At 38.2% G+C, this 129123-nt stretch overlaps 4 protein-coding genes across 8 annotated transcripts; 2 read left to right on the top strand and 2 right to left on the bottom strand.

The window, feature by feature from the left end:
* The first annotated feature begins 32310 nt into the window (after window positions 1-32310).
* Window positions 32311-52222, top strand: OSGIN2 (oxidative stress induced growth inhibitor family member 2). Of its 2 annotated transcripts, XR_011807427.1 has the most exons (7): window positions 32311-33019; window positions 35793-35947; window positions 39467-39603; window positions 41551-41742; window positions 42157-42248; window positions 44098-45895; window positions 45993-52222. XR_011807427.1 is itself a non-coding variant. In XM_027452445.3 (6 exons), exons 1-6 carry the CDS (start codon window positions 32976-32978, stop codon window positions 45143-45145), a joined length of 1668 nt encoding a protein of 555 aa, XP_027308246.2. In that variant the 5' UTR covers window positions 32311-32975; the 3' UTR covers window positions 45146-52222. The 2 variants fall into 2 exon arrangements, 1 of the variants encoding a protein (XP_027308246.2); XM_027452445.3 differs by having other exon boundaries at window positions 44098-52222.
* Window positions 52223-52350: 128 nt separating this feature from the next.
* NBN (nibrin) lies at window positions 52351-77806 on the bottom strand. 3 transcript variants are annotated; one of them, XR_011807426.1, is made up of 17 exons: window positions 77342-77806; window positions 75824-75957; window positions 75113-75258; window positions 73455-73614; window positions 71825-71928; window positions 68389-68506; window positions 67924-68114; window positions 66855-66955; window positions 64828-64966; window positions 64117-64380; window positions 63400-63829; window positions 61412-61486; window positions 60346-60504; window positions 59222-59335; window positions 57907-57956; window positions 55093-55241; window positions 52351-53414 (listed from the first exon to the last, which is right to left on the bottom strand). XR_011807426.1 is itself a non-coding variant. In XM_038174557.2 (16 exons), the coding sequence occupies exons 1-16, from the start codon at window positions 77370-77372 to the stop codon at window positions 55211-55213; spliced, it is 2247 nt and encodes a 748-aa protein (XP_038030485.2). In that variant the 5' UTR covers window positions 77373-77806; the 3' UTR covers window positions 55043-55210. The 3 variants fall into 3 exon arrangements, 2 of the variants coding, with proteins under 2 accessions (XP_038030485.2, XP_071890575.1); XM_038174557.2 differs by lacking the exon at window positions 52351-53414 and having other exon boundaries at window positions 55043-55241; XM_072034474.1 differs by lacking the exons at window positions 52351-53414; window positions 77342-77806 and adding an exon at window positions 77155-77243 and having other exon boundaries at window positions 55043-55241.
* Window positions 77807-80731: 2925 nt separating this feature from the next.
* On the top strand, window positions 80732-92253 carry DECR1 (2,4-dienoyl-CoA reductase 1). Of its 2 annotated transcripts, none has more exons than XM_027452448.3 (10): window positions 80732-80890; window positions 83504-83706; window positions 84599-84656; window positions 84746-84832; window positions 86173-86320; window positions 87168-87267; window positions 89220-89292; window positions 91434-91580; window positions 91910-91972; window positions 92062-92253. In XM_027452448.3, exons 1-10 carry the CDS (start codon window positions 80813-80815, stop codon window positions 92119-92121), a joined length of 1017 nt encoding a protein of 338 aa, XP_027308249.3. In that variant the 5' UTR covers window positions 80732-80812; the 3' UTR covers window positions 92122-92253. The 2 variants fall into 2 exon arrangements, with proteins under 2 accessions (XP_027308249.3, XP_071890576.1); XM_072034475.1 differs by lacking the exon at window positions 80732-80890 and adding an exon at window positions 81267-81371.
* Window positions 92254-97003: 4750 nt separating this feature from the next.
* CALB1 (calbindin 1) lies at window positions 97004-115403 on the bottom strand. The gene is made up of 11 exons (XM_027452451.3): window positions 115207-115403; window positions 114840-114916; window positions 110134-110208; window positions 105329-105412; window positions 105184-105240; window positions 102372-102449; window positions 99883-99938; window positions 99759-99798; window positions 99617-99670; window positions 99414-99485; window positions 97004-98993 (listed from the first exon to the last, which is right to left on the bottom strand). Exons 1-11 carry the CDS (start codon window positions 115286-115288, stop codon window positions 98880-98882), a joined length of 789 nt encoding a protein of 262 aa, XP_027308252.1. The 5' UTR covers window positions 115289-115403; the 3' UTR covers window positions 97004-98879.
* Window positions 115404-129123: the final 13720 nt, after the last annotated feature.

Here is a 129123-nt window from a genome sequence, read left to right as displayed (position 1 = left end):
AAGACATTCTTCAGAAAATACAGCACTTAGTTCAAATCAGTTGTCTGCAGACTTCTGCCAAAGTGATATCAGTACACAGTAAAAAAAAAAAAAAAAAAAAAAAAAAAAAAAAAAAAAAAAAAAAAGCCTTAAATCAGCTAAGGCTTTTGTTCTACATATATAAATAAATATATATATATGATTTTCCCATATCATAGTTAGATTAAATTTTGCTCTAACTACCTTCTAGAGTAATTCCGTAGCTCTACCCACTTAGTGAAATATCAAGCTAACCTTGCCTTTCACCTGAGCTGCTGACAAGTTTATCATATCCACCTGCTGCCAGTAGTTCTGTCATTACATTAAGGTGCTCTGAATTAGCTCCTGCCAGTAATGGTTACAAGAGTATACACAGAAGGGGCAAGAACTGCAAGCAGTTCCTAGCAAAAGGTAGCAAGTGGAGAAGGGTGTGGGTGGTTCATGTTCCTTTCTTCACTGTGCTTATTTTCCTCTCAGGCAGAGCAGCTGTATTAGCTGTAGTTTTGCTACAAATCTGGATGGTAGAGATGCCTACTGGCCTATTGACCTCACTCCGTATGTCTCAGCTATTCTTTCCCAGAAATGAGTAAGTAGTAGCAGACTTGACAGTCTTCCCACTTTCCATTCATGCCCTCATTTGTCAGCTGTGTGGTTTCTGAACCCTGTTAGGTTGCTTGCTAGGCTTGGCTAACCGCATCGTAGCACTTGTGTTAGTTATGACAGAGTCATCTTACACCTTTCACTGCACAAACTTTGCCTCTTCCTTCTTCTGTGGGACCCACATTCAGGCATGGACTCACACTGATCTGAGGAGGAAATTACTGGTGCTGCAGCAATTCCAGCTGACCCAAAATATACATGGAAAATATCCTATAATTTACCTCATGGCTGAAAGTGAGAATGAATAGAGCAACAAGTCAAGAATTTGTTCTTGTTCCAGGTAAGAACCTGGACAACAAGCTTTCAGAGTGCAGAGTCTGACCAGCCTTAGATGTTGCTGTAAACCTCCTTTTTCTGACAGCTCAGGAGCAGCAGAGAATGAGAAGTGGGGAGATTAAATCTCTCTGGATTTATAAGAATTAGAATATTAATTCTGTTCAGCAGTCAGCAATTATTTTCCTCCACAATAAGATCCTACACTAAGAAAATCAACTGAGTACCTTGAACAAACAAGGCATAGGTTTATTCCCCCAACAGACAGAATGCTAGAAACCAGTTAAGACTAAACTGCCCAAGAGAGCTTCAGGGAATCATAAGGAGAAACGTGACTGAGATTTATCCCCTCTCCTTTGTTAGACAAACTTTTGCTCCTACAATTTATCAAGGCAACATAAGTAAACATTTTGACTTTGAATGCAGAAAACATTTACTTTTACAAATGGCTTCACAAGTAATCTAGCTGCTGCCTGTGGGACTAGTCGTGGAATAAATGGCTGCCAAAACAGGTTTAAACTGTGGGAATGTGGGACAAAGAAGAGGATCTAGGAAACAATTTATTTTGGCTTTACTTAAGGCATTTCAGAAGCTGACTACATGAAGTATCTGGTTTAGTAAGAAATATGCTGCCATACTGTTGGATGCAACCTGCAAAGAAACGCAGCACGGAGATTGTTAAAACTCATGCCAGCTTTACTGGAACTATTCCAGCCTTGTTCAGACAAACATACTCTCACAGTAACACTATTTTAGCTTAGGAGTGAGCAGTGTTAACTGATTTTTATATATCAATATAGCAAGAATTAGTCTGACCATTTCACAGTGGTTAAAAACTATTACAGTCAATGGAGATTTGTAATTAACATTTTTTTATTTTTTTTTAATGACCAGAAAAAACGCATTTTTCCTAAGCCTTTCTCTTTTTATTATCTTTCTTTCCAATGGTCAGTAATGAAAGGAGTAAAAGCAGAAAATACTACGGAATCAAGAGTCAAGTTAGGATGTAACTAAAAACATGGAACAGTTTAAAGCTAGAAATAAACAGATTTTAATAATCACATTAATTATGAAAGTCAGAGAGGAAAGTCAGAGTGCAGCTGTGATCACCCTGCAGTTTCCGGGTCTGGCTAATGGCCACTTCTGGCCCTATCTTCTCATCACTGCCCTTCACCTCCTTCATTAAAGTCCTTCCAAATCTCACAATAGAAGCGCACAGAGAGCCAACAGTAAAGGAGCTGATGTGGAACCAGGGAAAAAATCAGCACTGGTGTGCAAGGACAATACCAACCTTTCTGCAGCAGCCATACTAGCAGAAAACATACAAAGATTTAAGGAAGTTGTAGTTTTTGTTTTTCATTTTTTCCCTTCATACACCAACGGTTTATTTATTTTTTTCAATTTATTTTCTTTGTTATTTTTTCCTAATCTTTCTTTTTTACCTTTTCACTACCACAGTTAGACTCATTTGAGAGTTAATATACTTTACACAACTTTAAGGACAGCAATTTATTTTCATTGCCTCCTTCTTCCCCTCCTCCCCCTCACAATTGTTGTAATGACTTGCCCTAATTAAGTTTGAACAAATCCTTCATTATGTTCCTAGATTTTGTGTGGTGTGATCACTTAACCTGCAAATTATAATTGCAGGTTTGGTGCCCATGCAGACTGTTCATTATAATTGGTACCTACTAACTCCCTTTTAGTTTTTATTATAGCCTTACAATCAAGGAAGCTCAGACACTTCCATTTTAAGAATAAACAGGATACACTCTTAAAAGAAGAACCAAGTTTTCCTTCAAATTTCTTCTTCATATTGCTTTCATATGCTGTCTTTACCTTTTACACAGAGAACCTACTCAATTATAGCTGGGCAAGTGTGATAAGTATTAGAACAGGGTCTGAAATCAAACCAGTACCTTTGAGCATATAAGAAATTGATCAAAAATCAAACCAATGGTTTTAGAGCCAAAATGTGTTATTCAAGCTACAAATTTGACCTAGCATATTTTGAGGAGGCAGCTCCACCTCAGCACTTACAGCAGTAACTGTAGTCCTCTGTGCTATAACATCTGACTGGTGGATGTTATAGGCCTCCTTGCAGTGATTTATCTTCCTTGCAGCTTTCCATATAATGAAGAGAGTGGTTTGAGACCTGAGCTAGTGAATCAGTAGGAAAGCCCCACAAGGCAGGGAAAAATCAAAAACAATTGATCTGACCTTCCCTGAGAAGGGAAGGATAAGGTGGGAGGTGAAAGAAGGCTCTAGAAAAGGCTCTAAAAGATACAAAATAGGCCCCAAAGGTTTGTGGGTTGTATTTAGCAAGGTGCATAAGACCTGGACATGTATGCAAGCTTCTTGCCCCTGCAAAGCACATTTACATGTGCCATTAGAAGCTGCCACTCCTTCTGCATAAATATCCTGCCACTACATAAAATTTCAAACATGAAAAATAAATTAGTAATTTTCACAGAATTTGCTTAGAGCAAATTGGTGAGCAGCAGAGATTTTTATTATCATTTTCTGCAATTCACTCTGAACTCAGGTAAAAGGGTGGAAATGAAGTTACTGAGTTAGAAAATTGTTTGGAGCTGCAATATTTTTTAATTACCAGAACACCACTGATGCTGGATAAAAATAGAACCACGTTCTCATCCTCTATAAATGGCAGGCAGAAGTTCATACAAATTGACACTGCTCTATTGCCACTTAATAGCCTGTATAACCTAGACATGAGGAAGTAATTTACAATATCTTTTATTTCTTAACTTTTGTTGCTTGTAGCGTCTCTTGTGCATTTAGCTTTTCGTTTCCAATAGCACCTAGAAACCTTCTGAAGGGTTTTAAAAGATTATTGAATTAGTTTCTGTACCTCTAGTCCTTTATTGGTTATGTTAATTAAGCTTTAGTTGGTAGTCATTGTGCTCTGATTAAATTTCAATCTTTTTTTCTTTATCATTAGACCTAGTCTGACAATTTTGCTCCATATTCTCAGGCCCGAGAGGTGTTGGGAGAAAGAGAGACAGCAACTTGTAGGATCATAATCTTTGTGATTTCCTACACGGTTAAGATGAAGGCAAGGTGAAAATTTAAGCTAGAACCATTAGTCACAGGCAAACCCTCTTAATAAACATGCTTCAAAACAGATTTCAGCTGTGCCATCCTTTACAGTACAGCATGGAAGTTGCCCAGGAACTACAGAAGGAGATATATTTAGAGACTAGAGTAAAATAACTATTTAAGCAAAATCTGATTTCAGATCTGCATAAACAACTGTCATGTGTATATCATTAGCCAAATGGAACTGCATTTATGTGTAACTCCTTCCGGCTTCAAAAATTGAAGCATCACTGATATTTTTTTATAATAGAAACCGTGCCATGGAGTCACTGAAAACAGGTAAAAAGGACTTCAATCAGACCCAAGGAGTTCATCTCCATGGCAGGATCAAACCTGCTCCTGACAGAGAACCTCATCTCCAAATCATCATGGAAGAGAGAGTCTGTCCTTCTCCTTAGCTATCAGGCAAAGAAAACTGACGTTTGCAATATTGTTGGATTTCATTCACTAAAAGGACTCTACACTCCTTCCTTGCCCAGTGGTGAGGGGATTAGGAAGGACAGATGCAGCAGATGATTCCAGCAGTGGTGCTGGAATAAGTCTCTAGAACATTTCCACTTCTCTATGTGCTTTTCTGTCTGCACTATATTTACGTCTTACAGAAATTTGTATGAAATGCAGATTTGCCAGTGGAACTGAGTAGTGAAGGCCTCTGATAGCCCTCACCAACACATCTTTTCCACCAGCAGGCCTTTCTCAGCTCTGAGCAGACTCCATTTGTTTGGGAGCTATTCCTGCACAGTTACTGAGGAAGGCAGCCAATTCTGATGGTAAAATAAATCTTGCTACCAGCACTAGCTTTGTCCTACAACCATTTTATACAGTGCATTCCCAGGCTGGCACAGTTTTCTCAGTGCAGTTGTCACAGGAATATTCTGCAGCTCGTCCAGCAGAGTCCAGCAAAGCAGTGCTCTTTTCTCCTTCCCACATCGCCTTTTCTCTCCAGCTGTTCTCCTCCCTTGCTATGGAGCTTGCAATGAAACTTATTTACCTGATTTTCCTGTGTCTTGCTCATTCCTCCTTGCTGCTGTCCTGATCATGGCCAGCTATCACACAATTCTCCATCCTGCCATACTTCAACCTTCCTCCTCCCTATCTTCCATGTTACTGTCTCCTATGTTAATAAACTCTCTGGGATCTGGAAATCTGTTCAGTGTTTGCACATCATATTGCACTTGTGGTTACTAGTGACTGATGCAAAACTATTGTGTGTAACACTCACAGCCATCCTAAGCTATCTGCAAGTCCAAAAGTTCGCTGTTTCCTTGTATATTGACAAACATTCAGCTAGAATGTGTCCTTGACTTGCTGTAACCTCGATTTCACACCATGGTACTAACAAATTGACCCAGCTGAGTAATCTGTTTCCACCGGTGAGTATGCTGCTTCAAAAACGTACAGAAACCCTGTTGCATCACAGAATATGTCTAGATACATTTGAAGCTGTAATCATGCAGCTACTGCCAAGACTTTCACAATAGATAATGTGCAAAAACAATAAAAAATCAGATACTGGAGTGAGAGGTTTGTTGGAAAGTTTATTTCAGTTGTTGCCAGATCCTTGGAACAGAAAACTTTCAGCAGTTCTGTGGAGGAGCACTGGCACCAGCCCTGGCAGAGTGCTGCATGTTCCCCTTGCAGCAGAGGGGGTTCACTGCAGTTCAAGCTGACAGACTGGAGAGAGATGGGCAGGGAAAGTCCAGCCACCAGGGGAGAAGATGACACTGGGCTAGCAAGGTCCCAGGATTGAACCACATGGCTCTTGATGGAAATTGAATGTGCTCACCCTCATCCAGGTGAGCACATTCAGAACGGATCTACACCCCAAATAGAACAATGCTACTTAAATGAATTAAAATAAATAAATAAATAAATAAATAAATAAAAGAAAAGTTAATGAAGCAAGACTTGTGCCAATAAATGGTAAAAAATAGCTAAAAGGCCTGATTCACACTTGTCTAGAATACTGCTTCCTTCAGGAAGAAGTAGGCTGTTAGGTCATGGAGTTCGGTTTACTGGTTGTATTGACACTGGCTTACTCAACTAATTAAAATCCTCATTAGTGATCTTCACTGAAAATCTGCTATTTTCAGGTCAGGTTTCTGCCAGCATTCATTTGTACAATCCTGGGGTTAAAGCACAGAGGCTCAGCAGCAGAAAATAGCTCTTCCCAGATATCTCACCGTCTCCTGGTGTGTCCTTGACAAATGACTTACCTCTTTGACTTTCTTTGCCATGCTGTAATGCGCAGACAAGGACTTCCTACCTGTGAGACACACAAAATCTAATTTCCTGTTATCTGAAAAATAAGGTGATGGAGAAAACAGGATTAGTTTTATATATTCAGACATTGACATTAGTCTGAGCAGTCTGTGAGCATAAATAGGGCAACTGGTTAAGTAACCAGAAGAGTTTATGATGCAACAGATTTGAAGCTGTATGTGCACAAGCCATAAAAGCTCTCTGAAAGCCTGTGACTGGCATACCTAGCAGTAACACTGGTGTGTGCAATACAGACTTGCTTGATTAAGAAAGAAGTGTAGAGGACTTTCACATGGAGTTATATAGATCTGTACGTGAATGCTGCTAGAAGTCAAGCTCTGAGTCACCACTTTCCCCTAAAGCACACTGAACAAGTTTTCTTTGGCTTACTATGTCTCTACAGGTTTTACACCAGTGTTCTTTAGGTAATCAGTTCACAATACTGCGTTTCTGCAGTGCATGTCGGGATTTCTACTTTTAACGAGATTTTACCAAGCAATGGATGCTGAATTGGACTGTTAAGATTCACAGTGATTGAAATTGGTGAATCTCCATTAAATAAGCTGAATGTGCTTACTGAAAACAAAACAAAACAAAACAAAAAAGGTACATTAGCATTTAAGATGTCTGTATCCTACCCATTATATTATGAACAAAGTTCAAATTGGGTCTAAGAATGTTTGAAAATTTTCTTTCTGTTATGAAAACCTTACCTTGTTATGTTCTCACCAAGGATGTTTTGCAGTTTGTTTGCTCCAAATTCAACCCATACTTGAATATGTGTAGTCTACATCTGGAGACATGAAAAACCATATAATGAAGAAACCTTCGCTTTTTTTTACCTTTTTTTTTGGAGAGGGCGGTAATTGCTATATGGCTATTTGTATGTCATCTCTTTAAACACTGCTGATTAATATTCCATTTTCTAATTAATTGTTATTACTAATTACCCCTTTTGTTAAAGGAAATACTAGTGTAACTCCCACTGAAATAAATAGCTTTTAGCTTTCGCTTTATTACAAAAGAATTGGACAGCACTCAGATAAGAATAAAACTATACATTCCATTACTGTTAAACATGGAACAAAAGCTCTTCTGTAAATTACAAATCCAAACACTTTATAACACTATATGGGTCAACTGGAGGTTTTTTTTTTTTGTTTGTTTAATACATGTATATCTCAGGTAGGAAATAATCACTCAAACGTATTCAGGAACACGATTTCTAGAGCCCAAAGGAAAATATAAATCAGGAAGAGGGAAAAAAAATCTTGTACAAGGTACAAGAACATGTACTTTGTCACTAAGCTAAATGATGCATTAAAAAAAAAATGGCAAAAGAACAAGATTATGATGTATTCGCCCAGTTAAATATTTGTATTTCTTTATATAATATTTCAACAGTCCTAAGTGGCAAAATTAAATGTAAGAAGCTGTATGGCAGCATTAAATATGCCAATATTCTCTTTTCTTTTCCCTACAATTTTCTACCTGTAAATCTCAGACAATAACCATCAATGCAGCTGCATCAGTTGGAGCTGTGGAAGATTTTGAACCCCTGACTGATGTACCTGCACCAGCCATTTTACTACGTCGGTGCAAGAAAAAGCCTCACCAGCACAGCAGTGCTCTGGGGTCAGTGGCAATTGCATGTGACAGCTTGCTAGAGAAGATACTCCTGCACAAGCAGCCAGACTCTCAGCAGAAACAGCCCTGTGTTGTCCTGGGAAGGGCCATCACAGAGCTTTTGGGCACAATGCTGGCAGACGGCTAGTGCAGGGCAGATGGACAAACCACAGCGGTCCTTCCTAGCAGCTCCACGGGGCAGCTGCATGTCCCACGTGCTGAGCCCCATGTCCTCCAGAGAGCGCTGGGTGGGTTCAGGAGCTGTGTCCTGCATGGGACCTGGCTATGCCATATGGGAAATCCCACCTGGTCTGGGATATTTGGCAAGGCTGGCATCTGGCAATGCCTGCAGTGGGAGCCCAAGCACTGAGCTCTGTTCTTTCAGAGGATAAAGAGGACCCTCAAAAGTCTCTGACACTGTTGGACTCTGTTGGGAGGGATTCTACAGCTATAAGCTCAGGGGCTGCTGATTTCCAGAGACTGTTTAGTCTTCCAAAAAGCATTATGAATTAGTGTCATGTTATATGCTGTATTAAATATACAGAATTATCTTTACAGATGGTTTACAAAAATGTATGTCTCAACTTGGAAAGAATGAAAAAACTCTGGACAGAGACAGATGGGAAATACAGAAAATGCTATGTGAAGCTTTGTGATGACACAAGCTGCGATTTCAGAAACAAACAAACAAACAAAAACCACCAAGAAATCTGCTCTGTATTTTGAAATCTGACTATAAAGCACATGTCATAAGAGCTTTTATTCTTATATTAGTGTTCCCTAACTGCTGAGAATACTTGCACACTACAATACCATTGCTAAATTCCTCAGGCTCTTCTATATTTCTCACTTTAGTGTAGGATGGAGGAAAAAAAAAAAAAAAAAAAAAAAAAAGGAAAGACATTTTGGAGAACATACTGCCCCTGTTCAAGATATGAAAATTCCAGAGCATGAGTTGATTTGGATGTGGCTAACTTCTGGTGAGAAGCAGAGAGTGATCCAGTTTCAAGGTCAGGAAGTATTACAGATTAAGAACTGCAACAATATCCCATGCTTTTTTACTATTACGATTCTCATATTATTTCCCTGTGAATAAGTTATTTCTTCATCTTCCCAAATCCATGGTCTGCCCTGTGACTTTGACCCTTTTTACCACTCTAAATTTTTAACCAATCTATCCTCAGAAAAAAGCGCTTCCCGAACTCAACCCCAAGCTGGAAGTTCTTGGGATCAGTAACCAGAGACTGCCAAGATCTTCTGTAGGACACAATGGGTTCGAGTTTCACTGTCATTTGCAAAATAACTGATAGCTCTTTTCTCTTGTGCTCCGTTATGGAATACTACAGCTTTGTAGAAGTTCTCTTATAAAATACAGTCATCCCCAAACATTGAAGAATTATGCCTCCAGTCAAGCCTCCAAAACCTGGACCTTAATTAGTGGCTTCAAAGGCTAAGATTTACAGTATTTTCCATTAGTTTTATTTTCCTGAGCCAATAGCTCATATTTGGAAGTTTTTTGCTTTTTTTTTTTTTCTTCAAACATTTTAATTTATCTAATATTCATAATAATGTCTCCTAAAAAAAAAAAAAAAAAAAAAAAAAAAAACACGACAAAAAAATTTGAAGAAATGCAACAGTGCTTGCAGTATTCATAATTGTAAGGTTAACCATTCAATAATAACAGAAATGTTGAGCAATTCTACACTGGTGATCTCATTTTAAAGATAGACAAAATGAGAAAATAAAGTTAGTGGTTTTCAAAGTTATACCAGGAGTTACCACCCAGGGCAGAACTGGAGGGTTCATGACTTCCATTTTTCAGCCATACCATTAAGCTGCAAGGGGAAGAATGAGCTGGGCAAGGAACGCTACACAATAAACGCAGTGCATGGAATTGGTGTGAAATATCCTATACAAAAATGGAGCATAACATGGAATTCAATATACAAAACAAGGCATATGTAAGAGCTACAAAGGTGGGCTAGATGATCTCCAGAGATTCCTGCTGACATCAGTGATTCTGTGACTCTATGTGCACACACAGTTCTTCTATTCACTGCTGGCATGTGGATTGTTTGCAAAAACTACCAAAAAAAATTGTTTTAGGGTTTCTTCTGTCATGCATTGACTGCTGTCAAGTCAAATCAATTAAATAATGTTCTCCATAATGTAATAAGCAACCTCAAAGGAGAGCAGGAAGAAGTTTTGAGATCACAAAAAACAAACAAAAAGTAACTATAGCATCGCTTCAATAAATCTTCCATGGTTTAGTACTAGTATTTTTACAATTACTCAGTTTAATTCTGATGTTAAAAGCAACGCAAAGGTAAGCCACCCACCTTCACTATCTGTAAAATAAAACTCTAAAGACTTCCCTCTTTTGGATAATTTGATCCTGTAAGGGCAGGATACATATCTGGAGAATGAAAAATGAGAATTTAAGGAAAAAAATTTCGCTGAAACAGCAAGCAACATCATGGGACAGCTTAAGATAAACCAAAGATAATTGAGTTATATATCATTATCCAAATCAACAATGAATTTATTGGAAAAAGCCAAAGTACTATGTACAATTCTCTGGTTATTTAGACACAGATTGGATTCCTTATGGTGAATAGGATAGTGTGGGCTGTTAACTTAAACGGTTCAGGCATTGTATTTCAACATTGACAGTAGTCACCAAGAATGTCCATAAGTAACAAGAAAAAACGTCAGATGTAGATGAGGTTAACCAATGTTAACAACAATCATACACTAATCATCGTGTTAGGATCATAACTAAACAGAAAGATTTAGGGAATAGGTTAAATGCAACAGGATTAGCAAATCCTCCCCCACAGAGTGATTCAATCCAGTTGCATAAATGTTGTTTTAACTATAGTGCAATCAACATACTCAACGCATGATTACGCAGGCCTTACAAAAGCTAATGTTAGCATCATTTATTCTCTGTTCTCGCTGTTAGGGCCTGGTTTTTAAAAGGTAAGGACATATCCTTTTTGTTAGTATGTATTGATATATATAAGAAGAAAAACAAGACAAACTGTTGGGTACACGCAATGTTGAAAGAGTGTGGTGGAAGCAGAATATCGTCAAACTCTTACGCATCCTTCTCACTTGCAATTCCATATACTGGAAATTACATGCAGACAATCACTGAAAGATTTATTAGATTGCAATCTGATTTTGAAATTCTGTTCACCAGAACAACCCTTCTAATTACACAGGCCCCAACCTCACTTTCACATTATGAAAGGCAAGCTGCCTGTGGCCAAAACAAACTAAACGTATTTAGTCCCTTCCTGAGTACAAAATGTAACCAACATCTCTCCACTACCAGTACATTAAAAAACTCTTAACTCAGAACAATCACCAGCCCTCGATCCTATACCTGTACTTCTGGGGATATAAACATTTCATCAAATGCATCAAGCGCTCTCAGCTACTCATGTGAAATAAAGCAACTACTGTGCACCAGAAAGAGCTAGCATTTACAAGCTGTAAAGTACAGATGCACAGTTATCAAGGATGAAATTCTTCGAAGAAAATAGTCACTGCATTTTGTTTTGGGTGTCTTGGTCCTGCTCCTTATGGAATACTACAACATTTCTTTCTAAAGAAAAAAAAAATGGGTGCTTTCACAAATCTGCTGGATAACAAACGCTATGGACTCAGTGACAGGAATTTTGTTAGATTAAAATCTTCCTTCCCTTCCTGATGTATTTATTCCTCAGTCTCCTCTTCCTCTGTGTTTCTTCCTCCCTCTTTCTCTCAAAAACATCAGCTACTTTGTCTTTGAAATGGTCTGAGACACAGCTAATGTACTAGAAGACAATGATCTCAACCTGTACTTAGCTTTGAAGGCTGATATTTCTGTTTCAGACCAGAGAAAGGACTCACATGCCAAAAAACTTGTTGAATTTTCCCTGTGATACAAGCTGATCTAATAAAAGATAATTCTTCCTCCACCAGAAAACTTTGTCTTGATTATGGTTTTAGCTGTCATAACAACAGCACCACCATCATTATTCTCCATGTGACACAGTCAATCAGTACATATTTTTTGTCTTTCTATAAGCGGTGCATAAATCTAAAATAAACCAAGAACTGTGGGCTTTTTTGCTTTAGATAAATGGCTCAGAGAGAGCAGGAGAGAGCACTCCAAATCGTACTCCAGCCAGCGGAGCCATAACTCAGACAGAAAATGGTAGAGGCAGTGAGTGGAGCAGGGGTGGGCGAATTGGTGGTTTCAAAAGACATATACAAATAACTGTATTAAAAAATTAAATTCAGAACCAGGGTAAGGCAAGAGATATATTCAACCACTGGCACCAAAATGGCAAATAAACTCTTGAATTAAACTGGAATTACTTGTGAAAATTTTTTCAGTTAAATTGAATACCAAATTTAACCAGAGAGGATATACGGTTGAACACATTGTTGTCCAGGTTTCTTTTTACTTCTGCTTTCAAAGGTTGGCATCTGCCAGGAGTATCTTTTTGAGGAGAAAACAGACGAGAAAGAAGACTACTCTTTAACAAGAGAAGGAGATCATTTGCCAAACAAAGAAGGGGAGAACACAAGCATACTGTGAAAAAAGGACATGAGCAAAATAAGGCTGCCAAGAGAGGCTGCCTGTTGGGAGTGCTTGAATAAGTACACTGTGGGGGAAGGGAAAAGGAAGGAAATGAAAGGCATGCAAATATTTTGGCTAGAGATACATGAATTAAAAAAAAAAAAAAAAAAAAAAAAAAAAAAAAGGAAAAGGTTTTAGAAACCCGATGTACATCAAAGTGATCTGGTGAAGGAGATGGAAGGAAATGCCTCGTGGCTTGGTCAGTGAGAGAGGTTTCTGGGGCAGCATTAGAACCTCCATCCAAGATCATACAGAAAATAATTAATAATAATAATAATAATAATAATAATAGCCTTACTAATTATGGATCAGGAACAGAAATATTTAAAAGTTTATTTTTAACCACTGTTTTCACATAATTTCTGTTATAAAATGTATAAATTTAATTTCACATTTCAGCAGATCTTATAAACTTCAATTGCTTCTGGACCTGATGACTTTTTCACACATGCAGATTAGTTTCTTTTGTTAAATGCTTGATCTACTAAAGGTACAACAGACACTATCATGTCAAATTTCTTTCATTGATGTTTGCTAAAATACCTTTAATGAGTAATGGAGAACTGTTCCTCAAGTGTCTATTTCCTTGAATAAACTGCCTATTTAGAGAGGCATGTGGGGCCTATTTTAAGAGGTATGTGGGGGATGATCTTCACACATATTTTCAAACATCCATTTGAATCCATCAGGGTTTTATCCACACATTCATTCTTCACCCTTCTTTAAAGGACAGTCATAACAAGTAGACAACTGAATTCCAGCATAAATGCATAGCTGCTGTCACCTTCTGTATAGGTGTAGCTGTACTCAGCAGTGGAGAGAGAAGCAATTCATGGGCTTGTCAGTGGCATAAGGGAGGATTTGTCTAAAGGATCAAAAACACTTGTTTCAGTGCTACACTACAAAAAGGCAGGGAGCTTAAAACAAAAGCTTTTGAGATGTGCATTGCCTACTGTATTTGAAAGACTATTTCATTCTCTTTTTCAGGGTATTTAAGACATCAGCCCTGAGCTCCCCAACACAGTCTGAGCGGTCTTGAAAAAACAGAGAACTGGTCAGTAAGAAAGCTCACAATGTTTTTTGCATTAGTTTTCCTCCACAGAATAGTTCCCCTTAGTTTCCCTGTAGGGGTTTCTTTTCTCTTCTTCAGGTACAGTAACCCTGTCATTAATCATGTTCCTCTTTACATAATACTTTGAACTGTAAGGAGCTCATTTTCATTTCCCATTTCTATTTCAAAGTTGTTTATAGTCTCCACCACACCCATGCTTGCTAAATCTCTAGCATCTTATTTATTGTTTCAGACTTTACGGTTCTCCTGAAAAAAGAACTACATTTAAAACATCCGATCCCGTGTTCTCTCCCAAATGGTTGCAAAGAAAAAAAAAAAAAAAAAAAAAAGGAAAACAATAAAAACAATAATTTTAATGTTAACAAGGCCAGTTATACATCCCTGGGAGGGACAGACTCCTTAACTAGTTTGTTACCTGCCACAGGTCTAGGAGGGAACCAACTGGTGAATAATGGGACAATGTGGAGAGATGAGTTTTAGTGAAGCCAATAGGAGTAGTACATCCAGTATTATCTTAGCTCAGAAATGGGGAGTTGGAAACGATTACAGTTCGCTGGCTTTTAGTTGAAATGGATGTTCTTTTGGTTAGGATAGACTTAGACAGATGCCTCAAATCTTAAATATTTATAATTTAACCACCACACTTTTCTTTCCCCTCTCCAATGTTCACACTGTCTACAAACAACTGGAATGCCTACCTCACCCAAAAAAATGTATACAGAGTTCCCCAGAATTTAACTTTGTGGATCTGAAACTTTGAAGTACAGTTGTTTGTATAAAATTATGAACTTTAACCACAGTCTTGCCTCTTGTAGCCTCAATGGCTACTGAACCTATACTCTGTTCCCCCTTGGATAACCATCAGGAGAGGGCCTGTTGACCCCACCCCTCTGCACGTACAGCCATTTTTTCTGCACCTATTAGTAGCTCTCACATATTCTCACAGAGTACTGAGCTAACTGCACCAATGGGTTCATGTAAACTACTCAGCATTTTCTCAAGAGGATCAAGAACTGCTAAAGTCATGAGCATGTTACAAGAAAAGCCTGATTTCTTAAAATAACACTGCTATTTCTTGCTTCGTTGCATATTTCCCTACTGATGCATATTTTGTGAATCACAGATTTCAGTCATTTATAAGTTACCTAAATAAGACCGGTTTTGAATGGTGCACTCTGTGAACATACATATCCAGAGGTCATTTACATGTCACTCTTAAAGCTGCACAATGGCATAAGAAAACATGTACAAAACCATAGTCACCATGGAGTGTCCTCAGGGGTGCCGAAGCAAATAAGTGGCTCAGAGTAAAAAGAAGTCATTTGTGTGCTCCTGAAAACTCCATCCTAGATGTCTTCCCTATTAACAGAGAACAACCTGAGTGCTGTACATTTCTGAATCTTCCAAAGAAACTCAAGAAATGTCATCTTCAAACATTTTATGGTTCCTTAAACTTTAGAAAGCTAAAGCTTAAAAAATATCTATATTGCTTTGAAAATGAAAATGCTTTTTTTTTTTTTTTTAATGCAGACATGCAGACTCCTACTTTAAACATCTATGGACTTGGTTTCAGTTTAGATGGTGTCCTTTGGTAGCCCTTACTGGCGTCCCTTGGTAGAATGTGGTGGACAAAGCTACCACAGGCTTCAGCAGGTCCTCTGCTGGACCAAGGAATCCAGCACCAAATCAGACAGGTAGAAGACATGACCTTATTTCACCATATTTAAGAAAGCAGAGAAGTCAGAGACACTTAAAAAAAAAAAAAAAGTATTTATTTTTAGCCAATTCATTGGCTAAAAGAGGGCACCAGATATGACCTCTAGAAAATTCAATTTTTTTTTTTTTTGAAAAATTCTTGTTGGATTTTCTGCTTGTTTTTCATTCTCTGTTCATGTAATCATCTCAACAAATTATTTTAGTAACAGCTTTCCTTTTCAAGAATGAAGTGTCATCTGAGTTCATTTGTAATCTGAAACATGCCCACTTAGCAAACAAACCTATAAAATAATGCATTAAAATTCCAAAATCTTGTACTCAAAATGATATCCAGTATGAACAAATCAAATCAACTCATTACAGTAATGGAAAGTCTGCAAATGTAAAATTTCCATTCAAAACTATTTTGGTAAATCTTGTGTTAAAATTTATATAATTCTCAACAAAGATTTCCTTATAGATGCTCTTAAAAAAGTAAGCTAACAAAATATCGATATTTTTGCTTTTTGGTATCTCAAAATTACATTCTTAATACTGAACATCAATAAGATGAACAGTCATTTAACACTTATAGAAATAAAATTAATTCATAATGTTATAATAAACTTTTACTGTGTAACATTTATTTTTATGACCATTTATATCTTTAAACTGTGATAAATAATCTAATTGGCTCAGGTCAGGCAACATGACAATTTATCTCTCCTTCATTAGCTAAGATCTGTTTATATACAAGCTCTCTTAAATGACATGCATTAAAGCAATTAATGTACAAGATAATTTCTCCTTGCCCATTGCAATGCACTTATAATAACACAACTGTGCTGCTCTCTCTTATGTAACCAAGCCACAATAATGAATTCCCTCTGGCTTTTGACAAAAACCAGATTAACATTTTTGCTTTTTTTGCAAGCAGAGGCTGTTCAGACTGTTGTGTCATAACATGGCACCTGATGACAGGAATGCTAAACCCGGTCTGAGACCTGGATGGGAACCTACTGCTGATACAATAAAGAGGGGGCCTGCAGTGGAATGTGGCCCCAATCTAAAAATTCATCATTTTTCTGTTTTATAATGAATTAGCAGTAATAATTGCAGAACAACCTTCTGTGTTACACCTTCTGCTACCTTAATTTTAATGAGTCTGTTGGTATCAACACAAATTTTACTGAAATAAGCCCAGTGGACTAAAAGCTGAAAACATTCGTACCCTAACAGCTTTAGCTATTGATATTTGTGCAGCTGCCATCTCATTCCTGCTTCTGGCCATGAGCAGATTGTGCAACGGTGCATCCATCAGTTAAATTATATTGCTTGTTTCAAATACAACTTATGATCAGGCTCTGTTGATGAGTGCAGACAATTCATTGGTATCAGGTTCGTACCTGGCTGTGGGAAACTTTTTCATTACAGCAGTGTGGTGCTCCTGCAAGTAAGGTCTTCTGGAGGGCATTGCACAGACAGAGCACTTCACTTACATGGTTGCCCTGCTTTCAGACCAGACCAGACATAAAGTCTGGCCACCACAGACTATGAAGAGAGTAAAAATACACCAATTTCCAGCTGCCTGTCTGGATAGATAATTTTATTTTTCTGTAATGACAGAAGATGCCTTATGCCACACGCGTGCTTTCTTTCCAGGTATTTGGCAAAGCATTAAAATTGAGAATCAGTAAAGTAATATTACAGCAAATTCAACAAGAGCATCTCTTGCAAGCCTGATAAAGAGTAAGACTCAGAGGCTGCTCATACTGAGAATCCTTACAAAAATGAAGCTGCTTAGACCAACAAATCTGATCTGAACATAATTTTTATAACACCCCTCAGTTCTACACATAGAAGTGAAGTTCTGGCAGTATTTCTCACTTGATCTTTCAAGCAAAGGTGATTTTTATCACCTTAAGCACATATTTTGTATTATATACACTTGCCATCTGATTTAATTAAGCAGATTAAATTGTATCCTTGTGATAGTTGGTAGTTCTGTTATGAAACTGTAATTTACCACTCCGTGTCTCAGCTGTATTTGCATATCAGATTTTCTACTGCCCTCTGCCCCCAGCTTGATACCTCTTCTCAGTGGATGATGTTTCAAGGAAAGAATCAGACACCAAGTGTTTTTTACCAAACGAAGGTCTGGATTCAAGCTTTTAAAAAAATGTTTGCTTAACACCAGCTACTACCAACTGCAGATTTGGTGATTTAAGCTGGACTCAGCTGACTTGCATGAAACAACAAATTGACTGACTGGTAAGAAAGGCTTCTCACAGTGGCCTGCTCCCCAGCTGGCCAGCTTAGCAGCTCAGCTGGGGTCAAGGGTTGGCTTTGTTTCTTCAGAAGAAGGAGAGGGAAGGAAGAGGAGGAGTGTTTAGCAGTTCAGCACAAGCCTCCAAAGGGAAAACAAGGATTTGACAGACAGAGTGATCAGAGCAAGGCATGGCATGCTACTGTTATTTGTATGTTGTTACAGAGATTACATCTGAACCTAATTTTAATAACAATGACTACATGTTGAAAACAAAGGTATCTTGACTGACACTAGGGAGCTGAAGGACTTTCTTGTGTAACAAAACATACACAAAATGCAGACAAGAGTGTATGTTCTGGAGCAGGACCTCCATTGCAAGCATGGTGCTTCAGTATGACCTGAGAAACTTGGAAATGAAATAGAAATCTCTGCTGCTTTAAAATAATCTATTCATTTTTGCAACTAGTATATTTTTTTGGCTGAAGAGTCTAATGGAATGTATCAATTAGCAAGTATGGTAATTTGGTTTAAACAGCAAGTATCAGCAAGCATTGTCAATTTGACCAATATGTACTATTTTACTTTTTTCTTTCTCTGCTAAACACCATTGTACCTATGAGGTGAGTGAGGACTTGTAGACCAGTCAGTTGAAAAGCCCTCTGATCAGGAGACTATGAGATTTTCCAGTTATTTGAGTCATATTAATCACCACTCAGCTAATTAACAAATTTAAAACCCACTGGCAAATTAAAAAACAGTATCTCTATAGAGAGAGAGATTGTTCTGTTTAGCTCCAGTCTTGATAGTAATAAATAAAAGCATCTATTGTGTGAAAGCGGGGAAATGTCTCATCTGTAGAGATAGGGATTCGTTTTGGAATGACACAGTCGCAGCTTCTATTTTCTCGGTGTTTTGTGGGGTATGTTTGGTTTTCTGCTTATTGAGAGTGAAATCGAAGGTCAGAGGCTAAATGATGTCAAAATGCCATCTGATCATCTGATGTGACAAGGCAGCTGAGCTGTTCGGGGCTGAGTCCCAAACACCAGAAATGGGTGGTGTATAAGGGAATATTTTTGGTGCACTTGCTGTTGCAGTCTGCAGCTCAATTTTCAAAAATAAAATGACCAGTGAGGACATCTGTGAAAATATTGCCATATCCCTCTAAACAGGGAAATGCTGTTATTCTAGCACAAACAGATTGCCAAAGAAAAAGTGATTCAGGAGGTGTTGGCTTGATGCCTCATTGCCCCAAGCACTGTGATGGCTTTCATAGATGCTATGAAACATTTCACTTTGCCTTGGATTAGGACACTGGCAGTATGGGACATGTGATCCCAGCCTCAGCAAAGCATTCTTTCTCTTTTCCTCATAGATTCGATGAATTTAGCCTGGGCATCTGCAGTACTATTTTTTTTTCCTCTCACATGATGGAAAGCTTTTAATCAGAACATTGCAGTGCTTACAATGCAAGCCAGTAACATGAGACCTACCGGTTTTCTCAAATCAAAAATAGAGAAAAAGGCCCCCTGAAAACTCTGAAGATCCTAAACACGTGCAGCAGAGAATTCATATAGCTCAAAGAAAAAAAATAAGAGCCATGTGCTCCAAAAAGAGATGTTCAGAAATTATTCTACAAGCAATCATACCAACTACTTTCTGGCATAATGCTATCCCAGTATCACAACTGAATACTTGTTAAAATAACTTCAGAACTGCTAGTCTGCAAATACCAGAAGTGCTATGAGCACAGCTCTCTGGCTTCCAGGGAGTGGGTATCAGGCACTGTGGACATAATAGAAAGCCAAACTCTCAGCTCTTCAGTCTGTAAGCAATCCCAAGAAATTATGAAGTCAATAGATTTTATACATGGATGCCAGATATGTAGATCATATCTCAGCAACTCCTGAGAGGAAGGTTATGGAAATATATTGTTTTTTCTGTATGCAAACCTATGGTTTTTCCTCAAAAAGCTCTATTGTCATCTGCCACTATTTGTGACAAGACCATTCTGTCCTTGTGAGCATAACACATTGCCGATGTTGGTAATGCCACAGTAGAAGATGCAACATTTTCGCTGGTGGATCTGCAAGGATTGTTTTTTAAACCTTGCAGGAAGAGTCTCATCAGAAATGGAGAGTCCTGTAGGTTTTCCTTGTAGCTGAAATGGCGTGCACAATTACATTCTGCTAAGATAAAATAAATAATTTCCTAACTTCACAAAATTTTCTTATTCTCAACTGAAGTATTTCTAAACTGTATGTTAGATAAATCAGGATGAATAACAGCAAATAAATGAAAGCACAAACAATAGTAAAAAGAATTTCTGCAGGAAAGAATTTAACAGAAAAATGTAATAAGTATTTAATTAAAGTGACCTGAACACAGCTTTTCACATGCTCACAGTCTAGGGGAAGAAGGGTCAGAGAAAGGGACTGGAGACATGAGAAAAGGTTTAAAAGCAGAAAAGAAGGGGAGACTATACTTGACTTCCAAAATTAAAAGAGTATCATAATTACCTTCAAGAATTTAAACCAAAGTCTTGAACAGCTGAGAGTGAGTGGAAACTATTTCTTTTTTAATAAAGAACATAGCTTAAGGGCAACAACAAATTAGATCAGATTAGATAAAGCACCTTTGGGGAAATAAACAACCTATAATCAATCAACTAAACACAACAAAAAGGCTGCTTTTCATACTAAGAATTATCAAAATAAATAATTTTAATTGTAACTAGGGATTCAAGCTCAGAAGAAAAAATAAAAGCAAAAATGAAACTAAAGGAAAAAAAAAAAAAAGCTTATTTATTTATTTTTATTTTTTCCCTTCTCCAAGCCATGATTTATTTTACATCATATTTTAATTTACGAGCATGAGCTGTTCAGGAATCCACAATTGCTGCAGGTGTAAATAAACAGCCTCTGTGCTCTTTATATTACAACGTGCTACAAGTTCTTTGCTCACAAACCAATGCATGTGCTCCACAGAAAAGTGGCATGAGGCAACACTCAGTAAGAAAGATTTTTTCTTTTTTTAATTAAACCAGACGATATAGCTGCAGTAAGCAAACCAGCCATGGATCCAGCTCCATGGATGCATGTTCAGCCTAACTGAGTTCTGCAAGCAGCAGCTGGAAGTCATCCCTGAGTCCTGTCTCAGGTGGGCAACACCAGCTGCAGACCCTTGGACCTTCCCTACCCTGCCAGGCCAGTTCAAAATGAGCAAGCCTAAATCCTGCCTAAGAGTACCTAGAGTTTCAGAAAATTTCAAACCATCTCATCAGTTTCACCCAAATGCATGAAAGCAAACTTGAAATTTCTATAATGTATAGTTTTCCAAGGTGACGTTACCAATATTGACTAAAGCAATGTGCATTTCTACCATTCCAGAAACAGTGTAGAAGCACCGGGGCTATATATTCATATCCTGCATCCCTGAGTAGTTCTGGTTTATATGTCCTGAAATGCTAAATACTTGCAATTGTTTTCTGTAATAAGCAAAGGCCAGTTGGCCAGCGTGTAGAACAGTTAAGCCTTTATTGTTACTAGACTTAACATTTTCAGCAAGGTTGAATAAAGCTATTATCAGCCTTTTGCCTGTTGTTTCAGTAATGTAACATGGGGCTTTTCAAGCAAATGCAGAGCCCTATACGTATTACTGAGCACTGATCCCCAAACAAAGTTGTACCAGAAAAACTAAGCCCCTTAAGAACAAGCCAAATTACAAGCCATGTCTGCTTCTGTGCCGATTACTCACGTTAACTTGTCCCAATAGATTTTCACACAATCCCAATGAGGAGCTGGATGATTTTATTTTCATCATGCATTCATCCAAATATATTATTTGAAGATGAAAATCAGTATGTCTGGTCACTAGCAAACTACATTTGACTACTGAGATAAATACAGTCTGGGGGATATGACAGCATCTGCTTTTATCTGGTACTGAACGCTGCTTATTCATTTAGAAAAGTATTATATATATGTCCTCATATTGTAGTATGCCCCAGGATTACAATCCAAATGAAGGTGTAGTGGTACTAGATGGTCTACAAAGGAAGAAGAAAACATGACCCCCTCCTTCAAAGCCTGCATAATTCAGTACTCAAGTGACAAGATGAAGGATGGAGTGATGAAGAGACTTCTGTAAGCACTGGGACAATACATAACATTTTATGTATTAACAATACATAAGCCTTTTAGAAGCTTTATTATTAAATATCTATTACACTTGAATTCCCCATTTTTTTTTCCAACAAAATATTTCTTCGTTTTCCTTCAGACATAGCTGTTGAGGTAAAGCAAGCCTTACTGTTGGGTGGATTCATTTTGCCAGTTTTGATTTTTACATCTAATTTACCCTCACTGTGTTACTCATGCAGATTTAATGCAGAAATCATATAGTCCATTCAGGACAGGGTTTCTTATTTCTCTTCCACTTTTTTCAAAATTGTTTGCACTTCCATAGCTGAAGACTCTAAAGACAGAAAAACTACATAAATGAAAGCACAGATTTCAGTCATGAGTAGGAGGTGGCCAAATGTTTAATTTTGCTCTACAATCTGCCAACAAAAATCAAGCTTTTCAGTGGTGAAACAGCTAATTTTGACAGACTGGTGTCCTTATGTATTACTGACCTGAAAGTTTCTAAGGACCCGCTTTTTTTAAGCTTTCTGTCTGGGACTGATCACAGCTATTGCAGATGGCCTGGTGCCCTGGTCTGACTTCTGTTTCAAAAACATGTGAGCTGAGTGAACACTGTCTACTGAGTTTCCTTTGTCTTACTGATAATGTGGTTTAGGTGCATTCACCACTTCCCATGTCTGATATTGAATATGATAACAATATTGGGACAGGCAATTTGTTTGGTTTTAACAGGTTGTGTAATGCTGCTTTGAGATCTGAAGGATTTAGTGCAAATAAAAAAAAAAAAAAAAAAAAAGATTAAAAATGCATCAGACATACTTGTGATTAAAAAAAAAAAAAAAAAAAGTAGGACTTCTCTGTGAGAAATTCTGATGGAACTTTATACTGTGTGCATCTAGGGAGAGAACCAGACTATATGGATCCAAATATTACCTTGTTACAGCTCCTTCTTTCTTGTGACAGCATGAAGAAAGTTGTGGCCCTGAGCAGTTCCCACCAAAAGATCCGTATTTACTCTCAAAATGTGTGCGTGAAGCCATAATACAGTATGTCTTTTGTCTAAAGTGAGGTAAAGAGAAACAATTGTACTTGAATGCAGGAAATACAGCACGTCTTATACAAACTCCCATTCTATTTACAGTAACGAAAGAAGAATAATCACACACTCAGACAAATAATCCTTTACCCCACATGTAAGGAAGTCAAACAGAGTGAGAGAGAGAGCCAAAGGGGTGAAAAAAAAAAAAAGAGAAAGGTAAACTGTACCTCAGTGGATTGTGGAATAATCCATTTATTCTTAGATAGGAAAACATATAGTGAGTACTTGTTTATTTATGTGCTTTTAGCTACATGTTTTCTCAAATTGGTCCTTAAAAATGCCCATCTAGCACACTACATACTTTCTTTAGAAAAACAAACAAGCTACAAGTACAGTTATTACTGGCATCTGCTTCAAAAAATGTTGCCAAGTCACCTCTCAGGTCAGATCCCATTCTGTCTTCGAACACATGTAAAACTAAGCGCAAACTGCACACCATTCCTGTGGTCCAAGGCAGGACACAAAACAAAAGCCGGCGTGACAAACAGAATTAAAAAAGTAACGTCCAGGAGTCTTATGAGAGGCCTGATAATAAACTTCGGACACAACAGAAACTCCTCTTGTCCTTCCTAAGGTTTCTGCAGTACTTGTTCTTTGCTTTGATTTTTTTTGACTGGATTTTGTCATTTTTAAGGTCATACTTGCATAAATCACATGAACTCCCTTTTGGCTCTACTACTCACTGTTGCCTGGCCCAACCTTTAGTGTCACTACACAAACCCCAAAATTCTTGCAGTATTTTTTCTGTTACAGATATGAAGCAGTTAAGAGCTGTGACAATTAAAACAGTGTGACTTAATAAGGCACACTCATATACAACCGTAAAGTGTGGTCAAAGTGTTGTTGCTAAGGGGGTGTAGCTGTAATTGTATTGTCAGTGAGTACTGTGCTATTCTTAAATTTTAGAAATCTAACATTTAAAGGGATAAAACCTTTTGTATGGTTCTTTTTTTGGGTTTTCTTTGATGCCAGAACGAAGGAAAGGCAGAAGGTTTGAAATAAATCTATGGCAGGTTTTAGGGAGGATGAAAAATGACTTCCGCTAATTTTCAGCAATTGCATTTCCCATTTGGTGACATAGCTGCAAGTCACTGAACAGAGTGAAAAAAAAATGCATTTGTCACTTTTCATTATTATCGGTTAGCTTCGGAAATGAGAGTGTCAGATTAAAAATAGAGACTGACATTATGATCATCTTGCAATGGAATCAAAAATGTACTGCCAGTCTCAGCTACACTAAAAGTGAGATTTACTGCCATGTAAGTGGTTATGAGGATTAGTGAAATGCTACCTCAGCAGCCATTGTACTTCTCACCAAAATATTTTGATCGGTCTTTTTTTTTTTTTTCTTTTTCACATTCACACTGAATATGGTTTACAGAACAAGTCGAAAGGCCTAATCAGAACCAAGGCTCCAGGATGGTAGGAGCTGCCCAAACACGCTGGCATGCAATGCTCTTGTAAGAATGCAGTCCGAAATAAAATGCTACAAATAGCTGTGGCAGATAACAGGAAAAACAGAAAAGAAAACCAACCATGACTCTGAGACCTTGTAAGTAATTACATTGCCCTGTTCAGTGACTGTAAATCTTATGCTTTCCTTTTCAACTAACTACCTTTGAGAGCTATTTCTGAATGCAAGATCTTTCAGGATTTGTCACCATTGTTTTGATGTTTCTCTCCCACTCTCCTTCACTTCCCGTTTGGGCAACACAAGAAAAGTGTGATTCAAAGAAATGTGTGAAACGGCAAATGCATTAGGATGCTGATGACAGCTGCATTTGGAATAGATTAAAGGAGGAAGGAATACAGAAGCCACAGCAAAAAAATAGTTTGGAGGACTTTATGCTGCAGCCTATTGTAACTGAAGAATTTCAGCTGGGTTTTTGTCCTCATTTGAAAACCATTTGTAACTCCCTTTGTAATATCATCCAGATCCCTCTCAGTTTGATACATGCCAACCTTGACCAGTTTGCTTCTCTCACAATCTTTTCCTCGCCTTTGTAAAGCATCAGCGCTACCCCAGGGATTTGCCACTGTTCCTGAGAGGTGCAACCTGACTTCCATAACAGGCAGGCTCAGGAGCAACTGGGCACAATCTGTTTCATAAAAGAAGAATGGAAAAACATTAAGTTCATGATGAATTCAACTGCAGTTGTGATGTCTTTGCAAGCATGTTATTCTTTTTCCAACTCCCACCATGACAAGCCTCAGTCCTCTACACAGTGTGCAGAGCTGACTCTGAGAAGGTGGCATGAAGCGTGCACAGGACACTGCCAGAAGCAAGCAGTACATTGTTGCCTTTATTGAAAATGCTCTTTACATCCTGGTGTCATGTCTAAGAGAAGTTAAAGCAACACAGTAGAGCTAGCCTTAAGTATTTAAGAAATTATGAGGAAGACCACAACTTACATGCAGCTGAAATTCATTTATATGTAAGGAGTTACATTTGAAAGAGTTTTTGTGCATCAGATATATGATTGAATCGTATTTGTTTTCAGATTTTTTTTCAGGAAAGAGGATACAAAATAATTTGTCTCCAGGAGATAGGCTTTGATAAAACAACAAACACAGAGAAAGACCTAGTAGAACTGGTAGAAGAGAAGTTCTATTCTTTCAAAAAAAAAAAAAAAGATTTATAAATGAAAACCCATGTCCAAATTTTTATTTATTTATTTATTTATTTTTATAATAAAAGGTCTCAAGTAATAGGAAGCCTTTCAAATAAACAATACAGAATTGCTTCCCTCAAAATGAATATGCATCTGGATAGATGTGTCCCTGATAGACAGGGACACATGATAGAAAGTAGCACTATTAGTTGTTGACGTTAATATTATCATTAAGCTTTGATGGGATTACAGAATAAGACTTTTGGGGAAAAAAAATAGAGAGAGAGAGAGAGAGAGAGAGAGATGAGAACTATTAAACTACTAGTTGTGTGAGGAATGTATATTTACTGGAATGCTGTCACAGGGTGGAAGCAAGCTTGCACTTCATGCAGGCCAGGTGCTGAGCAGTATCCATCCTGGAGCCTACAGAGACCGGCAGGGCCTCACAGCAGGCACAGACATCACACCAGAATTACACCAGTGGGCTCTGGGAGGGTATTTTCCAATGCTGAGGGTCAAGTCTGTTAAATGTTCTGTTTTTTCATGGAGAATCTAGTTTTTACAGAATGGACAGTCAGTATCACATTGCTCTTAGAGCAAAGTAAAACATACTGCGCACTACCACAGAGGTGAAGAGTAAACATCAAATGAGGAGCAAATATATATTCTCCATAATACCTATCTGAAGAACACGATTGCAAATGTATCAGTGGGATGATTACCACGAGAACTGCTTCACCTTGCTTCTGTGACCTAGAAGCGCCACAATTTTGGCATAGTTGCAAGCATATTTTAGAGATTGTTTGATAGCAAAATGATTAAAAGCAAGTCACTAGTCCAAGTTTTAAGTAACAGGAGTCCACAGTCACTTTCACTCTATTGTTTCTGAACCTGCTCATGCACTGCAGCATTTTGTATTTCAGATCAGCCACAGAATGTATTTGAATAATTCATGTTTCTGTGAAGAATGTTTTGTCGTTGCTATTTTTCGTTTTGTATTTATACAAAAATAACCTAAAATTGGAAGGGCAAATGTTCATCTGTGATCATAAACATTGAAATGACTCTTTTTTGTACTTACAAACAGAAAGCATACAACAAGCATCTCGTGCTTGTTACCAAAGATGATTAAAGTTACAGCTACATCTAGAAAAGACTCTGCTCTCTGACTGCTTGGACAGAAACAGTGTACTTGTATTAGTAGAATAATCCATATATTTAATATTTTCTATGAATGCTTTAGCCAGGTAGGCTTAATTTTATGTTAGAATTAATAAAAAACAAATTAAACATATCTAGGCACAACAACTCATGTAATAAACACAGGAGACAAACAAAGGTGATAGTTATAAGAACAAAGGTAGACTTGCATGAACTGGTAATTTATTACCAGATGCCACAGTATTCAACAAACTGACCATGTCCTTTGTAATCTAAAAATATAGCAATCTAAAATAACTTTCACATACTTTCAAAGTGAATTTTTTATAAATGTTTGTTACTTTTATACATGCAGATGGTGCTGAAGGATCCTTCACAGGTCACACTAGAGAACTGTAGAAGTACAAAAGGAAACAGAATTTCTAGAGTAATTATATTTCCAAAATACCATTGGCATATTTTATCTACAGTCTATTTATTATTATAATCAGAGAGGAGGCAGCAATTTTTCCCAGAAACAGAAAATTCTCTAAATATTCATATTCATTAAGGATTGTAGCTAATTAAATGCATGCATCCATTAAAGATGCAGCAAGACACGATTTTTACTTCCCAGGATACTTATTCATACTTGTATTACCTTACCATGGATAATTTGGTACACTAACACCAGAGCAGCTCACAAACCCATAGTGCAATACAACCTGTCTGAAAGGCTCACTTGTTCTACTGCTGAACCTGTTGCCTTAGGGCCTTAGGGATTAAACTGATCAAGTTTATAGAACAGGTCTAGAACATACCATAACATCTGTCTTCACACGAATATGCCCCCCACACAGAAAAATTATTCTTGCAAACAAATCTACAGCAGTTTTGAATACACGCCTTTTGCCTTACTCGGGGTTATGTCACAAAGTTGGATACAGGCCTTACAGGATACTTAATTCCACACATTGGTTTGAACCATCAACTTCTACAGTTCCCACAGTCTTTAAGTTCTGGTCTGACCACTTCTCACTAATCTTTTAAGAACTGGATGATACCTGCTCCTTTCCATAATTCTTTTCTGGCATCTAGCCCCTTGCCAGTCCCACTCACTGGTAATTAAATCCCTGATAGCTATTCTCCCTCCCAACAATATTATCTTTCAAACACATGTGAGGTGTACTTCTTGTGGCAAAACTATTAACTAAACCTTTGAATACTGAAAGACGACAAGGAATACCCATGCTTCTGCAACAATTGGTGCAGAGTCTGACTGTGGGTGATTTGGTAGTCTGGAGCAGACTGGTTCCTCTCCACCCTTCTGGGTACAACTGCAGCCAGCTGCCCCCATGAATTTTGGCCATGAGAACAAGGCAATAGCTGCCACTTGTTTCTGCACAGGAGACTGACAAAGCTGTAATATCTGTATTTGAAACATCTGGAGTTATCTTCACTTGCTTTCTCTGCATTTTTATTCATCCTTCTCTCTGGATACTTTTTTTTTTTTTTTCTAATTTAATAGTTTGTTTGTTTTTTTTTTTTACAAGTATATAAGCAGGTTTCCATGCCAGTGTTCCTGTCTTAGGAAACTGGTGTCCCCAACCTCCCTAACAGTCAACCAGCTTGTAGAAGGTTCTGCAAGAATTCTTCCAGTTTATCCAAAGTCAAGTAGCAAAAACCCTAATTACCTCACTACCATCTAATGCCAACTAAGTAGCAAGTTGTCTTGCAAAATATGATCTTGATTGACTTTTTTCCAATAATACACAGCATAAAACATTATATGCTTGCAAGGAGGGTTGGATCTATGAGCTCTCATCCTAAATGCCTGGAAGACTGACATCACCAGCAGACTCCAGGTGGTTAATCTCTTCCACGTGCAGCATTTTCCAGAGATCATTTATGCCTGTATCTGTCTGTCATGTCATATCTTCCAGGCTTTCTCCATCTGTCAAGGCAGTCTGCTTTCAGTAATATTTTCTTCTGTGTGCTAATGATGTTATCACAGCTATGTCGTCTACCACTGGCTAAGAGTTTTGACCTTGCACCATCAGAACTCTTCTCATTTCCTGACAGCCCAGAACACTACGTTGACCCCCTTTGAGATATTCAGGCAAATTTCTCTCTGAAGAGAAAAAAGGCAGTTAGACACTCCCGTCAATTCATCTGTACTATTAAAAGAAATCTTTGGCATAGAACTTGCTGCATCTTTATTCTCCAAGCAAGTATTACTTTATTAGCACTTTGAAACTTCTGAAGAAAACCATTTAAAAGACCTATTCAACAGGAGACTAAAAGATCCCAGAAACACCCACTCCTTTAAGCTTGTTCCAGTGTCTTTTCTTTGTCTTTCTTGGCAAGAATCTCAATTTTTTGGCAGGATCTGTTGCATCTGAACAGAACTTCTTGATTGAGATTCCTCTCTCTTCATTATTTTTTTTTCCCTTGGAAAGGCAGAGGCTTGTTTTACTGCTAGTTTTCCTAGTTGCCATCTTGCTTAACAAGAGGAGAGCAAATAACCTCAAGCCTCCCTAATCTCTCTTTGTCCTTCTTCAGTACTTTAGGCGGAGTGCCACAGGCTTGCAGCAAACTTTGCTCATCTTGTAGTTTCACTACACTGTAGCTTACCGGGCCTTGCAGTTCATACATTTTTCAGTCATTTAATGTTACAAGGAACAAGTTTGTTATCGATGAGACAACTGGACTGGGTGAGTTCCAGCACTGAGATACTGCATTATTTATCAGGACAGAGAGTTGATCATACTCCTGCAGTGACATCTGAAGCTTTCCAGCTCTATTTGCTACCCAGGTTGAACTTTAATCTCATATTGCAGTGGGTGGAAGCACAGGAATCTTACCAACATATTGCAGGCATTTTCCTTGTTTCCCATGCCATGTTACAATGTGTTGCCTTCTGTGCATTTGTTGCCTTCTTCAATTACTCACTGATCATTCTGCATCTGCAGGATGAAGACCTTTTGTTCCATGTCACATATCATGGCATGAGACACCAGTCCCCTGCTCTGATGCTTCCATCTTATGTGCCCACAGGATTTTTAGGAATTCTGCAGTGTCAAGCTGGTACTAAACATACTTAATTATCAATCAAGTTGATCAAGAGGAAGATGATGGTAAAAATGTTGTTAACAATAACTTTGTGATTAACAAAAAAGTGGTGTTCCACATATTTTCCAGTATCACTTAATATTTGGGAAAAGATCTTTTAAATTTAATTGACTTTAAAAATTATGCACAAATGTGCAATTTTATTACCTATTGTAGTATAATGGGTGTTAGTGAAATACAGGAACTTTAAACTGGCTAATTGGTTACTATGATTTAAAATGTAAAGAACTGGAATATACCTACCACCCAATGCCTTACTGAATTTACTAACAGAAGTGAACAGAACAGTAAATGCAGATAAATCCCTTTAAAACGTGCTTACTGATTCTATATGGGTGGAAATGTTTGCTATGGCTTGGTATGTTTTATTACCCTCTTTTTTGTTGTTTCCTTAGCATTAAATCCCTTTTTACTATGACGAAGTTACATCTGAAAAAAACATACTTTATCCTGATGCAATCATGGATTCGAAATAAATCCCCATAAAACAAACATAAGCAAACAAACTAGCTAAGACATTTGAGAAAGCCAGACTAACATGTAGAATTTCAAGGGAACATAACTCCAGCAGTCTATGCAGAATACTATTCCCAGAGAAGCTCCATGAGTGTTTGTTTGTTGGGTTCTTAAAATACAATTTTTCCAAACTACCTCATTTGTATTAAAAACTGAAGGTCCAGCATAACATTTTCAATTTTAAATGTAAAAGGATGCTGGGGCGTAGGAGTGGACACAGGTGTGGTTATTTTTCTCCTTCACTCAAGATTATGTCCACAAAGAGAAGAGCATAAACTAGTAATAGTACTAATTCTACCAATAGCACTAATAATAGGTGAGGTTCTGTGTTATATTCTAGGGAACCAGACCTGCTGATGGGCAGAAATCAAAGAAGCTGTGACCAAATGCTGTGCAGTACTTAAAGCTGAACACGTCCTTAATGTGGTGATTTTGAAGTCAACGTTATCTGACCCTGCTAGTGACATCTGAAAAACTTTCTCTTGGCCATAGCTAGTTTCCTGGATGCGTGAGGTTTCTTTTGCATATTTTCTGTAGCTTGTTGCAAGAGAGGACACAATTTTCATAAAACCTTATGAATATTCAAGTAGAGAGAGTTATCTAGTTAACACACACACACAAACAAAAATAGTAATTTCCTGAACTGAAGACAATATTTTTTATGGAAGTCCAGATTTAAAAAAAGCAGCTTCAGGTTCATATTTCTGGTCTAAAGACGCATGACAGCCTCTGCTCGGTAAATGTGAAGAACAGTGTGTTTAACTGGATGTGTTTTGTGCTTTGTAAATAGTGATTTTATGTCAAGATTCTCTGTTTCCTCAGTGGGACAACCCAGATACTTTGTTCTTTTGCCTCAAGTTTTTATAGTGCGTATATCTACCGAATCCAAAGCCATCCTTTCTAGTGGAAACTGGAACGATGCCACTAAACAATAATGATTTGCTCACTATAGGCATGGCAGTCTGTTGAACAAACAACCTGGAGATGAACTGGCCTGTCAGCTACCAACAGCCACTTCAGGCATGTTAACTCTACAGCCTTTTACAGTCTTGATATTATGGATTTAGGAGACAGATTCACATAAAATAACATTTCAAATTGTCAAGTTTAACCCTGCAAAAGGTTATGATTTTTTGTAAATAAACAGAGATGTTATGAGTGTTCTTCCTTACTGCTTCTTAATATTTTATGAAAAACAGTGGAAGGCATGGGAGCCTCGAACAGCAGGCTAACTGCAATGAGCAGAAGCGGAGAGACCTGGGCCTGAGTAAGATACCACTCAGGAGAACTTACCATGTGTTTAAATACCAGATGGGAGGGAATGAAGAGCCAGGCTCTTCACAAGTGGTGCTCAAGGACAGAACAAGTGGCAATGGGTTCAAATCAAAACATAGGAAATTCAACTTGCACGTAAAGAAGCACTTTCTCATTGTGACAGTGCTCAACACCCAAGCAGGTTGCCCAGAAAGGCTGTGGAGCCTCCGTCCTTGGAGATATATTCAAAACCTGCCTGGACGTGGTACTGGGGCTTAGGAGGGCTTGGACTGGGGAGGTCCCACCAACTGCAGCAACTCTGACTAGGCAAACACTAAGCAAGCATATGCAGCTGCAAAATATTTATGATGATAAAATAAATTTTGAAGTAGATAACATAAAGTATATGAAGTACTTGTACATGGGTGGATGTTAGTGGCTGGGGAAGTTTGTAATCCAGTCAGCTTTCTGCTCTGTTAATTCCCCCATGTGTGTTTCACACGTGAAACCCGATTGTGCCACAAACAGACATGCAGGACGGGATGAGAGGCTGGGTGATGGCTGTTGGCATTGTGGCGTTGGGTAATTCAGGAACACCACAGCCCTTCCTCGCTGTGTGTCCCCCACCTGCCATCGATTCAAAATCTGCGTGAAGAGCACCAACACCTCATTTATTTATTTATTTATTTATTTATTATTTTTTAAAGTTTCCGAGCAGAACCACGGCAGCAGCTCTCCCTACGCACATGTCTGTCAGCACACACAGGCCTGCGGGCCCAGACGCCGGGGCACGGGGCGCTCCTTCCCACCCCTCACGCGTCCCTCAGCCCGGGGCCCCGCGGCCGCCATTTCACGGCCCGAGGGCGGGCGGGCGCCCGGGGGGCTCCGGGCCGAGGACCGCCCGCAGGTGTGCCCGTGCCACCGGGCCGTGCCCCAGCCACCCCGGGCGGCCTGCGGGGAGGGCGGGCAAGGCGGCGGCGGAGGAGGAGGGGCGGCGGGCGGTGAGATGGGCTGGGGCAGGCAGCGGCCCGCGCCTTGCTCCGGTACCGAAGGAACCGCTGCGGGCTCAGGGGGCCTGCCCGCGGTCTCTACCCGCCGCTGAGGCGCTGAGCGCCGCCTCCTCATCCTCCTCCTCCTCCTTCGGGGAGGCGCGGCGGGGCCGGCAGGAGGAAGCTGCGCCCTCCTCCCCTCCCTCCATCCATCCCTTCCCCTTCGTCCCTCCCGGTGCTGGCGGCGGCTCCTCCCTCGGCGTGCGAGCCGCAGCGGCCGGCGAGCGGGGCGGAGGGGCGGCGCGGCGCCGAGCGGGGCCCGCTGTGGTGGTGGTGGAGGTGGTGGCGGCGGCAGCAGCAAGAGGAGGAGGAGGAGGAGGAAGAAGAGGAGGAGGAGGAGCGGGAGCCGCGGACCGGCGCCTCCCCGCAGCCCCGCCGCTGGGCCCCGCCGGCGCCCCCCATGCCCGTGTGGTGCTGCCGCTGCTCCCTGGCCGGTCCCGTCAGGTGAGGGGCGACGGGGGGCGGGCGAGGGGCTGGGGGCGAGGGGCTGGGGGCTGCCCGCTCCCCGGGCGGCTTCTGGGGCCGGGGCTCGGCTCCTGCTTCACTCCGGTGCTGGCGGTGCGCAGCGCTCTCCTCAGTCGTTTGATTAAAATAAAATTAAATAATAGCCCCGGAGGTGTTAGATTCGCCCCGCGGAGCGTGAGCTTGGGGCCGAACCGTGGTTATTTTTATTTTTATTTTTGTTTTATTCCGTGACGGGTTTTCCGTGATCCGCCCGCCGCAGGATGCTCGGTGTGTGCGTTTGTTGCTCCAGGTCCGCGGGGCGCTGGGGTCCGGCACGAGTGCCCCCTGAAAAGGGCTCCTCCGGCGCTGTGCCTTGCTGTAAAGTGTGGCAGCTGAAAGGCTAATTCGTTTTCCTTCCAAAGGGAGAAGAGTGTTTACATGTATACTGTGCGTTTTCTACTATTTATTTCTCCCCCGCATCAATTAAAGGTAATTAACTAAAAAGCAAAAATGACGACGAGGTGCAGAACCCCGGTAGCGCAGTTATTGCGGTTAGGTGGTGAGGCTCGACCAGGAGCTGGAGTGAGCTCTGGTGTTGGCACTGAGTCACCCCCGTGCCCTCTGGCATCTCTGCAGGACCAGAGGCATTGATATCTTCACCAAATCCCCGCCACTGCAAAGCTGCCTACTAGTTTTCATATTATAAAAACTTCTAGTACTTGCTGGCTTGCGCTGTTCAAGGCTCAGGGACCACAAACTCACGTCCTAACTCCGGGTCTGACCGGGTTTGGGTTATGATGTCCTTACAAAGGAAGGACACGCGCCTGACAGCAGTGCTTCATCTGCTGCTTCATAGGCACAATAGCTGAGGAACCGCGTGTTGTATGCAGGCATTTCTGTGCGAGGTTAGCTTCACTAAACCTGTCGGGTAGTTTGCAGCCAGCTTTCAAAGCTGCAGTGTTTTTATTGTTAGAGATTCTATAAAGCTGCACATGCATCCTGTAAGAGAGGTTTTGAAGTGTTTCTTTTGTGTTTCTAGCTTCCATCTAGCAGGGGAGGTATATTAAAATGGCACTAAAACATGCCTACTCTCTGTAAGCCTCTCTTTTGCAAGGCATAGAATAGCGTTACCTTAGATAACTTTGAGCAAAGGCTGGAAGATAATACAGGCTGCCTGTACCTATGTGTAAAAAAAAAAAAAGAGATGAAAAAAGCAGTATGATAACTAAATGCCTTCTCTTTGCTTTCTTCTCAATTTAATCTAACTTGGACTTTGTGTTTTATGCATTTCTGTTATCATGAGAAGCTAATGTGTGATGGTAATTCAGTCAAATCACTAATTTGCAAACTTTTTTTCCTGTAGTGCAGGAAGTACAGATATAGAGTACTTGCCTTCAGAAATAAATACAACTTCAGAATAGCTTCCCCACTTCATAGGAACTGTAACCATCACAGAGCTGTATTCACTGTGTGCTGGTGCTGCTATTCCTTTACATCTCTCTCTAGCTTTAGTTCCATTTTCCATTGAGGAAAGTCTTTTTGAAATACATAAGGGAACTTTCAGTGCTGTGGGAGTTTAGGCAGTGCGTCACTTATGTGGCTGTGGGAGTTGGATTGATAGCTTCTGCTTTTTGGTCCCATGTAGAAAATAATTCCTGAAATTCCAAAATGGCTTTAATAAATGTAGATTCTTAGGAAATAAGTCAGAGTGCTTGTACTCAAGTTAATTCCTTTACATTTCTTATTAAAACTGTTTAGGCTTGTAGATTGCATTATTATTATTATTTTTAATCAAGGAGTCAAGTCTGTATTTTGAAGATTTAATAAAATAACTGCCAATAACAGATTATTTTTGATTTGCCTTTGCTTTTATAGTTAAGCAGATGAAGTGTGTGCTTCTTCAATGACCTGGAAAGAACTGAGAGAGAGCTACTAAATAAGCAGTAGATGATCAAAAACAAGTCTTCATAGTATAGAAACATGTTTAGAGTGAAGAACTATGAGAGGAACCCAAGTGCGTGTTGCATAAAGCTGACAAATCTTAAGAAAATGACAAGTGGTGAAAACAGTCTATCCTACAATAGCTGACCTGAATGGGGCATAGTAATTCCTTTTGTTAACTTCATGGTTAGATGATTCCTTTTGTTAAAGGATTTTCTTAGAGTGCTTAAAACACCATAGGCTGCATCTAGGGTTTGTAGGAATTTCAATTCTCTCCATTTTTGAATCTCTACCAACTCCGAGTAGCCTCACTTCTACCTTTCCAAACATTTGTTGATGTGAAGTTTTCTATGCTGCTCAGCAGGTAGGAAGGTGTGTGAATGCCTGCTGTTGTATCTCAGCTGCTCCTTCAAGTCTTTGGCTGGCCTTACTGTTGTTAATTGGCTAGGCAGTGTATGCCTCCCCTTTTGATAAGGATAATGAGAAATGAGGTTTTCTGCGTGGTGGATCAAAATAATGCTTGTTGGATACTCTGGCTTTGTGCAAACCGAATTGGGAATCTGTGTCTCAGTGGAGCCATCTGTCCCTTTTGTTATCCTGCTGTAGACCTTCTAGGAGAAAATAGACTTTTATTTTAAATCTGCTGTTAGAAAAGCTGTGCTGAAGAGTAAAAAATTTTGTGGATTGGATGAAGCATATCTGTTTTAGTCTTGTTTTCATTAATTCTGTAGCTCTTCAAATAAAGTGTCAAAAGCAACTTTATTTTTGAAGAAATTGTTCCGACTACAACTGTTTCATTTTTAGTTTTCTTCCATCTGTCCTTGTTAATTAGAAATTACAGCAGCCCTGAAACTGAAGGACAGCTTTTGAATTCCTTCGTCCAGTATTTTGGTGACAGCCTTGGGAGGAAGATTAAAAGAATGCCTTTAATAGAAGAAACTGTTCTGCCTGGGGACTCACTCCTTACTCTGCCTGTAGTAATAATAGGTAAGTTGTTTTGTTAACTCTTGAAATTGTGTCACTGCCGTTGCCTTTATAAACCTGCTGCATGAAGTCATTTAGCATAAAATAAATAATGCTTAATGTACTTACAGTAAAGAAGTTCATTAGAGAAATAAAGTTGTTATGATTAACAGTGACATCAAATTATATTAAAAGTCTTGCTACCGGAGTGTATTTTAATTCAGATGGTGACTTGGCAAAGTGAGCTGTGTTATTTGGCAGCAGATACATGAGTCTTAACAGAAGAACTGTTTTGATCCTAGCATTGATAATGTAGGGCTTGATTAACACGATACCATGTCTACATCGGGTTGCATGGTGACTGTTGATGTTGCAATGATAGAAACTTGTGGAGTCACACAAACAGTCAAAAGCATAATGTGAAATGTGTGCTGTGTATTGGTTAAACGCTAACCTTGTTCATTAGTTGTATTTTGCTGTTGCATCCATCACTGACATCTGAAAGTTGTCCCATCTTTTCCAAAACGAATCTGTGTCAGCTCAACCAGTTAAGAGCAATGCACATTGTCTTGATTAAATAGCTAAAGGCTTGTACTTGTAAAATCTTGCTGAATGACAGCACAGCAGAGTAGAGCAGGCTCCCTAGGTACGCAGCATAATTGAGACTGCCAGGGTGACTTGTACTGGGCCAAGGTTTTTCAGCAACAGCTGTTCACCAGCTCCTTACTGCCATGACTCAATGAAAGGATAAAGAAAAGATCTGAAGTAAAAGAGGTTTTCAGTAATCTAGTTCAAAGCTGTTGGTACTGAAGCAAACCAACAGCTTGAATTGTACCTGCAAACAAGCAGAGATTCCAGAGAATAATGTTTCGACACAATGTGTTCACAGTAAATCTCTTCAGCTTTGAAAGGCTGGTGTTTGTACAGTGCCTGTTCTCAAAGCTCTCCATGACAGCTCAAAATAGTGCTCATGTAACGCATTTACGTGGATGTGACAGACGTGAATCACTTGCTGAGTTCTGCATCATAATTGAAGAGCAACAGTTTCCTGGCATTTCATCAACCTTAGTATAGGTTTGCCATATGGCTAATGACTCAGTTTTCACTGTTTAGTTTTGCAAATACAAGTTATGCAAATACCTGTGCTCAATACTTATTTTGCCTAGAACGCTTTCCTATGTGCTGGTACCAAACACAGCTGCCTTGACTATATCTGCTTGAGGTGTGTGTGTGTGTAAAAAACACAAATACATTACCCAAATGGTGTTTCACAGATGCATTTGAGAAGTTTCTCAGGTTGATCTCCGTGGGCAGCCTGCTATCCCAAGTTTGGCTGTCTGAAGAAGCCTTAGAAGGGATCTAAATGGGTCTTAATATTGTAGTAGAACCACACAAAGAGTTGTGTATGTGTCCCTCATACATACGTGTATGCACACCAATGCAGTCTCTACTGGTTTAATCTTCTCTGTGCTATTCCTATGTAGCTGGAGTTAAACGTTCCTTATTTGAGCTTCCTAGTGCGATGTCCTTGTTGTGCTATTTCAGTAATTAGATGGAAAAAAGATGGCATGTGTAATAAATCAACCTCACCGTGGAACAAGGCTTCTATTGCCCTTTACCATCTTTACCATTCTGTTTCTCCCCTGTATGATGACTAGTTTAAGATACAATTCTTAAACTTGTGCTCTGTAGTGCATTGTAGTTCTGTAAAGAGTACTAAGCTACTCTGATAATTATAAGTAGCTTCTGGCTTGTACTTCTTTTGCTCAAGAAATTGGGAAGAAACTGGTAAATTGTATTTGAATGACTTGAAATTCTAGAATTTGATGCTAGAGTGCTAACTCTAAAAGATATTCTGTGCTAAACTTTGTCATCTGCACTGGTTTTGATCATTACTGTGTAAACACAATATAGTCTTAATTTTTCATCTGAATGACAAGTCTGTGTAATTATGTTTGAAGTTGATTGTTTGCTTTTAGATTTGGTGTATAACAATAAATAGCAGCTTGAAGATCCCTGTGGTGGAAAACCACAGCTTTCCTTCTTTGCCTTATGGCTCTTACACTGCACAGGCACTTCCGCATCCATGTACTGGTGCATAAAATAGGTTGGTGTAAGAGCCTTTAAGGCACACTGCAGCCTCCCATAGTAGTGCAGGTTCTAGGCTCATGGAAAAACATCTTCACTGAACGCTGACTAGAAGAATCAGCCTTTGACTTCACCTGTTAGTAAGCCTTCTTCTCATGGACAGGTGAAACATGGTTTGAGTAAACTGTTGGGGAATTTGAGGACTGAAAAATCAGAAAAATGAAGAGACAGGCATTGAAGTGGGACTGGGAACAGAAGATGGAAACAATGTGCCCAGAGATAATGGGGAACAGGAGGCAAAGGGTGAACTCTAGAGATCAAGAGTTGGAATGACAGGAAATAAAAGCTAGCATCCTAACAATGAGTGCTATATAAAAGCATGAATAAATGGCTAACTTTAGCCTAGAATTTGAATAGCGTGTAGTAAATACCATGCATGCCACTCTAGATGGAAAACAAATGCAAAATACTGAATAGCGCCTCATTAGGAGAACACTGTGCTTTTCATTCAGTTAATGAGGAAGAGGAGCGATAGAAATACCAGTTCAGAGTCGCTTGTGCTATTCTGCAGAACTTAAGTATTCTTTTATGACATAAGCTTTCCCTAGATTTTAATATTTGACCTTGCAACATGAACATTATTTCTATATTCACACGTTAAAATGTGATCCCCTGCTTTGTCTAATACTAGTCAAACAAATAGAAATATTTACCGTACAGTAACATTTTGGTTCCATCCATTTCACAGCTTTAATAACCATTTGAAAGTAGGTTAGCCTATTAAAATTACAATAATTCACATAAATGAATTGTAAAAAGCTATAAAATGAAGGGGATATAGAAAGCTTGAATTTATATTGTTGCTCTTAAACATACTGCTGAATATGGTTTTAAACGTTTCTTGTACTTTACTACATCTACTATGTTTTTACCTTATGCTGTATATATAATTTCTTGTGCTGACTTACACCATCTACAGCTTTCTGCTTTTTTCTTCTTTTTATTTTATGGGTAGACCTAAAGAGTGCATACTCCAGGTTGTCTTTCTTTTGTGTCTTACGGTATATAGTGGAAGTGGGAACACAAAGTTGTAAGGCGGTAGCAATACTCAGGTATTACTGTGATTGACATGTAGAGCAGATCCCTTCCATCAGATCATTTTCACACTAGAACAGTGAATCTGACATACTGAATTACTAAATCACTTTATGTGCATTTTTTTCATAGTGTAAAACGGTCATACATACATTTCTTACCTGAAAAAGATTGTGCTTGGCTTATTTGGAGGAAATTCCTGTGTCAGGCTTTATTTTCCTATGAGGATTATAAGGTGCTTTGAATCAAATTGTGTTGCATTATACTACTTTCATCGAATAAGCAGCAAAAAGATTTCAGTACTTACTAAAACTGTCAATAACCTAGAGTTTCTAAAACAGTTACTTCTTTCTTTATTAGGAAATGGACCTTCAGGAATTTGTCTTTCGTACTTGCTGTCTGGGTACAGGCCATATTTGTCTCCTGAAGCTGTACATCCAAACCCCATTCTACATACAAAACTAGAAGAAGCTCGACATCTTTCCATTGTTGATCAGGTAAGCTTTTGTTGCCATCTCGTCCGGATCTTTTTGTTCTACAAGCTAGATTATGAAACAGTAGTCTTTCTTTAATGATCCTATTTAAAATGCTTTTGCAGCTTACACAAGTAGTGCTGTGGATGAAAAAGGCCTAAACACTCTCACCCCACAAAGAATTAGATAACAATAAAGCTGTGTGGCCTCAAACAACTAGCTTCACTCATTGGCCTCTGCTTTTCTTACCTGTAAAATAAAGAGCAGTATATACCTTCTTCAGTGGCTCGTAACAAATTACACATAGGACACTTCAGTTTAAAAACAGTACATTTTAAGAAGTGGGTATCCAAAAATAAAAAAAAGTGGATTGCAGAAAAAAATTATACATAACCAGCCCAGCTAGATTATCATGTTTCTAAAGCATTAATGAGTTACTTTGTTCTTCTGTTGATTTAAATGACATTAATTCATAATCACTTGATCCAAGGCTGGTGTGTGTTTGTGATGTTTTTGTGGTCCTTTAGGGATTTTTCCTTGTTTGTGGTGGTTTTTGGTTTTACAATCTGCCCTTTGTTGTGTTTTTATTACTTGCCAAAAGTGTCTAAAGCATCACTTGGTCAGTGAATAGCTGACCCAGGAATTCTTGCTTTCATGTCCTGGAACATTTGGGCACTATTGTTGAAGTACATTAGCAACATGTATTCTTTGGTCTTTAAATCAAAATATTCCCAAATAATACAGTTCTCATTAAGACTTCTTTTTTTTTTTTTTTTTTTTTTTTTTTTTTTTTACCATTAGGGACATGTAAACCGTTTTTCTTTTCTGAACAGTATGCATCCTTAACTGTTTGCGTTCACAACTTTACAACTGCTGCTTTTTGGTGTCTGCTATACTTGTATACATCTGATTTTCCCATTCCATCTGAACAGTTAAATCTTCTCCTTTATTTTTCTCCCCATTTGTTTTCTGTATTATCATTTTCTACTCATCTCATCACACTGCTGATTGATTACTCACTGTGCAGTCAGCGAGTGTATTGCCCATGTGACTATAAATTTTTTGAAATATAAACACACGTCATGGGGAAGTTGAGGTTGGTTGACTTTGGTTTGGGGCTTTTTGGTTTTAGTGCTCTGCCATTTGCATGCAATGCAGTTTCAAGGTTTGTTTTCTGGCTGGAAAGTAGGTTGACTTAGCTTTTGGCTATAGGTATTTCATATACTTCATCCTCCCTCACTCCCCTATATGTTCTCCCAGTTTTGGAAGCCAAACTTGTCTTTGTCAGCAAAAAGACATTTTTATCTTCAGGTTTTTATTCTCTTTTTCAAACATTTGCCACTGCGTCACAGTGTTTCTAAATAGGAAAATGTGGCTGGCTAATAGATGCTGAAATATGAAAACATTTTAGAATGTTCTAGAAATAGTTCTCAAGATGAACTGCTTTGTAAAAACAAGTCTAATTCTAATTAATTTTTAAAATCAGTATTTCCAGTACTGCCATTATTTCAAAATAAAATAAACTTGCTGTTAGAACTACACGAGCAGTCAGAGGACCCTTTTCTGCTTGATCTTTAAAACGATGTTTTTAGGTTCCCTTTTTGCTTTGTCAAAATGAGACTCCTAGAAATACTAGCAATTCTCTGTTAAAAGCAGTCTGTTACCTATAAATATAAATGGTATTAAGTTACTCTGTTCTCTGAACGTTTGTCCCAATTTTTCAAATAATGACCTGCCTTGGTATTACTGCACTACCACATAATTCTCAAATGGCAGAAATCTATAATATAAAAAGTTAGAGAAGAACTGAATCATGGTCGTTATTTCTAAAAACTTCTGATTTAATTTCTACGCTACATATTTCTACTTAAAATGCAACTTGAACTAATTGTGGTGTTCGTACATCAAATTCAATTTCTGTACATCAGAACAGCATGATAAACAGTGAAAGTTGTAACTCTTGTACTTCAGGATCTAGAGTACCTGTCTGAAGGCCTCGAAGGACGCTCTTCAAACCCAGTTGCTGTGCTTTTTGATACACTCCTGCATCCTGATGCTGACTTCGGGTATGACTACCCACCAGTTTTGCACTGGAAGCTAGAGCAACATAATTATATTCCTCATATAGTGCTTGGTAAAGGACCACCTGGTGGGGCTTGGCATGTGAGTAAATATTTTATATTACTGGATGGTAACTTGATAATTTTATGGTCTAGGAATTGTCTTGCTAAGGTTGTTTTAGATGGTAATGGCAATTTCATTTACCAAAGGTCAAGTATGTTAGAGATGAAACATTACCCTTAATTTTGGGAATCATCACCATGACTGCTGTCTTACGTTTTTTATTAGTTTAAATTTAATTATACTAAAGAATATTCTCTTTTTTCATATTGTTTTCAGCTGCTGTTATACAAAATCTTAAATCTTAATGTATTCATCCTGTTGCTTTTATGCTTTTCTCTTGTTTTGTGTTTTTATAAATAACTTGCTTTTATTTTCCCTTTCACTTGTTCTACTTTTACATAAAAGTATCCGTTTGAAATGTATCTGGTCATGCCTCTTGTTTTTCTTCCTTAGTCCATGGAAGGCTCTATGCTAACAATCAGTTTTGGAGACTGGATGGAACTTCCCGGGCTCACCTTTAAGGAGTGGGCAGCTAGCAAGCGCAGGTAGAGATGCTGCATAATGTATTCGGGAAACATACAGTTGCTGTAAGATAGACAACACTATTTTAAGAACTGGAAAACATTCAAGCTTCACTGTTTACAGGAATGCTTCTTTCTTAGTTTATTTAATTGCCTGATGGCACTAGAAATGATACTGCTGTGTGCACTCGAAAGAAAATTGACAGTGGTTGGACAGAATAATGGTTTTGAGTGCATCAGAAGCATACATACTAGCAATGTTGTGTTTTAACAACATTTCTCAAATAAGTGCTGTTACTGTAAGTAGCTTTAGGCATTTAAAATCTACAGAAGTATCACAAGTTCCTCTTTCACTGTGGATGTCACTTAAGTTGCTCTGCACGGTAGCTTTCTTGTAATTCAGGAAGTCAGTATTTTTCAGCTTTTGCTTTACAGACAAATCTGCAGCATCTAAAATGTTGCTATCAGTTGTATTGTTGAGAATAATTCATTACTTCTCAATATTATTTTATTGTAAATTCCTTGGAAAACATTTTAAAAAAAAAATACTGTCTTGTATGATTCCATGGCCTTTGCTTCAAGGATACAATTAGTTCACAAATGCCTGTGTCAGTAGATGAACTGTGCATAGGCTCTTCATAAAATTTCAATTTTCCTGACTTAATTCTAATTAAAGGAAGCTGTTGTTTTGAATTGGGCATGTGTGTTTGAGCAGACTGTTACTCGTTTCAGGACAACACAGTAGAGAAACTGTACCTTTGTTCTTTAATCGCTTTCTTAGATAATGACAGTAGTCTTGCCTCCGTATGAACTGAAATCCCATAAGCTGCTTATTATCTGAAGCTAATTTGTTGATATTATAATTTTCAACAATACTAAAAAAAGAAATGCTGACCAGCTTTACTACAATTAAACAAGCATATTAAAAAACATAGATGATTAAAACTTGTAGTTGTGCAAAATGGTTTCCTTAAAACAGGTGTCACACTTGCATCCAACCTCTCTGAAAACCTGATGAGATATTTATTAGTGTATGTACTTTTAAATGTTCAGGTTACTGTTTTGTTAATCTATTAGGGTAAGTAACCCAATCTCTTGTAAACATGCTTCAGAGTATAATTCTGTGGCTACCCAATGTTCACTACTTTTGGCTTCTTAGAGCTTGCTTCTAAAGAAGCAGCAAAATTCATGCAGCTGTTCAAAACAATTATACTTTCAGCTTAAATTTGTTGTAAATACATCAATAAACATGAAAAGCATAGATGTAATACCAGGATTCCAATGCAAGAATGTTTTTATTGGGCATTTGACTATCGTAATCCTATTCACGTGTGTATTAAGGTTCTGTGTGAGGCTTGCTTTTTTCATTTCTGTGGGACTTAATTCTGTGATACAGAACTACTTATTTTGATCCTTAACTGAGCTTACCTGTACTAAAAGGAGAAGTCTTTTGAGTTGAGTAGTCTTCAATATACTTTAAAGTTAGCACCTACTTCAAGTAACTAAGTAATTTGTATGTTGTCATTGAGTACTGTTTAGCCAGTATTATATTGTTGGTGGTCATGATGTTAAACTGGCTTTGTAAAATGCTTCCACATAGGACTACTGTGATACAGGGTATTCATGCTTAATTTGCTCATCACCTTAGCACTTTACAATGAAAAGAGTTGATTATTTAAAAAAAAAAGAAACTTGTCTTGTATATCAGGAATCAAGACAGCGAATAAAACTAAGTTCAAATATATTGAACTCTGTAGTTAAACTGAACAGATTCAATCCTTTTACATCTGACTGTCAGGTATTATATCATATATGATGTTGAAACTACTGTTAAGGTGTTAATATTAACTGGAACCATTCAATTCTGTTTCAGAAATATAAAGAGTGACCGCGTAATGCCAGAAGAAATTGCTTGCTATTATAAACACTATGTTAAAGTCATGGGCCTCCAGAAGAATTTCAGAGACAATGTTTATATAACATCAGTATCCAGGCTTTATCGAGGAGAGGATGATGAAAATAGAAGTCAACTTAGTGAAGATATTTCAACGCAGCATTTGGAAATGGAAGATGGACAGAAATCACTGATCAAGCGAAACTGGGAAGTTAGAGGTTATCAGCGAGCGACGGATGGTTCTCATGTGCCCTTCTGCCTCTTTGCTGAGAATGTGGCTCTTGCCACTGGAAGCTTTGATTCTCCTGGCCGACTACAAGTTGAAGGAGAAGACTTCCCGTTTGTGCTTCATTCCATGTCTGACTTTGGGGCTGCTATCAGCAAAGGAAAGCTACGTGGGAAAGCAGACCCTGTATTAATTGTGGGTGCCGGACTTACAGCAGCTGATGCAGTACTGTGTGCCTACAACAACAACATCCCAGTAATTCACGTGTTCCGTAGAAGAGTTACTGATACAAGCCTGATTTTCAAACAGTTACCTAAAAAGCTTTACCCTGAATACCATAAGGTCTATCATATGATGTGTACTCAGTCACACACTGTGGACTCTAATCTGCATTCTGCTTACACTAGTTTCCCTGAACACAATGTACTTTCCTTCAAGCCTGAAATGAAATGTGTTCTTCAGAGTGCCTCTGGACTGAAGAAAATTCTGAAGTTTTCTGTAGCCTTAGTTCTGATAGGTTCTCACCCAAATCTTTTCTTTCTGAAGGACCAAGGACATAGCATAGGTCATCACTTAAATCAGCCCATCACATGCAAGGGGAATCCTATAGAGATTGATCCATATACTTATGAATGCACTAAAGAAGCAAACCTCTTTGCTTTAGGTCCTCTGGTTGGAGACAATTTTGTACGGTTTTTAAAAGGAGGTGCACTGGGCATTGCACGATGCTTGGCAATAAGACAAAAGAAGAAACATGAATTGATTGAAAGTGGGGATGGAGGAGGTGATGGGGTACCTTAAATAAGGCTTTAGAAACTTTCACATACGAAATTAGACGTAGTCTAACAAAGTACTGACAGCAAAAGTTGTTAGCAGTCATATTTCTGTATACAAGTAACCTGTACTTGTATTGTTTGGTAAAGGATGCTAATACCACTATACTTCCTTTTCAAAATACAAAAATGTGATCTGCTGTTACAACTGATCTCTACTCCACTGGAATTACTTCCAGAGAAACAGAAAATGAGACTAACTTCTATTGACCTGCCTGTCATCTCTTGCTCAGCTTGAAAGAGCAGACTTCCTCTGGGAAAAGCAATGCATGCCAGAGTGAGTTTATCTTGTAGTGTCAAACCTGACAAAATATTCTTATCCTGAAATTAAGATAATTTTTAAAAGCAGAAGACTCCTAGTACAAAGTGATTCTTGGTCCCAAAGCAGATTTGGAGCCTTCTGTTTGAAGTGAGGGTTTTATTTATTTGCCATAGTAACGCAGAAAGAATGAGCACTTAGTAAAATGGTTTTACTATAAAAAGGATTTCTCTAAGCAGAGAAGTATTGGTCAACAGTTCCAAATTATTCAACTTGGAAATTGGAATAAAAGAACAGGCATTCCAGTTTAATCTTCAGTGCATGATTTGACGATTCATTCATGTTTTTTCACACTATGCCTAGATTTTGGTGAGTGCAGAAAGACTGACGTGAGATGTTCCCCTTCAGTGATGTGTATGTTCTGAGAATACTCATCAACATAAACAATAAAGTACTGATGTAAGTGCTCTTATTACAGTGTCAATATAATGAATAGTGTACTACTGAAAAAGAAATCTAAGTACATGAGAAAGCTTTTCAATTTTTTGCCTTTTAGCTCAGGAAGACTGAATGGGATCACTTGAGTGATGAAGGTGGGTGGTAGTTATTAGTGTCTCCCATTTGGCCAAGTACTGGTTGTTTTTTCCTCCTAGATCAGCACATAACACAAACTATTTTGCTTTGCAGGGTTTTTTTTTGTTTTTTTTTTTTTTTGAAATGTCATGGAAAAGGATTATACTTGCAGCCAGCTTAAAGAAAACAAACATAGTTCATATAAAATACTAGTTTGCTATAAAATACAAAGGTTTAACATGTACCTACCTCTGAAGTTTTGCATTTCTGCTCCATAATGTAAGGCCTGGATTTTTGTTTACCTAAACATGTTCTAGGGTTATTGGCTGTAGCAAGATAAGCAACAGCCAGTTAGAGAATTATCATCTAGAACTCTCAGTAGATTAATTGCTTGGTTTTGATTCATTACCACACACTTTAATTCAGGTCCATTGTGATTGAACAGATGGTACTACATCTAGTTTTTCATTTGGTTTTCATTTTCATTCTGTGTTGAAGAATATCTCATAGTTTAAGATACCGTATGTGCATGATTAAAATCTCCATGCTAGAACTTGAGCAGATTTTTAAAGGAAGTAAGTCTTAGGCTTAGACTTTGTGAAACTACTAGTGCTTGCTGGTATCCCAGCTTATTTTCCCCAAGTTGTAGATACCTATATGCAACAAATGCCTGCATTCTGTGCCAACTGAGTTACTGGGTTCTGTGACTACTGCTGGCTTTTATGTGTCTGAGTAAGGTAATCAGACTTGCACAGACTATAGTTGACAAAGCTGAGTATGCAAAGATTAAAATGACTTTTTTCAGTGGAGGGCAAAAGTCATTATGAAATGATTCTACTACTGATTAATCTTAGTTTAGAGCCAACTGAATTGCATAAATGCAAACATAAGAAAGGCAGACTTTATTTTCTGTATTGCCTACAAGGTTGAATTTAACCATACATTTTCAGTAGTTAAGATTTTCTTATACTGATTTAAGCTGGCTTTAATTATGCTAAATCTTAGGCTTATTTATAAATGAATTGAAATTCTATAATTAGCCTTCTTTAGCAGAAACTGTATGTATATATAAATCTATCTTAAAACTGTGATACCTAATCATTTCAACTGAGAATTGGTGTTGCAAGTGATAAATACTTGATTACAGAACTTTATGGCAGTTAATATATCGGGAATACATCTGCACTGTGATTAAATTCCTTCAGTTTTTGTATAAATATATATTTCTAAATACGACATACTGCAGCATGTTAGAGCATATCCCTTTGTCACCTGAAACAAAATGCCAACAAAACAAGGGAAGCAAAGAACGAAGAGGTCCAAACAGCCAAATCCCTAGCCTCAGCTGCTGCAGCTGTTCATGGGCTGTACTCATGGCAGCAACAAACAACGTGAGCAATTTTTGTCCAGCCCATTGTACAGGTAACTTTCCCAGCAGCATTATAATACCTTGAGCTTTAATTGCTTTCCTCTTTTTGTCAGTCTTCTCAGTACCTCTGAGATAAAATAGTAAGACATGTTAGCTGGGCAGAGCAATTTTCTCAGTGGTCGAGTTTATTAGTCTGCCAGTATAAAATCACTTTTGACTGAAGCTGTACTAAAAATCATCCTGTTTCTTCTAGAAATTGCTAGTTTTAAAGTTGCAGCTGGACTTTCTGACATTTGGGTTTCTGACTATCTGGGAGATGTTTCCATTGCTCTCCACTTAGGTATGGCTGTAAGAATAAGACGTAAAAAATAATTTAACTTGGTTAGGATAGCTTTACCTTAAGATAGTTTTACCTAAAGCATTATGGTAATTACTCTATTTATTATGAATTAGATGTTGGCACTGGATAGCTCTTTTGGGGAAATGTGTTCTCTCAGATTTCAAAAAGAATGTGTATATATATATATATTTGAATTTCCTTTATGCTATAATAGTTCCCAACAGGGAAACTGTGTGCTTCCTTCAGCTCTTCTTTCAGTGAGAAAGATAAGCTTTCATATACTGTGTGAATAAGAAGGATGCTTATTACTTCAGCGTTATTACTGATACACGGGAAGAATGTAACTTTTAACTAAAGGAATTTTATTTGGATTTACAGAATTTATAAAGGTACGTTAACCATGCTGTGTATTTTGTAAAAGGCTAGTGTGGGAAAATATCTTTTGTAGTTGACTTTGGTTCTTAATGCTGAATGCATCTCCTAACTAAATTATTAAGATTATTTTAATTAGTATCCAGCTGTGTTGGACTGGGGGCTAAGGCCTGTCATAGTTGATTTCCCTAACAATCCATCTAGGATGTAGTTGTTTAACAATGGGCAACTCCTCATGGACGCACCTAACTGTGGTAAGAAATTGCACAGCTTTTGGCATCCGGTAGCTGATCAACTTGTGCTTAAAGCATTTTCCACAAAAGCATGGCTTCATTTTGCCCTGCTGAATCAGTGCAGGAGTCCTTTCTGCAAACAGCCCACGGAGTGGTGACAGCAACGTCAGCCTGTTCTGGCTCTGAAGTAAATGAATGGCCTGGAGCTGGCAACCTTGGCTTGCCAAGAAAGAGCATAGGAGCCAGGTGCATAGGCTCCAGAAACAGAGCCTATACATTGAGTAAGGGACACCAAAGAGCATCCCACGGCCGTGGGTCCTCAGCACTGCAGTTGTTGTCAAGGTACACCATGGCCTGTTGTGTAGGTGCCTCTTTAATGATTATTCTTAGTGTGATGGTTGCCTAACGAAAAACATCAATTCTGTAGGAGATGGCTGTAGGTTTTCATGCAGCTTGAGAATGAGGAAAAAAGGGTAAGAGCCAGGAAACTGTAGTATTTAATTTCTTCCAGCTTTGAACAAGGCCCAGACTTTGAGGAAGGCCTGGCTTGCACAGCCCATAGAAGGGGAGGAAAGGAATTTACCTCATTAAAACCTGTTTTTAGGCAAGCTGCTCTTGAGAGAGAAGAAAAAGGGTGTAAGATCTATCAGCTTCTGAGTCCTCTCTAATAACAAGTAATGACCAGTGAGAAACCAGCAGGAAAACAGTATAGAACCTGATCAATATTAACTGAAAAACTATAGGTGCCAAAGCAAGCCCCTGTAGTACTCACAGGCTCTTGGTCTCCTCCCATCCTCTTCTATCTAGATACGCAAGCTGTGACATTGAGCTGGAGTTGTGCTGGACTTGTTAGTCTAACCTGTTGCCATATGTTTTTAATGGGCTCCTAAGGGAGGTTGTGCTGAAGTGCAACATGTGGGAAGCCCTAAGCCTTGATCCGAAAGGTGATGTGCGAAGAGACGAGTCTTGGTTGCTCTGATACAATGCCATATTTTCCATTTGTGAGAAACAAAGCTGGTATTTTCATGCAATAGTGGAGTCTTGGCTTTAAAGCTGCTAGATAACAGCTGCTTCTAAACTGCATGAGGTAGCACACATGTACCTTAAGGGCAGCTGATCACATATGGATAATAAAACCCAGTAATGATTTCATTTTGAAAAAGTTATGGAACAAAAAATGCTGGAAGATTTATACTGTTAGGTTTTATTTTAGGTCATATTTCAGAACACTCTGGCTAAGATTGTTTTTATCAGTGTTTTTTGTTGTTTGTTTGTTTGTTTTTCTGGGTGAGAGCAAGATGGGAGCACAGTAGTTCAACTGATAAAGTGTCTTTTGGATATCCACTTCTCCCTTTTCTTGCCTGACCCAAAAGAAAATACATGCTTTGTTTGAAATGACCATAATACGTTCTATTTAGTAGAAACAATTTTTTATTTTTGACAGACGACAAGGCTTTGGTGACAGTTGGGTTGACAAATTTGAAGTTAGGTGCTGCGTTATGAATTCCTGTTTTTCTGAAAGACAACACTGTCTTTTGGGGAATATGGTGCACTTCTGGGCTGGTTGAGTTCAGCTAATTCTCAAAGCTTGAGTTGCACTAGGAAGTGTGGGACCACAGATCTGGTGTAAGGAACAAGGATTGGGATACAATATAATTTAGTAATTACAGTGAGTCTAAGCACTCTTCTAAAGATGGCTTTGTCTTTGCAGGCACTATGGAACATTTCAGCTCAAGCAAGCTTATTACCCTGAACTTGACTTCACGTTACACCCATCTGCATATTGGGTGACTTTCCAACAAAGATTATTTTGTGCTCATCGGGCATATTAAGCCCAACTCTTACAACCTGGTGACCATAGTAGAGAGGAGAAAAAAAAAAGACTCTTCATATTCTTAGCTCTCCTATCATTTTGAATCAACTTGTTTTGGAGATCCATTATGGATCCATATCATAATTTCATCAAATTTGCATTTTTTTCCTCTCTCTCCCCATTATGAGATCAGTAGCAATGTGCATACATCAGCCTGCGTTGTCTACAGTGGATGCTCCAAACTGAAATTCAGCTTTGTTCCTGGACACCCTCTGCAGACCTCTATGCCAGCATGAAGACAATGAAAACATAACACAAAATAGTATAGAATCCCAGCATTTCATTATATGTATTTTTATTTTTTTAATGGATATATAAGGAAGTTGCCCACAATCTAAAGCTAGGGACAAGGAGATGATAGATTTGGTAGACTTCTGAGGGTTGCTCTGAGCAGAGGGAAGTGATTCACTTTTAATTCTAGGACCAGCTTCTATGTGAACACTGAGATGCCCTTTTCCAATAACTGATCCCGTTACCTTATATCTGCTTGGCAAAATTTGGAAAGTCAGTACTGCAACCTTGCCCGTTGTTGTTGGTTCTGGTATTCTGGTTGTCGAATTGCAGTTCTAAATGCAGAGCTAACCTTTTATGTTCTCCCACCCTTGTTTTTTTGCTCACACATGATGTATCTGGAGCTTGAGGTACTAAGTAAACATTTCCATGTGTTGTGCCTCACTATTTCTGCTTTTGCTGAAGTATGTTTGGGTCATCCCCTTTTTCAGATGTTCAGCATAAACAACTTGTAGAGAATATCTGCTGTCAGCTTAAATATATTCTCCTTTTGAACTGTGAGCAAAACCTCAGCCTTGATTAGATGATAGCACCTACCAGAGGCATGCATGTGAAGCTTGTTTTATCTTCATGTGTGAAAACTGATGACAGATGAAAGTCTAAAGGAATAATACAGGAAGAGTTTCAGCTGAAAGAAGGCAATTACCGGTCCAGAGAAGTGGGGAACTCTTGGGGGGAGGGAACTGTGGAGAGGCAAAGGTGTTCAGAGTGCTGTTGTGTTCAGAAAGGGGGAAGAGAAGTTCTTGTATGGATCTGGTGCTGTAGCTGATGCTTGAGGGAGATTACAATGGTCAAAACTAGGGCAGAAGGATGCGAGCAGAGTGCTGAAGCAAGTGGCAGGGCAAGTTGCTGGTTGGGGAGACTGGGAAATGGTTGGCAAAAATCAGATTTACCTCACTAGTATGTGGTCATGAAAGACTTGTACAAAGAGGAGTGAGGAATACAGTGGTCGGGCAGCTGATGCAGGTTTCGCCACGTTTGGATTAGGTTCGAAGACAGCAGCACAAACAGGGTGCAGTCAGAAGTAGCCAAACACTGGAGTGGCCAAATGTGGTTGTGGGTAGATTCAGGAACTTGAGTGGAGCAAGAGAAGGGGAAGTTGTATGGGAGGGAAAGTGATGGGGAAGAGACAGTTTAATCATCAAGCACAAAAAGCTTTCTTTACAGAACGGATTGATGCTAGGAGATCTGGGTGGGGGTAGATCTTATAACTGATGTACCAGGTGAAGTTGGTGTAGAGGCTTCTACATGTGGAACGTGGTGAAGGACTGGAGGTCAGCAGACAGGACACTGAAGCTGATGACAAATGCTTTTTTAGATTATAGGAATTAGTGCAATGACACAGGAGAGGCCAGCCCTGCCACCCACCCTGCTGCACCAGCCCTGAGAGAAGACTCTAGTTAAAGTGTACAATGAAAGCTGGGAGGATTCTCATGGGTGTGAGAGGTCAAAAATAGAGCATAATCTTCAGCAGTGAGAAGGAAAATATGTTGGTAGTCCTGTAAAAGAAAAAAAATACCATAGCTTCCCCAGCTGATGGGGGAAAGACAGGAAGTCAGCTGAAACTGATGCAAGCTAAAGCTGAGGATGGTGTTTCTGTACAGAAACAGCATCTGTCCTCTCTTCCAGTGGTGCATGAAGTAATCCAACCTGCTTGAAACTGTGTTCAGCTAAGCTGATGGATGCAAGACTGTACTTTAAAAGCCTTGCTAATAAAAAGTATATTTAGTTTGTATATTGTGTGCATCTCCTTCCTGAGAGCAGCATGAACAAAAATAATACATGGTAATAAAAAAAAAAAAAGCAGTCCCCACACAGCCTCAATGTTTGTTACACAGAAATACAAGAAACAAGATCTGCAGATAAAGCTTCTGCTTAGATTTATTTTTAGATAAAGAACAGCCTTTTGTCAAAAAGATGTGGGTGTACTTGCACACTGTGGTTTGAAGTAGATTAGAGAAACCTTAGATGTCTGAGTTACTGAACTTTTGTTTTAATCTTCTAAAGAAAGTCAACACCATACAACTTCCTTAAGCAGTGCGGTGAGCTGACTGTTGAAACCACGGGGCACACAAATACAAAGCAGGCAGCAGCAACTCTGAACTGCAGACTACTCAGTAAATGTGTAGTGTTCAGAAGTCACTCTGTACATAGATGTCATGCAGGGAAATAAAGGAAATGTGTGCAAGGGAAGGACCTCTCCAAGGAGAGACCAGCAGCCGCTAGGGAGCAGTAGCTTCTAATGTCAAGGGAAGAAATGAGGAATAGTCCCATGACTGCCTTCCCAGTACAAAAGCAGTTTCACAGCTGTCTGTGAAAGACTGAAAGAAACTGGATGTTGGAAATGTTGGCACAAAAGGAGACATTTCAAGATTTATGAAGACCCAGGTGCTCATGAAGTCATAGAATGGCTGGGGTTGGAAGGAACCTCAAAGACCACTTAGTTCCACCCTCCCTGCCATGGGCAGGGATGCCACCCCCTAGTTCACCAGATGATGTCTGGGTCTGGTGGTCTTCTGTCACTAAATAACTGAAAATGAATATAAAAACTGCTGATTCATCTCTCTGGGGAATTGGATTTGAAGAGTATAATGTATGAGTGGTCACAGGTATGCCCCGGGGTGGTTTGAACTCCAGCAAAATACAATGCAAATTGCAAAGGTCTTAGTTTTTACAGGGTCATGTACATCATATGTTTCAAGCATTTCTCAGATGAAATGTTCTGCCTTTTTTAAAAAAAAAAAAAAAAAAAAGATAGTAAATAATCATTCTGAAGGATCTTCTCCGTTGATATTCTGCTGAGCTCTTTGCTTGAGTTGAGTAACAACTATCAAAAATGTTATTCTCAGCAGTCTGCAATGGCTGTCTGTCGGAGCAGTGGGTTTTCACAGGAAAACACAGAGGTTCTGATGGTACAAAAACTCACCCTGAAAGTACAGCAAACAGCAGTAAGTACAGCTCCAGTCCTCCAGGAACTACCTCAACAGCTGAAGAACAGTCTTTATAAAGGTGGTGGGTGGACAGAAATTGACCCTATGGTGATAAACATCACAATACCAAAACCCCCTCATTGCTGAATCCAGAATTTGTTTACCTTTGTGATTTGTGTACCATTTTGGACATCCCTGACTAAGCAGCAAGACTGTCAAGAAAAGCCTGATGAAAGACTTTTTCTGAGGACAAAGTATTTTTTGTCTGGTACCATGTAAGCGGGTTGACTTCACGATAATTGCTGTCGACATGCAGAGATTTCAAGATTCTGTTCCTCAAATTGACACGACATAGTGGCTTCAAATAGCCCAGCTCACCTCGTCAAGATGGGATAATTAACATAATTTCCCATAGCAACGTCATTCAATTGGCTTCTCTGCCACTCCTAGATCTGGATTTTACAAGTTTTTATTCTTTTATTTGCAGAGTAAACTTCTCCCCCTGCCAGAGAACCAGTTTAAAGAAGGGGAGAAGAGCTCATCCAATCCTAAACATCAGGGAAAAGTCTCTACAAACAGAGTCTTGAAAAAAATGTCTTGATTAGTCAAGAAAACAAAACAATTAAGGAGTTATGACCAAGTTCATGGCAATGGTGGCCATGGCCATTGGATGTAAACGAACAGGACCTTGCATTTATCAGTTAGTCCTGGGTGGACATCCAATTCCCTGAACCACTAAGTTTAATTGTGTTTTTCTCTTTGGACTCCTGGAACCCACCAAATCCAGTCTGTCCCCCTCTCACTTGAGACTCAATGCAAATGAACACAAGTTACAGTGTTATGAGATGACATTATATCTAAACTTACACTTCAGGAGCACAGAAGGCTGCTTTTCATGTAATACTAAAGGAAAAGTACACAAACTCTCACAAGTTGATGACTGTCATCATGTAGCTTTTAGACTTTCGTAACACAAATTGTTCCTCAATAGCCATTTTCAAACACAGCTCTGTCCTTATTTGCAAAGGAAAGGAAATAAGCAGAAACTATACTTGCCTCTCTCCTTTCTCTAAAGGAAATACACTGCTTGTTGCTATTGCAAAATTTTTCTGCGTTTTTAAGACCATTTCTAGTCTAGCTGTAGGCTGTTCAAACAAATATTGGTGACTGACAATGGGACAAAACCCACTGAGTTTTAAAAACAAATATTTGTTCCAGTATCTGCCATCACATAGAATTGGTGGTTAGCTAGAAATAAATTTGTTACCAACTTCAAAAATGGGAAGAAGTTGGAGCTTATTAACATTAAATATTTATTGTCTATTCAGGCACAAATTCAAAGCTCAGTGTAGCTTATTAATGTCTTGTTTACGAAGTCTTCAAAAACTTCATAAAGTCCTCAAGAAAAAAGTCACTATATACAAAAATCTATTTAATTAACAATGCCTGTCTAAAAAGAAAAAAGCCTGGTGCTCACTTCCTTTTTTTTTTTTCTCCCCGTAATACTACTGACAAGAAACAGCCTGAAATGAAATCCTAAATAGATATGATATTTTACTGAGCACTGCTCTAAAGCAATTTTCAAGACTTTAACACGTGCTATCCATAAGCACCAAGCAATGAAAGAAACTTCTCTTTTTCTTTAATAAAAGCAAGATATACAAACAAGTCTTACTGTAACAAGGAACTTGAATCGCCATATGCAACTATGTATTACACGCTGTCATCAGCAAACATTTACAGAATAGGACAGTAAATTTTGCTAGAGAATCACTGTAACTTCAAGTGACAATTTATCTTCTCCTTTTCACGCTAGGATCATATCTGCAACAGAAAAGAAAATTCATCACAAATTACTATGGCTCCATGATATTCAAACATAAGCATGCTATGCAACTGATTTTATTATATATTTATAACAAGGGATTGGACAGCATTCATCAGTCCTTTCCCAGACTGCACCTCTGAGAACTACAGTTGATAAAATTTGACTGGATGATGCACAAGTTAGTACCTGTGCATGAACTAAAGAACCTTTACCAAAATAAGCCTTCACCGCCTTGCTAGCTACTTTAAACCTACTTCATGCATAAGAAAGCTTCTCCAAGCCTGTAATGTCTCAATGTAAGGTCCACTCGTCACCCTGCCTCCTCCACCCAAAAAAATAGGGGGGCACAGGGGCAAAGGGTACTGTATGTATACAACATTTGGCCACAACTCATTCACAGAAAACCTTTCTGTTGCCTCCTACTCCCACAAAGTAATTCCTTGCTTTATCTTCCCTTTCATACAGATTTGGATTGGTTTTTAGTTATTAATAACTATTTTTTAATCCAGAAAGTAGATATCAACATTACAGCAATACGCTTACAGTTTGCCTCTGCTTCATACTGTCATCCCTTGGCTTTCTCTCTCTCCATTTGTGCTTCACCTTCCCTAAATCCTATGTCACTTCTTTGAAATTCTGATGCGCTTTGTATTCATGCATGAATAACTTACGGACACAGCTGAATGATCAGGCAGTTTTACTTCCACTAAATCTGATCTCATTCATCGCTTTTTTTTTTTTGCTTAGGCAGGAAAATGTCCCAACTTGCGAGCCAAATTACATCACTACATAACTACAAAGGTATTAGAAGTTGCTGTCATGCAGCTCAGACTTCTGGCAAAAACGAAGTGGGTGATTTTTGAAAGCAATGCTTCATTATTTATTAACTGTTTGTTGAAAAGGACAAGCTGTTAAAGCAGTAAGGTTCTCTGAGTGGTTTGTACACACGTTGATACACAGTATGATGTCTCTTTGATTTGGACTAAAACATGCTTCTTTACCATATGCATTTTTCTACTGTAATACACAATTTTTAGTGTTTGTCAAATTCATGGCAGGTCAGAAGTCACATAGTAGTCGCTGGTTTCTTTACATAAAAACAAAGAAAATAATGAAACCTTTGCTAACCAAAATGCAGTCCTTATGCTTGGTCTCACAGCATTTCTTTGATTTTATTGCTATAGCATTGTTACAAATCTGAGAAAGTAAAAAAAACATACAGTGCCTGTGGTCTGAAACATAAAGAGGGCTACAAGGATTCCACTACTGCAAGCGTATGTACAAAGGAACAAAATACCTCGCTGGGAATAGGGAATGAAGGGCTGTTACCAAGCATTATCCACTTATTTGCAGTCTTAACAGAGAGTATGATAGCTCCTTCCCTTCCTCCTCCATCTCTGTATGTACTGAATTAGCAGTACTTGAAGGTACAGCTTTTCTTTCCAACTCATCTTTACCTTGGAGCATGACTGCTTCTAATTTCATCTTCAAATGCAATTTTCATGGGAAATTGCAGCTGCTAACATTAGCATCACATCAAGTAGTTTTAGTCAGGATTAAGGACAGAATTAGAAGTAGGTTATGATCTGCTGAACGTTAAACTATGTGTTTTAATATTTTTGACTATGGAAACTTCTATACGTATGAATACCCTAAATAAATCGGAGCTGAGGTCAGAATTTTTCTACGCACGAATGCATGTGAATTATTTAAGTTTCCGCTGCTGTGTTTTGAAAGTCTGGAATTAATCAAGATATTTTGGACCACTTAATCTTCTAGCAGAGCAATCAAGCTGCACCATAACTTTTTATAAATATCTTCATAATTGTTATGCATTTAAAAGCTGCATTGCAGACTTAAATCTGGATAAAGCGGCAAACTTGGCCTAGAAATTCTCTTCTTTTTATTGAAAGTAGTTAAAAAACATTGAAACAGGATTATGGTTGGAAGTAACTGGACAAGAAATCAACTGAATAAGATGGTTTTCCCTGCTCTTTCAAAAGAGAGATGACAGAAAAGTGGTAAGACAACTGAAGTAAGAGTTAATAAAACTACTGAAACACTTTAGAGGCAAATGTAATGAAATATGACAAAAATCATAGAAAACATGGCCTTTAATTTTTAAATTGCATGAGTCGTTACCTCAAAGACCAAAAAAGAAAGTCCTGCCAATCACTTTGTTTCACAGAACTAGCATTCTGTTGCTTTAGCTCCCTCAACACCAGGATATGCAAGTGCCATGGCCAGTATGAAAGAGGTTGCAAACTCCAGAGCTTTTCCTTAGGAATTCAGATGACTGACTTCAATGTAACATCAAACCACTCCCTCGTGCTAGCAAACCCTAATGGCACAGAGCCTGACCCTGGAAATCTCTTCCAGCCTTTGTGAACAAACTGGCTTATGCATGAGACAGGAAAGAGCAACATTTCTGTTTGAGAATGTTCTTATTAAAAAACTTATAGCAGGTCTGAACAAAACTGGAAGCTTAAGGCATAAAAAAAATCCTTATGAAAGTCACATTGGGTACATTCCAGACATGGAAATACATGAAATCTTGATAATAATAGTCTAAAAAGTAGTCTTTTGCAAAACTGGTATTTGTCTAAAAAAGATGTGATGCAAAATAAATACCTTTTGTAAATATGAACATAAAACTCTTACCTAAAGAGATCATCAGCAAGTGATTCTTCTCTTGCACGTCGATTCTGTTCCTGACAAAATAAGATTTTTCAGTATTTGATGTTAGGGATGAAGGTAATGAACAGTGTGGAAGAACAACATATTCCTTCACTAATAAAATTTTTCCCTAAAACGTAAGTTTTCTCCAAATACTTGGAATCAATGTATGTTCCTGTTGGATAATGTATTTCACTGGTCAACTTTGGCTACTTGGCTACTTCTCCTAATGGATTAGTATTTTCATATATTATTATTCTCCTAATTATTGTTCTATGAAGAAAGGCTGAGAGAGCTGGGGCTGCTCAGCCTGAAGAAGAGAAGACTCTAGGATGACCTTATTGCAGCATTTCAGTAACTAAAGGGGGCTTATTAAGAAGATGGAGAGCAACTCTTTGCACAGTCTGCTAATGACAGGACAAGGGGGAATATTTTTAAACTAAAAGAGGGGGGTTTTATATTAAAGGTTAGGAGGACATTCTTCACCCAGAGGGTGCTGAGCCATTCTATGATCAGTTTGTACAAGTTTTAAGTTTTTTGTCAAGAGTTTTGTTTGTGTGTAAGTATTATATAAATAGTGAAAATTTTGTATGATTGCTGGTGTATAAAGAGATTTTAACTGGCATTACCTACACTCAGGGACAAAAAAGGAGTTAATTAAAAAGTGTTGACAAAACCGCATCAGGCTGTGGAAACAAAATACAGCTCATCAGCAAATATTTTTAATGAAAATACTGGAAAAGTGCAATGGAACTGCTACAATAAAATATAAAACTTTTACATAAGAAGGGGAAGGTTTTCATAATAGAAAAAGGCATAAAAATTCTCTCCCAGTATACCACAAGAGAATTTTACTCAAGTATTTTCTGTTCTGCCCAAGAGAACAGAATATCAACTGCACTGTATAACGATTTGAAAAGGGGTTATATATAAGTTCTTCCTACCTGTGTCACATTTGTAAAAGTCACAAGTTTTCATAATGCTTATTTTGATTATTAAAAACAAAAGAAGATCACTCTCTTTAAGGTTACTGATTTTGCTTTAAATCATTATTACTGATTATTTGATTTTGAAATGTAAACTGAATTCAAATAATCAGGAAAAAAAGAGAGCCTTATCACTGACCTCTGGCTTTCAGTAACTTTTCTAATGCATGTGTTCCTATAAGCATGCGCAATAGCTAATTGGAAGAGGTTTTATTTCAAAACTAAAATTCTGAATTATTTCAGAAATGACCACAGGTTGTTATATTTGTTATGTAAGGTTTGGTATTGGTCTTCTTGGAAAAAAAAGTCCTTACCTCCAATTCTTCTCTTAACCAGTCTTCTAGCTCTGAACTCTTTCTAGCATGGTGAGCAACCAAATCTGATCCTCCAATAATGTATGGAAGTTGTCCTGCCCCTGGATAAGTGACCTATTAGACAATACATTCTTACAGTTAAAATACAAGACAAGCACAATGCAAGAAAAAGGTCTTTTTAAAATAATTCATATATCAGGGATGAAAGTCAGTCTTTCTTTGAATAACAATTATCAGATGATATTTAAATTAGACTGAAGAGAAAAAAGTATTTATAGAAAGCTATTAAGTCCCTCGTTTTACCAAAGAAACAAAAAAAAGGTGAGGAGTTTTATATGCTAAATAAATGCAACAGTACATTAAATGAAGTTTGAAAATGTTACAAACTGATCTTTACTGATAGATTCTATTTTACTTCAAAATGCATGAACATCTATTACAGAAAGGTGGAAAAGAACATTTTAAATTTGGGGTAGGATTCTACCTAAAATGACTGCACACTCCCAGAAAGCTGGAAGTTGCATTATCTGACTAATGTTCTCTATATTATACTGAAATGCACTTCTAGTAATCTTATACCACATATGTTTTTGTTTGTTTATTTTTTAATGTGAGTTGAAGTGGTACATTTACACTGAACACTATGGATTTTCTTAAATTATCCTCAGGACCCAAGCAAGCTATAATCTCACTTTTTTAAGATAATAATTTTAGTTTCATTTTGAAATCCAAATTTTATTACATAAAATTCAAGATCCAGAATCAGCATATGATCTTTACAGATCTTTGGAGAGGTTGAAATACGAGTTTTTGGAAGCATAATGTGAAGTTACACTTTTACTGAGATTAAAATAGGCATCACTAATGACATATTCCAACCAGCAACTTGGAATAAGAGACTACAAGTATCTAAAGAATCTGGTATGAGGTAAGCCTTTCTCAGCCTGCTGTACTTTGGTCAGTTAGAAAAATATTTGCAAACAACACAGCAAAATACTGGAATTGTTTCTTTCTCTAGTTACTATTAATGTAGAAATATATTATGAAATATATTAAAAAAATACTAAGGAAATACTTTGAAATATTTTAAACAGTGCCATCTTGTGACCATTTGAAATACATACCTTTTTGAACTTTTTGAAATTTTTCTGTCCCCTGCAGCTGGTATTGCCAATAAGCTGACTGTTCTGTCTTGGATGGCTGACAACCAAAGATCTAAACTCAGTCAACAGAAGCCTGCTAGGAAGACTGCTGGAGTCATCTTCAATTTTGTTGTGGTCCTTCTGAGGGAAGAAAAAGGATGGAGCACTTCAAGTAACAGGCGTATAAACAGGCATAGAGGACACTTAATGGTGTAAACTTCAGAGAAAGAAATCATAGTGAGCGCAGCTGAGGGCCAGATTAACTATCTTCAGGGACAGCTCCCGCCCTGACAAAGTACCACTATTTTATACTGAAGTGCAAACTAGAAGTGTCTTAATCTGAGCTGACCCTGCACTCTGGTACACCTGCATAGCGCTCCCTCTTGGTTTGTATTGTTTACGCAGTGTTTGTTCGTGCAAAGAACATTTATCCTGTTCCTTCTGAACTGGCTACACTCTCCTTCCCCTATTCAGAAGCATTCCATTTCAGTTTTATTTAGCCTTGTCTCCTTCTCTCTGCCTCTCTGCCATTCCCAGCTATTCTCTCCTCCTTCCTTAATCCATCATCCCTTAGCCATCTCACCTGTAACTAAGAGTTAGTATGATATTTACTATTAATCGGTGTATGTTACATCTATTTTCCCCATAGTCCATCTTTTCCATTCTAGGTGTAATCTCCTTACAGCAGCTGAAGAGATCGCACTCTTATCCGGTCTTTAAGTACTTACCTAACAAAAACATCAGCACTGGTATTAGCCACACTGCAGAGTTAATACAATTACATTAGGTTTCTGCAGTCTCAGTCACCTTAAGTGTCCATACAAGATAGCTTTACACAAACACGTAGCTGAACTACAGTTCTGTCTTTATACAGTCAAGAAGCTGGACTGCACTACTGAAATTTACACGTGATTATTTTAAGGAGATCTATTTTTACACTTTCTTTACCCCGAAATATGATTTGCAAATATTACGTCCTTAAAAGCAAAATTTTGGTGCACTTTCTTAATGATTCTCAAGGTGTTCAAACTTCCAATTGGTTTCTTACCAAGACTGGAGGAGATTCTTGCTTGATCTCACTTTTCTTTTCTAGAGTTAGAACTGATCCAAGTTCATCTTCTCTCTGTTGATTAAAGATTGAAATTCAGTGAAAATTATGATGGCAACTACATTTCTGCTCTTTCCTGTGGAATAAGCATTTTTCAGATCAATACAAATACAGAGACAGAAAGTAAACTGACTGCACTATACATAAAATTTAAAATACTGTCTTGCAAACTCCAGTTACTCACTTACGCATTTTGCTCTTACAGCATTTAACACTGCCTATACTGTATACGAATTAGCTGGACAGTAAGCTTTAATAGAAGTATTTTTAAATAAAAGAAAAACGAGTTTTTTCTCTCTTATTCCCTTTTGTGTTCTTGATTTTTTTTTTACTAGCTACTTTGCTAGGGTTCTCAATATTGTTGTCCTCTACAAATCTGTATTTTTTTTTCAATAAAGTGGCTACTGTTAACTCAAAATCCATTGTTTTCTTAAAAAATTGCCTTAGTCTCACAAACAGAGAAATAATCAAGAAAACTCATTACAAGCTACTCTATGACTGAAGTATGCATCTGCTCCTTTCCTCTTTAGTCTCTGTCTAGTCTAACTGGTTTCTGCTCTTTACGGCAGAATAAGCATGTTCAAAATCAATATAAATATTTAGACAGGAAAGAAAATGATCTGCAACATATGTTTAAAATTAACATGTTTTTTAGATGAAAGTTACAGTTTGCAGGGTACATCAATTTACAAACTGGTAAATGAATATGAAATCAGAATATTTAAGCTATGATAAAGCTGTATAAATCTAAAGCCAAAGATTTTGAAGCTTCAGGAATTGAAGTTTGGCATCTGGTTACAGCGTATTAGTATATGCAAAATTTTGCTTCCTAGCTCTTGGCTTTTTTTCAAGTGGTATGTTTTCAAGACTTCTGAACAACTCTCTAAAGTGGATGCTTCACTAGATAGCAATGTTAGCTAATAAAGTTACAGTGTCTGCCCAACAAAGTCAAACTTAACAGAGATTGCATATAAAAGAATATATTAAAAAAAATCCTCTCAGAAATAGTATTTTACTAAGAAAGAATTCCTTCACCAAGACCTACCACCACACACATGTATGTTTGACCAAGAACTATCAGTTTAACCCTGTGTTAGCTCTAATCAAATAAACCAATGTACTGAAATAAAGGCTATGATTATTTAAAAATTAAAGTTCTTTACTGATCTTGGAGGTTTCTGAATATTAAAAACAAACAAACAAAAAAAACACATTTTAAAAAATAAAAAGCCCTCTTCTTTCACAATAGGTACAAGTGTTTCACATCCTGATGATTTTCTTCCATTTGGACAAGAAACTTTTTATTTTAGTTTAATATTAGGAATTTAATTTTTCACCAAAGTCCTTTTTTAATTCCAAGTGAAATTCAGCCCATCCATACCTGACCAGACATTCTGTCTATGCAGTTTAATGGTACTATTTATTTATCTTTGAATGGACATTAGTGATTTGAATTGCCTCATACACAAACTTTGAAGATCTTCCACATGACATATCTAGATTCTGACTTGAAAGATCTTGAACACTACTCTGGGTATTCAATGGAAGAGGTCACCCTAAGGTTTCTTTAGGAAATTCATTACATAAATGTAATTGAATATTATTTTAGCATATATATATGAGCATTTCAATGACACAACAACGTACAATATTAGAAGTTATTCTTGGACCATGGTGAAATTCTGCTGTCCTACTTGCACTATTTCAAAAATAAAGAGAAGAAAAATGTCAGAATAGAGGCAGTTTTCAATTCACAAAGAAACAATGCTGTGAAAGAACAAAGAACACAAACAAAAAAACCCCAAACATTTAAATAGGTGTAACACTGCAATGTATGAGCAACTTTCTTCATTCTTAAAGAAGCTACTGCATCCCTCAAATACATTTGTGAACTTCGAGACCAGACACCTAAGAAGAACATAACTTACCAACGTTTCATTGTTCTCTTTTTGCTTTGCATTTACTTCTTCAATCCTGCTTCCTTTGGCTTCCAGACATCTTTTTTTTCGTATATTGCCTTGAGATTCCTGGTCTTGATTTGCCGTTTGCTTTTTCCAGTCTAGGTCTCTGCTTTCAAACACAATTTCTAGTGTCTCTGTATTTTCAGGTAGATCATCTAACTCCTTTCTTTTCTTTGGTGCAGGATTTTCACTACGAGTAATTTTAGTGTCAGTTTTATCACTTCCTAGTTCGTTACTTTCCTTTGTAAGCTGGATGTTATTTTCCTTTTGATGCTGTTCCTCACTGTTCCACACCGATGAAGCTGTGGATTCAATGCACTTGGAAACAGGCGATGACCTTTCCTCCAGTTTTGCTAGTTTGGGTACAGATGTTTCTCCTCCTTCTTCGTCTCTTTCTCTTAACCATAAAGTAATGAAAAATGAAGAAATTACAAAAACATCTTTGAATATGATTAGCTGCATCAGCAATACAACAGCTTCCTGGGGTTTCAACGACAGCATTGTGAAATTTGGATGTAAATACCCTTGAGAAATGGCTTTCTCTTTTCAGAAGCTGATATAAAAATTACCTTTTTATTAGCTTCCTTTTGAATAACATGTACATCGATGGAGCTAAAAAAAATTTTCCAGAAACAGCATTATCTTAAAAATAAGGGACATAATGTCAAGAACATTTCAACGTACCTCTTCCTGGCTACTTGGAAGTAATTTGTAATCGAGTTAGACTGCTGACACGGAGTGGACTCTCTAGGTTTACTGACTTCTGAAATTTTAGATGGAGAGGGTGGATGACTTTTTTGACTAAACGCAGATGTTCTATTCACTCTAGATATCAGTGTTCCTGCATTCACATTGCCACTTGTGCTAGGGTTCTCCTTCACAGGGGGTACATCCTGGAAAGCTACTTCTTCTCTTCTGTTCGTCTTGGAAGTCTTCTCTATCTCCATACTATAGCCAAGAGAAAAAAAATATTAGGTGAACACACAAGAAATTACCAAGGAGATACACTGTTGTAGAATATCACTTTTAAAAAGCTGACCTGTACTTCAACGTACTTATAAACAATGTAGGTGTGCTAACAACTGAAACTGTAAAATCTGCTACAATAAATATGTTATCATAACCATAAAATGGCTTAAAAACTTGAATACAGTTAAGATAGTCAATCAGATATGCAATAACTACATTTGTATCTAAAAAGAGTCACAGGTCCTGTGACATATTGCTATCTACCACTAAGCAGAAATTAGATTACTGCAGACATCCGACAGCAATTTGTTAAGCGCAGTTTCAAATCCTGTATTTCTTTGTCCATTGCAATGATGCAGTTCCTCTGCCACAAGAGTACTTTATTTGTAACTAGTAGCTTAGAAACTATTTCAATGTATACTTTACCGTGGCTGCTCTTCTATTTCTGTATCAGCTACATATAATGTACTGGTATCTGCAGCAGTTGGCATTATGGTTTCATCCACAGCCAAACTCTGAGAAATGGCTGGCCCTATTCCTGATACAGCAGTACTTCTAGTTAGAGCTGCAAGATCAACATAAGAGAAGAATTAAAAGGTTAGTAACCAGTCTGCTTCTCTATGCATGTATTATCACCCTACCACCACTAGTAATTGATTGGGTGAGATTTTTGTAAAATGGTATTAATGCAATTAATAGTAATTTAAAATACTATTATGTAATAGTATTTTTAAAATAGTATTTTATTATTTTATAATAGTATTACTATTAATAATAGTAATTTAAAAACAAATCAAAACATAACCACCAAACAAAAAACAACCTGGAGGAACCAGGCTCTAAATGACCAAATTCTGGGATTGTTTTAGTTAAACATCCTGCTGAATTAAGTTATGGAATTTTGCTTAAATAAAAGTGAAGCACCATGGGAAGTTACTTATTAATATGGTCATAATGTAATTTATGGATCGTGTAATATATATGCAAAACTGTCAGAGCACAAAATCCACGATCCGTTTGCATTTAGTGTTTTACCATGACCTGTTAAGTTGGGGTCATTATACTACAGATTACCCCTAATAATACAAAACCATCATTCTAAAAAAAATCTTAGAATAAATGCCTCCTATGGCCAAAGTCTCACAATCCCTATAGTGAGGGCACTGCCTTACATATAGTTTGCTGCTCTGTCTAGTCACTTTATTAATGTCACTTTATTGTCACTTTATTTATTAAAGCACAGAATTAATGCTCTACAGAACAGAAAGAACATACACAAATCTCTACTGTTTGCCTTTTCACTTCTCTTTGTCTTACAGATCATCTTCTCTAAGTCAAAGGCTACTAAGGCAATTTTAACATATAAGTCTCATAGAATCTATGACAGCATTATCCTTTCAGACAACCCATTCTTTATACATTCATTTATTCATTTTTTTTTCTTTCCACTGTAACCTACAGAGGAACAACCAACCTACAGAGACACCCACGTCTCCTTGAGCTACCGCATCTGACATGATCTTACATGATTACTGCAACTTATACGTGCAAGATAACAGTATCTCGCTATTTATTTTTGAGACAAGATTGGAGGAAAAAGTCTTGCTTACAATCCCTTTGATTTGCAACACATACATGGAAGTTTTTGATAATCTCCAAACACCAGGACTGATTCCCTCTTGACAAATAAATTGCAAACATAACTATCTTAAAAGACCGATGTACTATCTTTCAATGTAAATTAATAAGGCAATTTAATTTTTATCTAATTGAGTTATTCTGACAGGAAAACAAGAGTCAGCATTCCTAATTTATTCAGCTGTCTACAGGGTTAATATCTTTAAATTTAACCTGAGAGTCTATCTTTATTGCTGTTATATTAGCAAATACAAGTTACATTTCAAGACAAATCATGGAATGTCCAACACCAAACTATTACTTTAGCATATGTGGCAATGCTGTCTCATTGGTTACTTTATGATTAAGTTTGATTTTGAAGTGGTAGTGTGTGGGGAGAGTTCCCCTAAGGCAAATTCTTTTGTGTGCAAAGAAAGCAAGCCTTTACTTGATTAAGTTGGTTCTTATTCTCTCCAGTTTTTAAAGTTCATCTATTATCTATGAAAAGACCAGGGTAGTCTTTTCATACAAGATAGAATAGGTTGGAATTCAGAACTACTATACAGATATTGATTTAGCAGCCACTAAAACCATGAACTTCAAGACTGTTTATAAACTCATTTCCTTTAAACTGATTCTGTTTTTTACACTAACTTTAGATCTGTTACTCTTTTATTACATTTATATGTCAGTTTTCAATGCAGTTTACTGGAAAACATTTTAAAAATTACCTTTTCAAACCTGCATACAATTTTCAGCGTCATTCTATTTAAAAACAAACAAAAAAACCAGCCTCTTTATTGCTGTTAAATTATTACTACCCTTCTTCCAATTACCTTTGTTACCAGGCTGGTTTTTAGGGTTGCAGAATGTTTCTGTAGATCTGAAGATAACCGCCAATCCGATTTCTGCTTCGGGAATAGCCCTGAGATCATTACTGTTAACACAAAAATAAAACCAACACAAATAGTTTGAAGAAAAACAAACAAGAAAGAGAGTAAGAAAGTCTTTCAATACAGTTTCAAAGATGAAGAGGCAAATGAGCAGAGATATGTCAAGGTACAAAAAAATTCAGTCCACATTACTATTTTCCACGATATGGCAAGTCAACATAACTATCCATTATCATAGATATGTCCAGGACATACACACCTCCATGTTTCCTGCTTCCGTAGCTCCTGTCTAGTTCCAGTAACATGGCTAAGGCATCTCCCCACCTGATCACTGGGAATTTAACTGACTGTGGTGTACCTCTAGTGTATATGAATGGAAAAGTGACTTCAAAGACTTAAGTCGCTCCTTTTACAGGAGATATCAGCACACACACCTCTGCTGTACTGCAGCCATGAAAGCAACAGGAATGCCGTTGTTTTCTTTGTTTAGCAATGGAATTCGTGGGGACTAGGCTTAACTAGTAGGTTAAGGGTTGGGATTGTGTTTTTTTACAATGCTATAATGACCAGTGTTATACAGAACACAAGCTGCTTTTCACAAACATTATATGCAAGTAGTTAGACAGCAATGAGACGTATGATCTCAAAGTGCTATTTCACGTTTTCCTTGAAATAAGTATGATTTAAAAAAAAAAGATTATCTATCCTGTTTTTAAAATATTAACTTATTTTAAATAGAAGAAAGAGCTCTTACTTTCTGTAACTTCAAATCAATTCAGTAACAATGAGTTAAAGAAAGAACCCCTCCAAAAACCTCAAATCCTCAGAGCCGCCAAGTGCTCTATTTCCTATTTCAAGAAATTTTACTTGCTGTGCTGTTTACTTAAAACAATTAAGAAAATGTCCTCATCCTAAACATCCTACTGCTTCAGTATGTATGCAAATATCATGACTAAATCAGTGCAGAAATCCTGAAATTACCCTACCACTGTACAAGACAACAATGTTTCACCTTTGCAAGACATTCAGAATGGAATCAGTCCAGTTTCTCATAGACTCGGATCCTAGGATCTGGGAGTTTGTCAACCCCACATCAACAACACAAACTTCAGGAGAAACCAGTGAAGAAATTTCTTTTCTTCCCTCCGCCATCAATTTTGCTTCGCCTCCTCCAAGAATGACAGCCGGACCCAGTTTCTTGTACTAAGAAAAAAATGAAAATAAAAATATCTTAAAATAAGTAGGTTAACATACTTCTAAATACAAGCACAATACTTATCATTCATAGATTAATGAAGAAGTGATGGGTACTGTTTCTGCCCCTGTATTTCATCTTGCTTAGGCCGCTGTCTTGTAAAATGATAAACCTATTGAAATCTTTCTCTCCTGATGAACCGAGAATGAGTATGAATTCAGAGAGGACAGAATATGTGCTTAGCTGCCCCTGTAACACCTTTGCAGGGTAAAACTCAATTACCTGCTTTGCAGTTAGAAATACAAAAGTTTTTCCAAAGAATATTCTTTTCCTTTCTTGATGCTCTGATAAATCCAGGTTTTCAGTACCAATGGAAGGCTCATCAACTGGAGGATAAAAGCTGCAAGAACAGAAGATTAAAGTTACAAAATTTAGAGTTACGTGTCAGTACTGATTGATAGTCCTTCCTACTGTAAGGAAAAGCTCTGAGTTTAAACAGAAACAAAGCAGTGCAGTGTTTTAAGTATTTATATAAATATTTCTTCAAGAGATAAGAGGAAGAAGAACCTCTCACTTCTCAGTATCTAAGCTTAGACCATGACTTTCTACCACAGTAAGTAAAAGAACAACACTTTTATGAGTTGTTTTTAGTCAGCCTAAAAACATTCCTATTTAACTTTAAAATAGGAATATTTTAAACATCCACTCTCCAGACCTCTACACTCTCCACTAACTACGCTGACAAACAAGACTGCAATCTCATTACCTTAACAGGGGACTTCATACTGAAACAGACATCTTGCTTGCTCTATCCTTCACGTTGGGACAGCCACCCCAGTTCCCTTGTATTGGATCACGAAATTGCACTCTGCTACACTAGATGACAGCCTACTAATCTGACAGAAAGTAAGTACACTTTTCTTGGTGGTGGCACTGAGAACTGAACTGATTCACTCTGCAGCTTCTCAAACTTTTTTGTCTGAAAATAACCAGAAGTCCTGTTGGGGAACAGATTAGGTAGAAGTAAAACCCTAATTTTAAATTCTAATTTTTGTGTCCTGTGATCTCAGCTTCAGTTAACAGCAGCACGGACACATCAGAAGAAGCCTCTAAAACAACCATTTTACTGGTAAGTTCACAACAGTGTTTATCAACTCTTGGAGCCACACATTCACTCCTGCAGCAGACCTGACAGGTGAAGGCATGTGCTGGAAAGGAGGTGAGAAAAAAGATGCTGAAATGCCAAAAACTGGTTTAACAACCCAAGAAATTACATATATATATGTATTCATACATACAGATGTAGTTTGTTTTTTTTTTTCCCCTTACTTATGCGGAGATTAGCAGGTTCTAAGCACGAAACGAACGCCACAAAATGCTGGTATATTAAAGTTCCTGTAAAAATTTATGCATTTATTATATAAGTAATTTCACCATCTGTAAACATAAAAACACTCTCCTTGGATACTGACAGTATTCACATAGGTAAAGCTGAACACAAGAATAAGCCCATGTTCAAATATGTAATTAAATGATGATAGGCTAGAGTGTACTAAAATAATTACAGTCAATTCTAAACCATCTTTGTTCTTTCATGTTCTTCCCAATCATTTCCTAAAGCTTGATGGACACAACTGACTAACATGAAATTCAGGTTCCAAAAAAGTATTTGACAAATGTCAGTGACTGTTCAAGTTTTGTTTACAGAAATATTGTTCAATTACTTCATTTGAAGGTGAAATAGATAAGATAAATTCCACTAATGTGAAGAAACAGGGCACCTCAGATTTTAGTTACCAGGCCAGAGGGCTTCAGATACTGAGTCCCAAAAAGATAGTTATTAACCTGGCGTAATACAGGCGAAAGTCATCTTTAAAAATCAAAGAATGAGTAAAAAGGGAGAAAGAGCAGTTCCATTACTTCATATTATTTCATATAGGGCTGTACTTATACAGTCATCAGTGAACTCTTCAGGCATTTCTTTCCTTCCACAGGTTATCAGAGATTACCAGAAGACTGGGGTAATACAGTGTTATAATAATAAAACAATAAAAGGCCTCAAATAAGAAGCCACACTGATAATGTGAACTGCAGGTTTGCAATTCTGTGAAGTCTTGATATAAACCAAAAAGAGTTTTAATGCGTCTGAACTTTACAATTTCCCCAACACTAGGATTTTTAGGGGGATTAGGGGGAATCAATTCTACAGTAATAATCAATGTTCAATTGTCACTCTGCATCATCACACTAATATGCCTTTCATATTTTAGATCCAAGCTATTACTGCCCCAAGTTGTTCAGCGTCACATGGATGTACCAGCTCTAGTTACGCTGCATGATGCAGATATTCCCTATGAAAGTTCAAAGCATTTTTAGAAAACTGAATACAAACAGCTGCTACGTAAATTTTGAGTATTTTGAGTATCTTCCCACAAGCTACATCTTAAAAGATCACCTATTTAAAATATTGTAATTATTTTAAATATAGATCTCACCAGCTGCCTCATTTAGCTTGACACAGAACTCTCTCTTTGAAAGCTAAATAAGGGATACTTTGCTAGCGTCGATGACATTTAATGAGCTCAACTCCTCCAGGGGTCTTAACAGTTAACAAAAACATTAAAAAAAGGGGAAACGTATTCATTAGATTCTATTTTACAGAGCATTTAACAGCTCTATTTTATTGTCATTTCTCTATTAAAAAACTGGACAAAATGCACCCTGGTGCCAAGAGCCCCAACCACTATTTGGTACTCTAACAGACAGTAACAGCAGCCTTACAGCATGGTGACATCACATCAAGCAAATTTCAGACTGCACATCCAATTGCTTCCTTTCTATGGTTTCTAGTATCTGTACTGTTTAGATCTGCCAAAAAATCTCGTTCAATTTTCCTGACAGGATTCTCAACAATTTCTGTTTAGTTTTCTCCCATGCTTGTAGAACAATGTAGAAGTATAAATAGATGGAAAAGTTGTAATTCATGAAGTTTTCCCCCTTTCTTTTGTAGCTGAAGACCACTTCATGTCACTCTAAGATGACCTACTTGATCTATTCCATAAACCTTTGCAAATGTAAAATGGTATCTTGAAACTCAAGAGTTTGCTCCAGGTGGGCACCTGCATTGTTCTAACATTGGAACGGGCTACCCAGGGAGGTGGTAGAGTCCCCATCCCTAAAGCTATTTAAGGGACAAGTGAACATGGCACTGAGGGACACAGTTTAGTGATACAACTTGGCAGGTCAGGTTGGTGGTTGGATCTGACGATCTTGAATGTCTTTTCCAACCTAAATGTTTCTATGAATAAACTCAAAAACTAACCATGTACTGGGAAAATACATTTTCATAATGAAGTGAGGTTGATATCGTTTATACAAATCTAATTTTCTTCATTTTAATATATCAACTCCCAAAAGAGTTTTGACGTTGCATCAAACATATCATCATAAAGATTGCTATACCAACCTCTGAAAACAAGTTATCTAGAGCTAGTAACATCTCTAAATGTATTATCAATTTCAAGAGATCATTTTATAGCTCTAGGGATGAGAGCAAGAAAATTGCCTGAAGATTAAAATGTGTTTCATGTTAGGCATTCTTCTACAAATAAACTTATGTAAGTCACGTATTCTGTCAAGTCTGAACACAGATGTGCAGTTATGTGATAATCTAGCTTCCATAAATTTAATTCTGTGACATTTCAAACATGATACTTACCTTTCAGGAGTTGGCAACTGTTGCCTGGACTGAACAGCTTTGATTAATTCTTCAAAAAACCCTGGTTTTATAATTGGTCGTCCACAAATCAAGGCACATATAGTCTGAAAAGAAAGGAAAACATGTATTTAACATATGGAAAAAATACAGATAGAATATGGTCCAACTGACTTGAGCTTTGTAATATTTTAGATGTGGAAGACATCACACAAATACAACTGTACTTGATTTTACTATGGAAAAAAGGATAGTTTTACCTCTAACAGCACAGTTTTTAGTTGTTATCCTGACCAAAGTTAGGAAAATGTGTAAGGTAGCTGATGAAAATCAATGACAGTCTTCAAAAGAACTACAGCTCCAGGACACAAAGCAATGACACTGTTTTTGCCACTAAAAAGGCTTGTGCAAGCCTCGAAAAATAATGCCTAAAAATCACAGACTGGCTAAATAAGCATTAATATTCAGTTTGTACAATTATATTGAATATAGTCACGTGGAAGTTAAAAAGGCTACAAATTCTTCCCATATAAAGCGTGCTTCTACTAAACTATCTGAAAGTTAACACAAAAATTGAAAAGGAAGACACTGACAAGGAAGATGAAATCTAATAAAAATTCCTTCCTTCATTTAAAAACGCTAAACGCCAGCAGAAATGAAAGAACAGCATACATAAAAATTTTACACTAGGCAAATACTTAGAATGGTAATTAAAAGAGTAAAATCTAAGCAAACACTGACTAGACAGATTTGTTTTACACAACTAGAACCATGTTACCTTTAGTGCTTCTATTAACTTGGATATGAAGTTCCATAGTTGAAAAGTAAATGGTTGTGCAGGTTCTCACCAAAAGAAAGTGATTTTTTGTTTTTTAACCATCCCAGTATTTCTCAGCAGCCTCAAGTAGGCTGATGCTAGTTTAGGTTAGCTCTGATCCAAATTACAGTGTGGATGCATGAAAAGCACAACTAGAACAGGAGAGGGAGCTGGAGGATAGTGGGAGGAGACTCAACACTAACATTTACTCAGGGATTGTGGAACTGAACCATAGAGAAACTTAACAGGGTAGTATATGAGAGAACTAGCAAAAACAATAACAACAACACAAAACAAAAACACAAAACAAACAACCATGCATACAAAAGAAACAACCTACCAAACAAAAAAGCCATCTTTTTTAACAATGGATTGGCTTTTCCACAAACATTATGGCAACACTACGAGGGAAAAAACAAACAAACAAAAGAACATTTTTCAAATACAACTTTTTCCCCCTTTCCATTTTTATTTCATTTTAAAATGGTATTTTGGCTTTTAAACTGAGAATAAAAGCTTCTCTATCAAAGCTTTCACCAAGGCTACCACAACTTATCTATCCATCCTTTTCCCACTCACTCCTTTATCTGAACAACTTTTTCAACTTTTTTCATTTTCTCTCCCTCCAACATGTATCTTTCAAAATTTGGAAAAGGAAGAGTTTACAGAGAAGAGAAGGAAGACTTTACAGAGAAAAAAATTATCTAGATAAAGCCAAACAAAGCTTCGCCACGATCTTGACCACATCTAGAATTTAAGTCACATTCATAGAAAAATTGCAAAGCAGTTCCATCAATATGCAAAAGCTCAACGTACCTTAACAGTAACTTTTACTGATGCCATTACAAGGTGAGTACACTCTTTCGTCCATTCATTCACTACAAGACCTCCCAGAAGCCGGATGGCTTGATTTAACTCCGTTTTCTGAGCAGCGTCTAAACATGAGGAGCAGACAACCAAAGACTCATACTCCACTCTGCAAAGAGCAAATCAAAGAGAATTGCTTTGGTAACTTTGGTAAAGCACTCTGACAAACAGAGCTGTCTTAACAATCACGTTTGTCTCACAGAGAACACTCAAAAACTAAGAAATAAATGACACTGTTAGTCCTTATATAGATCAATGACTGCTTTAAAATTTCCAGAAAAAAAACAAAAAACAACACATATATACTAGCTTTCACTCAGAAAAATTAACAACATTTTGATTTCATGTTTGAAATGTTTCTAAGGACTTTTTGGTCTCAAGAAGGAGCACAGACATCAATTAGAACCTGCTTCAAAAACACTTCGAGGTTTAAAATTGGGAAATACTAGAAGAAATTCAGTATGGGCTTTCAAATGCAAAATGTATGCTCAACAGAACAGTCCATGAACAGATTGGTATTTAAAAGACACAAGCTTTGTAGAATGCAAGCTCAGGTAACTTTTTTCTCATATTGCCCTTACACCTGACCACATGCCTAGTTATATTTGTAGATCATCCACATACACCTAGTTAAATCTGTGGATTGCCCACATAGCATATGCACACAGCATACCAAATCTGATGGCTTGACTTGGTTTAGTATACAAAGGAGAAAGAAATTTACATAACCTTTCTACTACAAAATTCACAATGCATCTGGTCCTATGACATAAACATAACTGACAAGTGGTGCAATAACTATCTAAAATATCCAGAATAATTTATTGTAACAAGTGGTGGAGGCTGTTTTTATTGGCTATTTGTCTGTTTTTAATGCCAAGTAATATCAGTAGCAGTGACAAAATTAAGAGTTAAGTTTAAGGAACAAAGCCAACGTCTGGTTACTTTAATGTTGGTTTTAGTGGTCATTCGAATTGGTTCTATCCACTTGTCACTTCACCTAAAGGAGCACTTTGTATGCTCACACAGATAGCACTGGCTACAACATTAAATTTGAAAAAAATGAGCAAGTTGTGTTCCCTAAAGAGAAGCATACATGTATATCACAGCAACGAGCATTCAATGGCTAGTGCTTCACAAAGCTCTCTCAGTTCTATTCTCATTACATTACAAACAGCTAACAAGGGCTTATCTGAACTGTGTCCCTCCTTTAAACTTTCCTGCCTCCTGTAGAACCATTTAGCTTTTAAAATTTTCTCAACTAAAATTTTGTTCTTTACTTAAGAAAGCCTGAAAGTACTTGCTGTACATGACACATCTTCTAAATGCCAATGCTAAACTATATATAGTTTTAATTCCTTAATTTATAATAATGAATCATTATTATAAAAATACGTATTCAATAAGGGTTTCAGAGCAGGTTGTGGAACACAAATATTATTCATCTCTTTTGCTTTCTAAAACCTTTTTAAACATTTAACATCATTTACATTTTTTTATTGTACTATTGCTTGCCAAGTTCTATGATGTGCTAAAATACTCTTTTTAAAAGCTGCATTTTTTTTTTTACTTAGTGTTTTATAATCAGTCTAAGTACTTCTTCTTACCTAAACTTGCTGTTAAAGACTCCAAAATTGACCCTGTCACCAGACTGCAAAAGCCTTGAAGATCCATTCATGTTTGATCCATTAACAAACGTACCATACTTGGAGGTGTCTCTTATAGTTAATGTAGGGACTGGGACAGACTGGCTCTGAAAACAAACATAAATAAGCCTTGACAGGTTATCAGAAACAGGTTATATAACAGAAATTCCATTTGATTGTCTTCAAATTTCTGTCCACAGAAATTGCAACATGTAAATGATAGTAAAATGCTGCCTGCTAATTCTCCTTGGAACATTTTTATTCTCCGCAGTCCCCTAATTAATGATGTGGAGTAAAACATGAACTCCAGAACCAAGCCTGCAATGATAAAACTGCAGCACTTTCCAGACCCATGACTTCTTTCTCTAAAGCTTGTCTATGCAATGAAATTTGATCACATAATTTTCCTACTGGGATTATTTTAATAAAAGTTCCCAATCTATTTTCACTCTAGGGTAAAAGGGAATGCCCAGATAGGAGCCTGCAACAGAAGTATTATGCCACCAAATCTCTCAACAGACAAGTACCCCAGAAAAAAAAAAAAAATAAATAAATAAATAATCAAGACTAAGGAAAGAAGGTGATCAATGGTTCTGCTCCAGCTGTATTGTCATGGTAAACTGAGCTATCAACACACTGTATTTTTAATACAGTAAAACGCTGGCAACTCACCTGGGTCGTTTCAGGATGACTCACTGTCAGAACTGCATGACTTCGACTGATAGATTGATCATCCTGAATTAAAATTGCACAGTTTCTGCGTCCAACAACATAATCTGTACCAACTAACAGCCGATATGGCTCCCCTGAAAATAAAAAAAGAGACAAAAAAAAAAAGCTTACAAAAAACTCCAAGGCACCCAAAATACTTAAGAATAATTCATTAATTTCTAACCCTTAAACTTGTCATACATCATTTAATAGGCTGCATACATCATTTAATAGGCTGATGAGAATCACACATGTAGTTTATGGACATCTGTTTCTTCCTCTCCCCTTTGCTACATCCATTATAAAAGGATACATTTCATGAAACACAAAGCAGTTACAGAAGTGGTGGCACACTTTATCAAAGACAATGTTTTCACTAATATGTTATTTCTTTTCACTTTCTTTACTGCCTCATAAAAGAAGTACACAGTACACAAATCTTGCAGGCACATAACTTATTTAATAACTTATTATCAGAATAAGATGCCTCCCTAACAAATGCTGGAAGATCTGCAAGGTAAACCAAATTGATATTTAGCATGTTCTGTCTCTGACTTATGCTTTGGTCATTCTTGGTATTTGTGAGCTAGATCACACAGCTGCCTAACAGTGCATGGCTTGACTGCATCCAAAAGGTGTAGGTCACCTACTAGCCTGTAGTGTACAAGCAGTTTTTATTCATGAAAATGAATGAATTAGAAACTAAACGCTACTTATCAACTGTGGACGAGTAACTTTCAAAATACAAACAGTGTAGAACCGATCACCCTGATTACAAAGCCAATACTAGCATTTTGACTCTTGCTCCAGAGTTTTCTAGGCAGTAAGAGATTAAACCCTGTTCAATGGGATTACATGCCGCGGCCACCAAGAAGTAAATCAAACATCCTGAAAGCACTCCTAAAGAATCAGGAAATAACGAGCAGTGGTGACACGAGTGGTCTTTATGAAAGAAAAACAGAAAGCATTTAAGTCAATAAAAAACTTTCATGTTATATGCTACCTCTCAGAGATTGATCAATACATCAAAGCTGCAGATAAGCTGAGGAAGAGAAGCAGAGTGACAAGACAGTTTCAAAACCCCACATGCAATAAGTAACACGAGCTTTGCTCCTTGAAACACATGAGCCAGGCATTGTTCCCGCAGGCAGAGCCCCCGGGTCTGCCTTCAGCCCCTCAGCTCGGCTCCCCGGGTGCCGCAGGGCCGCCTCGCTTCAGGGGCAGGAGCACACCGGGGGCCACCCGGCGGGCACAAAGCAGCTGCCCAACCCCACCACAGCGCCCGGCCCTACCCCACGGAACCGCAGCGGGCCTGCAGGGCTGAAGCGCAGAAGGAAGCCCCGCTGGGCACCGCAGCGGAGGCCCAAGGAGCGGCTCCCGGGGCTCTGAAGGGAACGCCCGGCTCCAGGCCCGCCCGGGACCCCTCGGGCTGCGGGGAGGAAGGGCGGGGGGGGGGGGCTGCAGCCGCCGTGCCCTCACCTGCTCCCGAGGCGGGCACCAGCTTCCACATCGCGGCGGGGGGCTGCTCTTCGATGAGGGGCTGGGAAGAAACCGGGACCGGGACCGGGACCGCCGCCCGCCGGCGGGCGGGGAGAGCGCCCTGCGATGGCGGCGGTAGCGGGCAGGCAGCGCAGCCCGGCCCGGCGCGCAGGCGTGGCGCTGAGGGGAGGCTCCGCAGCCCGGCCCCGCCGTGGAGGGTTCACGGATCCCGGCTTCTGCCCCTCAGGAAGCCGAGGCTGGGAGCGGCTGCCCCTGTTGGGCTGGAGAGGGGCGGCCGAGCCCGGGGCAGGGTGGAGGTGGGCGGCCGGGTGCGGGCGGTGAGGCCCGGGAGGAGCCCTGGGCGCCATGAGGGCCGCCGGCCCCCCTCCTGCCCTGCTGAAACGCGTTGGTGTGCCTAGCAGCGTCGTGTTTGGGAAGGGAAACGGTGAAATAAAGAAATACAGCTTTTAACTGAAACCTCAGCAACCTATACAGTTAAAAAAAATTAAAGCTTACCAGTTTTAAGTAACAAAAAAATCCTGGACTCATGGGAATTTTAAGTCCATTCAGCACGTCAGCACTGCACTGCAGATGGTTTGCAATGTCCTTAAACTTTTTATTATTATAATAATTATTATTATTTTATCTACAGGGAACAGACAACAGGTATGGAGAAGTGGTGTGAGCTGTAGTTCAGAATACCCGTTTCTCATCATGCTGTGGAGCTCAAAAGGAGCAGGGTGCCAAATCCCCAATGCCCACGGTTATATTGGCCCTTACTTGAAGATAAAATTTCTTCGTACTGGGTAATCAGCTTACTCCTCTGGTTATGAGTATTGATAATAATTATTTGTCATTCATCTTTGCAAAACAGCAAAAGCCATTGGGTGGGTGCACGTAGGTAGCAAGTTTTAGCATCAGGAAACTGATGGAGTTGAAATGGGAGAACTTGGGACAACATTTTTCTAATAGGAAGAGATTAAAACATAAATATGAGATGTTACTTTTGTGGAATCTTAATGTGTTTAATCTCCACGTGTAATTAAGCATTCTTTGTCCTTAAATGTTCACTTAGATACCTTTTTAGATTTTCTCTCCTACATTTCTTCTGAGATAAATGACCACAGTCTTCCTAATCTCTTTTTATGCAAGTTTTCTTCATCTTTGTTGGTCATTTTTTCAGTCACTCATAATTTTACAATTTCAGTTTCACTAGAGTGACCAGAAATTTATAGTGTATCCTAAATTGTACTATATCTCAGCTCTATATAACTACTTAAATGTTCTCTGTATAGTTCATTATCATTATTCTGTGTCTTATTTATTCTATTGGCTTGACTTCTGTGATCACAATCTTATGTGACAAATTGTCATCATAAGAAACTGAATGAATCCTGTAAACCATATTATAATGTTTATACTTTCCATTTCCCTGCTTTTATCCAATTTCATTTTATTTTCTGCTATTGTGTCTTCCTATTTATTCATATTTACCTTCTAGATTTCTTGAGTTCCTTGCTGTCTCTCTGATCGTGATTGATCTAAGTAACCTCTAATATTTTTTGGTTCTCTACTTGTTCCTTTTTTCAGATCATAAATAAATGATTCATCAGGGTTCCAAACTTAGTTTCCTCAGTAACTATAAGTGCAGAAAGAGGCATTTCAGATACCGTATAGGCTACAGGCTTAATCAAATATAATTCATAAAATAGTGCCATAGTTTACCAAGCCCTGCGAAACAGTATCTAAATAAAATATTGAGGTGATCTACCACTAATTATTTACCCTTTACAGAAATGTAGATATGAACCATGCCCATGTCTTAAAGATGCCATTTTTCTCCATGATGATAGTTATCTCTGGCTTATGACTTTTTCTTAATAGCTTTTGGTTTCAAAAGTTTCTTACAGTATTTTTAAACTTTATCATGAGGTGCTAAGTATGTATGTAAGGTAGTTGGAGTGGCAGAAAGAGCATAGTCATGCAAGTTTACAATGAGGACTCAAGTTTCTGCTGAGGACTACATTCTCACAGTTGGCCAAAACCCTGAAAGCCTAAATTATGGTTGCTATACATCTATCCATTACCTCTTAGACATTTAGATAAAATATTACTGAGACAGTTATCTTTGCATAGAGCTAGTGCTAGTTAGACACTTTCAGATCATACTTTTCTAGGTATTACTGATTTTAATGATTTTTTTTCTTCTCACAGATTAATATACTTTACATGTGTCTAGGTTTACAGTCTTAGAGTTTCTCAGGTTACTGCACAAGATTAAAAAACAAACAAACAAACCAAAACAAATCAAAACAAACAAAAAAAAAAACACAGATATTTTGGCCTTGTAGTCCTCCAGATTTGCTTTAAACCAGAGACCGGATGCTTGAATATTTCAGATAATCTATTCTTAAACTCTTCCTACTCTTCCTAAGCTTATAAAGACGTATCTCCCAAACCAAAGTAAGATTTATAAAATGGAATAATACTTTATTAGACCAATTGACCAATTTAATTTTCTCATAAAATTCACTTACATTTTAGATCATGAGACATGCAGGTGCTAATGTGTTTTTTTAAATGCCTGCTTTCTGTCTTACCCAAGCTGTTCAAAAGGGTTGGTATCAGTCATTCATTACCTTTCCAGTTGGCGAGTCTATGTGTTCTACACAAATAAATCAAATGTTATCTCAGAATAATCCCCTGTAGATTATCTGGGTTTAATGTTCGTAAACTGTTCAGGCCTTTTCTGGATTCCATTGTCAGTGGTGAATTTGAAATAAGAAGGAGAGGGATTTCAATCATCCCCTTGCACCTTGCTTCAGGTCTTGTGTGGGATGGAGCATCAGTGCTGTTACTGTTGTGTCAGGGAGGGCTTTGTGAATGTGCTTAGCCCGATCCCACCCCAAAGCAAACCATGTGGTATCAGACCTATTTGAGAATCCCAACTAACAGACTGTTTCCCCGCAGTGCTTTTGGTATTTCTTAAATAAAGAATGCTTGTTCCCCAAAAGCACCTGGCAAGAACTGGCAAGAGTGCCTGAGAGGAGCTGTGCTGATGGTAGAGGTCACATAGACTTCTTTCAGTGGAGCCCATGAGACAGTCTTTCTTGACTTAAAATAAAACTTTTTATTATTTTAGCGTCCTTCAAATGGCGTGCACTGAGGAATTATTTCAGAAACAAAACCCAATGAAACACAGAGACTGAGAAGCGCCGCTGCAGCTCGGGCTCCTGAGGCGAAGGCAGCAGCCAAGCAAGGAGCCGGCGCCCGGCGGGGTCGAGCTCCTGAGGCTTCTGGGGCTCAGATTTTGCTTCCCAGCTACAGCCTCGCCTCTGCCCCGACACCACCGGCCCCGACAGGAGCAGCACCAGCCCCGCAGAGCCCTGCCCGGGAGCCGCGGTGCGGCCGCCCCGCCTGGGGCCGCGGAGCAGGCGCCCCGCCCAGCGCCCGCCCCCGAGGCTCGACAAAATGGCGGCGGTGGCCGCGCTGCTGTGGCGGAGCGGTGCCCTCGGCGGCGCCTCGGTCTCCTTGTCCGGCGGCAGGCGGGTAAGGCGCTCCCCGCTCCCGGGGAGCTCGTAGTGGTGCTCCGCCAGCCATCTCACCCGCTCTGCCAGGGCTCCTCTTGCGGTGTCAGAGCCACCCGCAGCCGTGGGGAGCCGTCTTGCAGTGCCGGAGCGGTGTCGAGGGGCTGATGGTGGCTGGGGGAAGACCCCAAAGGGTCAGGACGCCCCCGTTTCTCCTCAGTGCTCCGCGGAGCCCCTTTGTGCCCCGTTTTCCTTCAGGCAGGACGGCAGGGGCTGGAAGTGTCGGTAGCGCCCTTTGGTCCCGTTGGCAGAGTCGCGGGGTGTAATTTGTCTGAAGTGTGGATGTTGCTGTCTAAATAGTGACGGCTGCTTCTGTGTGGGTGTTGTTAAGGTTTGCTGAGGGCCCTTTCCAGCGAGCTGTGCCCAGGCAGAGTGCTTCCTGCCACTGACTGCCTCCGGGAGGACCTTCTGTAGTAGTTTCATGACTTCCTTCCGACCCCCGGGTGAGGGGATTTGTTTGTTTGTTCTCTTCACTTCTTTGTTTTTACCCTCTTTCCTGGCGTATTTATGCTTCTCTTTACACCCGAGATTTAATTTAACACCTAGACCTTAAATGCTGGCAAGATTAAATTGAATGACTCCTGCCAAGGAAACTCGTTGTGAAACTGCTCCTGAGGAGACTGCTGAATCATACCAACTTCACCGGCTAGTTGATGCGGTTAATTTATTAATCTTGGTCTTAAAGCCCATACTGTGACCTGCTTCCTCATCCTCCTTCAGCAGGAGGAGAGCTGCTTGCACGGTTTCTGTAGTGAACTGAAGGTTTTCAGAGCCCTCTGTCCCTATATATCCCAACAGAGATGAGCTGAACAGGGAGCTCTGAAGTCCTCAGAGAGAATCCTCACCCACCCTTTTCCTGGAGCCTTGGGAGTATTGTGGTATTCAGTGAAAATGTGCAAATCTGTTTTTTGTTGGGATAATTATAAAACATATTGGGATAATAATAAAACATAAATAAATCACGATATTACAGACATTTGGTGGCAGATCTGATCAGTAGAACTTTATTTCAGAAAAATGCAGTATCCTTTGTTTTTTCTATATGAGTTGTTTGTATTGCTTAAAACCGTTTTTGGATTTTTGCATGTGTGTGTGAGAAGCCATTGCACATTAGCTGAGGAGTCCATGTTCTAGAAATAATCACCAAAATACGTGTTTAATATAAGTACTGTGGGACTTGCTGCATTGCTTTACTTTCACAATAAATCCAGCTTTAGTTTGACCTTTACTTTCTTGTTTTTTATTCTACAGAGTGCTCACAACTCTTCCTCAGCCTTAGTTTTTGTTTAATCATTTGCTTGGAACATGAGCTCCATTAAATTGGCATGATTCCATGATTCTTCTGTTTTCCCCCATGTTACTCATACATAAGTGTATTGTCATGTAAAAAGACTTGCATGCATGCTTTCTCAGGCTAACTTTAAGATCTGTGAAACTTGTATCCCTGTATGTTAGCTATGGCATGTACGGATTATTCAACAATCACTAAAAATACTATCAATTATTTTCAGAGTTAGAAATTTGAATTAGTAATTAGAACAATAACTAGTAATATTTGTACTATTTTAAAATAACCTTTCTTCTTCATGGCAACAGGAAAGATGTTGAACAATTTTTTGCTTTTGTTCACAACACCATATAAAAGTAAACATGTAGTTTTCCTAAAATTGTACTAGATTTTTTTTTTTTGTAGTGAAATAGACACTTCAAGGAGTCAAGTATAAGTTAGCATTGGAGAAAATAAACAGAGCGTGTGGTCTTGCATTCTTTTTTTTTTTTCCCCCCACTATAAAAATGGTCTAATCTTGTCTTTCTTAGAAATGTTTCCAGCTCCAGATTGAGGTAACTTCTGTATTCTAAATAATTTAGGACATTCTGCATTTTTACTGTAATGCTGCTGTGCTGAAGTATTTAATTCAGTAGTTATTTTAGGGCTGGATTCCATCTGATGCTGGAATAACCCAACATTTCACAGATTGCAAGATGACATTAGTTTGTTTAGCAGCTCCAGAAATTACTGGGACAGGTCTCATGGAGTTTGATTCTACCTAATTCAAGCCAGTTAAGGGTAATGTTTCATTGTGGTAAACGATCAAAGTCATGGCACTGCTAGTGAAGCTTTTGAATCCATAAATATATAGATAAATAGTTTCAAAATCACATGTATTTATTAGGGCTAAACTCCTAGTTTAAAGTACATTTTATATATGAATCTGAACCTCAAATCCTGCTGTAAATGTATAATTTGTTTGTAAAGGATTTCCACATACCTTAGTAAAAGTGACAGCCATAAAAATAACTAATACACAGAATAATAAAAACCACTATTAAAATATTTTTTCAATAGTTCTTTAATTGGAATGGAATGTCTAAAAATAGCTCAGATACTTTCCTGGTTTACTGTTTGTATTACACTAAAACACCTCCATGCAAACGCAATTTAATCATTCTTACATTCAGTTTGTAATGATAGGAAGGTAGTTATGGTTGTTATCTTCATTGTCAGAAAAAAATGTAATCTTGAGTAACAGTCTTGTATATGGAAATAAGAAAAAAAACTTTTTTTTTCTTCCAGTTTTTCAGCCGTGGGCCAAATGTGTTACTTCAAGACAGCAGTGCACCACAGGCTGCATTCTTTTCACCTCTTCAAAAAGTGATGTTGCCACCGAATACCTTTCAAGGGAAAGTAGCCTTTGTAACCGGTGGAGGTACTGGGATTGGCAAAGGCATGACAACAGCCTTGTCCAGTTTGGGTGCCAAGTGTGTTATAGCAAGCCGGTAAATATTAACAAACACATTTTAGAGCTTTCATTTAGTATTGAATGTTGAGTGGATTTGTTTTGTTTTCTTCTTCATAAAGTAAACAGAGTAAATTTTTCCAGTTTATTTCAGTACCCTTGTAATTATAATGTCATATTATAAATACCCCAAATCTGATGTTTAGTTGGAGCTGCAGCATAACCAGCAGTAGAAAGAAATAAGCTAAACTCAGAAAAATTCTGCATGAAACGTGGCAGCAAAATAAACCAGAATATGACATAAATTCCACTAAAGCGTGAAAGAGAATATAAAATAGAATGACATTAGTGGGCATCTTGTATTATTGTGGGTGTTCTTCAGATGGATTTTGATTGCAATGAAGAATTACAATCATTCATCTTAATTCTTAGCAAAGATAGTCCTTCTACAGTTCCTTAAGCATTAGAATAAAGATAAGAAAAACAATCTCACTTTTAATCAAAATAAGTGTGACATTCTTCTAAGTAGTGATTCAGATATTAGTTTTAAATCTGAATGCCTAAGTACCTTCTAAAATACTAATAGAGTAATAGCTAAAGCTAAGTTTATTATGATTGAGTACTCAGAATAGAAGCATTTTGCTAGTTTACTACACTTGATTAGTTTAATGTTAGTCTCCTACTTTAGACACTTCTGAGTTACTTTAAATAGTAATAACCAGAAATTACTTAGATCTAGCTTTCAGAAAGTTAGTAACTGAATATAATTTTTATTTTGGAGTTATTTTCATGAAAATCAGTACGTGTGTGCATGCATTAATCTTTTCAGAGCAAATACAAGATAAAATTTAAAGTATTATTTAATGATATTATTAAATAATCTGAACTGTAATTGCATTTAATTGAAATTCACTGTCATTACTTATTTCTAGGAAGCTCGATGTTTTGAAAGGAACAGCAGAGGAAATTTCTTCTAAAACAGGGAATAAGGTAAATTTTACAGAATAGTGAATGTTATACATTAAATGGGTTGTAGGGATTTTATGCATTTATATGCTGCTTTTTCCATTATTACACAGGTCTATGCTATCCAGTGTGATGTGAGAGATCCAGTTTCTGTTAAGAATGCTGTTGCTGAACTAATTCAAGTGGCAGGTCATCCTGATGTAAGTATTTTAGTGAAAGGAAAGATCTGCAGTCTTCATTATTGAAAATGTATGAAGGATATGCATATGTGTGATGGATTTTAATGTGATAAAAAAGTTAATGGAATCTAAAGAGACTAGACAAAAAGTGGCAGAACTTCAAGATAAAGCTAACATTGACAGTTAAACTGGCTATACCTTTTGCATAGTTGTTAGAATAGTTGTACTCGGTTTAAGGACTAACAGTTTATTTGTAAGCAGTGGAATAGTTTCAATAGGATTGTTTTAGTTAAGCAAACAGAATGCTGCTCATAAATCCTCCTGAAAAGATGATTTAGCTGTACGGGTATCTAGTAACACCTGTTGGTTATTAACAGTGTCTCACAAATTAAAAGCAGAAGTAGTCCTAAACAAGTCCTTGCTTGACTCATTAAAATACACAAAGAAGGTTCCAACTTGAAAATTACCTGCTGCTGAAATGAAGAAAAAATCTTCAGTCAAGGTAAACATCTTCTAATAGTTGATACAAAACACAGAGCATTAATGTTATCCCATTGCTCTGAGAAGGGTTGTTGTCTACTGGAATCTAAGCAATGCTAGGTCGTAAATCCTGATTTGGTTGTGGTCGGAACAAGTCAGATTGTGCTAGCTGTTTAGAAAGTGTGACGAGGATGTTAACATCAACATAAAGGATATTCAGTGAGATTTAAAATGGTTTTCTGTAGATTTAAAACTGTCACCTGTTTACTATGGACATTTTGCTTTCAGCAATAGCTTCATATAAAAATGAAGGAGAACCTGATGAATTTTAAATGTGTGAATAAGAAGTGGAGAAAGTATTTCTCATTGCTGTATGCTATATCAGTGATATAAATCAGCTCACTGTCCTGATATGTAGATGTATTGTCCTGGATGTAGTTTTGACTGCTAGTTACTGCAATTTCTGGCCAAACCATATTATTATCTCTAGGTTTTAAGTGTGTGTATAAAGGGAGGAGACTTCTTGCTCTTTTTTACATTTTTATTATATTAATAATTTTATGAATAAATATACCATGTTGTTTTTTTTACCAAGCATTTCCTGTCCAAACATTCCTATTTCACTTTTTTGCTTTTAAGAGAGACTCCATACTGAATTGAATGTCTAGTTCTTTAGTTTTCTTCTCTTTAGTGACAGGACAGGTATGTCTATGAATACTGGGAGTATGGGTATCTGGGACAAACGTTTCCATTAGGACACAGTGGAGACAGTAGAGAAGGTACATCCACTACATTTTCAGCTCTTCACTACTGGACTGATAATATAGAGCAGTTTGGATACACAGCTATTTTTTAGTAAATTCTTTTTCTTTCTGTTTCAGGTTGTGATAAACAATGCAGCAGGGAACTTTATTTCCCCTTCTGAACGACTCTCTGCTAATGCATGGAAAACTATAACAGATATCGTGCTTAATGGTACTGCTTTTGTAACTCTGGAAATTGGAAAGGAGCTCATAAAAGCCCAAAAAGGTACCTAATTTAAGATAAATGATAAATAAGCCTTGTAACATAATGTTACTTGCTTTCCTTGTGTTACAATGTAAGGCTACATAAGGCTACTTATGTATCATAGCCACTATTTTAACACTATGTCTTTTCTAGAAAGTTCTTATTGATTAAAGCTGTACTTTAAAATCATGGAGTAGGACTGGTTAGAAATTATTTTATTGTAGATTGCAGAGTTTGTACTAATTGTAAAACACTTGTAAAAATGGAAAAAAAAATAAGGCTTTGTTTAAAGCATGTTACTTTTTTCTATTGGGTCTATATATATATCTTGGTTTCATTAAGCAACTGGATATGTGATGCTTATTTAAGTGAACATCAAGTCAAAGTAACACTTCATGTTTTCCTTCTTGACTTGTTAATATATAAATAACCAAAATTCACAGGTGTAGGATTTGACTAATAGCTCTAGCTATATTGATGAAATTAGAACAAAATACCCATTAGTAACTACTGGACTAGGGCAGCTTCTAAAAAGGCACTGTAAGAGCTTGGGCCTTCACTCTAGTCAGTGATTTTATGTATATATGTTGATAATCAGTAGAAGCCTGAAGGTTTAGATTAAGCTTTAGAGCCTAATCAACATCCGTTTTTACTTATGTGGAAGAACTCTAACATTCATGGAAAAGGGGAACTGAAATAAAAAGGACTTCCAAGATTATATCTTCTTAAAATCTTCTTACAGCCCAGAGCCATATGGTTCCCTGACACTTGAGCTACAAACTTCTGTGCTGCCGAGGGTGCTTTTTACCTTACGTTCAGCATTTGATCTTTGTGTGTATTTTTTTTTTAATGTTTTTGCAACTTCTAGGAGCAGCATTCCTGGCTATTACAACAATTTATGCGGAGAGTGGTTCAGGATTTGTGTTACCGAGTGCCTCTGCCAAAGCTGGTGTAGAAGCAATGAGCAAGTGAGTAATAGCGCAAAATGTTTGTTCTGCTTTTCATTTCTTCGCAATAGGATAAATGTAAAGACCGAGCTAAGCTAGTTGGTATAGTTAATATAGTCCACCCATGCCATTATATCATCAGAGAACCTTCCAGCCTCCAGTATCCTAGCAAGAAATAGCATGCTGACGGTTTCTTACAGAAAGAAATGTTAACTGCTTGTTACTGTGATAATTTTTATCAGGGCAAAAAAGTGAAAGCTGAGAGCACACATGTGTAGAAACAAATGTATTTATCAGGAATTTCCCTGCTTTCATCTGTGCTCTCTTCAGTAGACTTTAAAAGTTCTTATTACTTTGGAGTGGAATAAAATCAGCCAAAACCCGCTTTCTGTGGTTAGAAGGGGAGAATAACAACGGAGTCAACATTGCTTTGGATGAAGTATTTTTATTTACAAAGACTGTAGAACAGACTGGATTCCCAAGTGCATCAGATGCTGGAAGATAAATTATGCTTTTAAAAAGTCATAAGTCACTTGCTGCTCTATGATTGGCATTCACACTGGGGTGCGTGTTTTTCTCGGAATGTTTCTTCTTCCATCCCCTTTAGCCACTCTCCACTAGCTGTTCAGTATTTTCTTTCTTGGGCTTGGTTGGTTATTACATAAACTTGCTTTTGGTGCATTGGGAAAGGTGTTCCCAGCTGCATACTTTTGCTCTCTGCCTTGCATTGCTGTGGCACTTAACCAGAACATTAAGCCTAATAAGTTTGCTACTTCACTGGAAAGCAAAACTATAAAAAGGGTGACTTTTTTTTTTTTTTCCCGTGGGTTTGTGAGCTGAATAAACCTCTCAGAGAACCAGAAGAGTATTGCAACCAATGCAAGAAAGTTAAAATGCAGAGTTGTTATGGGGAAGTGGAGCTACATCTTTTGGTGGCGACAAATTCTAAAATTTCAAATCCAGAGTTTCAGTAATGAGATTCTTTTGCATTTTTTTCTCTGCTGGGTCTCATAGGCAAACCATCACTTAAAACCAGTTGTCTGAGGAAAAGTTCAAGGTCTGTAGTACCTTCACCTTTCCTTTGCCCTTTGTCTGGGTGGAGTCTACTTTTGCTAGTTTCATAAATTTTTTTTTTCCTATCACCATCTTAAATCAAGATCTGCAATTAAAATTCAGAACAACGTGTTGTATCCAAGTTACTTGGCAAAGAAAAATACTTCTGTCATTGTTAGCTATGGGACAGTCCTTGGTAGAAAATACTTCCTCCTCTGCATTTCAGCAGAAGGAATATAATAGTTTGGCAGCTGTTTAGTAAGTGGAATTCCATATCAAGAAACTTATGAAGACATAAGTGATAGTTTTAATTTCTGTTCTGTAGAGCCGAATGGAACTTAAACATATTTTTCCAAGATGTGACACAGATTCTTCATTCAGAAGATGAACTATCTGAAGTACTACTTACGTAGAGAAAATGCATAAAACAAATATTACTGGTCCCATTTTAAAATTTAAGGTCTATTTCATGGTATTCCAAAACATGTGAGAGCTACATTGAAAACACTGGAGATATTTATATTTACTCAATGGTCATAACTACCAGAGAAAGACAGTAGTCTAACAGCTGTTTGTCAAGGAATTGATGTGCCAAAATCACCTGTACTTGGAGGGAGAGAGAGAATCCCGCCTTACTGTTGTTTTATCTATTATGCATATGTTAAATCAGTATTCCTCTGTTTGTGAATGTGATTTTTTTTTCTTTAAACTTATAAATGATTTTGTTAAGAACAACAAAAGCAGGAAAAATCCTTAAGTGGAAATACCTGTTTCAGGACTCAATTTTTAGTATTTACACATTTGATTCAGTTCTGAATATATATGTGTGTGTGTATATATACACACACAAATATATGCACTGAGTAGCATTATTAAAGTAATGTTTAAAATATTGATGCATTTTGTTAATGAATTTTTAGGTCTCTTGCGGCCGAGTGGGGTAAATATGGCATGAGATTCAATGTGATTCAACCAGGTCCAATAAAAACAAAGGTACATAGCATGAAGTGAAACACAACCTTGAATGTGCTTTGCAGTAGAGACTTACCTTTAAGATAGTCTAACCCCTTCTGTAAATGTTAAGTTAGGGTATAATTTCCTTGAAAGTCCAAGACTGCTGGAATATTGAACACATTACTTATTAATAATACATTTGTAATGTAGAATTTCTTGAACTTAAGAAACTTGCTTTTGCCCCTTCCACTATGCTAATATAAAAAAACTTTGCTTACTGTTTTGAAGGAGGGGTATACCAACATATTGTAATGTTCTTTTTTAGATACGGATTTGAAGAATGTACATGCATAATGTGTCAAGTGAAGTGAGTTCTTGGCAGAGTACAACTGTCTTTTTCTGTCTGAACTCCTAATTCTTACACAAAGCATCTCAATTCTGAAATTTCAGAGTCTCTTTTAGGTGTATGAGAACAGAATCTCACTAGTTTTGTTGAAAAGCACAAAACTAGAAAGAGAAAAATAAGTCAGCAAGAAAATGTGAAGCTTTGGTAAGAGTGAAAAGGAGGATTGAAGGGTTTGAAGGAAGTAATCCAGACCAGCTGGAACAGGAAGAAAAAAGGAAGCAGTGCTGCAAGAGAAGAGAGAAGAATCCCTTTCACATAGAGTCCAAATATTACAGTTATGAGTTCTAACAGCTAATAATGGTATTATGGCTATATATAAAATGTTCCACAGTTGGTTTTACTGTTGTTTTGGGGGGCGGGGCAGAAAGTTTCTTTTCTTTCTTTTTTATTTTGCCAGTCTTAGATGCTACACTGTACAACTTAGTTTTACCTTTTTGACTGTAAAGTTAGATAAGTAACAGTATCAGCAGAGTTGTAAGAATGTTAAAACAACATGACAGCTCTGAGAGTTTTCATGACTGAAAACTCTCCTGGTTTTGTACCAAGTGGATTTTTAGTCAAGAGTATTAAAAAACAAACCACCATGTGATGATATTTATTCTTTGTTTCCAGCCTCTGGTAGTCTATAGCCCAGAGAGTTTGATACAGCTGGTATCTTTTCAGATTGTAGGCAACTTGATGGATTTTTTCCTTCCATTAGTTTGTCGTGTTCCCTTTTGAATCTATATAAACTATTAGCATGTGCTATATCATGTGGCAAGATCACTTTAATTTTTAGATTTCAAAATTTTTGGCAAGATAACTACTTTAAATGTCAGTATGCTACTTCCTGTTTTTTTATTTTTAATTTAAATTAATAGCATATCTCCCACTTGAGATACTGTATTTTCTTAGTAAAGTATTACGTTTGTCCAACTTCAAATGTCTCTGAAAACAAAACCGCAGATTTCTATTACTTAAACCAGCATATTGCAAAATCAAAGCTTTCCCCCTTAAGGGCTACACCTGTGTCTTCAGAAAATGCTTCTGGACGTCAATGTAGGAAAAGGAAGAAGCGTACAAGTGGAATGCTATTAAGCTTATAAACTGGCATTTAAAAACATGCCTATAGAAAATGTAAATGGCATGAGTAGAGCCATGATTACAGAAATTACAGTGTGCTTTAACTCTCATAACTTCAGTAACTTAAGATAAATGTTACTAATGCGTTTCTGACTTTTGCCTGAGGAATTTGTTTCCTTTTGGAGGAGCCAGGAAGAACAAAAAACTCTATTTCCTATTGAATTCTAAGCTATTCAAATATTAAAACTTAGAGTGAATTAGTTTAGTTCTAGTCATTGAAACAATTTGACTGAACCTTTTTTCATGCTCTGTGCCATGTAAAATTTATTTCTGTTGCTTTTGCTGCTGCTCATTTCCCTTCCTTCCTCTCCCGTGTCTATGCAGCATTTTTGAGTCATGTTTATTTCCTCAAGTCTATATCAAGGGTGTTTGTGAAAACCACCCCCCCTTTTTTTTGTGGATAGATGGTGGGTGACCATACCAAACGAATGTTTAATTCCAGCTTACCACCCTCAGTAGATGCATATTAGTAAAACAGTGATAAATTATGTTTTGTTTCCTGTATTCTTTTTTTAATTTGTAGATTGTGTAGACGTTTTGCTCACAATTGTTAAGTTCCTTATTAAATTTTCCATAGAGTCAGATTTCTGTCTAGTTTTAATTTCTCATGTAGTTAAAACATTTCTTTTCATATGTTTCTCTTAAATCTCAGGGTGCTTTTAGCCGCCTTGACCCAACAGGTGCATTTGAGAAGAAAATGATTGAGAGGATTCCCTGTGGCCGTCTGGGAACTGTAGAAGAAATCGCAAATCTTGCTGCCTTTATCTGCAGTGACTATGCAAGCTGGGTTAATGGAGCAGTAAGTTACAGTCGATCTTGTTCATAAAATCAACATGCTGATGGTCTGAGTTTTGCTGATGGTTTTTAAAATGTTGGTTACAGTATAGTATTTCAGAAATTAAATGAAGTTATTACTTTGAAACTCTACAATAATTATTAACCTTTTAATTGTATTGTATGATGGTTAGTGCCTTTAAAGAAGAACATTAAAAAAATATTGAATTACATTATTTTGAGTATGGATTTTAGTTTTCGGTCTGAATCAATAAAAATGACTTTCACAGTTCAGAACAAGGAAATACTACAGGAAAACCACTTATTAAATATACTGTTTTATGCTTTCCCTAGGTTATTAGAATGGATGGTGGAGAATATGTTTCTATGGCAGGAGAATTCAATGAGTTGAAAAAGGTACTAAATTTCTTCCCTGCTATTTTATGTTCATATACTTGGATGTGTAATTATATGGAATTCCAATAAAATGCTCTCTTCTCTTTTAGGTTACCAAAGAGCAGTGGGATATGATGGAAGCAATGATTAGGAAAACAAAAGGCTCTTAATATACCTAACTATATGGTGGTGAATTCTGGAAATGAACCACTACTTTTTCATGAATATATAGAAATAACCAAATGAGAAATAGCCTTAAAAATATTTTGTATGCTGATTTCAATAAAATGTTTAGAAATTGTCGTGTTTTGAATATAGCGTGTTTTTTTTCCCATCTGATTTTTTTCAATCAGTTATCACTACTGAACCAACAGTTCATTAAAATGTTATTGTTCTACAGTTAGTGTCTTATGTAGACATGCCATGATCTACATTTTTAAAGAATATTTCAGAGGATTCTTTGGTTTCTCGTGTCTATGGAAGTATTTCTTCATATTGTAGCTCCAGTAGGATTTGAAAACCATTGCACTTGAGTATAATTGTTAATCTGAAGAAAAACAAATCAAGTCTACTGCTTGCACTTCAGTCATGAGCCCTAAAACTGCACATAACAAAATGTCAAGTCATTATAAGTACTACATACACCGAGATGGAATGTAGCTGATATGGTTATATAAAATATTTTTAAAATATATAACAATCTTGGTCTTGGCTTTTTGACATTTTCAGTCAGTTAATTATTTTATGCCAAACTTTAAAAATGACATTCAAGGGGTAGTAATGCCTTCCTAAGTAGATATGTGTGAATAAAGTAATGTTCTTGAAAATGAAATACTACCAGCAAATGATTTTTAGTTTGCGTCAGATGAGGGAAGTCCCTAGGTTTCATTTGAATTCAGAGTGGTACTGGAGAATCTGTAAGATGGCATTACTTCTGAACCCAGTCAGTTCACCCATCGCAAATAACATGGGTCAAACTCGTTATAAGATGCTGATTATAAAAATGTTACACTTTCCATATTTTCGTATTAGGGGATTGCCTGATGTTAGCACTGCATGCCCTATCCCACCCCCTTTAAACAATTGGTAGAATTCTTTAAATAAGAGGTGCTTAATTTATTATTATTATTTATTAACTTCCAAGCCATCCACATGTACAAGGATAGATAGACGCAGAGCTGTACGAAACATATACAGTGATTTAAAAATCAGGAATATAGAAGTAACTCAAAGACACCTTCCTTCAAGTGCTGGTAGCTATTTTGTTGCTTTACCCCTACTTTAGGCCATGTTAACTAACAATCCGCCAGCCTCTGGCTTTGGGATCTTTTGAATGCCTTAATGCAAAGATGAAACAAGCTAACATATTTTACTGAAGGGTGAACTGTGCAGGCTTGGCGGAATAATAATACAGTTTCCATGTACCAGGTTTCTCCTGAGCGATGGTTCTGTGGGGGATTGAATATTGTCTGTGCCACAGATAATAAAAAAAAAAAAAAAAAAAAAGTGTTGATGATAGCTTTCAAGATGTATCTTAAGTACGCAGCTTTGTGTTCAAAGTGTCTTGGGTTTTGCCAGGTCTACTGCTGAGATAAATATCTTACATGATATTCATGTCTATCCTCTAAAAGTAACTTATAAATTTGGGAAGTTATATGATAATGCTGTTCTACGCTTGTCATCCCTTGCAGATGCTTAACATTTCTCTTCATATGGGACACAATGTGTATAAGGCTTTGACACCTTAAAAATTGAAAAAAAATTTTGAAACTTTCTAAGGTACCTTTGTGAGCTTTGTGAGTTGTGGTATGATCGAGTGTTTCTTTACAATACTAGAGTATCCTCTGGAGATGGGCTGTTGATAATGTAAATTCCCACTGGTTTCTTACATCCACAGCTATGAAGAAGTCTTAATGTAAGAGGGTTTGTTACATGGTTAAAATACTGGAGTGAGATTCAAGATAACCGTGTTCAGTCTCCAACACTGCAATACGTTTGCATGACCTTAAGTTATTTCTGTTGTATCTGAACAGCACAGTGGGTACCCTTTCCAGCTTTCCCTTAAGACCCAGTCATCTGAAGCAGGGAGACTAGCACATTACTTTTAGTTTACAAAATATAGATCTTAGGTGAAACACGGGGGGAAAGATCAAGAAAGTAAGTCCTATGAGGTGCCCAACCCATAAACATGCTCTGCAGTTGTATGTTGTGCATTTCTCTCTGTCTGACAAAAAGTGTAGCTATCACAGCCGGTTTATTCAAAACAGCAAAGATGGCAGGAGACGGTATCCATGTTCTACACACTGCATTATGCTGATTTATTTCCCTTGGGAGTATTGCATTTCTGACCCTACTTCAGATTGCCGATGAGCCAGGTGGTAAAAGGGGATATGAAAAAAAGTATTGTGCAGCTTAATGATTTCATGAAGTTGGAGGTGCAAGAAGGTCAGTGAAACAGTCAGAAAAAGTGATGGTGTACATTGGAGATCACAAAAGGAGTTAGTGGGGTTGCATCGTCTGTTTTCAACTGAGAAGTACATCTTGACTGCTACATTAAACTTTGAAATTCCACTTTTTATTTCAGTTGTTGGTTTACTTGGAATCTCTGTTACATTTACTTACAGTAATTCTGTACTCTAAAAGTGGTGTTGTGTTACAGCAGAGGTTTATAAACAAGTAACGAAAATCATTTTAGGTTGCTAATGAAAAGAGATAAACTGTACTACGTCTAGGTAATGATACAAGAACTGCTGTCAATCTCTAGTTTGGAATTCCCTCCTCTTGAATAACTCAATTACTGTTGAAAATATTTCTCTTATTTTATGACTTTGAGCATCTGCTTTACAAGCAGAAGCGTATGCTATTTGAGGGAGTTATGGGTTCCTATGTGTCCAAATGGGCTTCCGAGTTCATTGGCACATGAGCTGCTTATTTATCCCTACTTCTTTAAGTCCAGTTACCTTCAATGTTTTTATAAATGATCTGGACACGGGACTCAAACACATACTAAGTGAGTTTGCAGATGATAATAAATCAGGAGGAGCTGTTGACTCCCTCGAGGGTGGAGAGGCCTTGCAGAGAGATCTTGAGAAATTAGAGGGCTGGACAATCACCAGCCATGGGAAACTTAACAAGATCTAGTGCCAGATTCTGTATCTGGGATGGGACAACCTTGGCTGGGGAGCAGCCCTGTGAAAAGGGATCTGGGGGTGCTGGTTGACAGCAAGCTGAATTGGAGTCACTGCTGTGCCCTGGCAGCCAGGAGGGCCGACCTACCCTGTGGTGCCTCAGGCTCAGCACTGCCAGCTGGTCAAGGGAAGGGATTGTCCTGCTCTGCTCTGAGCTGTGAGGCCTCACCTCAGGCACTGTGTGCAGTTTGAGGTGCCACAATATCAGAAGGATATATAACTGTTAGTGTCCAAAGGAGGGCTACAGAGCTGAAGGTGAAGGGTCTAGAGGCAAGACACTTGAGGAGTGGCTGGTCCCTTGGTTTGCTCAGCCCCGAGCAGAGCAGGCTGAGGGGAGGCCTCATGGCAGCCTGCAGCTCCCTCACGAGGGGAGCGGAGGGGCAGGCGCTGAGCTCTGCTCTCTGGGGACAGCGACAGGACCCGAGGGAACGGCATGGAGCTGGGACAGGGGAGGGTCAGGTTGGGGGTTAGGGAAAGGTTCTGCACCCAGAGGGTGGTCGGGCACCAGAAAAGGCTCCCCAGGGAAGTGTGCACGGCACCAAGGCTGCTGGACTACAAGAAGCATTTGGACAGTGCTCTCAGATATTTGGTCTGATTTTTGGGTGGTCCTGTGTAGAGCCAGGACTTGATGTGGGTCCCTTCCAACTCTGGATACCCAATAATTTGTGTTTTTTTTTTTTTTTTTTTTTCATATGCTGATAACCCATGAAAAGGCTGAATTGCAAGGAAATTTGTAACTTTATTTAATTCCATGGAGCATCTTTGTGTTGTAGGCACTAAACTTGGAACCCCACTTTAGACTAGGTAAAAAAAAAAATAATTAAAAAAAAATCAATCTATATGTGATAATTTAAACCACAGTAAAATAAAATGATCTTTGGGATTTTGGTGCATTGGCCTGCTTTTAATTGGTGCAGAACAACTTCAGTTGATTTCAGAGGGATTTGGAGGTGCTCAGCACTACGAAAATCAGGCCACATATATTTTAGCTTCCTAAATATGGATTCTGAACCTCTCTGTAGACACAGCAAGTAGGTGTGGATTGCAGTACACCTCAACAACCAGTGATTGCAGCTGATGATTATGATGGGAGTATGAATGCACAAGGTGCCAAATTGAAATTAATCAGTAGATTTTTTTTCTAATGTTGTCTAATGAAATAAATACTTAATCCTAGTGTAAGCAGCATTCTAGCAGCAATGTATGCATGTTTTGTGAGATGTTCATTTTACGTAAAGCACTACTGGCTCTCAGTGCTCTGATCTGTACTTGACGTGTACAGTATGGAATATTTTAATTTCAACCTTTAATTTGTCCCTAAATATCTGTCAGAAGAAAGAAGCTTGTAGTCTTCTCTATCACTGCCTCCTTTATTTTCCTAATCCTTGTTCTACCTGAACCCTGACAGTTCTAAGATCTCTGCCCAGGAGCACTGAAGAGATTTGAAAACCTGGACTTTTTACAGAAGTTTTGACTTAACCATATTTGCTATAGTTTAGCTTTGCACTGCTATAGTAGACACCTTTGCTAGAATGGTGTTGTTAAAATCGCTGTCTTTTGATCCAAGTATGTATAAGAAATAACTGCAAGAAGCATTCCCTCTATAGGTAGCTGAGAACTGCTGTACGGAGAGAGCTGATTGCCAAGAGTGGCTGGAACAGGATGACTTCAGACTTAAAAACAAGTCTTTGACAGGTAACTATGCTTATGCTCAGAAGACAGATCCCAGTTTCTGTGATGACTTCTTGTCCAAACACTTTAAATGCTTTATCTGCCACTGTGGTGATATTAACAAACAGTCACATTACATCATATTTTTACATACTTTTTTTTTAACACTGTTAAAATAAGGCAAAATCCAGGGTTTCAGCTGCACAGGATGAACAATATCAATCATTTATTGTACTGATAGGCAGATAATCTATTCATTGTTCCTTCAGTTAACATACACAGTTGTATTTCACATTGCATAGAGAGAACAAGCAGGTGAGAAGTTAAATCACTGTGCGTGAAGTGGGAGTAAAGCCGTAAGAATGAGCTAGCTTAAATTCACTTCCATTTTTTGAGCCTTTCTTCAGTGAAGATCTATCCTGCACCATGTACTCCTTAACTTTCCAAAGCTGAGAGAGCCTGGGGCTACCAGGCCATTCCTGAAACAGGCATTTAGTCGCCTGAGTTCACCTGAGGTCACGGATTAATTTCAGTGGGAGTTCAGTGCCAGAATAATCTTGAAGGATCTGAGCCTCATTGTTAGAGACACGTTTCAAATAAAATGCATTTCCTTCTGCTTGTTAGGTAAGACACAGAGATGCATTTGAGAAGTTATATATAGCTAATCTTCTAACCTGGAATTGCTTTTGAAACAGCTTTAAATGGAGGCAACATAGATTTATTGGCTTTAAGACACAGCCCAATTTCCTTCTTATACAAGAAGATACTTGGAGTGATGACCTGGATGTTCACGGAGTTGTGCTGGCATAAAACTGGTGTAAAGTAAAAGAAGAGCTATTCCAAAAACCAACCAAACAAAAATGTGTGTGGGGGGGTGGGAGACAGAAGAAGAGCTGTTTCTATATAGTTCTCACTAAAAAAAAATAATCTCTAGACTAATAAAAAGCAGAGTTTAACATGTAAACCAAATTACTAAATTGGTATAAAATATTTACTAGATCTTTTGTTTATTTTAGTGTTAAATTTTAATACTATTATTACAGATTAGTAATCCAATGTAATCTAAGGAGGCACAATTTTTCAAAATAGTTGTTTTGTCCTTTACATGGTACAGAAAAAAGAATTCATGAGATAGACATGATAGACGTACTAGACAACAACAGTCTTAGGATATTAAATTTAATTACAGATTACACAGAATATGATGTAAAAACAGCAATTTACTAGAATAATTATAACCTGCAAAATGTGAAAATAGTTTAGAAAATGGATTGTCATATTCTCTGACACAGCAATAGTCATGAAAGGTACACTTATATGTTAATCTGTGTATTAACTATGCTACCTGTCATTTAGCCAGGATTCCAAAACAGATTAAAGGCATTTGTTTCTGAAGTGCCTATGTTTAAATTCAGTAAAGTTAAACAGCTAAATTGAGAACACTGTATTTTTGTCAACTACTGCAAGGAGATAAATGCTTCACCTATATGCTATCAGTTCGTTATGAGAAGAGGAATCCAAAAACTGCAGAGAGCACAGACCTGTAAGTGGGTATTCTGACAACTGAAAATATTCCTTGATGCCTTGGTAACTTTTGGACATCAGACACGCTAACTTCTTTTTCCTATTTCAGACATAAATAATGTTTTGTCTGAATGTGTATCATACAAAAAAAATAGTTGTAATTGGGAGAGAGACCTTTATGTTATGTGGATCAACAAGGAAAAATGTTGCAAGTGTCAAAGGATATGATGACCACAAAATGTCAGCAGGTATATATATAGTTTTTTTCCAGCTGTGTTTATGAAAGCCAAAAAAAAAAAAAAGCCAACATATTTTAGTTTCTTTTGAATATACAGACTGGCCCAAACATAGACATTCTCTTTATCAATCTTATTGTTACAAAAACTGTACATTACAAACAGTATAGAAACAAACTCAAAGGAATGTGCCACACATCCTGGCTAATTTTCTATATGCAGTTTAAAAATACAGCCTACTCCCTTATAGTGCACAGTTATTGTGTAGATAGAGTACATCACTAGTTAAGTGGACATGAGAGAAGAGTTCTAGTTTTCCTCAGCGCAGAGAATGAGAGCCAGTTCTGCTCGGTACAGCTTTCCTCCATCAGACAAGGCCATGATGCTTTTCTTGTATGTCGCAAGGTTGTTAATGTCTAATTCCTATTTAAAGAACAGATAATGCTTTATAATCCTGTTTAGTTGTCAGCATGAACAAGTTTGCTGCCAATGGCAGAAAATAAGGTGGAAAAAAAAAAAAAAAAGGGTGTTCTCAGCCTGTCCAACTGTAACACATTGAAAATGTTGTTATGTATTTGTACATGATCCATGTTATAGGCATATGTTAGATTGCTGATAGCTGATGTCTCAGAAACAAGCTTTTGATAGTGTTGCTGTGTAATCGCAACTCCCTTAGTTAAGGCTTTACACTGCTATGACTTCTGCCAAGATTTTTAGTTGTGCTTTGACTTCAGGAATTATGACTTAGAAGTTCTATATTTATCTTAATTGGGTGGATTAAAGTGTCCTTAAAATCCAAATTAAATCTAATCTCTAAGGGGAAAAAAAGCCCTCTAGGATTACCTTTTTGTTCTTTTCACAGAGATCCTTCAGCAGTGCATCAAGTTCATTCTCATCTATGTATCCGTTCCCATCCTGAAAAATAATATTAAAGAGAATTTTGAGCATTTATTTTTTCTCTCGAAGTTACAGCTAGTTTTCAACAACTTCAGAAAAGAAGTGCCCTCAATCTAATAAATTACTAAGAAGGTTTTTTGAGGACTTACTTGATCATACATCTCAAAGGCTTTATTGAACTCTTTTGCACACATTTTGACACCCTAAACACCAAGAGGCAAAAAAAGATCATTAATGAACCTATTATGTGTGATGGTAACAATGTAACCTTAAGATGATAAATATTCATACCTGAAATTTAATAAGAAAATTTTCCTGTACTGGGAGTAGCCTTTGGATACAAAGAACAAAACAAATTCAGCATATTTACATCAATTAGTATGGTATTTTTTATGAAAAGAGACAGAAAGCATACCTGGCCAGTTCAGTAAGCTCCAGCTTTCCATCGTTGTTTGCATCAAACATCCTGAGCTGAAAGAATATATATTTTTACATTACTAATCACAATTAATTACCATGATAAAGAAAATGCTTCTTTGGAAAACAATTTCACTGAAATTTATGCTTAGCTTAAAACTGAAATGATGGCTCCAGGTTTCAAACTGTCACATTTACAGCATAATACATTTATTTAAAGTGCTGAAGAAGTAATTTATAGTAATTAATTCTACTGCAAAAGCCTGGTAAGAAATGAGATGAACAATTCTGATTAATCTACTCTAAGACAGGTCTTAACCTGCCTACAGTGATGATTGTCCCATGCAAGAAACATGCATGTGATTATTTATAACGGAGAGAAGTGTTGACATGATAACATTTTACTTTTGGCTTCATATCTAACAATAGCATCATTATTCTCTATTAATTAAAGTGGAACAACATTCAGGTAAAGTTCAATAGAATTCGAGGCATTCACTTCCTTAGGAAATAATAGATGTTTTATTCAATTGGCTGCTAGGTCTAAATATGTAAGTAAAGATCACATTCTGTTTCTGTGATATATTTTAAGAAAAGCCTAAAGAGGTGCTCCAGACAACCAAGACATTTTTTTGATAGTATTAAAATGGGAGATTAAATATCTCCAAGTAATTATAACTAATTTATAAGAATAAATATATTGATGTAATTTGACAAAATAAGTGAACACTATTTCTAATCATTTTTAATCATCCTACTGTATTAAAGTGCTTTCCATTCAGCCCTTGAAAGGATTGAGGGGCACAAACAGCACACATGGAAGTACCTAGAGATATTAATGCTGCGTAGGATTAATTTTTATGTCTCTGCCGATTTTTATGTCTATATAGTTCCATTTTTCTACCTTCAAATATTATTTTGCCTTTGCTGTATAAAAGAGTCACAAAAGCAGCAAACTGTACAAAGCATTTTTAGGCATTGTACTGAAAACACCACCACCCACACTCCATCCCACTTTCAATCACAGTAATTTTAGATGTAATTTTTAGAGAAGAGGAAAAGTGGAGTCTTTCATTGAGGTAAGTGTACATCCTTTTAAATACAGAAACAATTCCATTGAAAAAAATACCCAATTTCACTTTGGTAATTCACCAAAAAATGACAATGGAGACCGGAAAAGGTGCTGATTCTATAAACAATCTATGTAACACCCTGGCTCCTTTTAACACCTGCTTTCCTTGTATAGAAGCCTCTGCCTTATACGCATTCTACATGAAAGGAGATTTACATTTGGAGGAGGTACGCAGTAGGAGCTGTAAAGTCAACATATTTTGATGGGTTGTTAAGTGTCATGCTGTGCCTGCCTGCAGCTGCTCCGTGCTGTATGTTTTCCATCAGTCTTCTCTTCTAGTTTCTGGGGAGATTATGGGAGAGTTGATTTTATAATCTCTTTACTGTTACTTTGCTGCTAATTCTTCATCAATGTGTCTCTCTGCAGAGACCAAAACTGAGAGGACACTTTAAGTTGAAGGTCCAAAACCTCCCTAAACAAACAGGATGCATGTGTTGCCTTCACCAGGGAATAATTGTAGGTAAATGGCTTGTATTGGTACAACAAACAAGCAGATTTCTGTCAGAAAAGACACAAGTTTTGATAAATCAATCTTAGGCTTTGGGCCAGTTTGAGGGCTTGTGTGTTTACCTAACATGTTTTTGATTGCTAGTAATATTTTAGGATGAATCCAAACTGGGAAAACACAAACATAGCGTTATACATTTCCTGAGGACAAGAATTATGATTTTTTTTTTTTCTTTTTGAAACGTCCATTCAGAAGCCACAGTGGTCTCTAGCATGCGGCACCATAGCGGTGACATGGAAAGAATGCCCCAAGGACAAGCTGATTTAAGGCCAGAAAAGTGACAGTTTTGTTCTAGTGTTTATCTAAAGCATTAATTTCTTCTTTTGTAATTACATGAAGGAAACAAAAAGAGTGAGGTGCTTGTAAATCTGTTAAGAAACCACCGTGCACTGATCGCTGTTAGAACAAGAGACAGACACAACAGCACAGCTAGAAAGGAAAATATAGGAGGAAGCCTCAAATTAATTTGATCTAAGCATAACAACATAATTAATCTTATGACAGGCAAAATTTTTCTCCTGTGAACTCTGAAGACTTTAGTTTTACACCTGATGGCATGGGAAAGCAATTATTTGCATTATACTATGACCTGATCTGATATCATATAAACACCAAGAAGATTCAGAATTCCTGAGCATTTTACTGAAAGCTCTACACATCAGAGTACTGTGGCTGGAGGAGTACTTGCAGAGCTTGATGCCATGGTTCGTGCCTGTGTTGCAGTGACACATCTGGCCTCATTAGGACCTGGTGGGGCTCCAAATCATTTGGAACCTTCCAGTGGCTGAAGATAAACACAATTTGGATTAAACCAATCTTGATGAAATATGCCTGTAAATAATCTTACCATTATTTCTGTGTATTCTGTTAGCTTTGAGTCTTCAATCTGCTTATTTGCTTTCTGTAACAAATCTTTCAAGAAGCTCTGTTAAAATAAATAGAGAGCAATATGTGAATCTTTAATGCTGTATAAAATGCTTGTCTTGTTAATTTCAGATTAAGGTAATGGGAAATACTATTTTACTCACACTTTAATATTTACTGCTGAAGTTCAAAATAAGTATGAAAAGAAGTAGTAATTAACAGTTAGGTCCATAACAATTTCTTTTGATCAGTTCCAGTATACTGCAGTTTTATTTGGAAAAAGTGACTCATAAAACATTATACATTGTATGCCATTTGTTGTATTGTGAATTTGGAAAAAATAGTTTGGCTGTCTAATCAGCTTTATCAGTAAATTAAACTAATTAACCTTGAAACTGCTCGGAAAATTTGGATGTCTAATTACTTCTTGCAACGTAGGAATGATTTTACAGAAAAGATCAATGATTAATCAAGTTTTCTCCTTGCCTATGGCAGCACCTGATGCCAAAAATGAACATGTAAATATATATTCCTCCTTCCTACCTTATCCTTTAAATGTGTGCAGCCAGATTCATAAGATTTATTACTTTTTAGAACAAGAACCTGACGTGGTATCCCATGACTTTTTAACCAGGCATTTTAAACACCAGACATTTTCACTTTAAAAAATAAGATTATTTCTCTCTATGCAGTGGTTTAAACTGCTGTACTAGTAACATTAAAAAGAAGGATATCACTTTATTTGCCAAGGTTATTACAAGATCTGAAATGTCCGTATGTCTGTCAGTGCTCAATGAAGTACTAATTACTATCATTAGTTGGAGTGCCATTATCTCTGTGGAAGTTTGGGTCACATTTCAAGATAGAAAATAGGGTAATTCATAAGAAAATCAATTTGAATATATGTGTATTCATCCCTGAATTTGAATGCAGCCATGTTAATAGCCATATTACTTATTAGTATAGCTCTTTCAGTCTGGCCCCCTCTGTGCTGAAAGGCCTTCCCATTAGGTTCCACACAAAGACTATGATTGAAATGTTGTAAATGGACTTTATGGAGAAATGTTTAATCTTTTGTGCGTTGACAGAAAATAGGACTGGGAAAGATGTTGAAAGGCTATCCAGTCCATCTCCATGTCTCAAGGCAGGATCATTGATATCTGAATGTCCAGCATCATTGTCTGATCTGAGCTATTCTCAAACCATTCCAAAATAGAGGCAGCAATGGGGGGTCTGCCTGCTCCATTCCACTGCCATGATTGTTGCTGAAAAGTTTTGCTCATTTCCAGCTTAAATTTCTCTTAGGAAGTTATAGGTGGGTGTGCTCCTTACATAGCAAATACTTAACATGTTTGGGCTTGTCAAAAAATGTCTACCATTCCTAAAAATACAACTGGACATTTATGTCTTCCTTTCAGAGTTTTACAATGCCCTGTTTCTCTGAGCCAAACAAAATCTCACAGCACGAGAGAGAGGGACCATTAAGACCAGTTACAATTTCTTAATTCTTCAGCTGGTTCTCAATCAGCCCTGTCTTTTCAAGTCTAATTGAAATTATACCAGTGGCAACAGTCCTTAAGGAACCATCTAACAGCTGGAGAGCTCTCGGGTGCTGTGTGCCTGGCCTCCTCCTGCTCCTAACAACTTCAGACACACCGACCTGCTGCAAGCAGGCAGCCGAAGAATGGGCTCATCTGTCTGAGGGCTACCTCAAGGAGGGATCCTTGGCAAACATCATACAGGTACCAAACTCAAAGAGGAAGGAAAAAGGAACAAACTAAATTTTATCATTTGGAGTCCTGTTCTTAAGAGAATAGCTGTAAGGATTTCAGGTGGTTTGACCTCCTGGTTAATAGAAGTTTATGTAGCTCTTCTTTAGAATACCACATAAGGGCAAAATCTTCCAGGTAAGATGGATAAACACTCCTCGGTCTTTCTCTTGCTATGAATTGTTTTGACTCCTCTGAATTTAAGCTACAGCAATTGAACTGTAGAAAATGGCTTCTTTCTGCTCAGACTCTGCCATAAGTGAGCATCTCTCCTATGAGGAGAGGCTGAGAGTGCTGGGACTGTTCAGCCTGGAGAAGAGAAGGCTCCAGGGGGATCTTAACCAATGTCTATAAATATCTGAAGGGAAGGTGCAATTAGGACAGAGCTATGATCTTTGCAGTGGTGCTGAGGACAAGAGGCAATGGGCACAAACTGGAACACGGGAGGTTCCCTCTGAACATCTTTTTGCACATACTAAAATTGATTCCAAATTCCCACCAAGTTATCTAAGCAGGACAGCAAAAGTCTAGCTGTGTTAGCCTAACAATATTACAGTGGAAACTGTATGGATTACGTGATACTCGAGAGAGCCTACTATGCCCAGTAGCATAGTCATAATGCCCTTAGGGGAAAAAGAAAAACCACATAGCTAACCCCCCTCCACCCTAAAAAACAAACAAACCAACCAAAACAAACAAACAAAAAGAACAACATAGCTTTCACAGGCCTATCTGGTTTCCCTTGGCAGAAATCACCTTTCTTACTTCTAAACTAGAGTACCTGCTATTCTCAGTCACTTGAGACAGACATCGATCCAAATTAAACTACGTTTTTAGAAACATTTATCAGATTAGAGTTGCACTTAAAATAATTCACTGGTGATACAAACATCAGCTAATCATATTGCCTTTCAGTCGTGTCTGAAATGCAAATACATACACCAGCGGGTGTCTGAAGAAAAAGATCCCATGCCTGTAATCCAATGCCTGCTCTCATTTTGTGCACACTCATAGGTATCAGCTTACCTTAAGTTCCTCAGAATCAATGAAGCCACTGTGGTCACTGTCATATTTTCTCCATGTCTGCAATCAGAACACAGATGATTTGATGATGTATTTATGGCAATCAGGTCTTGGGTGATTTTACAAAAGGAACCTTTTCACACTGTACCTGCATGAAGTCTTCACTTGACTTTAGCTGCTGGCACCTGAAGAACAACAGGAAATTCTCCTCCGTTGGTAATATCTGAGCAAGCTGTAACAGATTTTTAAAAAGATTAAATTTTGATTGTTAGCCCAGCCGAGCCTAAGAGTATGAAAGCTTCAAAAGAAGCAAGGAATTTTTCATGATCCCACTGCCCCATTGTGGCCCCACTGGAAGCTTCATCCTATTAGCCAAAATGTTTGGAAAATGCATCTGGCTTTGCCATATTCATCAAGGTCAAACAGAAGTGAGGTCTGAGAGAAGACAGTGAAATAGTTTACTGAAGGGTCAGCTAGGGGAAGAGGGAAAAAAATTACCTATGCAAAGTCAGAATCTGGTGAAAACCTTGGAATCAACATGAAGGAAGCATGGATGAGTGTGGAGGACCATGAATAAGAAAGTGAGGAAGAAAGACTACTGACAGGTACTGAGTAAGAGAAGAAGGAGATGGGAACACTGACATGAAGAACGTGTAAGGAAAGCAGAAAAATAAATGGAAAAAAAAAAAAACAGGAGGGAAAAAGAAAGTGGGTAGGGTAAGGAGATGGCAACTGGCGATCATTTGTCAGGCAGAGATGTGTTCAAGAAGAGCTATAAATACCATAAAGGAATCAAAAAGGGCTTTTAGCCCTGCAAAATCAGGGGTGGTTCTTCCAATGCCTATGCTCTACAAAAGGCTTTTTTAAAATCAGACATTATTGTACTGATTTTTGAAAATGTTCATTTACTATAACTCAATTTTGGCAAGTGACAAATGTAGAAGATGGAGAGTATGCTATATAATTTCATGTAAAATCATGATTTGTTTTTAACAAAAGCCTAATATTTTTTTTCTGTGCTCAAAATGTATGAAATATGTTTTGATTAGAGAAAACTTTTTACTTGAAGAATAGAGCAGCTGTGCTTACTAGGAAGAGAAAATGGAGAAAGCAGGATTTCTTCGCTGCATTCTTTTATGAAAAATGACATCTGCAGACTTCCTGTAGCCCCATCTTAAAATTTGTATTCAAATTTTTTGTTTCTGTGCATTCATTTCACATCCTAAAATCCCTTGTTCTGCTATTGCCTTCTTCCGTACTATTGTCTAATTGCTTGATTTTTTTATTTGATTCTCGTTGCACTGTAGGTGACTTCAGCTCTCTCTCTCACTCTATAGGCACAAGGTGATGGAAACGGATCTCTAGTTTCTCTAAAATTATCTGTGCAAGAAATGAGTGATATGCGTTAAGTGCTGGTGCAACTGAAAACATGCGTCAGAGTACTCTCCTTACAGAAATGGAGCCGTTGATTACAGACTGCCAAGCACATCACCGCGTTCTGAGTGCTTTTGCTAAATGGCTGAAAACCAAACCTAATCAACTTAAACAATGTGTTTTTTGTCAGCAGCCTTTGAAATCTACCCCATTATAAATGGCATATACATAAATGGGTAAGTGCACATTTGTATATACGCAACAGCAAAATGCGTGCAACTTCGTACTGATTTATGGAAACTTTTCTTTATTTCTCCCATGGGAGGGGGCTTTGACTTTTGGAGTAAATCTACATTGCTACTGAACAGTAAACATTGGATAGAAGGACTGATTATAAAAAAAAGTTGAGGGAAGGGACTGATTATGACAATGAAAAAGAGTCTACATGTGTGGAAACTGGAAGTCCTAGTTAGGGGGACAGCTATAGCTAAATCTGGTGAATTTTGCAAGGGTGCTAAATGCAAAACAAGAACTTTCCAAAGCATCATTAACAGCTTACTAGCAGTACCTAACTGGATATGAGGCACAGAATATATTACCTGTGGAAGAAAATTATTTTAAACTATACCTCCTGCCCTTTGGAGGTGTCACACAGAGAAAAGCACAGGCTTTTGCATTACAAAGACGTAGTAGCTCAGTATTCAATATTAGCTCAGACTTCTGCCAAAAATAAGTCTTTTCTGTTTTCCTTCTTTCAAACCCTTTAGCATCATATGAACAATATAGCTTCGGAAAAGTCCAGTTGTCCTAGCATCAAATAGCATTAAATTGCTTTTCATTGAAACCTGTGCAGTAGTAAGGGATAGGGAATTTCCCATTCCCTGCTATGGAAAGGAAAGATGGGAACCCGATGCTGTTTCTGATGAAGACTTCTTCGTGAGGATGGGCATGCTGGGACCCTGTGAGTGTGTTTCAGTAAGAGTGCAGACTGCCACAAGTTCTCATGCATGGCAGCAGAGGCAGTTTTGGGGGTGCTTCTGTACACTCTGCTGCTTTTATGGAGAACATCAGCTATTTCTTTATCAAAAGTAATAGTTATAATACTCAGCTACAAGCTGATGTAGATCCTTATAGGATACATAGCAGAAAAAATATTCTCAGATATCAAAACAATAACAGAGCTATTATCTAGAAGTCATTCTCTAAATAAATTTTGTTGATCATTAAGATACCTTTCATATAACTCAGTGAATTTGCTTCTCAAAATCTTATAATAGAGAACAGAAGTAAAAATAATATTTTAGGCTAATAAGTAGTTATTTTTATGGTGGAAGTGTCAAGTAATGTCAACGTGGAATTACTGCAGTCCTGAGTTTCAAACCCCCAGGTTCCACCTTCACCTTTTAGTGCAAGCATTGGCCTGAATGAGTACAAAAGGTGAACGAAAGGTCTCTTACAAAATGGCAAGGTAGTGGACAGGTCAGGCTCTGCACTTAGCTTGTAGGCACTGGATAAAAACTAGTGGGCTAAGTACAGTGTGCTTCCAAAGACAGAATTGACGCTTAATCTGAGCACAAAGCTGAAAATCCACTCCTTCCTCTGTGAAGCCACCCAGGCCTCCTCTATATCTTAGCCCAACAAACCTCTCCTTGAACATCCATTATCTGCTAGAACATTTTCCTTCAGTTGCTGGGGTATTCATTATGATGACTGGAAGGCTGAATGCATTTATGTAATTTTTTTTAAACAGCATTCATATACTTTTTTCAGAAAAAGTGTTTGCTGTACAATGCAAATGGGAGCAATCTGAAATTAGTGGACGTTTTTATTTACAAGGAAGGAGAATCAAGTCCAAATAGCAACTTTAGCACCATACTGCACGTACAACATAGTCTGAGTCCCATCAGCATTTTCCAAATCAAGCTTCTTGCTGATGTCAGTGAAAAAAAATATAGCCTTTGGGTTAGGAAGCTGCTATATTAAGGGAAAAAGTCCCTTCAGTCACTGAACTGAGAGCTGTCAATATTCAGTGGCTTCAGTGGATGCTGAACATGGCTGGCAGTTCACTGGAGGTGGTAAGCACCTTACAGTATTAGGCCTTGTGGGATTTGATCACCTTTACCCATTAAGTCAATAGTACAATCAGAAATAGAACTTGAAAGGCAAAACTCTTGGTTATCTTCCCTAAGCAAAGAACCACAGTCTTTTGCACAGTCTCTACACATTCTTCTAGCATGTAATGCTTCTATTACATGGATTCAAAAATACTAAATTAAACAGGATTATTCAACAGCAAATGAATAAGCATTTGTCAGTGCAAACAATTTGTTAGTACAAATTAACACACATTCTTTTCAGATGCAAAAGTACTTGATCAATGCTAATATTGTCAAAAGATGTAATTTTAAAATAGATTATAGCTGTAAGTGAAAGAAACTTTTCATATTTCCATAGTTTAGTCATAAATAGATACGCATTTAAACAAGTATTTGCAATTCAGACACATGACAGAGGACAAAAGATATCCTGAAGTGATCTGTTATATCAGCAGTGATACATCCTATTGACTTTTACAGATTCTATTCAGTCCTCTATTTTAAAAATAGCTACTGACCCAGAGTTGGTCACTGTAGGAATTTTGCAGACCTGGCTTGTATCTAGCTGTTTCTTAATTAGCTCTCTAGGTCAAATTTCTTATTATCAGAAAATATAAAAAATAATAATAAAAAAGCATTTAATAATAGCATTTAATAATAAAGCCTCAGTCTCAAAGCACTCCGTGTGACATAAATGAGTTGTAAGTGTAGGCTTGACATAGTGACTTCTCAAGCTGTAACCCAACAAATTCGCCTTTTTGATTTGCAGCACTGGACAATGAAAGCAAGAGGAAACACAATGGTTCCCTACTTCCTAGATAGTTGTCTAAATTACATGTATACAGTTGTTGAGAGCCTGTAAGTGTAGAACGGTTTGACTGACTGCATATCTGTTCTCTTTAGAAAGTGAGAGGAAGAAACGGGAATTTTCTCCCTAAAATTTTGTTAAAGTTCAAGAAAGGTCTGGATCACAACTACTGTTAAATTTTTGATTAAACTTAACATGATTAACGTACTATTTTACCATATATGTGTGTTTTAGGATAAGCTACATATAGCGACTGCCTAGTTACATTCACTTGTGTGTTGCCCTAATTATAGGAGTGGTGACAGAGCATTAGTTCAGTATCATACGTAGAAATAAATCATATTTACTTTTCGCAATTTCAATTTCTAAAATGGAGCTGTTAGCTGCTTCACAGGAATTCTAAATTGCTGTTGATGCTTATTTGTACTGAATAAAGCATGCAAAGCTAAATGAAGTTTACTGAAATTATCTGGAGAAGGGTAAGGAGCACTTTACTTTTTGGTAAAGAAAAAAAGTCATTAGTGAAAAAAATGCTAAGGATTCTAAGACAGAGAAAGAATTTTCTGTGTTACTAAAAATCCAAACTATTTACATAATATGTTCATATTGTTCTGTGCTAAATGTATTTTCTACAAGTAAACATGTTAGTAATTTGTTATAAAGTAATTATCTTACCTCAACTATTCCTATTTTTCCATCAGTAGCTTTGCCATATTGGTCCACAAAAGCTTTCATTTCAGGTGTTAAATCCTGTGAAGTTATAATGAGAGAATCATCATTTATAAAATACAGAGAAGCATATACAAACTACTTGGAGCATTCCATTAGTCACCAAATAATTTACTACATTTAACAAAGTATTTGCACTTACTGTATTACTCTTATATCACACTTATTCACACTTATTACTCAAGTTGTTATAAAATTGAGTAAATTTTTTATGATGAATAATGTCACTGTGATAAATTTTACTTCCCAGAGGATTATATTATAGTCAACGAGAACAACTGGCGTCTAAATACTTGGATCTAAATACTCCTATTTTAGTTTACAGAATGAAAAAAGAAGACGTGTTGGAAGATGCGTATAACAGCTCCGTTGTTTTAGGGGATAACAGTGAAGTTCATGCGTAATTATTAGTCAATTTTCTATGTTTTCATTTTTAAATGACAAACTTCAAGGCAGTGCAACATCCTTCAAAATAAGGAACATTTCAGTATAAAACATCTGAACACCAATATAGTCTTTATACATCCTTGAGTTGATTTTACCTGAACAATGGATGCTATTTTAGCCTTTAAAAAAACTCACAAGGCTATCACATTTTTCACTGCGTAGTATTTAGTTATCATAAAAACAGTATCCAAATGTCACTGCTGTTATGTAGAGAAGCAGGTCTGAGAGGGAGAAAGCTTTGAGCAGTACCTTAAGTCTGACAGAATAAAGCCAGCATAGCTGTTTATTATATAAATTATGTCTCTTGATATACATTTATACTCGGAGATTGTCTTCTGCCTAGGCTACGGCAAAGGTGCCAGCCTCAGGGTGAGTATCTAAATACTTGTACTTACACTTCAACTGGACATGCTTTGCTTTTCTATAAGCTGGCATCAACCTTCAATACTGATTAAACTTCTAATTTTCTTTACGTTTTCTATTGGTCTAAGCTAGTTAAGCCATGCAGCAAGAATCAGGACTACAGCTGTGTTAAAATAATTGACAATTCTGCAGTTATAGATGAAGATACAGCAGCCTTTAGATTAAAGTTTTAGTTGCTCTAATAGATCTGATTACATAGGACCTAAGTGATTCTCTCACTGGAGACACAGGGAATCTCAGCTGTACAAACTCAGTTGTAGTTTGTCCCAAATTTCAACTACAAAAGCTACCTAAAATGTCAGTTCTTTATAGCTGATACAATCATGGCCTAGTATCCTACTTATGTCAAAGTCATCCATGGCAGGTTAGTAATTTGCCGTGGCTTTAATTAGAGATGTCGTTATTAATACAATGCAGTTCAATGTCACCTCTCATCTACTGATCCCAAAGTGGGCACATGTTTGCTTAGCAGTTGGAATGGAGAATTTAGACACCTGGATTTTAATTAGTCCTGGTTAAATATTTTGCTAATCCTTCTCATAGCACTTCTGCAGTGCCAGACAGTGTCCAGCTGTTGAAGGAGGCACAGTTGCTTACAGGCTAAACAAAACAAGATGCTCATCCTCTTGTATGTTCTCTAGAAAGGATTTTTTCACCCACTTTGTGTTCACTTCAGTTACTCTTCAGCTCGTTGACGAATTTTTCAAGTCATGTTATTCAAATGAATGTTTTCAGTCAAAAAAACTTGCTTAAATTTAACCAAGTCCAGTCCCAATCTTGATACAGATGCAGTGCGCAATGATTGAAATTAAGAAACTTGTTATTCACACCTTCATCTGCCCTCTTAAAACTTAAGAGACACTTATCAAACCAAGTGGAACTTGGAGCTTTTTTGGAATGATTTTAAAAATGTAAGGACAGATGGCACTACAGAAACACTTACACGACTGCATTCATAAACACCTATTAAATCGCATATTTCTCTGGAGAAATAATGTCATCATCTGCATTTGCAGAGAAAGTAAGTAACAGATGTGGAAAAACTTGTCTAAGATACTGATTGCCTCTCTATTGACCTCTTTGTCAAAACACCCTAAAGTTTCTTCTGGCAATGGGCACACCTAAGTAGAGAACATAAGGCATAAAAAGTGGGGCACAGCAAATGGAAGCTATGCATTTATAGTTATACAGCTTTTATCTTTAAAAAGAGGCAGTTCTTTCAAAGTGTCTGAAAGTATGTCAGATCAATTCACTGTCTACCACAGTGAAAACACATAGTGTGACCAAAGGAAAGCCCAAGCCCTGACACTTCTGAGTGCACATGCACCCTCTGGAGCAAAGGCAGTTCCAGTCATGGGGCTAACATCAGTCGGGTTGCATGCTACTGCTCCGTCTGAGAAAAAGCAACCGTGAAAGTACAGGCTTACCGAGTGGATTAATAAAAGGATTAGAATTAGAACATAATTAGAACAGCTCTGTAGTTGGGAAGAATATTGGGAAATGTTAAACCATCCTATTCAATGACAGAATCAATGTGATTCTTTAATGCATATGGCATGACTGATGTAAAATCCAGCTATGAAGAATGCATAATTGAATATTTCAAAAATAGTGAGCAGGAGAGTGACCTGAAATGCAGAAGTTAATGATGACAAAGAAGCTTTGGGGTGTTAAAAGAAGGACAGCCAAGGAAATGACATATAACCTACACTAGTTTCTCAATGTGTCCCTTCTGGCAAAAGGAAAGAAATTCGAAGCTACTGAATTAGTATCCCATGAGACAAGACACGAACTAATGAGATGCTTGTTTGGCAAATGAGCCTTCAAATCCAAGAATCAGCTTAGATTGAAACCCAAGATGACATATATCCATAATCTAGAAAAAGACTTCAGCATCCAATGTAACATCTACCAAAAGGAGAGCCAATGAACCAAGTACCAAATATGATGTTTCTACAGATCAATATGATTGCTCTTTTCAAAAGAAAGTTCCAAAAACAGAACTGATTCAGAGAAATGGCAAAGAAAAACTTAATTAAACATCTGAAAAACATTTAAAAAAAAAAACATTTAAAAAAAAACATTTAAACATTAAAATGTTAAACATTAAAAAACATTTAAACATTAAACATTTAAAAAAAAAAAAAAAGTGAGATACAGGCACAGGTTATGCAAAAGATAGCATAAATGTAACGTAGCAGATAAGAATAATCCTGATAGGCTTTTCTGTGTTACTTTGAGCAGTTTTTTTTTTTTTTTTTAAGAGAAGGTGCACACTTCCTTGGAGCCAGAAAAGAATCTGATTTTGAAACAATTGATATCTTCCCCTGAAGCTTCTAATTCATTTTTTTTAACTTCTGAAAATTGTATAAGGTTTTCTACTGAGAATACTATTGATACTAAATATATACAGGCTTCAGTATCTTCTTTCTAATGGAAATACTTAAGTTTCCTGCACTCTATTTTGAAAGAGAGATTTGTTCTGCTGAACTACCTGAAAGATATTGAAGCTGTGTTTAACCTTCTCTGTGAAAAAAAAATACTTAAAAATACAATTTTTTCTTTCTAAAAGAAGCCACATTCATTTACTATTTTTGTGAAGTTCTTTGCAATTTTAGTTTAAAGTTATTAACACTCATGAAAATGAGTGTCTACACCAATGGCTATAAGAAGAATTAACTGATACCAAGACTGCAGTAACATTAGAGGCATTGCTGGGAGACAGATTTTCGGATCCGTGAAGTTTACACTCATACAATTACTAAAAGACAAAAATTTCCACAGAATAAACTGAGGCATACTTTTTTTTTTTTTTTTTCAGTCACTTCTAAAATATATAACAACTTTAAAACAAAGTTAATTACCGAAAAGCTATTGCTCGATTTGGAGGTATACTTATATGAAGTAATAACCTATTTCATCCATGCAGACACGTCATTCAGTTAGATTAAAATTTTACTGTTACTTCGGAAGTATTTCTGCATAGATTGACTACAATAAATTTGATATATTTATACACATATGAAATTGATACTTATTTCAAAGGTAAATAACTTGTTAAAAAGCTTTACTTCTATTTTAATTCAGATCTTTATACGGAATCATTTATTTCTCTCCTCTCTCCCCCCACCCCTTCTTTTTCCCAAAAGGGTATAGTTTGGAGGAAATTTACGACCAATACATTAATAACTCATGCGCAGAATTGTCAAAAACTTTGCTGCACCTGTGAGCAATTTAAACTATGAGGATTCGATACTCGTATTCTTGGTGTACAACTCTGGTGAAGGGCACGAAGTGGTTGGCAGTCATCTGCAGATCTATTTACTGACCAGCAAGGGGCAGAAATGCATTTCAGCCCATGCTGCCCATTAAGCACGAAATTAAAGCAGAGTCCAACTAACTTGAAGTGCTTGCTCGTTTTTCTTTTCTCTCTTCATCTCTTTTTTAAGTATCAGTACATAACTGGCTCGGGTTGTGATGGGATAAAGTCCCATCCATGACAAAAGGGTAATGTCCATGCATTTGCTGACCCTTTTAAAGCCCTTTTAGACGTATCAGCTTGTAGCATGGTGAGATGTGAATGGGACCTGCTCTCCAGATGGATGGACCCTGCCCTCTCCAAACCAGACGATGTATTTCATGTTAAACCTGCAGATTCCTAACTGCCCTACTTCCCTCTGCCTGGCCACAGGACCGGGGAGGAATCGGGGCACCGGAGTTTGCTCAAGAAAACTCTTCTTTCCCGGAGGAGACGGAAAAATGGGGGCGAAACGTTAACCTACCAAGCCTGCCTTCTTCCTCGCCTGCTGCAGCTCCTGGATGAAGTTTTGTAGCTCCTTCCCATCCATGTACCCATTGCCTACAACAAAAAGAGTTACGCTTGCGGCCACCGCTCCCTCCAAACTCTCTCCGCTCTCCAGCGCCGGCAGAGACTCCTCGGCCCGAGGGCTGCCTCCGGGGGGCTCCCGGCACACCTCGCCCGACCCCAACCCCAACCCCGACCCCAAAGCTGCTGGGGGCGGCGGTGGCGGAGCGGGGATCTCTCTTCTCCCCCCGTCTTCCCCCCACCAAGAGTCTGTGTCCCCCTCCCCTCTCGCAGCCCCCCTTCCAGCCGCCCCCCTGCCGCCCCGGGGAAGGGACGAGAGTCACCGTCGGAGTCGTAGTGGTGCCAGATCTCGAAGAACTGGGCGGCCGAGATCTCCACGCCCTGCAGGTGGCTCTCCGCCGTCATGATGATGGAGGGGGGCGCGGAGGGGGGCGCGGAGGGGGCGCGGAAGGGGGGCGCGGAGGGGGCGCTGTCCGCGGTGCTGACTCTGCCCGCGGCCGGCGCGACGGCGACAGCGACGGCGACAGCGGCGACAGCGGCGGCTCCGACGGCTCCTCCCGCCGCCGCCCCGCCGAGGGCTATTTATTGGGGCCGCCCCGGCCGGCCACTCCTCCCGGCGCTGCCCTGCCCGCCCTGCGTGCGAAGGGGGGGCCGGGGTCTCCCCCCGGAGGGTGCCGCCCTCCCCTCGGCGTGGGGAGGGAGGGTTGGGGGCCGGCGGGTCCCCCCAAGTTATTTTGGGGTCCTGATGCTGAAGTGGTGGTCGTGGATCTGCCGGCTGAGCCGTCGGGTTCCCGGCTGGGGAAGGGTGCTGGGTGTCAGCTCTGCGGGATGGTCCCGTGCGAGGTGCTGGGGTCACCCCATTTGTGAGTAATCCGTCCCCAAACTGTGTCTGCAGGTAGCTCGGCATGGGCTTCATCTCTGCAGTGGGGCAGCCCTATAAACTGAGGTTTCTCGGGGTATTGAGATATCCATATCGAGACAGCACAGCAACGGGGTCAGTAAACTTAAATATATGGCCCTAGCGGGTAACTTCATGCCAACAGCACACTATGAAACACCACCCTAGTAAGGTCACTCTTTTGCAGTGCAGGGGGGTGAGGGACACTGCCACTTCTGACTGGCCTAGAGTCTTTTTCTTTAGGGAGACCATCTTCCAAGACTTGCCCTCCTATAGTTGTAGGTTGGTGGGAGGGAGCAGAGCAGCTTGCCAAAGATCTTCCTTCTGTTGCAGGGTGACATGGAGGTGTACCCGTACTAATTATCAGGTCCTCATTAGGATGGCTGCATGACCTCGGTACTCTGAAGCTCAGAAACTGCCTTTCTGCAATGTTCCTCACGTGCTGCATTGAGTTAGCAGGGTGTGATGGCCAAGGTGATCGGCTGCCAGAGCATTGCCAAATACAGGAGGTAATGTAGTAAGGATGGGGGATGAGAACAGCTGGGAAACCTGGGAATCTCCATGTGTGAAGTGATTAACATGAGCAATGGTAGGACAGTAGCAGGTTAAGATAGAGTGTGAGGACAAAACCAATGGGATAACGCAGAGCAGAAGACGGCAAGAAGCCAAGGGGGGATGGATAACCCAGCAGGATGAGAGGTGGATGTCCTGACATGTCCTGAGAGGGATTTCAGTAGATTGGGTGGCTGAAATCTTGTATGCATTATGGAACAAGATGTGGGCATAGCAATTAAGTAATCATGAGACCTTATACTTGATTCCCTTCATCTTTCCATTCTCCTGTTTCTCCACCTGTTACGTGCAGCTTTTGCTCCTTCTGCTGCTGCTGTATGGCTGCGAGTTCTTCAAGGGGAAACTTCACGTTGATCTATGCTTTGTGAGATGATGAACAAAACAAAAGCTGAGATGAAAGGCACAAGAATCTAATCTTTAATCTCTTCAGTTCAAATATTTGTATTAGCAAAAAATGTTTGTGACAATTTTACATTCACAAATACCATTACGCGCTTTCAAAATCACTAATTTACAATATTTCCTTGCAATCAAGCTTTGAGTTTTGCCATGTGAAAAAAACAAAAACAAAAACATGGCTAGGTCAATTTCCCATCTAGGCACCCTCTTTCAGGCACGGCTTTCTCAGAGTAGTAGACTTCAGTTGGGAGCCAGATCCTGACACTTCTGTACTGTACCTCTATGACTTGTCTTGAAAATAAAAGTCTCATGCTAACGCATTTCCATAAAGTAACAATGACGACAAGAGAACAGAGCACTCATGAGGCTTTTTTTTTTAACCAGGAGCAGGTACCTGGCAGGGCCCTGGCCACGACAAGCGGAAGTGCAGTGAATCGAGCCTGCACCTATCCTTTGTGCTTGGAAAGACAACAGGGTGCTAGTGACGCAAGGACGCTGGAAGGAGACAAAGGTGGAATTGGCATTTCCATCATTTTTACACAGAAGACAACTGTGCCAATGAGGCAACCTCTTGTATTTGCCAAGCGTATTGAATTACTCACTTCAGTGCAGAATTTCAGCTTCCAGCAGCATGCACAAATGGAAACTGAGTGCTGAACCTGTTTTAACAGTCCTCTGACTTGCATCTTATGTTGGTTTGCTCCTTGCTGTGCACCATTTTCAAATGGCACCTCAAATCTTGTCCTTGTTACTTATCCCTGACCCAGAAATCTGTAGCTGAATGGTGGGGAAGAATTCAGTGTTGTTTGGGGCCAGCCCGACGTGGCTCATCTGACTGCTCAGACTTTTAAATGAAAAGGAGCTGTAATATTTACATTTTCAAAAGTTCTCAGAATAAAATATTTTGCATAGGTCACATGTGGCCGAGAGGGTTTGGAAAAAGTCTCGCAGGGACTTAGAAAATACATTGTTGCTCCTCACCAGGGACATGTATAATCATGAGCAGGTAGGATACTTGGACGCACTGACCTCTCATTATGCTAACATCTACAAAATCAGTATTGTCTACAGAGCCTTTATGTATCTTTCAGCATTCTTTGTAAAACAATATGTTGAGGTGAATGAGTTCATCTGTTCTTGCCGCTGCACTTGAAGTGATCCTGCGCAGACATAAAAGTAGCAGACATTTCCGTGCAAAAATAAGCACTTATGTAACTAACTGCACACCATATTTTCATGATTAATGAATTACCAAGCCACCATTCATATTTAATCCTACTGGACTCTGCTTCTTATGCAAAACTAAATCAGAAACTGGTCATTTCAATTCCAAGAAGCTATTAATTTCCATTGAAAGAGAAAGCACTGTAAAAGATCTAAAAATGCAGATATATACAGGATGTGATCCATAACCCAATGAAGTCCATGCAAATTCTTTCAGAGACTCTAGAGGGCTTTATACAAGGACGTAGTTCTTCATGTTTTCAGAAATTATATGTATGGTGATGTGCATATATACACATCGATTAATGAATTACTGCACTAAGAAGCATAAGCCCTGTCTTTCATTTTATCCAGAGCTACTTGAAGTTCTCCTTACAAAAAATGAGCCAGATCCATATCTGGCAGAAGTCAAAAAAACTACAGTGAAGCCAGCTGGAAACTTGACCCAGAATCCAAGTGACTATCATTTTCTTTGAAAGCATTTGTTGTTCATAGCTCTTCTACAAATGCTTTTCATTAATATTTTTTTTTTTGTATGTGGGTTTTCTGAGACTTTCCAGTTATGACTACCAACCTTCTGTCTTCAGTCTCTGAAGAACATTTAAGTGTAATATCCCAAGGGTCCTTCAAGGTTTGTGAAAATCAAATATACCAATTATAACAGCAAATAAAAGTAAGAAATAATAAGGTAAGAAATTCTCATCAAAATAAATAAATAAATAAATACACACAACTGAAAAAAAAAAAAGTAAATAAATCAGCATGACCTGAAACATCGCAAACTTGAATTCTGATGAGCAGATAGTACAAGAGAGACCCAAATGGAAGTACTTTCAAATGAGAATATCTTACATGAGTAACACAAATTCTTTGCAGGGACTGCAGAAATTGTTTACTCAGTAATTCTCAGTTCATGGTCAGAAGATAATTCACAGGCATGATGAATCTTTGTGTACCCTCACTTCTGAAAGGCCAAATTCACGTGGTTTTGAGAGAGTGTGGACTGTACTTCCAGTCTCGTGTCTGGGCTTCCCTTATCAACATCTTCTTTCCCACCCAACAGTTAGTGATGATTAGCAATGCGGACTGTGCACTTAGTCACATGGTCTAAACTTTTGGGTAGACCTGTGCGGTGCCAGGAGTTGGACTTGATGATCCTTATGGGTCCCTTCCAACTCGGGATATTCTATGATTCTATGATTATTGACCTTTGGCCGTTACTGCTAGCTGCACTCCTGCCCTCCTGTAGAGAACTGTCACAGTCATAAGCATGTAGAAACAAGTGATTCCCTAGATTTTAAGGATAACATTGTTGTGATTGTATAGTATGGAGAAAGTCTCTCTTACACTCACATGCATTAAACATCTGAGAAACATCATGAATGTGTGAATAAGGTTTTAACCAAATTTTTAAACTTCGGTAACTCTTAAATGAATACAGAGTAGGCTTGCCCTTAGTCCTGAGCCTTACCATATATTAAATACTTTAAAGCCCATAGATACAGCCTTTCATATGAAAAAAAAAATAATAAAGAATATAGATGTTAATCTAATATAGGTGTTAATACTGAACAAGGCCAAATGATTGTATCTGCACAGAGTCCTCCTAATGTTAGTCTTAATGGTGACAGATGCAGAAATAGGTAAGGGCTAGTGCTTTGTAAAGTAATCCTGGGACACATTGGGAAGACTTTTTCCCAGGTAAACCTTTGATCCAGATATGCAAATAACATCCCCAAGCTTGCTTGGGACACCAAACCAGGCCGAAGCACTGGAACAGTCGTGGTACTTGTTTTGAGCTGTGGTAGAATTTGCCAAGTACTACCGGGCTCTAGAAGGCAGCTTCAGGTTGTGTGTAACCATGAGCACACGTGACTTCTTTTCAAAATATTTAGATGATACTACAGAACAGTGTATTGCTTACTTCTTCTTTATCTACATTTCATTCAGTGTCTGTACACTTTAAAAATGAAAAGGAAAATGTAGCATTGAAGTGCACACTCCATCTTAAGCTGCCCTTGGTTTATATAACCGTTATGGCAAACCACTATTTGCACAGTAAATATATTATGTAAATAGCCTTTTGTGTTTTTCTAAATCAACATTATATTGAAACATATTTTTCATGCATCAGACAGAATTGTCCAAGTAATTTTAAGAATGTGAAGCATATTTTAATATAAACTGCAAAATGTTGAACCACCAGATTACAAAACATCCCTAGCTTTAACTTCCTGACAGGTGAGGCCAGGGCCTAATTCATCCCTTTTTAACCTACTTTACACCCCAAAAGTCTCATATGTAGCTTTCCAAGGAGCAGCGTGCTGATGAAAAGGCAATGCTCAATAACAGGTTCCTCAGAATTCCATCACTCAAAGGCCATGCAACCATGCTCTGCTACCCTGTGAAATCCTTGGAGCCATCAGAGCATTTATTTCTTAATTTTTCAGCTCCCTTCCTTCAAGGACCACATGGATGTCCAGCACAGACCTCTCAGCCTGGCACCTCCTACCAGCCCAGCAGCTCCCTGGGGCAGGGAGAATGAGAGCCTGCAGCTCCTGGCATCAGGGAATGGTTTCTTTGTTTGAATGAATCAATGCATTAGCTTTACAAACTCACAAAAGTGTCACTAGGAAAAGACCCTTGGATGGATGGGATTGGCTTGATGTTCTACAACACTACAGAAGAACCAGGAAACCAAGGCAATCCTTCAAAACAAAAGTGAAACTGTGCAGCAAACAGCATTCTTGTATCAAGACCCATCATTTCCAAGATGATGTTTTTGGTTCTATTCTAAACAGTGTTTTTAGTTCTATTCTGCAGTAAAGTACCTGCCTAACTGTGAGATTTAGAAGAGCCTCAGGGATGACCTAACTCTATCTGGAGGAAGCAGCTCCTCTCTCCCATCTGCCACAATCTTGTGATGTCTCCACACTGGTGGACTGTGAGGCTGTGTGAAGTTACATTTCCAACCAAACTTATCCCTGGCATAAAGAGACCTCCAGCTGCTGCCTCTAGCTCTCTGCACTGCATACACTGAGTGGAGAAAGGTCCGAGCTCACCAGACTAGGTGCTTCCTCTGAGAATCTGACCTAATGTTTATTAAAATCAGTGTTTGTCCTTTTCTTGATTTCCAGTGAGTTTCAGCAGGATTTTTAGTGGCTTATGTTGCTATATGCCAGACTGTGTTTTTATTATCTTTTTACTGTTTGGATAATGTGTACTTGCATATAATCCTAAGCAAATGCGGCACAGTTTAATAGGCTAGAAAGCAGTAAACTGAAATCTTTGTGCTACTAATAGTTTTGGTGGCTGGTTGCTGGAGCTTTCAGAGACACACCTTGTGAGATGTTTTACCAATAGACTGCTAGAAATTTAGGCACCTAATTTAGGAGGCTTGTCTCTATGGAGGATTTTGCTGCTCCTTTTGAGTATTTAGGACACCCTGGAGTACTCAGACTGCTTCTAACATCATGTATGCTTTGGCTGAGCATCAGCTCTGCAATGGGAGGAGAGCTGGGTGCATGTCACTGGCTCTTGTTCCCAGAGTACTCAGTTTCTGAGTACTGTTTTTTGGGGGGAAATAAACTTGAGCTGACAGCTGAAGGGAAACTGCAGAGTATGACCACAGGTACCACAGTTGGGGTGAGTGGGGAACCAGGGCTGTGACATGCACCCTCTATGTGAGATGTGATGGGATCCAGATGAAATGTGTTCTGGGTCAGTCCCCTGTGGACAGAATGGGATCAAAATGCTTCCCTCCCAATGCTGTATGTCTCCTTAACTAAAGTTAGTGGTTGTTAAGAAGAGCACAAATCAGGAGAAACACAATCTGTGTCCTAGAGCAGTTATGCTGGATAAAAGCAGACAGTTAATTTGTAACTAGGAAATGCAGTGTTCTTCAGAAAGGTTAAATTAAAAATTATAAACTGGAGGTTTTTCTTGCTTGTGCTCACAGCACAGTTCTATCCTCACCAATCTGAGTGCTGTAAGGGCCTACCACAACATAGTGGTTTCTTGAAAAAATAATTCCTTTTAGCAAAGTTATGGAATGTGGAGGTGTTCAATAGGTAGCCTCAACCTTTTGCAAATAATGGAAAAACTTGTGTTATCTCATTCCAAATTCTTTTATTACAGTTATAGGTCAACCCATGCAACTTCAAAGTCATAAAATTACATGGCGAGAGTCTCAAAGTGCAATATGGAAAAAACAATAAGTAAAGCAAACAATATTATAAGGTGAGCAAGTTCATCTCTCAACGCTGGTGAACTCAAAACTAGCTCAGCAAAAATGACGTAAGTGCCACTCTAATAAAGATCTCAGTCACTGCCTGCTGCTGCACAGCAATGTGAGTTCTGGATATTGGCAGAAATCTGTGTGATCCAGCCTCGAGCTGGAAGGCTGCAGAAGCAGGCATGTAACTGTATTTACTTTTTCTGTGCAAACCGCCAACAACTGTGGTTTATCTGGTATGGCCCATTCTTACACACATTCCTCTCACTGAAAATCAATAGCTGCTAAACTTGAAAACTTGCATATCAAAGGGAAAATAGCTCTTCTATATGCTATTCATCTCCCTAATGATGTGAGCTCTTTACATAGATTGATACATTCTTCATTTTCTATTTTTGCTTGTCTTATTTCACCAGCTTCTTTTCCCCCAGATTAAAAAAAAAAAAAAAAAGTTTGATTTTATCAACATTACATTGGAAGGCAGACTTGCTAACTACATATTTTCCATCTCTCTGATCTATATAAAAAAAGTTTAATGTTCTTTAAAAATGTAAATAATTTACTTTGTAGATGAGTTCAAGAGCAGAAAAGGGAAATCTAGTAAGGAATCTCTTTATTAATTCTCCAAGGCATATCATTTTTGAAGAGAATTGACAGCTACTTCTAAGTAGCTCCTGGAAATGATTTCAGCATCTGATAAGCACAGTGGCTTCTTGGAAGCTTGTAAATGATACATTAAAAAGCATTTATTTTGCTTTATTTGAAATTTTGTTCCAGGTTACCTGCCTCCTCTAGGGTTCAAGATTAGAAGCTTCCTTTCCAACAATTCATAACATAAACACTTATCAAAACAGTCCAAGGCTTGCAGTAAAAATATGATGATCGGGTTCAATAGAAGATCTGGACCCTTTTCTGAGCAAAGATCAGGGCCTGTCTGCGTGATCATGGAAAGAAGTGACATTTACAACAGCCAGAGAATGGAAAATGTTAGTAAGTCAAAGCAAACAGAAGCTAAACATTACGCTTTCACAACACAACAGTGCAGTGTGTCCAACTTGTTATCAGTTTACAACTTTATCCTCAAAACCCCCTTTCTGAACTGACAAAGTTCTTTGTTACTCCTTTACTGAGCTATACCTGGGCTGTAAGGCTGTTCCCACAGTGCCTCCTGCAACATCAGTGCTGAGGGAACTCGCAGAAATTTAAAAGCTGCTTTATCCTACCTACTGCAATACACCTATGTTATTGCTCAGCAGTGAATTATTATTATTATTATTATTATTTTGTTATTATTATTTTTTTCACTACGGTTCCATTTTCTGGGGGGTTCTTCCTTTTAGGGACTAGAAGTGTCTACAAGCGGGGCTGCCAGTTTGGCCAGATGGAAGCAATGGTCCCAAGTGGAAGCAATGTAAATCAGGAAAAGCCCATCCTATACTTAAATAGCTATAAACTAAGCAAAGTAATGAAATGTAATGGTACATGTTGCAGACATACCAATTCATCAGGTTTAGCATTCAGCCACACAGGAAAAATGTGTCGTGAAAACAAGAAGTGACCATTTTCCTGCCATGGCACGAACTTTCTCACCTTTTTTTTCCCCTCGGTCTCACCTAATTGCAGCACAAGACTGACCTCAGCTCCGTGTTTCTAGTCCCTCGTCTGTTTTTGAGAGAAGCACAGGGACACTCCAAAAAGCCTGTTGTCTTCCACAGTCCCACAAGCAGGATTTTTGCATGGGTTTTCCTTGTCATCTGTCATTAGCTGCAGTTGGGCTCTTCACCTGGAGCATGGAAATCCCACATCTTCAAGTGGCTGGGCTGGCTGCCGTGTGCTAGCTTGTCTGCAGGGAGCCTATCCCAGAGGTCCCCACAATTTTTCAGCAACGCCTTGCTGGCTAAGCCAGTTGCTCAGTGTCAGAAGGTCTGTTTTGAAATGTCTATCCCTCTGCTTCGCATCACATCCCTGCTCTTCCCACAACCTGGAGGAGGATAAGGAAGAGCTTGGCTCCATGCCACAGAAAAGCATGGAGGACAAAACTGGCTGATAAAAGCTGTCCCCTCAAAAGCAGGTCCTCTTCATCCTGAAACAAAATGCAAATCTCTGGCCATGATGTGCAGAGGAAAATCTCTCAGAAAGCTAAAAGAACTGAATAAACCAGCTGAGAAACAGCAAAACATGAGCTTAATGCCAGCTGTGGTGTGCAGTCTGACAGAGCCTGTGTGGGACCTGAGGGAGGCCCTGAGAAGAGAGTAACCTTCTTCCTCCTCCTGTCTGGGTGTGACCTCCTCCAGCCACATATGAGAAGACAAGCTCCTGTTTTGGTGTAGCCAGAGCTCTGGTAACTGCTCTTGAAATCATCCTGCAGATCCAAGGACATATGTGCCAGGAGAGAAACCTTGTGCTGGCACTGCTGCTAGCCCAGCGCTACTTGAGTGCTGCAGCCACCCTAAGGAGCTAATGCTCCTCTAACTAAAATCCTGTTCTATGGGTACCCCACGTACTTTAGAGCAGACTCATCCTGCTTGTTCATTCAAAGTCACACTGTTCTCTGTTCTAGAAATAACCTCTGTGGCTTTTGGGCTGCCTCTTGCCCTCTTCTCTGTGGTGTTGTTGAGGGTATACATAAGTGTAAGAGTTAGAAGTATTTTGCATGGCTGCTGTTAAGGTTTTAGAATACCTGGGGTCTTTATCTTTGACAAAAAGTTTGGTAAATTCATTGAACTTTTCCAGCAGTTTTCTAGGGACTGACAACAATCATTTCCACTGTACAATACATTTTCCATTGACAAGCCATTTTCAGAAAGTTGGATTAATCTTTATAATTAATGTTTCAAGTAACCTGAAAATATATTGTTGAATATTACAATCCACATTTCTTCCCTGGATGCTGGAGTGTGGCTTCTTTTAATCCAGAATGGCAGTGAACATCGATATGTGTATGTCTGCCTTGTTGGTGCTTTGCATATTGATATAAAAGTTGTAGTACAAAGAACTTCTCCAGTTTCTTACACAGGACTCATATTCTTCCCTTTTGCTGCGCATAAATCTTCAAGGTCACCTGTACCTAAAACTGATGTACAAAGCAGATACAATTCAAGAAAGTGGGAGGAGGCTTTGATTTCACAGGATGGCATAGTGGGCAGGAGGGATTCTGTAGGCGACAAAGTCAGCGGAAGCTTTCTGAATGGTAGCTTCAGGGGCAGATCACCAGTACTGATGATTCATTAAAGGCAGTAGGGCAGAAGCACACAGCGACAGCGTGCTCCTAAAATGTTGGCAGTCAGAAAGTATCTGGGACTTGTTTGTGGAAGATGTGCCCCAATAAATCCCACCTGTGGTGATCCCTGTGGGGAAGATAACTCCAAAGGGGTTAAGTTCAAGAGGGTTTTTGCATTTACCTTTGTGCAAGGCATAGGGAAGAACTGCTTCAGTCTGGGAAGGGTCTGCAGACAGTCTTGAATGTTTTATGAAGGTCTTGAGAAAGGGCCTTTTTCATGAGTTATTATAGTTGTAATGTACCCAGGCCCATAGCTCTTGGGAAGTTATTTGTCCTTCTCCTGTCAAATGGTCACAAAGTATGCATACTTTGCCAGTGTGGAGAATGGAAAACATACCTTTGGGAGGCAGAATGATGGATTCATTAGATCAAACTGCTCTGTGTTCTGTCTTTCACACTCACGGGCAGCCCATCCCACCCAGTGTGTGTGGAAACCTATAGCCGTGGCCATTGCGTCCTGTGCTGGGGAGGAGTGGGCTCAACTGCTGGTGGCAGGAGCTGAAAGGACCAAGTAATGTTCACATCCTCCCACCACAGAGAGCAGGGGTGCTGCTCAGAAGATGTCTTATATCATGAGAAAAACCTGAGTATCAAACTTAACTTTTAAAAGTTTGTTTAAAGAAGAAAGGGTCCCAAACATGTTTATATAGGAAGGAAACACCTTAAGGCTTCTTCTGGATGAGCTAAATTTTCTGCCCAAATTCCATCAAACTAAAAACTTCATTTCTTTGTTGTTTGAAACTTCCTAGAGAGGAAAAGTTTTAGGCTTTGGAGTTCTGATGCTGTGATACAGAAATCTTTGAAGGTCTCTTGCAATTGAGTGAGTTTATTAATAATGTAAGCTAAATGAAAGCCCAATGTGATCTTTTTGTGCTTTAAACCAAAGTTTTTAACAAATGCTAAAAACAACTTAATAGGTAACATTGTGTGGCTCAGATTTTTAAATGCTTTGGGTCTTTCTTTCAGCCAAGAGCAGGAAAGTCTGGCAAAAGTATAATATGTATTGTTTTGTCAGATTGGCTGATACACTCCAATTTAGAGATTTATATCAGGCTCTGAAGTCTATATCTAGGCATCTATGAACACACTGTATGACTTTACAGAACTCAAGTGCACACAAATCCTATTAAAGCAATGGAAGCTGCAGATATTCACTGTCGTTTCATGAAGGCTTTTTCCTTCAGGCAGAAAATATTATCATCACTTTTAGGGCCTTTTATATCATGGACTGTAGCTTCAAGCTGGGAGAAGGTGAACTTTTTCTAAATCTTATAAGTGGAGTAAACCAATTTTTTGATTGGGGCTATAGCTAACTTATGATTTCAGCTTCAAGGGCCATTAAAACACACAGATTTCTGGGCCCAAAGGGTCTTCAAATGTAGGTGTTTGATGTTCCATTTAATGCCACTGAGCTCATAATATTAGTTTGGGAAGTTTAAAAGTTCCCTGTCTCTACAATTCAATGCAGGCTACATAATCATCAAGACATTGTATTAAATTAGGGTCAAGTCTCCCCAGCACCAAAACAGAGGAGATGAAGTGAACAGTCAAAGATAAAACTAGTCAGGTCAGACATAGTTAACTTGACTTACTGGTGAAGATCTATTTTAAACTTAAGATTAACAAGTTCATGTTGCTGCAGGCATCACACTATCAGACTGGTTAACACCAGTTGCTCTCCCGGACATGCTCTCCAGATTAACCAGCCATGAAGTAACAGCACCTAAATATAGGTTTCTATTTTTGTTAGCAGGTGTTATCCTTACCAGGTAAAATTTCTCATTCCTTCCCTTGGTACTTACAAGGTTTTTATAATATCAGTTGCTTTAAAGCAGAGATAAAGCAGTTGGGAGTGGTCACCTGTAAGTATTTTACACTGGTAAATAAAGGTATTTGAAACTGTGAAAGGGAATTTGGATGTAATTGTTTTAGTGCTTTTACTTGACAATGCTGAAGTCTTTCTAGTCTTTAAGTATATGGCGTTTGTAAAAATGTGGTTAAGTTGTTCATGCAATGCTATCAGCCATCAGAGAGTACTAGTCAAGGAGATACACCTCTGCTTTAGACACAGTTATCACTTCTCCTGTTCTCTTTTTTCATCCCCTTTTGGACCCAGGTCCTTTTCTAAGCAAACAGTTGTGTATGATTCAGAATATTCTGGTTTTGGAAGAAGACCCCAAATATTTTTTGTTTATGAAATTAGAAAAGCCAACAACAACAACAACAACAAGAAATGTGTCAGTTTCAGCAGTTGTTATAAAACAAGAAAATCAGTTACTCCCTGATTTTTCTACTCAAGGTTTCAGTTGGGAGGAGGGTAAGGGGAGAGGTTCTTTAAGTTTTTAGCTGGAAAATCCCTTGTTTGTCCAGCTCCTGCAGCCTTGCCTCAGTAAAGCACCTTCTTGCCAATATCAGGTCGCCATGCCCAAGAAACCTCACACCACTGGAAGGAGTCCCAAATACTTAACACTCCCCCAGCTTGGCAGTGTATCACCCACACAAAGCAGCCCTAACACCAACTGAACTGTCTGCCAGATCATCCTCAATGCAGGGAGGTCCAGGGGTTGAGCAAAATGAGTTTTACAGCTGGTAACACCTCTGTGTGGTGGCCAACAAGGTGGCTGTGTTAGGTGAGCAAACAGCTCTCAGTAATCAAGAAATCCTTCAGCAGTTCTAGTGCCTGCTAGGGGAAATAGAGGAGGCTGGGGAAATGGTGAAGCCCCAGGTCAGGGGAACACAGAAGCCACTTAGTGCCCTCTCATTATAGTGACAAGCAGCTCTGGGAGTTCTCTGATTTAAAGCTATGCATTTGTGTTAATATCTTGAAATCTAAAATTGTTTATTACATTGTAGTCTGCAATTGATGTCACATTTGTGACTACCTCACTTGTGAATTAGTTGGCCGGTTTCATGCTCCCTCTTATGTTAAATCAGTGTGGATGTGGGAAGGAAGCATCACATCTACAGAGCAAAGATTTTAATCTGGTAAAAGGAGGAAGTTCAGGAAGAGAAATATGCGGGAATCTTTTCTGTTTTAACCACTGCTATTTGTAATTTCCTGGCATTTACAGATTCAAGACCTGTAGGGATCAATATTCAAGATTTTGGAACCTGTGGTAAATTAAACCTTTAAAATAGTACATGTACCCCATTTCCCACCAACAGCATGCTTCTATATTTGTATGCAAGCAAAGCTTAGAAAGACACAAATGTGTTATGAATGTATCAATACAGATGTTACCTATATAATGAGTCTGACTTGAAAGGAAAGAATCTTGCCTTCTCTAAGGAGTTTTGAGTAAGACCTGAAACACATTCAAATGGCAGGTGGTGGTGTGCAGATTTGACCCAGTGTTTCCAAATGTACCTCTTAAGGCCATCCAAGACACTATTTATACTTAGTACACTTGGATAATTTGAAATGGAGGAAAGGATTAGTCAGTTTTCTATGATACATGACACAAATTTCATTATTTACATAGTATATAAAAATAGTTCCAGTACAGTTGCTTACCAGAGTTGAATTAAGTTGTTATTTTATAGGCAAGCTGGCTGCTGGAACTCTGTATTTGGTGAAGGACATGAGAGCTCTTCTCCTGCTGGTTCTGCTCATAACCCCATTACCAGGGCTG

Source organism: Anas platyrhynchos, chromosome 2 (assembly GCF_047663525.1).
Source record: "Anas platyrhynchos isolate ZD024472 breed Pekin duck chromosome 2, IASCAAS_PekinDuck_T2T, whole genome shotgun sequence".
In the NCBI taxonomy this organism is placed as follows: Eukaryota; Metazoa; Chordata; class Aves; order Anseriformes; family Anatidae; genus Anas; species Anas platyrhynchos.
This window is presented reverse-complemented; position numbering and strand designations above follow the sequence as displayed.

Excerpts from the sequence above, each read along its gene's own strand:
- CALB1 (XM_027452451.3), bottom strand. The coding sequence starts at position 115,288 with ATGACGGCGGAGAGCCACCTGCAGGGCGTGGAGATCTCGGCCGCCCAG. Across the intron at positions 110,209-114,839 it reads CGAGGAAGAAGGCAGGCTTG|GATTTAACACCTGAAATGAA; the intron begins GTAGGTTAACGT and ends ATAACTTCACAG. Across the intron at positions 98,994-99,413 it reads TCTGTGAAAAGAACAAAAAG|GAATTAGACATTAACAACCT; the intron begins GTAATCCTAGAG and ends TTCTTTAAATAG.
- DECR1 (XM_027452448.3), top strand. The coding sequence starts at position 80,813 with ATGGCGGCGGTGGCCGCGCTGCTGTGGCGGAGCGGTGCCCTCGGCGGC. Across the intron at positions 87,268-89,219 it reads GGTGTAGAAGCAATGAGCAA|GTCTCTTGCGGCCGAGTGGG; the intron begins GTGAGTAATAGC and ends ATGAATTTTTAG. Across the intron at positions 89,293-91,433 it reads CAGGTCCAATAAAAACAAAG|GGTGCTTTTAGCCGCCTTGA; the intron begins GTACATAGCATG and ends CTTAAATCTCAG.
- NBN (XM_038174557.2), bottom strand. The coding sequence starts at position 77,372 with ATGTGGAAGCTGGTGCCCGCCTCGGGAGCAG. Across the intron at positions 68,115-68,388 it reads TATTTCTAACTGCAAAGCAG|TACAAGAAACTGGGTCCGGC; the intron begins GTAATTGAGTTT and ends TTTTTTTCTTAG. Across the intron at positions 61,487-63,399 it reads AAGAGAACAATGAAACGTTG|AGAGAAGATGAACTTGGATC; the intron begins GTAAGTTATGTT and ends TTTAATCAACAG.
- OSGIN2 (XM_027452445.3), top strand. The coding sequence starts at position 32,976 with ATGCCCGTGTGGTGCTGCCGCTGCTCCCTGGCCGGTCCCGTCAG. Across the intron at positions 35,948-39,466 it reads TCTGCCTGTAGTAATAATAG|GAAATGGACCTTCAGGAATT; the intron begins GTAAGTTGTTTT and ends TTTCTTTATTAG. Across the intron at positions 42,249-44,097 it reads TGGGCAGCTAGCAAGCGCAG|AAATATAAAGAGTGACCGCG; the intron begins GTAGAGATGCTG and ends ATTCTGTTTCAG.